Source organism: Denticeps clupeoides, chromosome 6 (genome assembly GCF_900700375.1).
Source record: "Denticeps clupeoides chromosome 6, fDenClu1.1, whole genome shotgun sequence".
Lineage (NCBI taxonomy): Eukaryota > Metazoa > Chordata > Actinopteri > Clupeiformes > Denticipitidae > Denticeps > Denticeps clupeoides.
The window spans coordinates 20,151,448-20,294,207 of record NC_041712.1 but is presented as its reverse complement, the minus strand read 5'-3'; the positions used below and the strand labels follow the sequence as shown (position 1 = coordinate 20,294,207).

General features: G+C 43.1%; 8 protein-coding genes across 10 annotated transcripts; 5 read left to right on the top strand and 3 right to left on the bottom strand.

Moving 5' to 3' along the window:
* Positions 1-28,589: 28,589 nt before the first annotated feature.
* drd1b (dopamine receptor D1b) lies at positions 28,590-33,800 on the bottom strand. Its single transcript, XM_028984646.1, has 2 exons — positions 31,365-33,800; positions 28,590-29,072 (listed from the first exon to the last, which is right to left on the bottom strand). Exons 1-2 carry the CDS (start codon positions 32,683-32,685, stop codon positions 29,065-29,067), a joined length of 1,329 nt encoding a protein of 442 aa, XP_028840479.1. The 5' UTR covers positions 32,686-33,800; the 3' UTR covers positions 28,590-29,064.
* A 9,663-nt stretch (positions 33,801-43,463) lies between these two features.
* On the top strand, positions 43,464-61,688 carry rad50 (RAD50 homolog, double strand break repair protein). The gene is made up of 26 exons (XM_028984267.1): positions 43,464-43,559; positions 44,542-44,715; positions 44,807-44,890; positions 45,077-45,228; positions 45,354-45,539; positions 45,813-46,017; positions 46,126-46,254; positions 47,187-47,352; positions 48,049-48,242; positions 48,793-48,999; positions 50,034-50,216; positions 50,309-50,466; positions 52,938-53,113; positions 53,290-53,527; positions 54,680-54,869; positions 54,962-55,088; positions 55,426-55,619; positions 56,287-56,397; positions 56,492-56,584; positions 56,668-56,781; positions 56,864-56,991; positions 57,394-57,618; positions 59,508-59,593; positions 60,227-60,369; positions 60,624-60,757; positions 61,379-61,688. The coding sequence occupies exons 2-26, from the start codon at positions 44,587-44,589 to the stop codon at positions 61,563-61,565; spliced, it is 3,939 nt and encodes a 1,312-aa protein (XP_028840100.1). The 5' UTR covers positions 43,464-43,559; positions 44,542-44,586; the 3' UTR covers positions 61,566-61,688.
* A 9,357-nt stretch (positions 61,689-71,045) lies between these two features.
* On the bottom strand, positions 71,046-72,586 carry pou4f3 (POU class 4 homeobox 3). Its single transcript, XM_028984078.1, has 2 exons — positions 72,448-72,586; positions 71,046-72,054 (listed from the first exon to the last, which is right to left on the bottom strand). Exons 1-2 carry the CDS (start codon positions 72,565-72,567, stop codon positions 71,164-71,166), a joined length of 1,011 nt encoding a protein of 336 aa, XP_028839911.1. The 5' UTR covers positions 72,568-72,586; the 3' UTR covers positions 71,046-71,163.
* Positions 72,587-75,441: 2,855 nt separating this feature from the next.
* Positions 75,442-88,845, bottom strand: rbm27 (RNA binding motif protein 27). Its single transcript, XM_028984788.1, has 22 exons — positions 88,659-88,845; positions 87,827-87,945; positions 87,459-87,589; positions 86,944-87,032; positions 86,688-86,866; positions 86,068-86,352; positions 85,088-85,092; positions 84,131-84,593; positions 83,820-84,005; positions 83,198-83,344; positions 82,952-83,093; positions 82,604-82,757; positions 82,303-82,506; positions 81,647-81,799; positions 81,439-81,558; positions 81,229-81,303; positions 80,843-81,010; positions 80,657-80,761; positions 78,131-78,322; positions 77,950-78,033; positions 77,702-77,818; positions 75,442-77,354 (listed from the first exon to the last, which is right to left on the bottom strand). Exons 1-22 carry the CDS (start codon positions 88,715-88,717, stop codon positions 77,262-77,264), a joined length of 3,270 nt encoding a protein of 1,089 aa, XP_028840621.1. The 5' UTR covers positions 88,718-88,845; the 3' UTR covers positions 75,442-77,261.
* A 1,000-nt stretch (positions 88,846-89,845) lies between these two features.
* On the top strand, positions 89,846-93,048 carry nsrp1 (nuclear speckle splicing regulatory protein 1). The gene is made up of 7 exons (XM_028984084.1): positions 89,846-89,875; positions 90,269-90,356; positions 90,446-90,502; positions 90,591-90,719; positions 91,042-91,249; positions 91,438-91,540; positions 91,982-93,048. The coding sequence occupies exons 1-7, from the start codon at positions 89,856-89,858 to the stop codon at positions 92,745-92,747; spliced, it is 1,371 nt and encodes a 456-aa protein (XP_028839917.1). The 5' UTR covers positions 89,846-89,855; the 3' UTR covers positions 92,748-93,048.
* A 476-nt stretch (positions 93,049-93,524) lies between these two features.
* On the top strand, positions 93,525-108,773 carry lars1b (leucyl-tRNA synthetase 1b). 2 transcript variants are annotated; one of them, XM_028984444.1, is made up of 32 exons: positions 93,525-93,595; positions 94,755-94,876; positions 94,963-95,050; positions 95,136-95,216; positions 95,299-95,442; positions 95,830-95,991; positions 96,093-96,205; positions 96,927-96,990; positions 97,266-97,333; positions 97,427-97,652; positions 98,099-98,186; positions 98,545-98,621; positions 98,731-98,784; positions 98,904-99,044; positions 99,220-99,297; positions 99,375-99,460; positions 99,543-99,608; positions 99,793-99,875; positions 100,135-100,273; positions 100,904-101,116; positions 101,430-101,487; positions 101,604-101,667; positions 102,792-102,975; positions 103,263-103,353; positions 103,725-103,865; positions 104,004-104,144; positions 105,263-105,373; positions 105,506-105,616; positions 105,742-105,846; positions 106,791-106,886; positions 107,387-107,519; positions 108,197-108,773. In XM_028984444.1, exons 1-32 carry the CDS (start codon positions 93,590-93,592, stop codon positions 108,400-108,402), a joined length of 3,540 nt encoding a protein of 1,179 aa, XP_028840277.1. In that variant the 5' UTR covers positions 93,525-93,589; the 3' UTR covers positions 108,403-108,773. The 2 variants fall into 2 exon arrangements, with proteins under 2 accessions (XP_028840277.1, XP_028840278.1); XM_028984445.1 differs by lacking the exons at positions 93,525-93,595; positions 95,136-95,216 and having other exon boundaries at positions 94,757-94,876; positions 95,250-95,442.
* Positions 108,774-110,272: 1,499 nt separating this feature from the next.
* Positions 110,273-112,987, top strand: plac8l1 (PLAC8 like 1). Of its 2 annotated transcripts, XM_028984226.1 has the most exons (4): positions 110,274-110,318; positions 110,415-110,588; positions 112,029-112,165; positions 112,546-112,987. In XM_028984226.1, the coding sequence occupies exons 1-4, from the start codon at positions 110,282-110,284 to the stop codon at positions 112,675-112,677; spliced, it is 480 nt and encodes a 159-aa protein (XP_028840059.1). In that variant the 5' UTR covers positions 110,274-110,281; the 3' UTR covers positions 112,678-112,987. The 2 variants fall into 2 exon arrangements, with proteins under 2 accessions (XP_028840058.1, XP_028840059.1); XM_028984225.1 differs by having other exon boundaries at positions 110,273-110,588.
* Positions 112,988-128,622: 15,635 nt separating this feature from the next.
* Positions 128,623-132,292, top strand: grxcr2 (glutaredoxin and cysteine rich domain containing 2). The gene is made up of 3 exons (XM_028984532.1): positions 128,623-129,245; positions 130,649-130,858; positions 131,560-132,292. The coding sequence occupies exons 1-3, from the start codon at positions 128,907-128,909 to the stop codon at positions 131,737-131,739; spliced, it is 729 nt and encodes a 242-aa protein (XP_028840365.1). The 5' UTR covers positions 128,623-128,906; the 3' UTR covers positions 131,740-132,292.
* The last annotated feature ends 10,468 nt before the right edge of the window (positions 132,293-142,760 follow it).

The following is a 142,760-nucleotide window of genomic DNA, read 5'->3' as shown; positions in this document are numbered from 1 at the left end:
CGTGGAGACTTAGAAGCACGGCACAAAACAAGCACACCAGACATCCAGTTGTTTGGCCTCTGTACTAAAAGCGAAATAACCGTTGCCAGCATTGATCGTCTGTCAGCAGATGTTAGCGGTCAGCCATTGCTCTGGGATGCACAAAAGTGGCCCCATCGTTCAGCTCAGGACGGTTCCGTCTGACTCTTTCGCTCTGGTCGCTGAGACCTTAAGGAGGCGAGCACGAGGGGACCTTTAGAAGACGGAGGACTTTTTAGAGGACGATAGGATGATAATAAAAGGGGCTAATTGGGTTCTCAGTGCCTGTCGAGAGCGCTCCGCTGCTGTCACTGTGCAGCATGTGGTTATCATGGCTGATTTGTCTTGTACCTCTACAGTAACTTCATTTCCACTAAATGACTTTTAAAGTAAAGCAGCCTCGGAAAGAATGAGACTGTACGTTACAAATCTCACACAATTGGACCATATATATAGATGATGTTTTTTTTCAGAATGGTTGTGGCTTTAAAATTCCAAAAAAATGCCAGTGTTGTGACAGAAACACTGATTGAAAGGCACTGTTTCCCCTGAAACATGTCAGTCGTACACTGGTCGATATGGCTACGAAATCGCTGTGGGAGAAGTGGGTTAAAAAAAAAAAAAAACGGCTCCTGTTACCAGCATTGGGCCGGTGCTGTGAAATACAGCCCGCTTTGCCCAGAGAGCCCCCAGCCAGAACGCTTTCGTTCCAACACGTCTCTGGCTTCAGCCGGCTCCATGCGTCATTAGGCTGTTAACAAGCACCTGCAGCCAGTTCAGCCGGAGCTGGAGTAGAAACGTGGCTGAGCGGAAAAAAAATCCCACCGTTATCTCGTCATCGTGGGAAATGGTGGGCACAGCGGAGTTCAAAATAAGGCCGTGGGTGGGTGGTAAGGCACCACTGTAACACATGGTCTTCTGTAAAAAGAACACATCCTCCTCATAATACTTTACTGACTGATTTAATCAGCTAGGATCAGTAGGCATTACACTTACAAGAAGAAGCTCCTGTGCTAGTCATAGCGGATTTTGTACCAAAAAGGTAAGGGAATATGACCCAGATAATATGTTATAGCTTGTGTGATGGAGCATTTGTCTTAATAACAAGTGACACAGTTCTCACTTTGCCCTGACATTCAGAAAAGTTTTCTCCTTTCACACAATTCATCTTGTGTGTGGCACTGAGAACGAAATATGTGTCATAATGCAATACTCCTCTCGGGAAAAAAAAAGTCCTTTGTCCAAAGTGTTTTATGTGATGCCTCCTGCATATTAATAAAAGTGTCAGGACAGCATCAGTCTCTCACGGTGACCGACAGATAAATCTCAGCTTGCTGCCCCCACTGTCGAATTGTCACGGCTGGGATGGACATGGCTAACTCTAAAAATTCGGCTGTAGCTGGCTCGTCATCATTTATTTGGGTGCCAAAAAAACAACCTGACAATTATTGAATGTTTTTTTTATTTTTATTATTTACATTTATATTCATTTTGATTAAAAAGACAGTTTAGTATAGTTAGTATATTTTTCGTACTTCCTATTTCATTGCTTCACATTGTTCTCCCACAGGAGTCACAACCCACACTGCTTATGTCCCGCTCTGCTTTAGAAATGTGGTCTATAACATTTTGCAGATAATGTAAACTATCTACTCTAGCCCTGGTCATACGTTATTAAGGTTAATTTTTTAACATATTTGTATACAGGGAGTGCAGAATTATTAGGCAAATGAGTATTTTGTCCACATCATCCTCTTCATGCATGTTGTCTTACTCCAAGCTGTATAGGCTCGAAAGCCTACTACCAATTAAGCATATTAGGTGATGTGCATCTCTGTAATGAGAAGGGGTGTGGTCTAATGACATCAACACCCTATATCAGGTGTGCATAATTATTAGGCAACTTCCTTTCCTTTGGCAAAATGGGTCAAAAGAAGGACTTGACAGGCTCAGAAAAGTCAAAAATAGTGAGATATCTTGCAGAGGGATGCAGAACTCTTAAAATTGCAAAGCTTCTGAAGCGTGATCATCGAACAATCAAGCGTTTCATTCAAAATAGTCAACAGGGTCGCAAGAAGCGTGTGGAAAAACCAATAACTGCCCATGAACTGAGAAAAGTCAAGCGTGCAGCTGCCAAGATGCCACTTGCCACCAGTTTGGCCATATTTCAGAGCTGCAACATCACTGGAGTGCCCAAAAGCACAAGGTGTGCAATACTCAGAGACATGGCCAAGGTAAGAAAGGCTGAAAGACGACCACCACTGAACAAGACACACAAGCTGAAACGTCAAGGCTGGGCCAAGAAATATCTCAAGACTGTTTTTTCTAAGGTTTTATGGACTGATGAAATGAGAGTGAGACTTGATGGGCCAGATGGATGGGCCTGTGGCTGGATTGGTAAAGGGCAGAGAGCTCCAGTCCGACTCAGACGCCAGCAAGGTGGAGGTGGAGTACTGGTTTGGGCTGGTATCATCAAAGATGAGCTTGTGGGGCCTTTTCGAGTTGAGGATGGAGTCAAGCTCAACTCCCAGTCCTACTGCCAGTTTCTGGAAGACACCTTCTTCAAGCAGTGGTACAGGAAGAAGTCTGCATCCTTCAAGAAAAACATGATTTTCATGCAGGACAATGCTCCATCACACGTGTCCAAGTACTCCACAGCGTGGCTGGCAAGAAAGGGTATAAAAGAAGAAAAACTAATGACATGGCCTGCTTGTTCACCTGATCTGAACCCCATTGAGAACCTGTGGTCCATCATCAAATGTGAGATTTACAAGGAGGGAAAACAGTACACCTCTCTGAACAGTGTCTGGGAGGCTGTGGTCACTGCTGCACGCGATGTTGATGGTGAACAGATCAAAACACTGACAGAATCCATGGATGGCAGGCTTTTGTGTGTCCTTGCAAAGAAAGGTGGCTATATTGGTCGCTGGTTTGTTTTTGTTTTGTTTTTGAATGTCAGAAATGTATATTTGTGAATGTGGAGATGTTATATTGGTTTCACTGGTAAAAATAAATAATTGAAATGGGTATATATTTGTTTTTTGTTAAGTTGCCTAATAATTATGCACAGTAATAGTCACCTGCACACACAGATATCCCCCTAAAATAGCTAAAAATAAAAACAAACTAAAAACTACTTCCAAAAATATTCAGCTTTGATATTAATGAGTTTTTTGGGTTCATTGAGAACATGATTGTTGTTCAATAATAAAATTATTCCTCAAAAATACAACTTGCCTAATAATTTTGCACTCCCTGTACAGTCTAATCAGTAGATTTGTATGTCATTGTTAAGGTCTTCACATCTGACTGGAAACCATTTACTTAATCTTGTACCCGCATTTCAATAAATCAGTCCAAATACCATTCTTGTAAACAAAATTCTGAATCACAAAATTCTGAATCACAAAACTCTCATGGCACATATATGGGAAACACATGGCAGTATTTAAAGTAGACAAATCCTGAGGATTGCTCAGAATTAAAAGGGATTTTAAATACAATAATAAAAAAAAAGAGGTACGTGGGCCAAAAACAGCGAACAAGGGGAGAACTTAAACAAACCTGAATGTAGCAGGAAACAAACGCAAACAGAAAGTAAGGCAGTCTCTCCACGTCAACGCAGCAGCGTTGTTCTGATGCCATCTCTTTCCCGATAACAGCACCCTAACCATGGACGTCAGGCTGATTTGGGAGCCCAGCGGCACCCAGCCGTGTCAGTCTGTGACCACAATAATTGCATTTTTAAAATGTATTAACTGCTTTTCGCTATATAGCTGCTTTGAGACCAGCGTAAATAACATTTTGATTGCATTCATTTAATTTAATAGATTTTTATTTCAATTAGTCTGTGACATTATGGCATGACAAAGAGCTAATTGGTTTGTTTGTTTTTTTTTGCCCGGCCATTAATTAATTTTAAAACATGCATCCAGCAATGGAAACAAGCAAAATCATCTGAAAATGATTCAGAGCGTCCTAGAGGTCACAAGTTCATAGTAGTTGCAGTAATTTGGACAGCAAGTCATGAATGGAAATTTACAAGGCTTTTAATGAGGGACTGAAGAATGGGCAGCTGTCCTCATCAGAGTGGGTGATTTAACAACATCCCCGTCCACAATAACTGCATCCAACATTGAATATGCATTAGACCTTCAAATCTACTAAGCCTTTAAATGGAATACATCAAGACCAAGTGTACAAATAATGTCAGGTGGTGTCAGTTGCTTTTCATTTGCAAACATTTAGGACCATTTCATTATAAAATGAAGTAGCGACCTGGAAATATTTGAGGAAATTTTGCAAACAAACTAAACTAAAATAAAATTATTTTTTTTACTTTGTTAATAACTGAGTTACGGCATTTTACTTGTAGCTTGTTAATAGAAAAATTTACTTAAAATGTTCCAATATGTCAAAATGTATCCTCCTTAGCGGAGCTCATATTATCCATGCGTCAGTTTTTTGCTACTAATCAACTTCCACTAGTTTTGATAAAGCATCAGACAATGAGAGGAGCTTTATTTTGAATTGCTAATTTCGGACACAGATAAAAATTCCAGGGCTTCATATACATTTCAACTTAACTTTAGCTAGTCATCGTCACTTCTGCGGTTCTATTACCCCTCACCAAAGAACAGAAAATTGCTTTGCTGCTATTGTGACTGGTCAGATGAAAAGCCTAATTACAGTAATTTAATGTAAAAGTAACAGTAATTGGTTAGATTACTCTTTACGTTTTTTTATTTTTTTGCCACTAATGCCATTATTGTATCCCTATCACTGTGTTTGAAAGCGTTTAGAAAGTCCTTTATTTCAAATTTCTGTCATCCATGAAATGACTTTTTCCATGCCCATGAAATGAAATGCACTGTTGTTTTCACTAAGGTGTTGGTGCTTTAAAAAACTGCATGGTCTGTGTTAAAAAAAAAAAATCTAGACCACCATTTTAATGTCAGGGTCATGTTCAAATCTCTGTCTTGGCATCGATTCCCCTCCCTCTTGGGACATTTTAAGTTCTGTCCTGGGAGCTTTTCCTTGCTGCTGTGGCCTTGGGCTCTTCGGAGGTTCAGTATCCAGACTTGACAAGGCAGCTTTGTGACACTATCCATTGTAAAAAGTGCCAGAAAACAACAAATAAATTTGAAGTGACAGACCAGGGTGACGGTCATCCACAGCACTATTCTCAACTAAAACAACTAAAGGCCACTCTCAAATTTATGTTCATGAGTCAACAACAAGTGGCAGGGATGTAAGTAAAACCTCTTTCGGCCTACAGTTTGGTGAAGATCAAAATAGACCAAAAAGACCAAAATAGACCATTTCCATTAAGCTGGTTAGCTTTATGTATGGCAAAATGAAGAGTAGTGAGCTCACAGTGCAGACAACGAAATGTGTCCTCTGCGTTTAATCAGTGGGTAGCCATGACAGGCGCCCGGGGAGCAGTGTGTGGGGACGGTGCTTTGCTCAGTGGCACCTCAGTGGCACTTTGGTGGTTTGGGATTCGAACCCACAACTTTGTGATTACAGGTCCGCTTCCTTACCTGCTAGGCCATCACTGCCCTTGTAAGCCATCACTGCCCCTAAGACAAAGGTCTAACCTTAATCCAACAGAAATGTACTAGAAGGACCTGAAGCAAGCAGTTCCGAAGTAGAAGATGTAGTAACTTGAAAAATAAATAATTTTGCTTTATTTATTACGTTTTTTTTTATTATTTGATATATTGTGTCTGATATACTATATGTTAGACACAGTACTAATGCTAACCACAAAAATTAACAATTTACTCCAAATATAAGAAATTGATTAGAATAATGATGAAAAATGATAAGCAAACAAGAGTGAAGTTGAGACTTAAGTTCAGTCTGTACTATTAGAGATGGCATGATCATTCACCTTGCTGAAAAATATTCAATATAACAAAGAGACTAAAAATGGACGCTCCCAGCTGACTCATAAAATCCAGTTTTACTCTCTCTGCCGACACTGCAGTCTCGCAGTTAATTAAGCACCACCATAGTGGAATTTGCACACCGCTTTGCCTTCTTTATTCACGGCTGCCAGTTGACTCGAGATTTGACCCAGATCCTCTTTCATTTTCATTAAGTGTTTATTGTGTGGCCACAAATCCTGTTACCAACTGTTTTCACACCCTGATTAAATATGATAAGACATGGAGCTTATATGCCTTTAAGCTCCAATACCGCTTTTTCCAACTTCAAAAGAGCAAGCGTGTAAGCAGAAAACATGGTGTGGAATATTACTTAGCAGTTGGGTAGACATACAGTACCTAACCATCATTCATTTTACATGACTGGCATCAAATTCATTTAAATGCATGAGTATAAAATGACCTCTTTTGCACAAATGACCTCTCATCTGACCTCTGATGCACAAAGCATATCCACTAGTTTTATTTCCGTCAGAGCCGTTCACAGGCTTCTTTTATTTCAGACGGTGAAACTAACTTTCTCCATCATTAATTGGACAAAGGAAACATGATTTCTCTTTTGCATAAGCAAAACCCCCTGGAATATATCTCCAGTGCATGTAGTGGCAAGAATTCCGGTGGAAATATCCGGATGCAGCCAAGCATAGACGTAATGTGGTTTCTATAAATAGACTAACAGGACCCTTCCAGGGACATTTTGAGAATGGATAAAAACCTCTCCGCACACTTCGTCCTCACTGATATTCGGCTGCCTGACTCTGTGCCGGATTAAGAGATATATTACACGGTGGAAGCTGCTGTTAGCCGTCGTCGATGACTGCACGTCACTCTCCAGATATGCTAGATATTATCTCGGTTATATTTAACACGTGAGACTCGGTGCCTCGTGATGAGATGTAAAGAGAGCGCTGCCTTCGGCAGCTTAGTTCAAGTCGAAGCACTTTTTTTTGCCATATGTGCAGCAGCGACGGAATGGAATTGTTGCTTTGTGAGAAAAATTATTCTGTACAGAGGGTTCAAACACATGCATACATACATAAAGTACAAAACAGAATTGGTATAATATACTAGCATGAAATGCAAACAGCTGCTATTGACCGATTTGTGACATAATGATAGAAGCAATCGCAGTAATGGATGCTTGTACACGTGAGAAAGTAAAACAGAGTGGAATTAATAATTTTGCATGTCTCAATATTCCCAAAATAAATAAAAAAGGATCAACATATAAATAACATGCTGATAATAACAATCTGTCTGTTAATAAGCAGTGACTCATGGTATAGAGGGGGGAGTATTTCCATAACTACATAATTCATCATATTTAAACGTGGGAATACTAATCTGACTTATCAGAACTGTGTGTGGGTGAGGCTCAGTTGAGAATGACTGCATAATTTGAGGTGATGTTCACGTTTGAGCCGTCTGCAGTGATGCTGTTGTGCAGCATCAGCACTGCTGCATTTGATATGAATTGTATTATTTATTTATGCTTTTTTTTTTTTTTTTTTGTCTTAACACCCGGTTCCCTGGGGAAGAAAACCTGTTTCTACCTGTTCTGCTTTGGTAGGAACTGAACCCAAACCCCCACTTGGGGGTGGCTCTAACAACACTGTGCCTCCCTGTTTGGTTATGCATAGTGTGTTATTTGGCGTGTGACACCATGTAAACTGTCACACAATGCTGTGGATGCCATTACGTAAATTACGTTACGGACATGATGCGGTGTAGGCTGGATGGAAGAGATAATACTGAAAAAAGAGATAATATTGCACCATATGCTCCTTTGACCTTTTATTGAAATGGAAGTAGCTAATATATAATAGGTTAATATATAACCTTGAACCCTTCAGCCCAAAACCAAGCACTGACTGTATAACTAAAGATACTTTTCAGAAGCTTAACATTTCTGTGGTCTGAATTTTTTTTTTGATTGATCATTCTAATCAACCTGTTCTAATAATGATTCTAACAATACTGCTGGATTTATTCTAGCAGTCAAAAACATACATAATGAATATAGAATACAACAAGGTTTTTGTTAAAATTTTTATTTTTCATTGGTGTTTTTTCACTGATACTGATGCCGATGCTGCAGCACATGTTTCTCCTCCAGGGTGAACTCATGGGTGGCCCGGAGCATATGCCTCCCGCTGCGGCCCTAAATCAAGCTCCATGATCCTGCTCAGCCATGGAGGATGCGATGACGTGGCGGTCGAGAAAACAGACGTGAGGGAGGGTCTGTCCTCTGCTGTCTCATCACATCCCAGGCAAGACTAAAGATAAGGGTTGCAGGTACTTCCGAGACTTCCCATGCGTGCTGAGAGAAACGGGATGCTGAGGTTTAAGTTACCCACACCTATCTATAAAATGGCTGGGGCTTCATTTAACTTTGGGGCAAGAGCAGTCATACTTGATGGGCACGAAGACAGATAAGAATGTGATTTTCTCTCCTGTGTGGATGTGGAGGGGGGAGTACTAGTGTGAGAGTGTGTGTGTTTGCGTGTGTGTGTGTGTGTGTGTGTGTGTGTGCATTATTTGTAATTTCCTATGTGACTGTGCCATGCATGTGTGCATCTGGAAATGAAAGATGAATGAGTTAAACCTCAAATTAGCATGCAAAAGTATCAGTATACCATAACAAAGGCTTTCTGCATAATTCCTTGAAGACATTTAGAGAACAAATAGTCAACACAGAGTTATAACATCTAGAAATTCAGCCTATCACACTGAAAATATCCCATGTATGTATATATTTTAAATGATAGATTTATTATTTAGATAAATATAAATGCCTCCCAACACATTTTTACAAACGCATATGTGTTTTCAGTGTGTATGTGCTTGCTGATATGTGTGCTTGTGTGTGCATGGATTTGAGATATAGATTTAGCAACAGAAGAGGCTTTTGCTAACACTTAACCACACACACACACATAAGCAGGCATAGTGTCAGTAGTAACCTACGTGCTACCGTGTGATCGATATTATAGGGCACAGACTCTCAGCTGTATTTCTGCATTCCATAGAAGGCATAGAAACAAGCCTCAGGATTCAAATAGATATAATATAGGATGCAAATATGCCTAAATGTTGGCTACTATTCATTTTATTTGAATATACTAATAATGAAAGGCTTGTAAGCACTATGACAATGAAGATAACTTTTATCACAGTTTGTGTATAATTATCATTCAAGTGCAATAAATAGAAGCAAGGCTTGTTATTCATTTGCAATTCATAGGTACACTTATGTCTGCCTAGCACCACTGTGTTTTGTTTAAGGTTTCTTTTTTTGCTGTTGTTCCCCTCCCATCAGCACCACTTTCCTCTCCTCTCTGATCTGCGCACAGTTTTCTTGCCTGTCAGATTTACTACGCCTGCAGGCTGCTGACACCATGCTTCCAAGTATGAATGGCGAAGAAGAAGAAGAAGGAAGGCCAAAAGAAAAAAACTGAGAGAAAGAGGTGAGGTGGGTCTGGACTGAGAACGTGGGTTTGTGAATGCATGTGTCCCAGCTGTTTACCACACAAACACACATGTGCATGCGCAGAGTCGCACACACCGGTAAAGCTCACACGGCGAGAGACACTGAGCAATTTTTAGACATCTAAAAACAGTGCAGCTCTGCTGTTGCTGAAGCCTTTTGCTGATGCGTGTGTGTATGTGTGTGTGTGTGGTGTTAAGGTGATTCAGTGCCATTGCAGCTGTGTCACAAGGGCTTTTGCTTGTAGGTCTATGTTTGCTTTCACACTTCACCCTACGAGCACAGTGGTCTGATCTGTAGTGGCGTGTGTATGTCTGTTTGTGTATGCGTGTGTAATCCAGGTGGCATGTATCTGAGTGCATAAGTATGTGGGGACCAAAAATGTCCTCACAAAGAGAACCTGAAATCGCTGATCCCCATTATGAAACATGCTTAATTACAAATGATTAAGAAAAATTGATTATGTAAAAAGAGTTTAAAACAGAGGTGTTTGTGGGCAAGTGAGATTTATAATACTTTTTTTACACATTTATTATCCTATGTCCTCTCACAGATGTAAAAATTAAAAGTCTGTGTGTGTGTGGGTGGGTGCACTAGATCCATAAAGACAGGATAGAAGTGTGAAGAGTTGGCCTTGTATGGTGCAGTGATGGCAGGTTATGAGGTGGAGGGGGGATTTAACTGGTGACATCCCAAATATGTGACACTCTCCGTCTCTTTCTCTCTCTTCCTCTCTCTGTGGTCCACTGAAAAAAGGAGAGAGAGAGAGAAAACAGGGGAAGAGGAAGAGCGGCAACCGAGCCACAAGTTCACCCCTTTCGTCCCCTGCAGCGAGTAGGCCAGACACGGGGCAGGAAGTGGGTTATGTAAGCCAGGGCACCAGCGCTGAGCGCAGAGCGACTCCGCAGTGACTCACTCCACTCAGGGCGACAACAAACACAACAAATAAATAAATTAATGGAAAGACGCAAATGCCTACTGTGTGAGGATGACATCACAAACTGTTGAGACCTTTATATTGAGCCGACCCCCACATCTCATCTCCTCATGTCTCTGTCCACCCCTCTCTGTTGTTGTTTTATCACCTGTTAGGAGTATGTGCGGCAAAACTGCCAGTATTTCTGTAGATGTGGCCTTGAATTACAGTAAATGTAGTAAACATAAGAGTTTGAGTGATCATTTGAACCTTCACATGATCATTGTCACAATTGTATTTAATGAAAAATTTTAAATAAAAATCAACTTATATTATTATAATATTCATATTTGTCATGAGCAATTGCATGTTATTGGTTGTAATGGTGCCTCACTCATTTTTAAAGGAACTTTGTCAGTTGTTGCTACCACACAAAATGTGATATTAATTCATAACCCCTGACAACGAAAGGAAGGTGACAATTTAGACTCTTGGCCATTTATTTCAGCTTATGTCATTTGTTGAACCATATTCTGAATTATTCTTTGTCTTTAGAGGGGTTATCTGGAAGAGAATGAAGATGATGGTGAAGGTGGGTAGATGGATATTTTGGATGGAGGTGAAAATAGGATTGTAATCTACATTAGGTTTAGGATTCTGAATTAGGTTCCAGGTGTTAGTGTCTCTTAAATAACACAATACAAATACTAAACAGTTCTTGTCATATTCTGACTTTTTGAGGTGCTCAGGTTCCACATTCCGGGCTGGAGTTTAATGTTCCTTGTGCATGTTCCTGATGCCCTGATTATGTTGCGCTTTTGTTGAGTATATAAATGTACCCTAGTTGTGTCATTGTGCCGGTCACTGTATTTCTTCCCTGCCATGATGGTTCCCTGACAGTTCTATTCCAGTTCAGGAGGTAGTGTGGACTGTGTTTAACATCTGTTTGCTTCGTTAAGGAAGATGCTCCTGTGACAGCAGAGGTTAATTTTCATAATTTTGTTTCCCTGCCCAACCAAATGTACAGGAACCAGCTGGGCTACACACCACTGTACCTGACCCTGAAGGACATGATATGTGTTCAGACTTGTCCTAGGTTTTTTTATTGATTTACCTCCTCGAATACATGCACCTTCCTGGAACCCTGTTGCATCAGCTATCAGAATTTACCTGTGACTAGCCAGAAAATTGGGAGTCTTTCAAATGCTAAAGGACCACAAATCTGAGCGCGCCAGCTCTTTGCCAGTTCCAATGTCATTGCCACCCTTATCCTTTTCTCATGGCTATGAGAACATTGCTATGGTTTTTCATCACCCCGAAGAAAACAAAAATTCTTGCAATATGACCGCATGCTAGAACTGAGTGATTCATGTGCTCATTTCGAAACTAGATTATTCACTCATTTCAGGTCACAGGACTTCAAGACATGGAGGAAAACGTAGTGTTAACTTGGCTCCTTCAGTTAATTGCCAGCCTGAAAATAAGTCCTATTCTGTCCATCCATTTGCCCATGTATTTGCTGATTATCCATTGTGACATGTGATGAATAATTTCTGGTGCTACATGATCCTTTGAACGTTCCTGCCCACACATTACATGCAGCCGGCAATTATCGATAATTGCGCTCCCTCTTCAATCACAACGGATTATTGTGCTCACTTTGAATTCTTATTTAAATCATTGATATCATGAATATGACTTGCTGGTCATCACCAAAAAATAAATAAATAAAAAAGAATATTTCAATATGAAAGCAACCAGTGGCACACAGGCCAAGATGTTTCTTTGATATGAGTAAATGTAAAACAGAGCGTTTTTTTTTTTTTGGACAGCCTGGTTGCACCGACTTGTAGCTGCCCGCCCACCACAAACATGACCCCCGACCCCAACAGCCTCCTCCCGTCAGGTGAGCTAATACTCTATTCACCAAAGGTGCCGAGTAAATAATTGCTTTCGATTTTTCTACTTTTGTTCCCCTTCAAGGTGAAATGCATCCCTTTTTTTTACAGGATGGGCGCTGCGGTGTTTGCATACATTACCAATGATTCCTGGCCTGGCACTCTCATAAGCGGAGGTTTACCATGACCCATGAGCTCCGCACAACACTTGGAGGCAGCTAGAATTAAGCAGGAGGGGGTCGTGTTTACTTGGATAAATAAATCACCATCCGCGTCAGAGTGAGCCTCACCGTCTGTTTGCGGCACAGTGTGGAGTTGTGCTCGCCATGAAAAGGGACTCTTTCATTGTCAATCTACTGAATCATTCCTCAAAGTTAGCACTGTTTGAAAAGGAACTCACTTTTTTATAGAAATGCATGATCAGGCTGACAACTACAGGTCAAGAAATATGTTGGGAGCTAGTTTGATGTTTGACCATCAAGAGGTGGTAGTGGCCTAGCGGGTAACACACTCGCCTATGAACCAGAAGACCCAGGTGCAAATCCTACTTACTACCATTGTGTCCCTGAGCAAGACACTTAACCCTAAATTGCTCCGGGGGGGGGACTGTCCCTGTAACTACTGATTGTAAGTCACTCTGGATAAGGGCTTCTGATAACTGCTGTAAATGTAAATCAAGTTGTTGCACAGTTTGGGGCTTTATATTATGCTGCTGTTGTTTCCCATGCTGCCCTGCAACTCTTGCAATAGAAACTTGCATTGTTGTAAAAAAAATAATAAATGTCGACCAACAATGTCTGAGAGCTCAAGGTAGATATGCGTCTAGGCTCCTCTATGTCAAGGCACCGAGGTGGTGGAATGAGTTTCCTGTATGTGTGCAAAGCGATGAATGAATGGGCGTCTTCATACGTCAACCAAAGGCACATCACTTTAGGAAGTGCTTGAATTATTTTACACATAAAAGGTCTGCATGCATTCTTACAGCATTACCTGCCAACAAAGCTTTTAGACTAATGGTATACATAGCCCTGGTCCTAATAAACCAGTATGTATTCTCTGATAGACACTTCAGAGAACTTATGGCATTATATAATGCCATAAATTTTACATGTATGTCACAATTAAGCTTGAAAATACATTAATTAGGCCGGTAATGTGATAATATTGAGATAGAAAGGGCACAAAGCATCAACAGTGAGTGAAATAGTGAAACACACACTCACACAAAAACACACATGGTTAGCAACGTTTCCTCACACCTTCAAGACTCAGACCCTGTGTGTTTTCCCCAAGTTGGCGCGGGTTTCCTCCAGGTTCAAAGGCATGCACACTACGTTCATTGGCGACTCCAAATTGACCATAGGTGAGAGTTTGAGTGAATGGTGTGTGACTGTGTGTGTATGTGTGTGTGTGTGTGTGTGTGTGCACCCAGTGGCAAGCTGGTGACCCATCCTGCGCCCAGGGTTCCCAGGATGGGCTCTGGCAGCCGCGACCCTCAGTAACAGGACTAAGCGAGTAAAAGAAACGTATTACAGAACATTGTGGCCACAGGTTAAATTATCTATTAGTCCTTTCCATTTTATTTGAACATATATTTGATGTCTTTATCTAATGACAGATTTGGATTTGGCCTGTAAGATCATACTTCCTCCCAGGACACAAGCTTCTGGCACGACATCCTAGCCAACGCTTTAATTAAAGTCACAGCGAATCATCCACAGTTGATTTGATTAAATGGTTGTGTGCCTGTCTTGGGAATTTAGAGGACAGGAACACAAGAATGGAGAGTGCACCCCCCCACAAGGAGGCAAGTCGGGGTGTCGTGAGTGAGAGACGACATTTAGCAAACACAAATGTACCCCACATCCGCTCGACGGGGAGCTCATGCCATTAGCACTTCATTTGCATTATCTATAGTGTTCACACTGGGACTTTTATTTGGACTTTTATTGTTCGATCAACCTGCAGCGTTCTCAGAGGGATTCAGCCAGTCTGAGTGCCGGCTGACAATAACCTGGCTAAGGAGAAGAGATTGGAGAGTACCTTTTATTCTCTTCAGGGTTAAGGTGTGATTGGAGTCTAGCGCAATGAAAGGAGGTGTCGGGAAATGTTTAATTTCCCCAGGGCTTAACGGGACGGCTCCCGCCAAAAAAAAGAGCTGAAAGGGGAAAACGGAAGGCAAAGTGATCAGCAGGATCAACAGGAGCGACTCTCCCGTTTCCATGAATCGTCTCGCAGACCGAGCCGCTTCACACTCACACGCAAATGTTCCACAAAAACTAGCCGGCATGAGAAATTATACACAGGTTTATACACAGCCACGGCGCCATGGCAACATGGACTCATCGGATCACGTGCTTCCGTAGCAGTGGAGCCAACAGTCCCCGAAACTCAAAGTTCAGTAGTGTACTAGCTGATGTTCTTGCAAACGACTGGCGCATTTTGCGTGGGCTGACAGTATCTGAGAGACAGGAGTCCAGATTTAGCATCGCTACTGGGGGCAGAACTCGTTCAGATCCCCTTATATCCCTTTAATTCGCCTGAACAGCTTTAACACATTAACCGCATCTGCATTTTTTGCTAAATAGCTCCATGGAATTTAAACAATTTTGTCACTGTTTTCAAACTGGCGCTAAGCACAGCACAAAGCCTGTTCTAAAGTGTTCTGAGAACAAGAAAGAAATGCTTGTTTGTCCTTGTGATGGGAACACGTTACTAAAAATCATGTTCTGGGCGACAAATATAATGACATACCAACAAATTGGGTGGTTCGTTTCCATCCTTCAAGATGCAGATCCCTACCAAGAGTTTTTTTTTATCGATTTATAGAAATACTTACACTGGTGAACAAGCACCACGCTTAGCACTGCTTGTAATAAAAATGATGACGTTATTGTTTAAAACAAGTGAACAAGCCCTATGCTTAGACCATCATGCCCTACGTGTTACAGAAGGCAGGAACTCTGTTTATGAATTCAACCCAAGCTGAGCAAGGAGCGGCCATGCTTGGAGTTCATACGGCCTTGATTTAGTGGGTACTCGTGGGCTGTTCAACTTGAAAAAGAAAAGCAGGAAACAAAATATATGAGGCCTGTATCACTGAAGACCCTCCTTACTCGTGGTCTCGTAGAGCGAAAAACAGTTTATGGGCTTTCTTAGATCCATCAGGGTCCTGAATCGTGATCTTCTCATGGTGAAAGGGCTTTCACTGAGCCCAAGAGCTATATTTCAGGCGGACCTTGCCGGGCATTAAAGGGCAAAAGGCACGTCTCACTTTCAGCCAACTTACACACTTGATTGATTTCCACTCCATGGGGATTCTATATTTTTGAAATTTCACAGAGCCCTGTGACCTCTAGCCAGGTTTCTTCCAAATATTGATTAGCTCTTGTTCAATGAATTTTGAATTGACCAAAATCTCTCCTTTCGTCATAGGCCCTTCACTAAAAGAAACAAAAAAGCATATTCAAGGTGCCTTAACTGAAGTAACATTGAATTTTAATGTCTCCAAAAGTACGTGTTCTGTCTCAGCAAAAAGGTCATTGCCCTGGACAAAAGCACCCTAAATATGAATTATTACTCGACAGAGCCGGGTTTTCATAAGGCCTACAATTTTCACATTAACATTGTGTTTGGAGCAAAACAATTACATAACCTGGGCGAACCGGGTTCCGGCATAATTAATAGACATTGTCAAGATGTCGAGCGTGTGGAATTATTCAGTTGTAGTTCGTGCTGGGAAGCTGGGATCCCTTTAGGTCAATTATGCACCCTTCGCATGCCTCCCTATTCTTTACCTTCTGTCATAAGGATGGTTATGAGTTGATTTTGCATGCATAAATGATGACACCATATATCACTGGTTCTGTCTTCTTCTGTACATTTCAAATTGACTGCGCTAGCTGCTTTCCATTTCATGAATTGGTGTGAAGAACCTTGTGTTTCATCTAAAGATAAAAAAAATCTGTGAAGCGATGCCTGACGCTGCTCGTCAACGTTACTCCAACGAGGTTTGGGCATGCGTTCATCTAATGCTGTTGAACAAAAAAAAATTTTTTTTCAAGAAATATTGACTGAGAAGTGGCAGAATGCAGCGTGAAGAATAATGTGGGACACCATGTAATTCAGCACAAATAGGCTGCCATTTAAGAGCACCATAGAAATGCCTTTCTTCCCTCCTTTAACAGCACAGTAACTTTTGAACGACACCATCTATAATAAGAAACATCATTATGAATTTGTCATTCGATTTTAGCAGGCTGGCTGAGTCGCGCTAGATGCATTTATGTCAGAAAAATCAGATTTCATTTGCACATTTTGCCATGTCATATTGACATGTAAAAAGCCATGAAAGCTGTCACAATCCATTTTAATCTGGACCATGAAAGCTCCTGCCGCTGAAAACTGAAAGTTGAAGTAAATCGCAAAGTGAAAAGGGCCGGTGGGGACTGAAAAAAAAAAAAAAACAGGGATTATTTACATGCAGCGGGGAGATGTAGAGAATCATTATTGCTTGGAATGGCTTCTCGTGTTTACCTTGAAGCTGTGTCCCTGCCGGAATTATGATCTGGTATGTTGAGCCCTTATTAAAAACCCCTGGAAAACAAAATCTGCTGCGCTGCACAAAACATTGCTAGTTCATTACATCTTAACATGCTTGTAATTAAGGTTGTGACACGTCCATGCCCTCCGAAGTCCTCTCGCAGTGCTTCAGGCTGGTGTTTGTTTGTGCACAGAAGAGCGCTTGATGGGACTTTAAAGTGCGAGCACGATTCGGTTAAACCTTGTAATCCAATTAAAATAATAGCAAATCTCTTTATGGTGTTCTGACTCCGATTTGTCTCATCAGGTAGACAACGTAATGGAGTAGCTACTACTGCAATTATTAAGGTCATGGGGTTGCTATAGCCCACCGATGCATGAGGAAGTATTTTTTCATAGCTGCCTGTCGGGTTAGAGGCATATAATGTGAAATAAAGATGTTTAGAATACAGAATGTGCTTTATGGCATTAGTGTTACACTTGAACTGACGGAATTTACTGTGAACATGCATTCGCCTCAGTCATCATAAAGCATTCATTAAGAATCGATTGGGAGAATGTAAGCCATTCATTAAATGTGTTTAACAACCCACTTACTAAGAAAAAAAAAAAAATTTAAACAAATCTGCCATTTGAATTGTGATTGATGCGATAAAAAAGAAAAAGAATGCTCTGAGTGACACTGACATTGCACACCTGCAGAAATGCAGAATAAATTATTTCATATTTAATGCATGCTCGAAAAATCCATAACAGTTTTCTGTATTCTGAGAGACGATTGGTTAGAAGGATGAAAGCAGGAATTAAGAGATCTAGTCTGCTGGATCACAGTTTAATAGAGGTTACATATTAAAGGTTATATATATTGCAGACACAAAACTGTTTTTTCTGGTCAACACATAGCTGGTGAAGTCAATGAGGTAAATATTGTAAAACTGCTAGCCAGCATCAACACAGCGACGCCACTGCTCATCAGCATCACTGGACCCATTTCATCATATATTGTTGTCCATTGTCAGAATAAACCATCCCTATATTTCAAATGCACCAAAAGCTGTGTTAAATTTTGTGTTAGAATTGTTTTTTTTTCCCAATCATGCAGTTTGCATTGTAGATTGCAAATGACTTTTCCCCAAGTGATCAATACTTGTTCTTGTGGTGCACATGTATTTAAAAAAGCAAACGAGTGCAAAGAGAGGAAAAGAAAAAAGAAAATGGTGTGAAGCTGCCAGAGAGAATAACAGAACAGTAAGGTGTTTTTTTGCTTTCATTTGCTAAATAACAAGGAATTGTCAAAGGCCATTTTTGACCAAGGGGAAATGCGCAAACACATTTCTTAATCGGCTTTGACCGAGGTTTACATTTTCGCATTATAAAGGATGCATGGGACTGAATTAACTCTGGATTCACTGTCAATTCCATGCAGAGGGAAACAGTTCTTTTACACACTGACGGATTAGGATTGATGGAACAGAATCGGTTTGTGCACTTAACGATAATTGTAGCGAGCAGGATGCCAGTCAGTGTTAAATAACGTCTGTCTAATAAGGCATTTTGTTTTGCTGGGATGAGCTTATAGTCTCGCCCCCAGATGGATTTAGAAAAAAAAAAAAAAACTTGAGTCTATTTTAGGCTCCCTCCTCTGCTGCTCAGTGGAACTGAGGCTAGATGTGTCTCAGTGGCAACATGTCATGCTGGACTTGTCCAAGCACCAGTTTCTTTTAAAACATGAATGTCCAAGGCAGCTGAAACAGCACTCTCTCTGTGATTAAAACTACCGTCATGTGTTCACTGATTATTTAAGAGACCTAAAGAATGACGGAAGGAAGGACGTGTGGAATAACATGAGAGTTATAAAGAGTATAACCTGAAATAACTAAAGCAAACAGTCAGTCTCAGTAAATGTCAAGACTGCTGGATATAATGGATACGAAATGTCCAAATGCACTAGGGCTGGATAAGCCAAACAAAACATCCTACAAGCCGTATCAGAAATGCTTGCAGGCCAGAGGCTCTCATGGCTTGTGGTGAAATGAAAACATTTTATCATGAGGAAGCTGAAGTGCGCGGTGTTTTGATGCATTCATTTGGTTTAATGCATTCATGAACTGAACTGAATTTCTTAATTGGAAAAGAGTTTGTGGACAGCTGCAGATACCAGAGGACAGAACATGAGGCTACTGAACATGCTTGGAAAATGCAGAACAAGTGATGTTGATGTTGATGATCATTAAAATTACACCATCCCTGCCCCTATAATCCCCAGGCATTTCATGCTGAAACGGTGAAAATTCATTTATTAAGCCCTCAGGGCCCCTTTCTCCAAGACTACAGAGCAATCTCTCCTTCTACCTGTCACTCTTCCTTATCACAAAGCAGCATGGTCGCAAGTGCAGATGACGTAGCTCCGTGTATAATTAAAGGGTCAAAAGAATATAAGCAATTGTTGTTTGACTGGATATGCATGAAGACAGAGAAGGAAAATTTTATTTGTAAAACTGTGACTTTGTCTTCTACTTTGTGACAGTCAGAATCACAAGGCATGACTCTCAATAAGTTGTATGAATAATCGCCGTATTAAAAAAAACTAAACCAAACTCAAAACCTCACACCCTCATCGTGTCAATCAGACGATAAAGATATATTGTGAATGGGGTCCTACGTAGTAACGGCAAAGTAGCCATAGTTCACCACTTAGGAAATACTAAAACAGTGGTGTAAAATATCAACAACAACAACAACAACATTTATTTCTTATATTTCTTATATTTTTACAATAAAGCGCCGTAAATGCCAGTATGACATTTTTGTGTAAAAAATAAAATCCATATGCACAATCAGGCATGTAAGAAGTCCATGACATGACATGACAAAAAACAGACGACTCTAAAAATTGGCCAGACGCCCCTTAAAAAAGAGGGATTTGGTAATACCAACTATTCTGTGGGGGAATAGAAATGCTAGTGATAAATAAAGAAAAACAACACATTATTAATGCAAGCTAATAAATATATATATATATATATTAATCGGAATGATGTGATTATATTGACGGGGTTAGATTGTCTGGATCTCTTTTTTCAGGGGTCACAACACTCTCGCAAATTACGCTTTTGCTCTAATAGTTCATATATTCACAATACCTGGTCAAAAGAGGTGTGGCCCTGTTCCTTAAAAGGTTTGTTTTATGCTCCAGGAACTGAGTAAGTATATTCATCCCAACCATTTTGATGACTGTGGCTTTTGTCTCACTGTTGCGTTGTATCTTCTGCATTAGCACATGTTACGCTGGCTTTCATTAAGCTGCTCTCGGTGTGGGAAGCTGAAAGCCGTTAAACAGTCACGTGTCATGTGCTTCGGCTTCTGGCTGGTTTCAACGTGGCCTTTCATCGGCCTCCGCTGGGACCGGATGCAGTCTGAGAGTTTCAGACGTGCAGAGAAGGTAGAGTTCAGTCATTGTCATCATTATCATTTGGGAATTTTGCCATTTGGCAATTAAGGCAACTTGTTAGCTGCCTTTAAAAACTAGGATTTGTTAGTCAATTTAAACAGAAAACCTTAAAATGTCAATATGTATTTTTTCAATAATATTTAACCCACCCGAATAGCTATAGGAAAAAATTCCTTTAGGACAAAACGTATACACTGAAGAATACATCACCCAAAATAGTGCAGAAGCTGTGATAAAAGTTGTGTTAACTGTGTTCATTTCAGGATATCTGGAATCTGATTCCATATTTTAAAGAAGCCTAAAGGATCTCCAAGTGCTTTGATAGCCCATTCGTAAACCAATCAAGAGTCCAAAACCAACTGTGCTGCTTTATCAGGTTTTCAGGTTATAGAGTCAAAATCTAATCCAGTGCTTGAACTCATGTATGGATTTCTTATTTAGCGAAAGTGCTTTATCAAGTCTGCTTTATCATTTGATGGACTATTGCCCTGCAAAGCTGGTCGTTTGAAAATCCAGTGTTAACCTAGTTAACCTAGCTGAAATTTTGTAGTGAGGAAATGTCCTCACTAATCTTACTCAGCTTTCGGAAGGCAGATATAGCACTGTTCTATGCTCCGGGAAGAAAAACAGATCAAATCACACGCTTATTAAACATTTTTAAACGTGTTTGGAAAAGAGTCGATAAAAAAACGGACATGAAGACTAGCTCCTGAGTTTTAATGAGCTCCGTCTTAAAAGTAATCTCTGTGGACCAGAGGTCATTAAGGCCAGAAAAGATTGCATCCCTTTTGGGATGGATAAGGCTATCAGTCATTATGTGCTGCCGAGGTGGACCTGTCTTCCCGGGCCGTATCCCATTGGGCTCCATAATTTCCTGGCGGATCCCAGTCGAGGCTCATCCTGGCCGGAGTATCGCCTATCGTTCCTGTGAAGCTCCGCCTGCAAAAAGTCCTGCAACACACCCTGTATAATGTAGGACTTACTCATTCTCACAATTCTCAACTTTTTTTCACCTATTTAATCAAAGACCACAATATAGCGCTGAGGCATGAGGCCAAATCTTTTAGTTCATGTTCACTGGAACAGATGAGAAGGGGGGAAGAAAAAGTGGACAGGCTGTTGCGATGGTGTTTGTTTGTTTAGGTGGAATGAGCATGGGAGCCTTCGCGCACAGCTTTTCCCACATGAGCAATGTCGTGCGCCGCTGTCTCATTAAACCTCCATTATCTTCCGGCCGTAGGGCTCGGAGGACACGCGTGTGTGCCTGTCTGCCGTCTGTATTAAAAATGAATAAATGAATACTGCGTGTTCCAAAAAAATATACAGGCCATCCCTCCGTCCGTTCCGGCTCGTCCAGCTCGGCCCTTCATGTCCTCACTGAGCTCTGTTGTCCCTTTTTCCGACCTTCCTCTTGCCTAGAAGTTCGTTCTCTGCACTTTCACTTCTTTCCAGGCTGCAGTTCGTTCTGCGGTCAGTTTCTGTTCCAGGATTTGGCATGGAATGTTTTTGTAAACACAGACAATTTTAATCATCTTTTGTTCCTGCATTCTCAATTAAAATAATGCGCTTGAGGTTCATTTTTATAACGTAGAACTCCAAAACAGATCAAAGGATGTCACTTCATAAAACGAGCTTCAAATGTTAAACTCCTTGAGTATGCTTTCATTTGAACCATCCAGAAACTTCTTAGGAGGTTGAAAACAGATGAATACCGGTGTCTTCAGAATGCCTGTTGGTGGGAAGAGTCTCTTGACCCGTGAAAGACTGAGATAAGGAGAGGAGCAGCTGGCTGCCACTGGAGCCATGTCAGTAAGGGCTTCAATAAGGAAAAGAAGTCAGCTTGCTGCTCGGCTCCTCTGCAGCCGTGGAGCAGATTATTGTCACGTACACAAACATATGTAACATGGCTGCTAACACATCGCTTTTGGTTTGCACAGTGAGTAAAGACATAGGGCCATTCGAATTTGCCCTTAGAATGGATGTGCAAGCAGAGAGACAGGTTCATGCAGAGCCTGGATCTCCAATGTTTCAGCCTATTGAATAAATACACACACGACAATGACATTCATTTAGAAAATAAAAATTATTGGTGTCAAAAGCCATGCCGGGTCACACAGGAAGTATTTAGACAGAAGGATCAGCCAACAGGATGAGGAGACGATTCTTGCAAGACAGCAAAGGCACTTTTCCCTCGTGAATTATATATGTGCTCCAGTTAATGGGAGTTTTTTTTTACCTGGATCTGAGGGTCTGCCTCAGTATAACCCTATAACTTGTCCTTTATCACTGTTTTCGTGGCTTATGACATTGTTTATAACTTAACAGCTCATAAATGCATAATCAAAATTCCCAAATGAAGCTTTGTAACACTTTGTTCGCTCTTGAACTTCCTGTTAACTGTTATCTTCAAACCACAGAAAGTTCTCATCCCTTTTTAACAGTGTTTTAAAGCACACAAAGTCTGATTAATTTCTCATTTCTGCAGAACACAGCATGCTTAGTCAAAAGGTCAAAAGTGTAAAGTCAAAGGTGGTAATTTATATAGAAATGAATATAAAAAAACAGGATTATTTAATAGTGTTTGTGCATGTGGAATGGGTTTAAATCATCCAGAAGGAGGAAGTAGAGTGTCACAGCGTGTGTTTTGCGAGAGAGCTGTCAGTCATCGAGCTCCTCCCCTTTCATAAAAGGATTGTGTTCTTTCTCTTCTTTACGTGTGTTTAGCCAACGCAAAGCCCAGGTCTTCAGATCCACTCTTGCTAATCCAGATTGCAAAATTTGATCTGACTTGTCATGCAGTCCTTCTGTCACGGCCACAAAAGCTTATGCAAGGGTCACAGAGTGTGACCTTTTCTGTGTCGAGAGGTTAGTGGAAGTGACTGATGCACAGGTGCTGCATGTCACCACTGTCACTTCTTCCCACGGCCGACAGGATGTGTGACAACAGGCATCTTCAGGCTTCAAGACAGGAAAGCAGAAGGAGAGCAGCTGCATTCGCTTCTGTAACGCCGCGGCACAAAAGTTAAAAGTATGTTCTGCAAACGCAAACACTTTTACGGTGATCCGTCACGCTAAGAAATGTCCTTATTGTGCATGGACCACTTCTGGACAAGACACAGCCTAGTTTGTGTGAATAATGTATGTGTTCATAATTCAACAACAACCAAAAATCCAGTTTTTCTCACAATTTACTGACTTTTCCCCCCCTGTGTCGTGCAAGATTTCGGAATCTTCCTTTTGACGATCAACATGCATGCGGTGTATCTAATGAAGCCCGTCACGCTCGCGGCTCATTAAAAGACAGATGTAGCCCGTCTGCGGCGCGCATCGCAAGCAGGATCCCCATCCCTCCCGTTCGGCGGCGAAGCCGCGAGGCACGCCCAGATAAGCACAGTCACATGCGAGAGTCTACCTCTCCGTCTGCGTGGTAATGCCTCTCATTAGATGTGCTGCAGCGAAGCCTTTTTATCGCTGACTTTGTAGCTCATTAGCGGCGCTCGCGACCCCGGTTCCCCGCGGACCGTCATCAACCAGACAGGGACCCAGAGACAGGGCATTGACAGGGTTTTCTTGTATGGTTGCAGATAAGTGATGGTTGCTTTCAGTGTTGGAGTTCCTTGCGTCCTCTGATACCTGAGCCATCCACACAGAAATTGCATCAAACCAGCGAAAATCTCCGGGAGTTCTAGGAGTTCCCAGCGTGTCTTGCACTACTCTGCAAAGCATTAAAGACATTTCTGTAGGATCTGAGGCAAAGTGTGTGCTTCAGGTGTTCTAAGAATAATGCATTCTTCTAGATCTGATCTGAGCAGGGTATTATTTTTAGATAGAAACCTTTGTGGATTCTCCCCAGGGATTCTCAAAAAAAAAAAGCAAGGAGAGGTCAGATAGGCGCACACAGCTTCACCATGAGTTGTATTTGAAGGCGAGGAAAGCAATTAATGCAATTTAGAGCTTCACCATGCTGGCAAATGTACATGCACAGGAGGCACGTTAGTGAAAAGTAGGCCAAACCACTTCATCTTCTTGGCTGCAATGGGAATACATAGGCCCTCTGGATGATAAAAAAGGTGTTGATGCATGGAAATCCTGAGCAAATATATTATGTTGTATTATTCAGTGTTGCAAATTAGTTACTGTGTAATTACCTAGTTATGTAGAAAAGATGTAAGCTATACATTTTTATATTCACATGTGTGATTCTAAAAAAAGTACATAATTGTTTTCTGAAGGTTGCATCACACAACGGTGCAAAAAAAGATCCATGGATGCTCAAGTACAAAATACATTTTTATACTTATGATCAAAAGGGGACAAGGTCCACACAAAACAAGGAAGACTAAAAACGAGAGCAGACGGACTGATCATGGACACTGACCTTCCATCGGCATCAGAGTGGCACAGACACACGTCCATCTGATGGGCACGAGAATCAGCCAGGAATCACAGGTACGTCCTTATATACCTCTGGGGTTGCAGGGCATTGCAGGGAACTGATTGGGACAGACGGGTGTCGGTGATGATTGGCTACTTGGAGCCGAATCAGAAGACAGGTGACTGTCAAAGAGGGAGACGGCCTGCGGACGGGACAGACCTCTTGTTATCTGTATCTTGGAAATGAGGAACTAACTGAACAAACAGCTTTTTTTTATATTTACGATACCCAGAAGATGTGTTGATCTCACTCAGCCTGCTTTTCTTTTCTGAACAGTTTAAAGCCACTCCTGTCAATAAGTGCAAATGTAGCACAAGGTCCCATGTCCTGCCGTCCTTCTTTTCAGTTTTGTTTTTATCTTATAAACACCCCCTGTTCACAGGACCAGACAAGTAGACACATTACCAGCACATTAGTGAATTGGATCTGTTAAAACGCCACCTATCTAAACATTTCTAGTTTTAATGAGGCAATTACTTCCACTGTGGAACTAAAGAGGGCGCTGTGGATTGGATGCCAGTGAGGTACAAATGCCCCGCCCCACTAGCGATTTTATAAGGACACGCTAACTTCCTGATGATCCCACCTGCCTCATCGGACCCAATTAAGTGGACTTCTCCAGTGTGTGCGTGTGTGTGTGTGTATTTTTCACCTCACACTAATTCAGCGGCATCGTTTGAAATTTGCTGATGGAGTTTCTCTCGCACTCTTCCCACTGCGGCTGTTAGGATGACCCAGGGCGGCGTTACTCACAGCACCGTCTGCCGCCCGCTTAATTATCACGCAGCTAACTTTCACCCCGCCCTCGTGGGCCGAGCTGGTGCCATTTATTCCATACACCAGCTAAAGGTTTATTTTAGCCTATTTCATGCCGTGGCATTTTGCTTATCATTTCTCTCCTGGCGCCGACGTGAGGTGCGTGAATAATGTGAGCCGAATTTTAACATCGTTAAACCGCTCTCAGCCGTTTCCGCTAATGCGGAAGTAGGGCCGTGGGCTGCTTGATGTGACATCGGTGAGCGTGCAGTTGAATCATGACTGTTGCCAAAGTGGATTTTGCTGCACCACCAGATGCAGCAGCAATGTGCAATCTGGTGAACACACTACAGCGGGGCAAAGGCCACGCCTGCAGCGTGTGTCCTACAGGATGCCGTTAAATTATAGATGGCTCTCAGAGTGCAGAGGGAGCACAAGGACATGTGTGAGCACATGCACATTCACGCAGGCAGCAGGGATTAAAGAAATGGATCAAATGTAAAAAAAAAAAAAGGGCTCAATTATTCCATCTGAGGATCCACAGAATTGCATTAAGAAGCTTTTGACGCTCATTTTTGTTAGATAATTAAAGTGCAATAACGATGACTGTTGGTCATGATTTGGGCATGTGAATAATTTTTTCATCTATAGGGCTTTTTAAGTAGATTCCCACAGTGGGAAGGAACTTACAACAAGGCATCAACACAGGATTCAGTGAGGAGCCGAGCATGCTGAGTGAACTTCCGCCAGCCTGTTTCGCTGGATGTCAGACAAGGCGAGACAGAGGGGTGAGGATAGCTCCTGGCAGCATGCAGTGGCTGTAACATTTGGTTATATGTTACGTAAGGATGCTCTCTTAGGCTGTCAATATCATTTTTACATTTGGAGAGAAATAAAAACACACTACAGCAATTATGTCTATTTTCAGAACATGTGACCTATTCATCATGCTTTTCTCTCATTTCTATATACTATATGTATTTTTTGTATGCAGCAGTATAAAAGCCACTGTCACTTGTTCACAATGTTGTGAGAGTAAAGAATGTCTGGTGATGGAGGTAGAACGCGAATGTTGGTTATGCAAGCAGCATTATAGCGCCCTCATCCACCCCGCCACCCACCTGGACCCCTCCGACACCACCAGAGAGGCTGCAGCGTATGGCACCGCCCCGGGTCTCTCATTAACCTTCAGTCTGTGTTTTCCAAGCTGCCCCCATCTTCAACTCCTGCCCGTCTGCTAGTAGGCCTGTGCCTGGGCATGGGCGGGTCTGTTTGGGTGCTTGTGTAAGTGTAAGTGCTGTGAGTAACCCAAGATGAGGATTGTTAGTTTTAATAAACCTTAACGGCTGTAGTCAATTCTAATGGAGTGAACACAGCTATGTTTTGTTTAATTCCTGTGTGGGTCTGACCTATGACATGAAAAATTCAACCTAGCCAGAGACAATCCCTACATAAAGATGTAGGTGGACAGTGACAGAGTTTCAGGGCCATTGGTGCGATCAGATGAAATATATAAATTCACATGCATTGTTGGACACATCAACTGAATCATCCCTGAGGTAGTGAGATGTTGACCAATCTAACTATTGAGAAATAAAGGGAATTTGCTGTTTAAATTTTATTTTCTGCAGGGTGTTCCATGACTAAAAAAGACCAGATAATCTCCCCATCACCGTCGTTGTCATAGTTTTAAATATCCATTATAGCCTGCTTTAGTCTTAAGAATGAATTGCAATTAATTTAAATGTATGCAATAAATTTGTTCATCTTTTTAATCGATTGACAGCCTAATTTTTAATCAAAATGATCCAGTATTTCATTGTCCTTTGATTGCAATTGATTGCTTTTTTGTTTTTTCCAGCACCATTTTGCTGGATCCCCATTTCTTATTAAATAAAAATCACCCATCACTGCCTCTCAGTTATTCATTACAGTGCCAATTGTGGTATATTCCCACCTTACGGAATCTAACAGCTTGCAGCACGGACATCCCGGAAGATGTTCATACTGTTGTCAAAAAAAAGTCATTCTGATTTCAGAATTACGTGAAGTAATTCAGAGTAGGAAATATAAATCTTCATTCTATTCTCCTAGTTGGTTGATGATAATTCCCAGTTGTATGAAATGCAGCATTTATCCCCGTTCAGCAGAGCATGGATTTATGGGTCGACCTCACTGTGTTATTCCGATTCCCCACACAAACTAGAACAGCAGTTAAGAATTCAGGTATGGATATGCTCTATATAATCACTCTATATTTAATTGCTCCTCCTCCTCATCGCATCTAAGAAGCCTGTATGTTTCATTGGTTCGAGCAGATTTATTGCATGTGACATTTGGCAAGTGATTGATCTATAAAAAAATGTTTTTCTTTTATTATTTGTGTTAAAAATAAGCCTAGACAGTTGTATCCCCTGGGCCTGTAATATCGAAGTACGGCCAAAATCTCCTCACATGATGCCGAAGGCCACTCCTGTTTCCCCCCATTCAATGGCTGCTGCTTGCGATAGGACTTGGCCATTGGGGCTGAGTGACAGCTTGCTTAGTGAAGTCAAGGCTGTCCCCTGGTACCTGTGGCCCCTGAAGTGGTGTTTACACCTGCCTGAGTGACACCGAGGGACGGGAGGGTGAGCTCGCCCTTCTCCATCACTGGAACGCCATTCATCACAGACTCCCACCTTCCCAGATTACGCCAAGCCTTCAATTAAGAAGAGCGTTAATGAAAACGTCAGAGGTCTCATGTCTCACTGCCAATATGTGGCGAGACAGGCCATTTTTTCCTCCCTGCATCCAGACGGCGAAGCGCTTTAATGAATTTAATGGTCATTTGTTCTTCCGATGAAAGCACTAGCAGATGCTGGAGGGACCCGAGAGCTGCTGCATTATTGTCACAACCGCTTAAGCTCAACCTTAAAATAAAAAATATTTCGGAGAGCACCTCATCAGAGCTCTTTCACAAGGGGTTACGTAAGGAAAAAAAGGACGTCATTGTAAGAGAAATCAATGGCCATCGATCCTCTACCAAGAGCTGATATTTCAATGAACTCCTGGACCCAACACAACATAATAAACTGGACTCGCGAGGCCACCGATAGCCAATAGGCATGGAAAGAAAGGACGAAGCAGCGACAGCAATGAAAAATGGATATACACTTCGTTTTTTATTTCTGCAAATAGAAAGGGCACATTTTGTACAAACTGTAGCGCTAGGTAACGTAGTTTGCTCCCTCGACACTTTCTCCACGACAGCAGCAGCACATGGATGCTTTTTCTTTTACTGCCACACAAGCCCACATAGACAAATAAGCACACACACACACACACACATACGTTTTATGTATTTTCGATTAGTCTGTTTTTTTCTCTACTCACATTTAAGGATTTCCAAAGATAAAAAAGCACTTGTGTTCACATCTACATTTGAACATCATACAATACTTTTCCACATTGTTCTTTTTGTCTCCATTTATCTGACATGATGCCTTTATATATACTGTTTTAATGATGAGGTAGGGGATGATTGTACCAAAATGATGTCCTTTAAATACTGTGACTTTGCATGAAGTGAACGTGAACATCGTGGACCATCAGGAGGAGAAAGCAGATGACATCAACATTCTGCAAGAGGAAGAAACCTCGAATTAGTGCCACTGGTCAACAGCTCCAAAAAGACCAAACGCCGACACTCTCGCCGCACTACATGGGATTTAGCCAAATGATTAACGTCAGGCGAGCACCATGGGACGGGGGGGGGGATTCATCCTCCATTAAAATATGCATATTTAACTCCTAATTAGTGGATTAAAAAGCAAAGTAATCCCCTGGCAGAGGTCGAGGCGCGGAAACACCTGGGCCGTCATGGAAACTCGTGCGAGAGGATGATCCGCGCGGCTCGAAATCTAAAGTTCTCGACAATGCGTCGTTATGACGACCGTGGCAGGTAAATATTTCGGTGGTGGCGCCAAATCTTCACAACAGAGGAGAATCGCCGAAAATAACTGCATCTTGAGTTTTGCTGCCTGACAATAAAGGATTACGAACGAGGACGTTGTGGAGACGAAGACAGAGACCTCTCCGTATCTCCTGACAGCAGCACAAAAAAAACAACGTAAGCCGCTGGACAGTCTTCGAGTCAGACAAAGCGCTTCTTTTGCTTTCCGGAATAGAGTGTTACCGCGCGGAAAAAAAGGCGTTTTTTGGGGGGAAATGGAGAAATGGAGACTTTATTTTTCTTTAAAAGGCATTTGGAGACTGCGGGTGTCTCTACATTTCCACCCGCTTTCGGCGAGGCTTGTTGAGACCACACTCTATGATGTATCTATAGCGGGGTAGCACTGGCAGCATCCGTATTTTCCAGCATTGGGATGCCACCTTTCTCATTTGTTCGATCTCCTTCATCTGCTTTAACGTGGCGTGTGTGCAGTGCTTCATCGCAGGAAGCGCGGCGCCGTTCGGGCCCCTGGAGCCCGAGTTGCAGCTCAGCTCGGGGCCTGTCGCATTAGCTTACAAAGTGGCTCTTCGGCACATATTGAATTTAGGGATCGTCTGTGTGGACGCGTCCGGAAACCGGGCATCTCTGCAACTAACAGGGAGGAGCAGCGCACTGCTGTCGATGGCGTTTGAACGCGGCACCATTGCATCTGGTTGGCCGATGGCTTGATTAGGCGCGTCATAATTCAGCAGAGAAGGGAGTGGACTGGCAGATATGATCATAGCTGGCATGCAACAACGAAGAAGGGAAGGACACTGGGGACTAAATTGGATTGTAGACTGGGCTTCCTCGTGTCTTTTCCCCGTCCACAACAACGTTCCTGTCCATTAACAAAAAGGTCTTTCCTCCCCTGTATGGGCGGCTGGCTCTGTAAAGGCACGTTAATTATGCCTTGACGATACTTCACACTTCGGGGGCCTAACAAAATCTCTGGCTGGGCGTTACCGCGCTCGGGGGAGATGTTTCCGCGCTTCGCCTGACTCGGACAAACAGCAGCGGGTCAATCGATGGCCACCACAGACCTCCGCGCTCTGCTATCAGGTCTCTTTTTAGCCATGAGGGACCACAGCAGAGAGTTCTGACCAGCCACGTGTGCGTTGCCACCACCGCCGCGACCCTTTAACCCGAACTCGGAAGGTTCTGCGAGACGTCCCATCCACGTCCCTGCTCCGTAGCTCCCCCGGCCACCGCCTCCCACAGACATCAAAGCGGCATGAGCTTAACAGACGCAGGGTGTCCGACTTCGCAGAGTCACACCACTTCGCTCGCAAACAAAAATCAATCTTTTTTTTGTTTTTTTGAAAACAGCACTATGTACACATCACCGCTGACATCAACTGGACGGAACCGAGTATTCTTATAATATAACCAGAGCTGTACACGTGGAATTAAAGCACTCGGCTACGTAAAGCACGTAAAGCACTCGGCTAGTAGTCTATTCATTTGGAACGTCATGTACGAACGGCTACACGTTTTTTAAATAAAAACGGAATTTGTGCACATCTGCAGATCAGCCTTGCTTTGTTTTTTTTTTGTTTTTTTGGGGTTATTTTTTGTGGCTTTTATTCAAGTCATAAAGTAACATTTTATTAACAAACCTGCCAACTTCATTAATAAACGCCGGGAGCATTTTGCAGATAGTTATCCAGGATAAAGTGCCTTCATTTTAAACATTCTTTTGATTTTCCGTGTTTTAGAATAGCAACAGTTTATTTATTTTGTTTCGATTTAAGGTTTTCTGTGATGCTCAGTTAGTAGATTCCCCATACGGTGTTTCATCATCATCATCATCATCATCCTCGTCACCCTGTCTACCTGCACGGGGTTTCATACACTTTTCCCTTTAGCGTTTGCCCAATATTTTTGTCCAGAAACGGTTTAAAAGAGCCAGGCTCAGCGGGCCAGGGATTTGTGCTGACCATTCTGAGTTATGGGGTTGATCTTTTCCAGCGAGACGTCCGCGTCACTCCCCAAGTTCCCCGACATGGACGGAGAGAGTTTCTCAAACCCTTTAATCCCCGCGTCCTCGTCCTTGCGCTGCATCTCGTCCTCCTGGCACGCGATGCTGTGCGGGATCATGTAGCTGCTGCTGTTGTTGCTCTCTTTGGGGATGAGTCCTTTGGGCTGGTACTGCGAGGCGCCCTGCGGCACCCCGTTGTTGTTGATGCTGACGATCTCGATGGCGTTGCTGCCAGGGCAGAGCTGGTGGCAGCCCAGCAGGATGGAGAAAGCCTTGCGGAAGTCGGCGTTGAAGGCGTAGATGATGGGGTTGAGCGAGGAGTTGGCCCAGCCGAACCAGACGAAGACGTCGAAGGTGGTGGAGCTGATGCAGGGGAAGTCCCCGCCATTGGAGGTGGGCTCGCAGAAGGGCACCATGCAGTTGAGGATGAAGAAAGGCAGCCAGCAGCACACAAACACGCCCATGATCACCGACAGCGTCTTTAAGACTTTGGTTTCTCGCTTGAAGGACATCTTGAAGGAGCTCTCGGAATCCATGTTGGAGTTGTTGCCCATGCTGCTGTGGCGATTCTTGGCGCTCTCCGCCGCGCGCTCCAGGGCCGAGATCCTCCGGATCTGCTTCTGGGCAATCCGGTAGATGCGGGTGTAGGTGACGATCATGATGGCCACGGGGATGTAGAAGCTGATGAGCGAGGAGGAGATGGCGTAGGTGCGGTTGAGGCTGGAGTCGCAGTTGTCGGGCGGGATGCTGGTGTAGGTGGCGTTGAGCTCGCTGTAGCTGGTGGTCTGCGCCTTGTGCCAGTTCAGCTGGACGGGGATGAAGGAGATGAGGACAGAGAGTGTCCACGCAACGCTGATCATCACGAACGCCACCTTGGGCGTCATCTTCCGCTCGTAACGGAACGGACTGGATATCGCCCAGTAGCGATCCACGCTGATGACGCACAGGTTGAGGATGGAAGCCGTGGAGCACATGATGTCGAACGCCACCCACACGTTGCAAAAGGCGCCGAAGGGCCAGAAGCCAACTATCTCTGTTGCCGCTTTCCACGGCATCACCAAGATGGCCACCAAGAGGTCCGAGATGGCCAGCGAGATGACGAAAAAGTTGGTGACCTTGGTGCGCAGGTGGCGGAACTTCGTGACGGCGGCGCACACCAGCGTGTTTCCGAGCAGGGTGGTGAGGATGAGGAGCGAGAGGAAGCAGCCCGTCAGCACGCGCTTGGACGAGTCTCTCTCTGACACGTCGCTGTCCTGGACAGTGGAGAAGTTCACATCCATGGTTTATCCTCAGCTGGTCCAGGCAGGAATCACCCCATCGTCCCCCCTGTCTGGCGAGAGAGCGGCTAGATGGAAAACGGCTGGCCAGTTATCGGCCACATGACCCACAGCTTGGAACACGCGCTCACCACCCTCGACATGGTAGTCATCTCGCAGCACCGTGCGCATCGATATTTCACCATGTACTCTCTAGCGATTAAAACAAGCGTTGGGAGAGAAAAAGGGGAACCCACACATCTCCAAAAGCCCCCGAAAGCATTCTCCGTAGAAGATCTGCCCCAGACTTGCCATGAAACGTTATTTCCACTTTCACTCGTCCCTCGCCGAGGATCGTTGTGGAACTTTCACGGCAAGGTAAACGCTGGCAGGGCCGATCATTAGGCTTATATATGAGCTGATCGATAGACGCTATTGATCGGTCCGCGGGTGCTGCGCGCCTCCGATTCGTTCCCACCGACGTGCCCCCCGCGCCAAGTTCTGTTTAATCCAGGACGCGCTTCCGTGTCAGCGTGCGGAGGAGCCGTGCGCCCTGCGCCGCCGCGCGTCGCGGTCGCGGCCGGAAGCGCCTTGCCTCGTGCATCGCGGAATTAGGAGGAAACGCCGAGCGTTCGGTCCGGTCCCTCGTTCGACTCGGAAAAGCGCATTTTGTTTTGAGTGCAGAGCCTTACTGCCGCTGGAAGAGGTCCACGGTCGGAGAGGCGCGCCTCCGTCCCATCCTCGCTCTTAAATACGTCCCAGTTACGCCCCAGATAACTTCTCGGAAGATCGATGGGATTCCCACCTCGGAAAAGGTTCTCTTGCGTCCCAAATGTTCCACGATTAAAAAGAAACCGCGCGTCGGCGGCGCCGGTTGCGCGCCCTGCGCGCTCTGGCTTCTTCCAACTTGAGTGTCAGAGATGAGACTTGTTCTGCCCTCGTCGCGTCTGCAGGACGGTCACCGCACCGAGCCCGCCCGGAGATCCCCCGCTCTCTCATTCATGACCCCGCCGAGCAGATAACGGGAGCACTTCGCCTAATATCTCACCCATTTTACGCACAATCTAAGTCCTCTGTCCATTTAAACCACATCGGGCGCGCCTGTCAGAAGCATCTGCGGGTTGTGGCCGAAGCCTCTATTAAGTAAATCAAGGAAACATTTAGGAAGTATTGTTCACTGCGGTGATGTAACGGGGAGAACGTGGCGATTTGCATATAAAGAAGCTCGTCGAGGCCCTCTGCTGGTGCTGCGCTGCAGGGCGTCGTGAAGCCTCTTATAACTCCTGTTTATTGGGGTTGGGGGGGGATGTTAAGATCCTTCTTAACAGATGATGTGACATAATTACTGTTACGAAAACAGAGCGCTTGCAACGATGGTGTATTCCTTTGAAACAGTGTGAATTGTTTTGTGGGCCGACATGATAAAATGGTCGGGTAAGTTGGCACACTCCCCTGGAGCAGCAGTTTACATACGCTGCCAGCCGGCCAGCCAGCCATTTGCTAATTCTGGTTTCTAAAAGCCAAGGAGAATGGGTGCCTTCAGCAACAGATGTCTGCTCTTCTCCGAATCATGATGCCGCCTCGGCATGAATAAAAAAAGAGGCAAGGTGTCTCTGCCCAGCGTTTCGGCAACATGAAGCACCTCTTATGTGATAGATGCTACGTCGCACATTCTTTTGTTGCATGGATTTCTCTAAATCATACTTTTGTGGACAGGTGGCCAGCTTGTATCAGCAATTAAGCAGGAAAATGTTCTCAACAGTGCCGTGTGTGTGTGTGTGTGTGTTGTATGGGACCGTAATTCGAGTGGACACATGAAGCAATGAATCCAGACAGTGTGATTGGATGCTTCCCTGCAGCGGTCTCTCTTTTTCCACACACACAGCAGAGGAGTCAGCAATGACTGAACCAATCTGAATTCCACAGGATGTAGCTGGAGAACTCGTTGTTTACCTTAGACTCTCCCTTTTTTCACTGTCTTTGATCTAAAAGGCATTAATGGAAAGAAATAACAGTGATCACAGTTTTGCAAATCAGTAATATTATAGTTATTTTGGTGTTTGGGATCATATCCTGGACCTGTCCCTTAGACTTGTTGTGAAGGTGCTCTATTGGACTGGTTTTGGCATAGCGGGCAAAGAAGTGATCCGCCAAGGTGCCACTGAGCAAAACACCGTCCCCACACACTGCTGCCCAGGTGCCTGTCATAACTGCCCACTGCTCACCAAGGGCGATGGTTAAATGCAGAGGACATTTTGTTGTGTCACCGTGTGCTGTGCTGCAGTGTTTCACAATGACAGTCTCTTCACTTTCACTATTTGCTCTGCTTCACAGCACAGAAAGACACGTATAGACGCATATAGACAAGTCACACATATGCAGAATGGTGTGAATCAGACGGCAGCCCCTCTGGTGGGTGACAGTGTGCCATTCTGTGACAAGAAGATAATTCACTCCTGCTCTCCGTGACCAAAGACCTCCACAGGAAATTTTTCCTGGATCATTCATAATCCAATATCTCATGATGCTCCCATCCCCAAAGGGTGCCACATGATTGATGGCAAAAGTGCCATTTGTTTGTTTGTAAAATTGAAACAGCATTCTGTTCCGTTTTGCCAAATAAAAAGTCGATTGTCTGCAGAAGTAATTTGCCACCACACAGCTCTGTGAAGTGTTGAGACATGGAGGGAGCAGATAAGGGGGAACAATGGCCAACCTTTCCAACTGCAATTCCCCAAACTCCTCCAGCATCCAGCCAGGGCGAGATCAAGAGAGCGAGAGAGAGAGGAACTCATGGTCAGAGAAAAAGTAGGATATGAACTCTGATGAACTCTAAAGTTTGATTCAAGTTTTAATGGCATGGAAGCCTTGTGAAGACCTATCACCTGGGCCTCCATATTAACCCCCTGCTGGATGAAAATTATAAAATAAATGAACCTAAAGCAGAAGCTCTGTCAGTTCTCAGTATATGTTTCAGATTTCTGAGAACATAAAGGTGTTACATTGTTACAGTGACAGATACAGTGACAGCTGAGGCCTGAAGGCAGCAGCAGGTCACTGCAGGACTGGAAGACTTAGAAGAAAGTTGTTTACGGCTGGAAACTTCTTATAAATAAAAAAAAAAAAAAAAACTGTGTGGTCGTAGCCATGGTGACTCATCATTTGGCAGATAAGGACACCCAACTCTGCATGAACCTACACTGACTTAAGGTGTGCTCTGAGATATTTCCCACTTTTCATAGGAATGCATAAGCTGATTTATTCCGAGCACAAAAAAGGTTGGTGGCTTTGGAAAATTGGAACGCTTCTCCTTTGGGAAGAACATAACTGGTAGATGAGTGGCTTTACAGTAAAAAAAGAATAAAATGTGCACAGTCGAACACCACCCGAACATACTCCACTCCTGTACATCTACGGTGAGGTGATAACAAAGGATTGGCTTCAATGCATCCAAGAACGACTGTTTTTAATTTGGGCAGTGGTGGCCTAGCGGGTAAGGAGGCGGACACGGAACCGAAGGGTTGCAGGTTTCAGTCCGGAACTGTCAAGGTGCCACTTGAGCAAGGTACCATTTGAGTGGCACAGAAAGGTAAATCACATTGTGGTACATCCCCTTCTTGCTTCAATGCGAACAAATAAACTGCAAAAATCTGACATTTTTTAGAAAGGTTTGTCTCACGGGTTTACCTTTTCCTAAAGGAAATAATCATTTTTACTTAAATCATTGTCAAATTAGCATCTTCATAGTTCTACTTGCATGTTTGTGTCAGTGTGTGTGTGTGTGTGTGTGTGCGTGTGTTTTTGTCAGGATGACAGGTTTGCAGGAGCAGCTGTGTCTGCTGGCCTCCGATGCCCTCAGGTGCGCGTGGCTCGCCTGAGACCCATGTGTCGGACAGTCGCTGTCCGCGGTCCTGAAGCTCCGCTGTTCTGTCGCCAAGTGTGAGTTGGCCACCGTGACGGGGGCTGAGCTCGTTTTTTTTTTTTTTTTTTTGGACTAATGTCCGCCTGCTTGACACAAAACATGTATTATTTTAAGCAGATCTGTCTATTCGAAGAGCACACAGAACCAGATCATTCAGATCCGAGGGAAATTTTTAAAGAATGGTTCTGCACAGAAACTGTTCAATGAGTGAACCAATGATTCCTTTACACAAACCTTTTTTTAAAATTCACTGCAGTTAAAGGAGGATAAAGTGGTAATTAGTGGCATTGGAAGTAATGCCCAGAACAAATTAGTACTCGATTGCTTCTTGAACGTGTCTAACAATGGCGAGTGGCGACTCCCAGTTAGAGAGGCGAGTGGTCACAGAAGGACATAGCTATTGATCGGGGATCGGATGTACTGTATGGTAATAACAGCTCTGCACCAGAGCCATCAGCCAAACGCCTGCGGCCACTGCGAGCCGGTGGAGTGTGATGGAGGGTGGCGTGACACGTTGATACCTCGGCAGATTGGCGGTAAATCATGGCCGGTTGGCCTGGAGGCAGCTTGGTCCTGCTTGAGTGTGCGCGTGACCTTCCTCAATATGACAGATTTAAAAAGTTGCCTCTGGTCGGATGTGTGTAGCTCATCCAAATGTCAGACCTCTAAAGGTGTTTGCATCGATATGTAACGTAAAAAACAAACAAAAATATCCGTAGACAATCAGTTTTTGCATTTCATCATAATGCAGAATACCCTCTGCTGTTTTTATTCATTGTACAATGTCCTATTCTGGCAATAGTGAGCTTTATATTTAAAATGGCCTATGATGTGTGAGTAGATCCTGGGGCGCACAAAAGCTTCATTCTCACACGAGGACCCCCTGCTGCTAGACATCCTTGCTTACAGCAGATGGCTTTCCACGTTTCAAAATCCTGTTTCTGCCCTTCACTTCCATCCATCGAACGGCACATATCCCTCGCTCAGAACAGTGGTGGAGACATTCAGAGCTAATCCCTCTATTCATATGCCCTGAAGGACATCTAGCCACCCTGCACCGCTCAGAAACAGGCATGATGGGTAAAATTGTATAACATGGCTTGATGTATTTGAAGGATCAATAGAGATGTACGCGTTCTTGAAAGGCCACTGAGAGCAAATCGTTCCTGCAGAAAAGTCTTCACGCTAGGGGAGGATTTTGATTTGACCATGGAAGATGTATTTCAGCTTCATACCCCATTTTTGAAAAAGCCCTTGTGATTGTATTGACTGAGGATGTAGGTGTCATGCAGGTATCGTCTCAGCGGCAGACCCCATTCAACATGAAAATGGATTTTTCGTGGAACTGTGGACGCTGCGTCAGCCATTCTTTACAGGGAATAACGCTATTATTTTACAGGGTATAATTGGTATCAATGTTATGGACGCTTCCTCTTTTACTTTTTAGTAACTATATTTTATTAGTGCACTTAATGCAATTCCTACATAGAACAACCCCCCCACCCTCAATGATGTCACGGGACCAGCGCGGGACCAGAACGTGAGCGCGTGTTTGAAGAAACGAGAGACCCTGGTGCGATTGGACGCAAGATTTAATATGCAAACGAGAGCCGACGTCAGCCGCAACACCACACAGATGTTGTCATTCGGGTTTTAAGTTGAATTGGGGAAGGGACAGGATGAAGGGGGAGAGTTGAGAGGTGTGGAGATGAACAGGATCGATCTTACTTGGTGGAGGTGAAGAAGGAGTTGAGTCGAACTGACAAATGCCAATCAATGACTGAGCGGCTGGAAGTGGCCATCTTGCCAATTTATAGGAGTCATGTTACCTCATCTCTGTGTTGCTCCCGGTCACATGGATGGAATCATGTGACACCCAGTCCATTGCTTGAATTTAATTGACAGAGCTTGTGTGTGGTGGCCTAGCAAGCAGACTGAGGTCCCCTTGACTGAGCACTACTGAGGTCCCCTTGAACAAGGTACTGTCCCCACATACTGCTCCCCGGGCACCTTTTATGGCTGCCCACTGCTCACTATGGGCAGCGTGTGCTGTATTGGGTATCACTATTACAAAAATGATCACTTTCACTTAATTGCATTCCAGTTTCATGCCCAGTACTCAAATAGGAGTTTTTTTTTGGGTTAGGGTTAGACATTTTTCCTGTCATGTGATAACCAATCATTGTTGCAACAGACTCCACATTTTGCAAAGGAGTTTGTGTGTGTGTGTGTGTGTGTGTGTGTGTGTGTTTCCTTGTAGCACCTTCTTTGGTGACCTGAGATGCCTTCATAACATAAAACATGACATAAAAAAAGAAAATCCTGTACAAAGTATTGCAGATACTTCTACCAATAAAATATTAACTAGAACAGGGGCAGAATCCCATGGCAGTCAACTGACTCTAACAACCAGACGGGGAGCAGGGATACGATTTTGCTTTGAGCACTTTGCCTGTTCAAAATGCCCCCTAGGCCGCAGCTCCAGTGCTCCTGACACAATGTCCACATGTGGTGAGAGACCTTATGTTCAACTCTAACAAGGATCAGAGGTCCTCAAACAGTGGGGTCCAGACAGCTGCTGTGATCCATAATATGGTACCAGGGGATCCGCTGCCCTTAATGCTGCTACGATGCATAATTAATCATGCGGGAGTCCCTGGTATTTTTATACATTCGGGAATCCTGACTCCAGAAAGTGAGAACTCCTGGCCCAGTTGGACAACAAAGTTGTAGAACACTTTTTTTTGATAGTGTTACACTTTTTCACACTGCAGCTGTCACCTACATGCACAAGCAATTTGTCACCTCGGAAGCTGAATGAAAACGAGAGAAACTCTGCCATGTTCCCTCCAGGGGACGTGTATGTGACTGCGGGTGGCAGGAGTCCTCCACCCTCGCTCATTTTGAGGTCAAGTGGAGCACAGAACCGGTGCATTGCAGGGATGGTGGCATCCATCATCCATGCTGTTTTTGCCGATCATCCTCGCCGCCTCTCCTTTTTTCTCCTTGCCGATGTTCTTAGAAAGCATCTGTAAGTGCTGCATGTAAATGCCCTCGCCCAGCATGAGCTCTCCGCCACACACATCTGAGCAGGGCAGCGTGGGACTGCTATTATCCCAGGCGTGTGGGTTGGGGGGAGTGATGTGCTTTTGAGCATGACTAATTTGATGATCTGGTGAGTGACCAAGAAATAATGACCCCCATCAGTGAGCACTTTTGAAAATTTATAATCATCTTAAATGATATGTCCCCCTCTTCTCTTTTCATACCTAAGGAGAATCATGAAAGATGTCTGAGACATAAATGTCATAAAAGTCTACCAATGGGTGCAATTTAATTACCTTTATGACAGATTTGTTTGTATTATGCCTCCATTAAGCATTGATGGTTTTCTATTTTAATCAACAGACAATTTAGAAATGCAATTGTTGCAATTTTTTTTTTCAACTGATAAACAAATAAATCTTATTTTTATGAAAGCCCTCATTGGTTTCATTAATATTATAATGCATTGCAAAACATGTAAAAATATATATCTATATACAGACCCTAGCTCTGTGTCAGGATTGGAGTCAGCTGGAAACATCATCTGGGACCAATCGGGATAGCTTTTAAAAAGCCTGTGGTTCCGCCCCCCTGGAGTGGCGGCATTTTTGTGAACTCTGTTTAGTGAACTCTCTCATGAACTTGACCTTCGTTTTGGACATGGCAACCGTTTGTGTTTTGAGTTCTGGCAATCGCCACATGCGAGTTTATGTTGATCCCCTTTATTTCCCTTTTTTGGCCATCGCGCTGTGTTTATTTCAGCTATTAATAAATCCTTATTTCCCATAATGACCCGACTCAGCTTATTCCCCCCCCCCGTGATTTTTGCTCCTTGTGAGACAATGCCAATATGCACCCTGCTATGTATGATCATTATAATGTCTGCCATTTATTCTCTGAGACCAGGCCAAAAGCATCAGAGTTGAGGAATGGAGAATGGAAAATGTGTGTCAGTCAATCTACAGTCTTGAAGGCATCATTGAAAGATACGACTAGATACAAACATACAAACACATATTCATTCCAGCACATTCTTCACCACATCAGGATCTTGCTATTTACCAGGACAACTCACAGCTCTCTCCTTCTACAACAGCCCGCAACCTTGGAGTAACAATAGACAACCAACCAACTCTCCTTCTCAACTCACATTAGCAATCTTTCCCGCTAATGTAGATTCCTTCTCTACAATATCAGACAAATCCATCATTATCTGTCAACCGAGGCCACCCAGATACTGGTTCAGTCCTTAGTAATCTCACGACTGGACTACTGTAAATCCCTTCTAGCTGGTCTACCACTATGCACCATCTGACCTCTACAACTCATACAAAATGCAGCTGCACGACTGATCTTTAACCTTCCCAAGTTCTCCCACACCGCCCCTCTGCTACGTTGCCTCCACTGGCTCCCAGTAGCTGCACGCATCAGGTTCAAAATACTGATGCTGGCCTACAAAGCCAAACATGGAGTAGCACCATCCTACCTCACAGCCCTTATTACACCTCGCACTGCACCTCGTATACTCCGAGCCTCCAGTACTGCTCGCCTGGTCCCCCCATCTCTGAAGGTAAAAGGAAAACATTCATCTAGACTCTTCTCCGTCTTGAACTTCCCCTCGAGGTCAGAACAGCTCAGTCACTGAGTATTTTTTTGCACTTCGGCAGCTCAAGACCTTCCTCTTTAGAGAATATTTAGATTAACTTGCAACCTTTATGTTGTCTGTCTTATGTATAGAAACTACAACAGACTATATGAAAAGATTATACTCATAGTTGGGAGTCCTGGTGAACCAGAATTGATCACTTCATCGATGGTAACATGGAAGCATGTTGTAAGTCGCTCTGTATAAGGGCGTCTGGCAAATGCATCAAATGTAAATGTAAACATGAATAGATACAAACACTGGTTACCTATGAGCTTAAAGAAATTGTGTTCAGATAGAAATTGTGTTCAGAAATTGTGTTCTGCTTACTACCATTGTGTCCCTAAGCAAGACACTTAGCCCAAAGTGTCTCCAGGGGGGGACTGTCCCCTGTAACTACTGATTGTAAGTCGCTCTGGATAAGGGGGTCTGATAAATGCTGTACAGGGAGTGCAGAATTATTAGGCAAGTTGAATTATTAGGCAAGAATAATTTTATTATTGAACAACAACCATGTTGTCAATGAACCCAAAAAACTCATTAATATCAAAGCTGAATGTTTTTGGAGTAGTTTTTAGTTTGTTTTTAGCTATTTTAGGGGGATATATGTGTGTGCAGGTGACTATTACTGTGCATAATTATTAGGCAACTTAACAAAAAACAAATACATACCCATTTCAATTATTTATTTTTACCAGTGAAACCAATATAACATCTCCACATTCACAAATATACATTTCTGACATTCAAAAACAAAACAAAAACAAATCAGCGACCAATATAGCCACCTTTCTTTGCAAGGACTATCTCACTATTTTTGACTTTTCTGAGCCTGTCAAGTCCTTCTTTTGACCCATTTTGCCAAAGGAAAGGAAGTTGCCTAATAATGCACACCTGATATAGGGTGTTGATGTCATTAGACCACACCCCTTCTCATTACAGAGATGCACATCACCTAATATGCTTAATTGGTAGTATGCTTTCGAGCCTATACAGCTTGGAGTAAGACAACATGCATGAAGAGGATGATGTGGACAAAATACTCATTTGCCTAATAATTCTGCACTCCCTTGTAAATTGTAAAAGTCCAACAATTGTGATATATAAAATATGGTTTAAATGTTTTATGTTTTATGTCAAATATTAAATGTCTTCATCACAAATTAATGAAACCAAGTTTTTGTGTGAGTGTACAAACTGTAATATTATAATACACTAGTAATAAAAAAAATTCTCTGTTTTGCATTGTGAAGTAGTGAAAAGATGTAAAACATTTTTTTCCCAGAAAAATCCCATGTGTATTTCTGATCCCCTCCAGATCAATCACAACATCTCCAGCAGGGCCCTGTGCCTACCCAAATGTGTAGTGTCAGCCCGGCTGAAAGTGACAGTGGTGCCGAGGCGGCTTCTCACAGCTTCTGAAATGCCATTCAACAGAGAGGAAGACCCACCATGTGTCAGGATGAGACAGTGAGATCTTTTAGGCAAAAATAGTCAAGATCGGTGTCTCTCATCTGTGGCACACCCACATTGGGCTGCCTCGAGGGGCTGCCATTCTGCAAATGTGAAGTGGGAGCTTCAATATATACAAAACCTATAAATATATGTATAAAAAAATATATGTTTTTTTAGTAACTGAAACGGTGATTAATGAATGTAAGAGGACCAGCTGAATCATAAATAAATATAATTGTCTGTTTGGTCAATCATATCCATTGTTTCTCAATTAATAACAATGGATATCACACACTGACAAAATTAAAATGATATTAATTAACCATAGCTTACAGAAATACTTAAATATATCAAATTTAACTGAAACCTAAGATTTATATACCCTGCAATGAGATTTATTTAGAGCAATGCTGCCCTCTTTTGTGCTTTTTCTCAAAGTCTCATGGTGTTGTCACCCATATTTCTTTAAATAAACTCAAATTCTTCATGATATCATCTCATAATCATAATAATTGAAAGGGGAATTCGATTGTATTGTTCTGTCCATGAATATGACATCAAATTGAACATATTCCCTATTTTCGTTTACAGTTTGTTTTTGGCCTGAAAAACAAGCAATCGACAGCGTGTATATAATTCATCTTGCTACTGAATCGAATTTGATATGAGTTGTGTATAACCACTGTAATAATACTCCTGCTCTGGGCTCTTGGTTGGCGCTTGCCCCCGCCCCTTTTTGCCGCGCTTGCGCAATGTGCACGGCGTGACGTCACGCAGGGCTCTCCGGGCGCCAAGTTAGCTCCAGGAAGAGTGGGCTCCCCTGCACCGCCGGTAGGCTCCTGGCGTGAACGCTAACTCAGCCCCCCTTGGTCGCGGTGTAGCGTGGGCCTCTGCGTAGTAATGTTCATTACAACTGAACGACAGCCGCGTCGGCAACTGATAATGATCGAAGTCGTGATAATGTAACGCCACGTGACGTGTTAGCCTGTCGATTATCTTGCTAGAAGTTTTAATGGCATCCTGCAGCGGGAAGTGATTTGTGGAGCACGCATGTCTGGGATAATACCAAAATCTCGTTTAGCCCCCATTAGTTTCTGTAGCTTATGTATTGAGTAGCAACGTTCTCCATTAATGGGGCTATTTAATGAACATTAATGCATTAATTGCTACATTAATGCACTGTAAATAAATGGCGGTATAAAACTCACATGATCCTGGCCTTGTTGAACAGGTGTGTGTATACAGTACAGGCCAAAAGTTTGGACACACCTTCTCATTCAATGTGTTTTCTTTATTTTCATGACCATTTACATTGGTAGATTCTCAGTGAAGGCATCAAAACTATGAATGACCACATGTGGTGTTATGTACTTAACAAAAAAAGGTGAAATAACTGAATACATGTTTTATATTGTAGTTTCTTCAAAATAGCCGCCCTTTGCTCTGATTACTGCTTTGCACTCGATTCTCTCGATGAGCTTCAAGAGGTCGTCACCTGAAATGCTTTTCCAACAGTCTTGAAGGAGTTCCCTGAGGTGTTTAGAACTTGTTGGCCCCTTTGCCTTCACTCTGCGGTCCAGCTCAACCCCAAACCATCTCGACTGGGTTCAGGTCCGGTGACTGTGGAGGCCAGGTCTCCACTTTTTGTTAAGTACATAACTCCACGTGTGTTCATTCATAGTTTTGATGCCTTCAGTGAGAATCTACCAACGTAAATTGTCATAAAAAAAAGAAAGCACACTGAATGAGAAGGTTTGCCCAAACGTTTGGCCTGTACTGTGTGTGTGTGATGTATGTATATATATTATTTAAGTTGACCCTCCTCACGACTGAGAAGACCACTACGCACCACCAAAAAATGTCTAAGATTGAGAAGATGAGTATCCTTGGAGTGCGGAGCTTTGGCGTGGAGGATAAAGACAAGCAGATCATCACCTTCTTCACACCATTAACTGTGCTGGTCGGGCCCAACGGCGCTGGCAAGACGGTATATTGAGGCTCAGCAATGGATCTGGAAAGATGTGGTCATTTAGTCGTTGTGTAACAGTGTTAAAGGTGTTGAATTTGCTCCTCCTCAGACCATCATTGAATGCCTGAAGTACATAACATCTGGCGACTTTCCACCTGGAAGTAAAGGAACTACTTTTGTCCACGACCCCAAGGTAAAACAACAGGGTGACCAGTCTGTCATTTCTTTGGATTTGCACCGATGAGAGAAGAAAAAAGAACTGCATTTGTAACCAAAGAACCATTAAGCAGCTCCATGTACTTTATGTATGTATGTATGTATGTATGTTGGTGGTTAAGTATGCTCTCTAACTTTTGGGCTCTTGACTGTGATTGGCCAGGAGGCGCATGAGACTGACGTGCGCGCCCAGATCCGTCTGCAGTTCAGGGATGTGAATGGACAGCCCCTGGCCGTGCAGCGCTCTCTGCAGTGCACACAAAAGGGTAAGAAGATGGAGTTTAAGACCCTTGAAGGAGTCATCACCAGGATAAAGTAAGTATTTATTTATTTTTAAAAAATATGTATTCTATGTATATTTCTTCTTGTTTCTTTTTTTTATTTCTTACAAATTATTTCTGCAGTTTTTTATGGTTTATTCTCCTGATTTATTTGTTCAGGCACGGGGAGAAGGTAAGCCTGAGCTCGAAATGTGCGGAGATCGATCGGGAGATGATCACAGCGCTTGGCGTCTCAAAGGCGGTTCTCAACCACGTCATCTTTTGCCACCAAGAGGAGTCTAACTGGCCCCTCAGTGAGGGGAAAGCACTTAAACAGAAGTTTGATGACATTTTCTCAGCTACAAGGTATGCTGTCATCAGTTTTTTTGGGAGTGTGTTCAATAGCATCTCTCTGAAAAGGTGAATCAATGTTCACAATTTGATGTTTAGTTTGAAGGCTGTTTTTTCAGTAATATCTGAAGCATTTTGTCAATAAGCAAAGACAAGGGCAGAAAAGTAGATATTTCATCCATTGGTAATATTTACTTGCATGAACTTGATTGTGTCTGCTTTAGTTGAACCGTCTAAGCAGGTTTTGGTTCATGTTGGCTGTATGTTCTCCGTGTGGTGACTCAACAGGTACATTAAGGTCCTGGAGACTCTGAGGCAGCTGCGCCTCAAGCAGTCCAGCATAGTCCGAGAGTGTCAGACCGAGCTTCGGTACCTGAAGCAAAACAAAGAGAAGGCCCAGGAAATCCGAAACCTCCTGGAGAGTAAAGAAGGCCAGCTGGCCGCATCTAAGGAGAGCGTCCTGGGTATCGAGAACAAGATTGAGCCTGCAGAGGTGAGTTGTCTCCATGCAACAAAGTACGTTCATAGAAGTAAGACACTTAGAATTAAGACACAAGCTTTTTTTTCACCTTTTTGCTGTCATCGTTTTTTATTTTTATAGAACCGACTAATGGAAATAGACACTAATCTTGGCAAAGTGATGAAGCTGGACAATGACATCAAGGCCCTGGATAGCAGGAAGAAGCAGATGGAGGAGGATAACAAGGAGCTAGAGGAGAAAATTGAGCAGGTAGGCTGTAATTTATAACTCGAGATGTTGTGATGGATTTACATTAGGGCACGTACACGCTCACCATATGGCCGTGAAGTCACAGGTTCAAACCCCACCTACTACATTGTGTCTCTGAGCAAGTTACATAACCCTGAGTTGCTTCACGGGGACTGTCCCTGTAACTACTGATTTTAAGTTTTGGATGAATGATTTTGACAATTGCCTAGGGAGATATGAAGTAGAAAAAACTTTCAGAAGGATTACATTCTTATTTTGGTATTTTGAAAATTGACATTGAAATAAGTTTGTAAGCCAAAAGCTGAAATGACCTCAGAACAGAACCGCATGGACCATGTCTCCCCTGCCATCTGGTCCAGCTTCTGTTCTCTCAACGTGGCCTCCAGACATTCATTCCTCCTTCCCTTCGTTTAGGAGCCTCTGTGTTTTCCCCTTCTGACAGATCTCTGGTGGTTTCAGCCCAGTCCTTCTTTTTCCACATTTGGGCCACTAAGACAGTTTCTCTCTCTTCTCCACTCATTCTTTCTCCCCTCTCCCACATTCTGTCTGACCCCCCAAATTATTTTTTCTTCTGAACAACTAATGGATGTGTTTAAGACTTTCCTCACTAACAGTCCACTGTTTGCTTTTCTTGTAACTTTAGTTGATCCTTCGGTCATTTATTCTTAGAATTTTTAACATTCAGCCAATTCAGTCAATCAAAGAAAAGCGTAGTGAAAAATGAGTGCGGGGGGAAGACATCTCTTCCTGCACATGGCAAGCATCAGTTCCTGTGATTTATGGATTTTCTGGGCAGGAGAGGGATGATGCCATCTTGTGGCGTGTTAGTTTTGTGTTGAAAACTAGCCAATCTGAAGCACAGAAACCACAAAAAACCTTCAGCAGACGCAGTAGAATCCTGAACCCTCTGAATTTACATGTGTGACCTGTAGGTGTTCCAGGGCCCAGACGATCAGCTGCAGGAGATGTATCAGAACCACCAGCGTACGGTTAGGGAGAAAGAGCGGCGGCTGACTGAGTGCCAGCGGGAGCTGGAGCGAGCCACGCGCGAGTGTCAGAGGATGAATAACGTCAAGTCGGATCTGCTGGTGGAGCAGGGTACTGCATCTGACCTGAGCACTTGCCTTTCACAAACACAATCACTTTTTTTTTAATAAGATAACTACATGGACCTGGCTGATAAGTTATATTTGTGTCATGGTTTGGCCATAGAGACTTACAATAAGCTGTTAGCAAAGCTTAGTCTATAGCAAAGGAAACTTGATCCAAGTAAACAGGGCAGTGGGTGCCCTAGCAATCCTGAACCGTCCCCACACACTGCTCCCCGGGCGCCTTTAATGGCTGCCCACTGCTTACTAAGGGTGATGGGTTGAAAGCAGAGGACACATTTCGTTGTGTACTGTGTTGTGTCACGTGTGACTTCTAGATTCTAGATAGGTCTAGATTCTCCTCATCCAAATAATGATCTCAAAGTAGGGCAGGGCCAAAAACCTTATCACGATATACTTTCCCATATCGTATGGTTTTCATGGTACTGCGTGTGTCTCCATTTGAAAGTAATGGAAATACACACACAAAAGATTTGAAAATTGCCCAAATCACCGACATTGAGCAGAATTTTTTAAATAAGCAATACCAGCCCTAACTCAAAGTAAGTTCAAACTTTAATAACCTATGACCAGAGATGGCAGAACTTTTTAGGTCTGATCAGAGTATTTACCTAGAATATGCAGTAGTTTGCCTGATCTGAGTAGACAAGACTGTGTAAATATGCTCTTATCTCCCCTCCTGAAGGCCGCCTTCAGTTGGAGGCAGATCGCCATGTCCAAAACATAAAGACCCGTGATGCTCATGTCAAGTCCCTGGCATCCTACTTGGAGCTAGACGGTTATGAGCGAACTCCCTTCAACGATCGACAGATCCAGAGCTTCCATAAGCAGGTCAAGGAGAGACAAGACCAGGAGAGCGAGACCCTCAATCAGATCACAGTGAGACCTGCTCATATTTTATTTTGTATTTACATCGAATGCTCATTAATTGCGTTTTAAGATGACACGGGTCCACACAAAGCACTGGATGTAATAAATTCTACATTCTGTTAATTTGCTTACTGACAGAATGCTATATAATAACACTCATTTCACTGGTTTAGTTGTATGCCTGTCTTCTTTATTGTCAACGTGTTTTATTTTGGGTTAAATGTCATTCTTGCATTCACGCTGTCCCATGTCTGCACTTTATTTAGCCGCACGTCGCGTAGAATCCGTAGAAACGTGGATTTATTTCACTATGTTCTGTCTGACCTGTGTGCAGCTGAAACGACAATACAGCTCACTTGAACCTGAACTTGAGTAGCTTGAATATCAGTTCCATTATATTAGCAAGATGGGGATCATTTTCGGTTTGTAACAAATGAAATCAAAAAGCTGTATGACTACATGTATATTTATTGATATGTACACTTGATTATTCTCAAGAACATAGTTGTGCCTTAAATGATACGTTAACGTTGTATTTGCTTCTCTCATCGTCCCCCAGAGGGATTTTCAGCAGAAGGAGGCGCAGAAGCAGCAGAGCATCGACGACATCCGGGATAAGAAGACGGGTCTGGAGAGGACTGTCGACCTGCAGAGGCAGCGGCAGGAGAAGAAGCAGCAGGAGCTGCGCAACCTGAAGGCAGACCTGCAGCGTCTGGACGGCTCGTCCACGCGACTGCAAGAGCTGGAGACGGAGCTCGCCAAGGCGGTGAGGACCCGGAGACTTCTGTTATCATCAGCTCAAGCTTGTATTTTTTATTTTTTTTTTTTTTGACATGTTTATTCAGTATTTACAGATAGATGTACAATCACTTTAAGGTATTGTGACTTGAATTTCACTTCAAAAATACAGAAACAACTTAAGCAATAAAAACAAGTCTATAACAAAAAGAATACACAAAAAAGAATTTAAATGATACCATAATAGAAACATGTCATTTATAACACACATATACACACACGAAAAAACCCAACAGAGCCAAGACCATTCTTTATAATTTTTTTTTTTTTTTTTTTTTTTTTTTATATATATATAGAAATAAAAATATAACCATCGCAAAACCCTAATTGGCACACAAAACCATTTCTCTCACATTTGGAGATAAGTGATCTAAAAAGGGAGACCATACATTCTGAAAGCTATTTATATTATCCCTAAGCACAGCCGCCAGCCTCTCTATACCATTGTGTGACAGAGGGGGGAGTATTTTTATCCATCTAATAAGAATACACTTTCTTGCCACAAGTAGTAATTTGTCTAATAATCTATAACTTTTGGCATCAAGTTTCAGTGAAGTTGCTTGTCTTTTAGACGAGGAATCAATCTTATTCATTAATACTGGCGTTATATGTAACCTGTGTAAAATCTTATATTGAGTCTCTCTAAGCCGGTTACAAACAAAAGTGTATCTGACACTTTTCATAGCCTCCTGCCAGTCATCGTCTATATAAACATTTCAAGCTTGTAAAATTATAGACTGTGTACTTGTAGACTGTGTTGATGTGTGAGGCTTGGCAACCTGGCAAGTTCCCATTCCATCAAGTAGGGGGCAGTATATTGTCATGCATGCTTACGATTACATTTACAGCATTTATTAGACGCCCTTTTCCAGAGCGACTTACAATCAGCAGTTACAGGGACAGTCCCCCTGGAGCAACTTGGGGTTAAGTGTCTCTTGCTCAGGGACACAATGGTAGTAAAGGATTTGAACCTGTGTGTGTATATGTCTGCATGTGCTTAAGGAACGGGAGCTGGACAGCGCTGTTCAGGGCTCCACAGTGGACCGGCTGAAAGAGGAAGTGACACAGCTGCAGAAACAGAAGGCTGAACTGGACAGAGCTCAGCGTAAGCTCGACCTGGAGATGGAGACGCTGAACACACACACCACGGCTCGCACTCAGATGGACATGCTGAAGAGGGACAAGGTGGGCCATGCTTTTGCCATTTGCTTATTGTCTTGTTGTACGAGAGCAGCCCGAATGTTGATCAGTGTGATTCTCCTTTCCTGTGTGTCCAGGTTGATAAAGAGGAGCAGGTGAGGAAGATCAAGGCACGGCACACGGATGACCTGGTGTCCCTGCTGGGCCATTTTCCCAACAAGAGACAGCTGGAGGACTGGATCTACTCCAAATCCCGCGAGATCAACGCCACCCGAGATAAACTGGGCAAGCTCAAGTGAGTAGGGGTGGGCAACATATTGATTATTCTCGATTCATCTGGGCTTGTGCCATGTGAGATGGGGTGAATAACTAAATCAAGTATAAATCTTAATGTTATTGTTAAACAGATAAAAGGGCTGCAGAATTAATCAAATTTTAATCACGATCATGATTTTGGCTTCCATGATTAAATAAGGATTATCGTTGCCGATATTAACATATTAACCAACCACCAGGGGGTGAACGAAAGCATAGACTGAGCAGCGGCCTCTTATTGTGACAGAGTGAGACATGGGGCTGTGTCAACTCCAGCAAGAAATTGTCCCTCATTTGAAATGATTGTCATTGTGAAACACGGTGCACAGTAGTAAATTTGTCCTCTGCTTTTAACCCTCACCCTTGGTGAGCAGTGGGCAGCCAGGAAAGGCACCCGGGGAGCAGTGTGTGGGGACTTCCTTAACCGCTAGGCTCCCACTGCCCCAGTATATTAAATATATATATTAAGTATTTTTATAGTGATCTGCCTTCAGTCATCTCTTAAGCCAGAAAATGTTGACAGAATGTTTTTTATCGGCAGAAATCTGAAAGCTTTGTTCACTTACTGTTTGTTTAAAATAGAAATTGCAATAAATTTTTTTTACCTAAAATAATGAATTATCATGATTACAATATTGATAAAAATAATCATGATTATTATTTTGACCCTAACAGACAACATCTACTTCACTTTCGAGGTTTGCATGCTAGTTTTGTACTGAAAGGGAAGCAGATTCACAGCGACATGTCAAAGGCCACGTGCCATTTTTGATTTAATTTAGGGTGACTCCAGCTGGATTTTTAGATTTGCCCAGGTTTTTTTTGAGCTTCCTAAACATTCACCACAACATGGATATCCTACACACCTATTCACTTCCACAAAAGGTAGCAGTATCGTATATTTGTTTAGTCACAAAATCCACAGCAAAATGAAGAATGCCTCCAACTGTGTTGGTCCACATCTCTGCCTACACTACAAAAAATCCTTTACAACAAAAAAGGTCCCATAACATCCCATAACTATGTCACTTTGTGAGATTATTTAACATTAATACGAGTTTCCCTAGCCTGTCTATGGTCCTGGAATGGCTAGAAATGCCGATTTCACCATTCTGCTCTGCTTTGACGATCAGAGAGCACCAGCTCAGACTGTTAGATCTGGAATTTGAAGTAGAAGTGAAGTGATTGTCATTGTGATATACAGCAGCACAGCACACGGTGCACACAGTGAAAGTTGTCCTCTGCATTTAATCCATTACCCTGAGTGAGCAGTGGGAGCAGTGTGTGGGGACGGGGCTATTCTCAGTATCTCCTCAGTGGCACCTTGGCGGATCGGGATTCGAACCGTCAACCTTCTGGTTACGGGGCCGCTTCCTTAACCGGTAGGCCACCACTGCCCAAAAAATATGGAGCGCTTCACGATTTTGCAAGTCATCCTTTTTAGTATATGTGCCACCATAGCAAGCAATTTATCCCATTACGACGTCATAAGGGGAAAGGTTACCTCCCCTTTCTAATGCTTTGTCTGCCGATTTCCCACTCCACCGCCTGTCATGGTTTCCAAACGAGTGAAGCATTGCATTGATTGGATGTAAAAATGAGCACTAATGTATTTTTTTAGTTCCATCACGCAAGACTCTGAAGAACCAGTGGGTTCATTTAATTTTTTCTGGAAAAATGTTGACATGACTTCCTGTCTGGGACAGACACTCTTCTTGGTGAATGGTGCTGATGACGTCTTTTCTGCGAATGCCCCCTCAATTTCTATAGGGCGCTCTCCTCCTCATCCCGCCTCTCTCCTCCTCATTAGCATTTAAAGCTACAGACAACGAAATGGCATGTCCTGGGGAAATCTCATTGTGGAACTGGTTAAAAGTGGCTGTAATTCTGCACCAAGGCTGAATTTCGCCTTCAGATACAGTATTAGGGGACCACTAAGACCCGTATAAAGCAACATTTCACTGAGAGAAAAGGTGGCTGACTAGTTAACAAATATAAGCCACTTTTCCTCAACTGCAGATCTGTGGTCCACCTGTGAACCATATTTATATTAAACTTTTCATGTAATAAAGTGTGGAATTTAGCATTTATACAGTCAATTAGAGGATATTTCAAAATATCGAGATAAATAGTGTAGATTAAGCATATCACGTTATTATTTTTATGCCATATCCTGCAGCCCTGCCAGTGAGTCTTTCAAACCTTCTTTAAAGTTAAATGTAAAATGTGTACAGACTGTCTGCTCACTCTGTATGACCTAGAAACCCAGACACTGGGGGTATAGATTGGGGGATGATTAGACTGCTGTGAAGATTGTCAGCTGTCACACTTAATATAGAAGATATTGACATTCTGGTTCTGATATTATTAGAAGACTTTTTTTTTTTTCACTCTTGGTTGCTTTAAACACTTCTTTTGTGATATCATGTTTTCATGACGCAATATTTGCAGTAAAGACCTGGCATCTGGAGAACAAATGAAGAGCCACTGTGCAGCTGAGATCCAGAAGAAGGAAGAGCGCCTGGCCAGTTATGAGGAGAAGCTCTTCAACGCCTGCGGCAGCCGGCAGCTGCAGTCCGAGCTCGTGAAGCTGCAGGAGGACCTGGAGAAGTGCTCCAAACAGAGAGGTCTCGTCTCTTTCCTTACCCGAATCTGAGAGGATCGAGTTAAAATGGCCACTGTGTGTTCAACCCCTCAGTGTTGGGCTTACATGACATTTTTTCTGGTTGTGGCAGATTGGTGAAATATTACCAATATTCAAAACATGTTGGCATTCAACATCTGTCTGTGTGTGTGTGTGTAGCCATGCTTGCAGGCGCCACCGCCGTCTACTCGCAGTTCATCAGCCAGCTGACAGAGGAGGGCGAGCCTTGCTGCCCAGTGTGCCAGCGCATGTTCCCGTCCAAGACCGACCTGGACGACGTCATCAACGACATGCAGTCCAAACTGCGTCTCGTTCCTGACAAGCTCAAGAACACCGAGCAGGACCTGCAGAGGAAGGCAAAGAGGCGGGACGACATGATCGCCCTCAAACCAGTACAGTACGTCACCCAGGACCAGTGTTCCGCTCAGTCCAGTGGGGGGCAGCGCAGAGGCTTATATTCCCACAACCTGGAAGTGCTTTGTGGACATTTAGTTCAGACATACAAATCATTTAATCATAATTTATACAAATCATGTATTAAATGTAGGACCTATGTATATTACTATACTGTTTTATATACTGTTTATATATTACTATACAGTTACTATCATGCACCTAATTGTCAGACTTTAACATCAAATATTATTTTTATATTGATTTACTGAAATATATTTTCCATTTTTCTAGCCTTTGGAGGCCAGTGGTTTACAGAGTAGAGGATTTAAGTGGTTAATCTTTTATGATCTTTTAACACCCTGCATCTGAACCTATTACTGGAACCCTTTTAATCTTGATCTTTTTGTAATCTACATGGGTTAGAATTTTCTGTCACTATGACTGATTTCTGTAAAACGAGTGCACTAAAGACAGACCGAACGTGTCCAGCACGGTGCTGTGCTCTGAATCCCATTATTTTCTTATTTTGCCTATTGAAAAGTATTAAAAAGTGTCTTCAAAAGTATAGATCTATTTTACAGTTTGTTAACTGAAATAATGAGATCTAATTATAAATTGGATTATGTGGTGGGATTGTGAGGGTGGTTATCAGAATTGGCGTTAACCAAACATAATCCATGAGTATAACACAGTTTTTCAATGTCTATGAATCCCATAAAAGCGCTGCAGTCCTGTGAAATGAGATCAGATTATTCCCCGTGTTCAATTTTATGGCTGAGATAAATTACGGATTCCTCAACATATCATAGCAATGTTAACAAAATTAACTACATGAGGACCATGTGGATGACCTTGGATTTACACCTTCAAGCACCAAATCAGCACTTCAACCAAACATCACCCGCAAAGAATTAGTGGTGGCAGTGGTGGCCTTGCGGTTAAGCGACCCCGTAATCAAGGTCCCACTGAGGTGCCACTGAGCAAAACACTGTCCCCACACACTGATCCCCTGGCACCTGTCATGGCTGCCCACTGCTCACCAAGGGTGATGGTTAAAAGCAGAGGACAAATTTCGTTTTGTGCATCATGTTCTGTGCATCATGTCCACTTTCACTTTTAAAAAGCTGTGTTTGTCTGCGACTCTCACATACAGGCAGTCCGTCATCGACCTGCAGGAGAAGGAGCTCCCAGAGCTGAGGAACAAGCTTCAGAGTGTCAACCGTGACATCGAGCGTCTCAAAGGGGAAATTGAGGAGCAGGAGACACTCCTGTCCATGCTGATGTCTGAGGAGGACACAGCCAAAGCCTGCCAGCAGGACATAGCCCTCATGGATCGTTACCAGGTAAAGATGATGATTGGATTTGATTTGAAGTAGTGTATGAGTTTTCTTTGTTTTAACTGTGTGTGTGTGTGTGTGTGTGTGTGTGTGTGTAGCTGGATCTCCAGGACATTGAGAGGAAGATTGCCCAGCAGGCCTCTAAGCTTCATGGTGTGGATCACAACCGCACCATGCAGCAGATCAGCCAGGAGAAACAGGAGACACAGCATCGGCTTGACACCAGTATGCTTTTAATTTTTTTTTTCTCGTCCTAAAGCCAAAAATATTCAGGGTGGTAGTAGCCTAGTGGGTAACACACTCGCCTATGAACCAGAAGACCCAAGTTCAAATCCCACTTACTACCATTGTGTCCCTGAGCAAGACACTTAACCCTAAGTTGCTCCAGGGGGGGACTGTCCCTGTAACTACTGATTGTAAGTCGCTCTGGATAAGGGCGTCTGATAAATGCTGTAAATGTAAATATTCTTATTATTTTGCAAAATTCAAGTATCCACAGCTAATGAGCAAACAGCTTCATAAATTGTGGGGGGAAATGATGAGCACTGCTCTGTCACTAAAGCTAGCAGTAAAATGGAGCTGAAGCGCAAACTGATCCAGGACCAGCAGGAGCAGATCCAAACTCTTAAGAGCGGCGTGAACGAGATCCGTGCCGAGAAGCTGGAGATCAGCAGCAACATGCAGAGGCGGCAGCAGCTGGAGGAGCAGTGTGTGGAGATCAGCTCTGAAATCCAGGTCCTGCACAGAGAGATACAGGTACTGTACGTCCACCTCGTTTTATTCTTTTTCTCTCATAATTCAATAATCTATTGTCCAATCATGAGAAAGGGATTAGCACAGCGCCCAGTGCACACAGTGCAGTGTGGTCTCTGCATTTAACCCGTCCCCTGAGGGAGCAGCGGGCAGCCATGAAAAGCACCCAGGGAGCAGTGTGTGGGGACGGTACATATACAGTCCCAACCAGTCCCAGTCATATGTAGTATTCTAATAATATGAAAAACTGAATTTCTGATTTGTAATCTTTTTTCTGATTTAATATTTTGTATTAAACTACAGTACAAATACAAACTGCCTGGCAACCATTACGAAACACACCATTCCGTTTTAAAACAGTATTAAATTACATTTCTGTGTTTGCTGGTGTTGTAGATGGGTTAATGCATAAAGCAGGACAAATTCTAATGATTTCTTTGATGAGCATCATGCTTGTTAAAGCTGTGAGGCTGCATATTACTGAACACCCCTCACTCAACCATCCCTCTCCAAGAATTTATTCTAGTATTCTGAGGGTAGCTTGTATCCAGCTGCCACCTCTGCTGCTAACATGATGTGGGGCTTTGTGTGGGGACTTCTGGGGCTCCCAACATTGGTGAAAGTCCACAGATGGAGTCACTGACAGCCGCATTCGGGTTTGTTCCTGCAGGAGGCGAAGGAGCAGGTCTCTCCCCTGGCAGCAGCTCTGGAGAGACAGCAGCAGGAAAAGCTGGAGCTGATATCACGCCACTCACAGAAACACAACGAGGGGCAGGAGAAGGTGGAGAGCTTGTACACACACTCACACAAACACAATGAATAAAAATTAAACATGATGATTATGTAATGCACGTTGACACAACCTTTTCTCTCAGATTAATGCAATAAAAGACAGGCTGAAAAACATAACTTCCTTTGAACGAGAGATCCAGAAGTATACTGAAGAGGGCAAAGAGGAGTATAAAGAGGTAATAACTGTCTGCCATGCCCCAGTTTAAAAAGCACTACAAGTCTCTTATATAAAACATGGACGTGACTGTTCTCTTTATAGCAAAAAGAAGCAGAACTCAAGGACACAGAGTCGCGTCTCTATGAGGCTGAGAAACACAGAGAGAAGATCAACAAAGACATGGGCAACATCAGACAAGATATAGACACTCAGAAGGTGACAATATTGCACCAGACCCAATTAACACTGTGAAAACTTTGTTAGCAGATGAATTGATACACCTGGGCTTGTTGGGTAGGTTCAGGAGCGCTGGCTGCAGGATAACCTGACCTTGAGGAAGCGGGTTGAGGAACTGAAAGAGGTGGCAAAGAAACGTGACGTCCTTCTGAAGGAGATGGGCAACATGCAGGTTATGCAGCTACGCAAGTAAGATTGGCAGCTTTTAAGAGGAATCATGCAGATTAAGTTACAAAATTTAATTTTATACATACAAAACTGCGTTTGGAGTAACTTTTTGGGTGAAATTGAGATATATGTCAAACGAAAACTTTCTGGCAATAGTGTAATAAGTGGAATAATGGCATTACACTGAACACATAAGCAGTTAGTACCTAAATGTTCTTTTATTATTTATTTTTAAATGTATTTTTTTAACTAAAAATGTTGTAAACAGTTGTACGTGTTTTTTTTTTGTTTTTTTTTTATCTCCTGTAAAAAAAAAAAAAAAATTCTCATGTCATTTGGTGTAAATCTGCATTTTCTGTATAAAAAATAAGCATTGACTTATTTTGTTAGACTCCCGTAATGCAGATGCATTCATGTTTTCAGTGAGCGCAGGAGCTTGGAGAACAACCTGGAGGATCTGAAGAGGAACCGCAGCGTGGCACTGGGCCGGCAGAAGGGCTTTGAGGAGGAGATCATCCGCTGCCAGAAGGAGCTGCGCGAGGACCAGTACTGCAAGGCAGAAGAGCGTTTCAGGGACAAGATGATTGTCATGAGGACAACCGAGCTCGCCAATAAAGACCTAGATATCTACTACAAAGCTCTTGACCAGTGAGTAGAACGTGCTTTATGCCTCCTCCTTTGAATCCGCCATGGTAGCGTAGCATTGGCATCTGTCTGTATTGGCACTTACCATAATTTGGCATTTGGACCATCACTTTTTTTTTTCCAAGAAATGCGTCTGCCATGGGTGTCACAAGCCTTGAATATAGACAATGACAAAAAGTTACGCCCTGCAGGCCTTATCGAAGAGCTCACATCAGCAATGACACAGGCGTTTTCCTGCCGTCACTCAATAGTGACTGGTGGGGACTTCCAGCGTCCAACGTCATGAGCTGTTCAGCTATGGGTAACTCAACAAACCTGTGGTATTGCCCATGCTCAGCCAACACTGCATTTTGCTTGACCCTGGGCCAATGTGAAAAATCCTTTCTTTCTCTGACCGAGCTCAATTTGTTTAGACTTGCCGCGAAGTTTAATGCCATTTTCAGTTGCCTGAATCTTTGCAATGGCCGGTTCCAGGCTACAATATTGTTCCTTAAGTATGGTCTGCAAATTTTTGGGTATGTATTGATTACTTCACACCCTTCAACTGCACTTGGTGTGATATGCTGTTTTGGCTACTAAAATTCCACTGCTAATGTACTAAAGCACATGTGATGGATTCAAAGAAAATTTTGCTTTAATTGTCATTTAATAACTTTATATGTCCTGTGTCTTGTTATTCAGATTAATATCTGAATACAAATCATTTCAGAACCCAAAGACTGTCAAAGACAGTTTTTCACAGGCATCAATTCAGTAGCCGAAGCATGGAGAAATAGTTGTATTGAAGCAGAATTTTTATCACAACTGTGTTACGTTGTTCCCTTTGTTCTTTGTTCCCACAGAGGCTAAGTCTTATCATAGTCTGATATCCTAATGAATCGGTGTAAAGTGACTGGTACATTAATGCACTTTATTAATTCTGTGTCAAATCAAAACTAGATGGCAATCTGACATAAACGATTCTCAAAGGAAGTGGCAACCCTTGTCACAGTCCATGTGCTGTTGGAGATTAACATCATTAGATGCCTCAGCAGAGCAGTCTGCATGAGCAATAGAGGTTGCATGGTCTACTTTTCACTGTTCGAACCTTGGAATGCATGAGATAAGGCTGAGTCACCTGCTCCAATCATGACTGACTATGAGTACAAAAGTTCGCCACATTTATACTTAAATGGAAATCTTCCAAACCCTTTCAATGAGGTGAAATCGATATGGGAATGGATGAAATGCATCTGGCAAGACTGACCTGCGTTACATTTTTTTTGGATGCCAAATTTTATGCCATACCTTAGTTTTAATTCTTCATTTATTTCTTTAATTTTGCTGTTTCTAAGCAACAGCATCCAGGCAGCAGTCTTAATGCAACATTGCAACCATGAATATGTAATAATTGGACAGTCCCGTCCAATCATGCCCTTTGCAACTGCAAATTGGACTACAAGTTAAACTTAAGTCGCGTTATGTCACCGCGCTGACGTCTTAAAGATCTGAGGGTATGCCATCACATCATGATGGGGAAAGAAAATGAATAGCTTGCTAATTTGGGAGAAAGCGAGACTTTTGCGCATGCATTTCTTCTTATCAGCCAAGTGAGGTGAGCGCTGCTTCGCAGAATGATGCGTATCACTTCTCGCTGCTCTCTATATAGCCATCTGATTGAAGGAGGTTTCGCTCAGACGACTGTATTCAAATACATTTTCTATCTCACGTTTATATCAGAGACTAACAGGCAAATCTAGATATTCTTTGGTTTTCTGTTGTGGAGTGAATTAAATGCTTCACCCTCTCGAGCATCCAGTTTGCGTCAAAAAGTAGAATGGGCAAAGAAAATGCTGTGTGCACTGCGTTTGGCTTTATCATCCATTTAAGGCAATGTTCACATTTGTGTGCAGGACGATCATGAGGTTTCACAGCCTGAAGATGGAGGAGATTAATAAAATCATCCGGGACCTGTGGCGTAGCACGTACCGAGGACAAGGTCTGAATATATGCCTCATATTGTGGCTCGACACAGACCGATACACAGCAATGCACACTTTTAAGAGTAATGATTTGTGAAATAATTGGAGAGAAGTATAGTGCAATCATAAAAGAAAAATATATATGCATATACACACTAAACTATACTAACTAAAACTAAAGCTTAAATACTGTATAGGTTATCTTAAAAGTAAACCTTTTCTGTACAATGAACAGGCCGAACAGGACATAACTGGACAAAATCATGTAGGATCCTTGTGAGTGGATATGTTGGATATTTAAAACAAGACAAACATGTGCAAAATGTGTAGCAATGTGCAAAAAGAGCAGAGATATGCAAAATGAATTGAGATGTGCAAAAAAATAGGTGCATAAGGCTTGAAGTGCATTGTTGTTGAGTTTATCAGGTTTTTGGTCTGGACTTATTTTAGCACATAACAGCAGCAATTAATTACAGTTATTGCTAATGCAAAACCAAATAAATAAAACTTAAATGAGATCAAGGACTTTTTGTAAATTCTGGACAGATAGAGGGAAGTTAGATAACGCATTCTCCATCAGTGCAGCATTACCTCCCTTGCCATGCTTGTTCACACTAAGACATGACACCTATCGATATTGATATGAACAGATATAGAGTATGTGGAGATCCGGTCCGACGTGGATGAGAACGCATCTGCGGGGGTGAAGAGGCGCACCTATAACTATCGTGTTGTGATGGTGAAAGGTGATACTGCACTGGACATGAGGGGGCGCTGCAGTGCAGGCCAGAAGGTAAGTAGGGAGCAGTTGACTCGAGGTTTTTCTCATTATTCCACTTATTAAAATAATATGGAATATGTCCCGTGAGCAAAGACAAATATGGAACAAAGACAAATATGATTGAAGACAATAATACAATGAAACATTGAAGAAGATAATGAATAAATAAAAAGAATAACAAGTACGGATTACGTGAAGTCTTATGGACCCTTCAGGAGCAGGAGAGCTTTAGTTCTTGCATATCTTGATTTCTTCTCTTTTGGCAGGTCCTGGCTTCTCTAATCATCCGGCTGGCTCTTGCAGAGACTTTCTGTCTTAACTGTGGTATTCTAGCCCTGGATGAGCCCACAACCAACCTGGACCGTGAGAACATTGAGTCTCTGGCCCATGCCCTTGTGGAGTACGTACTCACTTCTTATGTGGTTATGTGGTCACTTATATGTAGAACTGGGCCTAATTGTCTCCTATACTGTGTTAGTAGTATTATGAATTACTTGTGCACTTATTAATTAATAGAATTCATAAGTGCATATGGAACAAGTGCATTTTAGCTAATACCTCAAATCAAATGTCTTCTAAATTTAAATTCAAGTCTGTTTGAAAGTCAAAAACATGGTGCAAGGATGCTCTAATGAAGGACCACTGATCTGCTTTTTGAGCAATGTTCTGCTTGGAAACCTCGGAAGTCGAGCTGCACAGCAAAAATGATTTAACGAATGGTTTGAGGAGCACAGCAACGAGTTTGAGATGTGGAATTGGCCACCAAATGCTCCAGATCTCATTCCTGCTGGAAAAATATTTCTGATTCTTGGAGGAATCACCTCGCAACCTACAGACTTAAAGGATCTGCTGCTGACTGCTTGGTTCCAGATAGCACAGCATCCCTTCAGAGGTCTAGTGCAATCCATGTGCTGGGCAGTCTGGAGTGTTCCAACAGCAAAGGGGGGGACCTGCTCGGTTTTTAGATGTTATGGCGGTTCGATGTACGATTGATTTAGTAATTCATATTTTGAACCAACAGGATTATCAAAAGTCGCTCAAGACAGCGCAACTTCCAGCTCCTCATCATCACCCACGATGAAGACTTTGTGGAGCTCCTGGGACGCTCCAACTACGTGGAGCACTTCTACAGGATCAAGAAGAACATAGACCAGTGTTCAGAGATCACCAGGTGCAGCATATCCTCCCTCAACACCTACCTGCACTGAAGATCGAGGCACAAACTACCTGCCTGCCATTTCATCGTTTCACTTTAAGTGTTTCACTATTCATTTCACCGTTCAACATTTTCCCTGTTGCCATTTTTTCAATAAAACTAAAATGTATCTTCAGTGTGTGACATTTGTATGTCAGAACTATAAGGTTATGGAGGCTTAAAACTAGACAAAACGCTGAATCTTCTAGGTGAGCCATTCAAATGACCATCATAACTGCATAATTCCGGTGTTCAGAGAAATGACTTTAGTCTTTTATCAACCACATCTCAGTCCCCACAAATGCATGCTATACATGGAGAGGATGCCATAAGTGCTGACACAGAACAACCCTCAGAGGAAGTTCTGATCAGTATATAAAGGGCAGCTGGAGGAGGAGAGGACCAAAATCTGCCAGCCCGTCCTACACCTTGTAACAGAACGTGGCGAGATGAAGACTCTGTGCCTCGTTGCGCTTGTGGTTGTGACTGTCTACAGCTTCCCTGCCGATAAGAACGTCATACAATTAAAGGAGCTTGTCGACACCTTGGACAAACTGATTAGCAAGGTGAGGAACCCCCGTCTCTTCCCAGCTTCTGCACGCTACCTTCAGCTATCAATGTGGTAAAGGATGGTAAGATAGTTATATAAATGGGTGGTAGTAACCTAGTGGGTATTACACTCGCCTATGAACCAGAAGACCCAGGTTCAAATCCCACTTACTACCATTGTGTCCCTGAGCAAGACACTTAACCCTAAGTTGCTCCAGGGGGGGGGACTGTCCCCTGTAACTACTGATTGTAAGTCGCTCTGGATAAGGGCGTCCGATTAATGCTGTAAATGTCAAATGAAGGACGTGTGTTGTTTTAGGTTGGTGAGGATCCTTTTGTGGTCCATCTGAAAGAGAAAGAGGAACACGGAGCCAAGTGCGAGGTAAGATGCTTCTGATGCTACTACACTCTCTTTTGTCGTTGGAATAATTAACAAAGTAAGAGAAATTCCAATTGCGCCTATTGACCTTATTATCCAAATATGCAGAGGTTTTTTATGTGAAAATGCCTGCTATTGTGAAGGTTTTCAGTCAAGCATCTGATGGGCTTTTTACTGACCAGGAGGTCTTGTTTTTTTAGGTAAAGACTTTCTGCAAAGCACAAAAGATCCTGAGCAAGCACATCAAGGAGTCCAAAGCACACGAGCATAAGGATAAACTGTCTCTTCATTTAGACAGTTACACCAATAAGGATAAGGTGAGGAATTTTAATAAAACTCAACCTGTTCTTATGTGCATTAGGGAAGTACAATGAAAAAAAAACGTCGGTAATGCCGGTTTCACTGACCATGTGCAATTCACTGTTTAATCTCAGAAAATCTGTGAAACTGTGCGCCTGGAGGAAGATGCAGAGGAGTATCGTCTGAAAGACTTCCTGAAGGACCTACGCAACTGTGCCACGAGTGAACTCGGTAGCCTTTAAAATTGCCAAGAACTGAAACCAGAGCATGTTTTTTTTTTTTTTCCTTTATCTTAACTTATGGAAGATGATATTTATATTTTGAATGAATGAATGTGACATTTGCATAGAAATCTATTGTATATTTTGGATCCCGGTAATAAAAGATTACTTTTGGGACAATCTGTGATATTTTTGTGCCCGTCAGCGTGTGCAGGGCATGCTCGTTTCTCTGGTACTTTCCAGCCTCTTCTCGCACGCTGCATACAGCATGGCTCCACTCGGCGATGGGGGTAATTAAACTAATTGGCAGAGTGAACACACACCTGCGGTTTGTGGGGTGTGACGGAGTGAAACGATCCAACTGACGTCGTGCCCTGATCAGGTGACCAGCTGTGGTCAAAGGGGCCAACAGTCACAGTGGAATGTCTCTACATGGTTTATTAGTGTTTTTTTTATTATACAGGTTCAAACCATAGACGAATGATTGATAACATATTTTTAAAAATAGAAACTATGCATGTGTTTTTGTTATGCTAAATATTATCCAATATTTCGGAGTGTCTTTCACTTTTATTTTTTCTTGTCAGGCTCATTCTCTTCCTTGCCCCATTGGCTAATTCAGATACACCAGAATTTGAATTATTCACGAAGATGCTAAATTATTTAGTTATTTGGGTTAATATTTTATAATGACCAAAGCAAATCAGGGTTTTGCTTGATGTTTCCTGGGGTGCTGTGTGACAGACTGCCACTAGGTGCGTTGACAACCATGATTTCCTTTGATATTTTCAGATGCATAAATAATGAGTCAATTAAAGGCCTAATTACTGGAATATGCGAAAAATAGATTGGGATTAAATATTTTTTGCAGGTATTGCGTGTAATGATAACAATAAAAAACTGTAACTAGTTGCGCTCAAATTTTTTGTGTTAATTAATCATTAATTACACGCAAAGGTATGTGGTTGAAGGCTGACTTTCTGCTTGATAAATAGAAATACTGCTTACACTTCATGAGCCACAGGGGTCTCAGGAAGAAATATGCAAATGATCTGCGGCCCCAAGGCCCAGCAAGCTGGCCCTGATCTGAACTTGTATGTGTGAGGGGTCCCCCGATTTCACATCAGCAGCATCGGAACACGTCCTTTAAAAGGTCTCCTCATTGATCTTTGGAGTTCTGGCAATTTGTAAGGCAGCCCCATCCTTTTTATAAGCCAAGGCCTCCTTTATTGTGACTTGGGGGCTCTTTTGGCCCTGGGGCGTTCTCCCGGCACCGGGTAGGGGGTTGGGGGGGGCAACATGACAGCAGCTGCTGGGGGGGAGTGGCGGTGCTTCTGCGGGTCTCTGCGGACCGCCATGCTTTTCATGTCTCCTCAGAAAAGAGCCCACAAAGCACGGAAAGGCCTGCGCCGGAGACGGCGAAAGAGCGGTGCGGCTCTCCTCCGCCCCAGTCTGCAGGCTCTCGACGGGCTCCTCCTGTCAGCAGGCCTCAGCATCAACCCCGCCCCCCTGCGCTGACACTAACACCCACCTGATGTGATGGATTTCGAAAGGTGGAAACAGTGCAGTGAGGTACAATGATGAAGAGTGCCCTTTCTAACCAGGTTTCGCACACGTGCCCACTCACACACACACACACACACATACATATATACCCCAATAACAACTTATTGTTTAGCTTAAAGTTTACCCACAATAAAACAATGTAATGCTTTAACTTATCAAGGGGCAAAACAGAATTGACCAGAAGCGGTAAATTCGATCATAATTTTGGTCTATTTTAATTTTGGGGTATTCTGATAGATTGAAACTCAATATGGTGCAATTTATTTGCTCATGTTGAATATGTATTTACTTCTCTTCCCCTGGAAGACGCACCTGGGAAAGACCGGGTCAAGGTCACAGGTCTCCACGTGACGACCTTACAGTACGCACGACACAAAATAAAAATGCCTTCAACTGTGTGAAATGAGCGAGAAATGTGTTTCTTTTTCATAGTACAACACGCTGTTGTTTTAAAGAACCAAGAATTAGTCACAATTAGTTTAATATATCACACTATATCATACTAATAGTCGTATATTGGCAGTTTGCTTACATAGAAAATGTATAAAACTGTTGGAGTTACTAGTCATTATTACAGAAAGTAGCCTGTGTAATGTGTGAGATGCTAACACCTTATTCCGGTCTCCCATTGCTTAGTAGAGCAGGAGTAAACGTGTAGTGAACCTGGTTAACTCATTAACCTGCTGCACCGTCCAGGAGAGCGCCACCATCCCGAAACAGCCAGGTCATGTCTCTCCCCTTATCGCAAGTGCGTTTTGGTGAAAGTAAAATTCACTTCAAATAATCAAACCTGTCAGCAAAGGCGGTTCTGCAGCCTCTGCCCAGATTTTGTTCAGATTAGAAGTATGGACATCAAATATACGTTCATGGAATGTGGTGGGAAGATGAACATGCATAAACAAGCCTTTTTCGTTTTTTCACAGGCATGAATGCAGAGTCAGAAAGCGAGAAGTTCCTGCTACTGAAATGTAGACCAGGCTGGAGACTTGGTTTGGTGAGATGACCTGGCCCACATGCATAATACAGCAGCAACTCAAGAGCCAAGTAGCCACACATCTGCCCAAGCTTGGAAGTTGATGGAAGTGAACGTGCTGTGGCCTGTTGACGAGTTTGCGGATGAATATGTCTTCTGTGCATCTAAAGCAACGCTTTGCAACCTCCATTAAGTTCTCTAGGATGGACATGGATGAAGTGGGGGTAATAAAATTAGCCTTCAGTAAACCTATTGTGTGTTGATGGAATTTTAAATATTATGGGAATTAAATTACTTTTTATAAAGCTAAAAAGGCTAACATTTTGTGCCAAATCTCTGTCCAGGATATATTCCAGTATATTCTTCTTCCCCACTTCATCAGCGAGTCAAGTGGGACCGTCTGTTGACACTGAAGTGGGGATTTCACTCCTTACCAACCTTTCCACCATTCATGTTGACCTTGACATCATTTGCTCTTATCTCGTCTTCATTTTACTTCTTTAAGGTGATTCAGAAGCCAGTGCTATAACCTGATATCATGCTCCTCCTCCTCTTACTCCAGCTCCTCCCGTTAGGTGTCGCCACATCAGATGGTTGTCCGCACGATTGATCTGGCAAACGTCTTATTGCCGAATGCCTTTCCTAATACAACCCTCCCCATTAACCAGGGTTTGGGACCGGCACCAAGAAATACACTAACACATGCATCCCCAGTGGATGGATTATAACCTGGTAGCAGGTCCGAGAATGAAGATGGAACAAGAACATTAGCATCCTAACCCTTACAAACTGCTTGACAGTAAATAATGAGGAACAATAGAAAATTGGAGTTTAGTTCATTTTGGTTAAGTCGAGGTGCTTGGGTTTTTTTGCCCTCAGCCTTGGAGAGGAAATAGAAATTGGATGCATCATTGAGCAGAATTTGTGTGTGTTAACCCCGTATCAGGCTACCTTCTGAAACCTGAGGAGGTTGTCCGCATGTTAGTTATCCATCTGAATGAAGACAATTCGTCTACTCTTCCATCCTTCTCTTCTTCGTATGGCAAGAAGAAGATGGATTGGAGAGGAAAAACCTTTTTTTTCCATTCTAGTCTAGTTAGTCACTTGAAGCCTTTGTTTCGTTATAAAGTAAATGTTTCATTTTTCAACCCTCCTAAAGCTTTGCATATCAGGACAACCATTACGGTACGTTATGGCAGATGCACCGTGTCAGACAGGGAGAGGGAGAGCACAGAAGATCACTGGTGGACATTTACACCTCCCGGTGCCTCGGCAGAGAGCTCCCACCCTGCCTTTCATCTGTTTGACCTGTTGCCCTCAGGTGCATCACAACAATGACAAACCAACTTTTTTCCCCAACTATCCATAACCACACTAAAGTCACACCTGCACTGACTTCCTTCTGTCCTCCAGCTGTGAAATATTAATAAAAATGTAATATCTGTATACTGTGCAATACCCAACAACCACTACTCAAAGTGAAGTGATTGCCACATGTGATACACAGCAGCACAGCACACGGTGTACACAGTGAAATGTGTCCTCTGCATTTAACCCATCACCCTGAGTGAGCAGTGGGCAGCCATGACAGGCGCCCGGGGAGCAGTGTGTGGGGACAGTGCTTTGCTCAGTGGCTCCTCAGTGGCACCTTGGCGGATCGGGATTCGAACCGTCAACCTGCTGACTACGGGGCCGCTTCCTTAACCGCTAGGCCGCCACTGCCCTACTCACATGTTCATCATTACTGTGAAATACTTTTGAAACAATTTGCAATAATCCAGTGTGCAACCCACACTCATCCGTATTTAATTCTTTCCATATGTATACAGCGCTGTCATTTTCTAATTTCTGACACCTTGTTGTATTTTGTATTTTTTGATATTATTTTCTAGCGTACATGTCTGCACAGAGGGAGCTGCTTTTAATCTGATTGTACCTGCGTTTAGTGACAATAAAAGCCATTCTATTCACTTCTACCCTGGATTCCACAGCCCTTTCAACTGGTCCTTCCATTGTGCAGAATAAAGAAACGAGAGGGGAAAAAAAAAAAAAGAGTACTGCTCCAGGTTCCGCACCTGAAGAACATTCTCAGCGGGGAGCGAGGAGGACCGAAATGGCTCGGCCCATGGTGACGATGACGAAGATAGGAGGGGACTAATAAAGGGCTCGGGCCGCCGTCTGCTTCTGCAAAGACCGCGTCCTCGTTCATAGCTGCCGGCGGTCTATGAATAATTGAGACCGCGGCGTCTTGGCTCCGCCATCCCTTTGCTCTCCCCTCAGCCGGAGTGGAGGCACCCGGGCTGAAATGTGAAGAGAGGGGGTGAAGATTACACATCACGCCCATCCCCATTCTGTCAAAATTCCTCCTCGCCCGCCACCCATGCATGAAAACACCCCAAATATCCACATGCAACACCTACGGATGGGGGCAGGTCGGCCGCCACATTGTTTCATCGGGGCCTGAAATATTTATCCATGAAACACCCGGGAGTTGAAGAGCTCTGGGCCGACGTCACTCTGAAAATGCAGGATTATTGTTCGCTCCGTCTCCAGTTATTTCTGTCCGGGCACCTTTACCCTTTGCTGACGTCGGGAAACTATTCCTTCAGAATTCCTAACGTGTCTTTTTTTTTTTTTTTTTTTTTTTGTTAAATAAATTTGACTTCAAGATTATAGAAAGCAACAGAATGGAAATAAGGAGAGTGAATTCTGATTGGCCCGATAGGCCTTATCAGGGCTCTTAGTTTTTTGACTCACAATCTATGGAAACCGAATGAGAATTCCTGGTGTCTTCTCCTTGTAAGTCACTTTGAATAAAAGCGTCTGCCAGGTAAAGTAAAGTAGAGTAAAAGTAAAGATTGGCTGATTGAGCCATGAGCTGCACCGTGGCCAGCAGACAATACAGCACAGTATCTCTCCAGATTTAACAGGCTACTTATAGTATATCTATTAGGATTCCCGCTACTGTTTTTACTGTTTTTTTTTTGTACGTTTTAACATACAGTTTCAGAGTAGTGAAACTTATCTTCCTAACAGTCTCAGGGAGGGTAAAAACACACAAATGAACCCATCCACTGTCAGCGACCCCAACCCTTCATTTAACCGTCACCCTTGGTGAGCAGCGGGCAGCCATGACAGGCGCCCGGGGAGCAGTGTGTGGGGACGGTGCCTTGATCAAGGAGGCACCTTGCCAGCTCGGGATTCGAACCCGCAAATATAACCAGAAGTCTGACTCCTTACCCGCTAGGCCACCACTACCACCACTGATGAAAAAGTTAAAGTTAAAATTATTTGGTTGATACGCTACCAGTCTAAAGTTTGGACGCTCCTAATCTTTGGCGTTATGGAGAGTAAGATGGAAGCCGTTTTGAAACATATTTAGTATTTGTTCTATCAGGAGAAAATGAAGTATGTTCAGAGTCGCCTCATTTTACCTTCATGGCGGTTTTGTTCACTACTGTCATCATCAAAAGGCACTTCAGGAGACGCTCATTAACTCGAGAGAATGGTTTCGGCATAAACCTTCAGGACTGCTGGAAACCGTCCCCGTTGTCCAACTTAAGGTGGTGGAGAGAAGCCAAGAGTGTGAAATGATGCCGTCACAGAAAAAGCGCCATGATGTTCAACTTTTTGTCTTGTTTGTTATATAAAATATGTACACATACATAATTTAAAAAAAATTATACATATGCTTTAAATACACTCATCCATTATTTCAAGATTATTTATTTGTATAGTGAACTTTTTTATTTATATATATTGTCGGCATGGTCTTTATGCTATTCATATCTTGTACTGTTCACTTTCTGATGTAAATTACCCACTTGTGGGAGTAATAAAGGGTCATCTTATCTTATATTATCTCATCTTATTTTATCTTTTCTTATATTATCTAATTTCATCTTATCTTATCTCATCTCACCTCAAATCATTTTATCTTAATCTCACATCACCTTATCTCATTTTATCTTATATTATCTTTTGTATATTATATAACCTCAGATGTGTTCTATAATGGTGTGTCCACATTTTTGACTGGTAGTGTAACAACTAATGAATGATCTCATACAAGCATAGACACATCATGACTCTATTTGATGAAAAGAGAGAAAAGTTAAATCAATATTTGATCAATCTTGGCGGGTTTTGTTACATTCACATCTTAAATGGCTGTATGGCTGAAATGATAACGAAGCTCTTGACGACTCATCTTGACTTTTTGTTGATGTGCTGCTAGGCAACCATAGCTTTTAATCAGCTGTGACTAAGGTGTATGAGCATTTAACGAGTGTCTTCGTGTTTAATACTGCTCCATTTACTGTCAATCATTTTTTATGACATTATGACAACAACCAAACGGACCCGTTGTTGGTAAATGTTATAACACCTGTCGATTTATATTAATCGGCGCTATAAATGAATAATTCAGGCTCCACGCGGCCGGCTGTTATGATATCAATACAGGGGGCATCACTGCGATCAATAATTCACGGCAGCGACAGGCAGAAACCCGAGCGGCCACCCGATCCGTCGTTTCACGCTCCTGTCGTCCCTTCTGCTCTTTCATCAGATGTTTCAAGTATTATATGTTGGTTAAAAAAAAAATTATCCGAGAAATGATTTATTACAAAACGGTTTAAAATGTCTGACGGTCCCTATGGTGATTAAATGAGAAATATTCGGTGTTTAAGCCCGAACGAATAAATTGAGGAACAGAAAGCAAGAACCTATATTAATGGTGATAAAAAATAATTCACCAATTTTTTAACATAATACGAATTAAACGTGAAATTATAAAAAATAAAATAAAATAAATGCAATTAACATCCGATAATCCATTTTTTTTTAACCCGTAAAAACCTATCTTTTTCCCCCGATTCTCTCTTTTAGTTCTGACAAGTGGTCTGCGACCGTGTGGGAAATAAAAGGAAGTTTTGAAAGAGCCTCACCGGTTCTCGCTTCATCCCGGGAGCCGCCAGCCTGCAACAGCGCCTCGTCCTGCCCCAGCCTGGTTTTATACCAAAATACAATTAATATTGCATCGTCATTATTTAATAATTTCAACGCCCGCGACATAAAGACGTGACATAAGGACATTTATTATTCAGGGGCGCATGATTAAGGAATGCCGCCCCGCCACCCTCGATGGGGACGTTTTAATGGCTTTTTTTTTTCTACTTTTCAACGCGAGGCGTAAATAAAACCATCCAAACCCCCAAATGCCAGAATATACAAGCACAATATTATTATGTTTTTTTTATAAATAGTAATAAATAACCGGACAGGCGTGTAGAAAATCCTGGTAAATTTATTAAAACAGAAATCCAGATCCGCACACACCGCGCCAGGTGAAACGCGGAGAGCAGCGAGTAACGGGACGTTACGGACGTGCGCGCTTAATTAATATTGAAACTATACATCAGGTCATAAATGATCAGAAACACGCCAAAAAAAAATGGTATGTATATATATGTGTATACATACGCGTGATAATACTGCAGTGAAATAAATCAATAAATACATTAGTCCGTATATTGCATAATTATTCTTTTCGTGTTCTTCATGTATCGCTCCGTTCGGGAAAGTGTGTTATTCCAGCAACAGGGAATATTCCCAGAGTCGGTCAGTGCACCGCCGAATATTTCATCCGTTTCTGTTTCTGCCGCTGGTTGCAGAACCAGACGCGCACCACGTTCTTCTTCAGGTCCAGCTTCTCCGCGATGGCGGCGATCTTCTCGGACGACGGCCGCGGCTGGATGGCGAAGTACGCCTCCAGCGAGCGCTTCTCCGGCGCCGCGATGGACGTGCGCTTCCGCTTCCGCTCGGCGCCGCTGAACAGGTCCGGCTTGCTGTTCTTCTCCCGGTACGCCGCCTCCGCCTCCTCCAGCCAGGCCTGCAGCACGGGCTTCAGGGCGATCATGTTGTTGTGGGAGAGGGTGAGCGACTCGAACCTGCAGATGGTGCTCTGGCTGAGGGAGCCCACGCCGGGGATCTTCAGGTTGGCCAGGGCCGAGCCCACGTCCGCCTGGGTCACCCCCAGCTTTATCCTGCGCTGCTTGAAGCGCTCGGCGAAAGCCTCCAGCTCCCTGGGATCGGACTCCACGTCGCCGACGCAGGCCATGCCGTTGTGGACGGTGAGGGAGTGCGGGTGTCCCATGGCCATGGCCTGGTGGAGGTGGCCCATGGTCTGCAGGTGATGCTGGTGGGCTTGCGTGGTCATGACGGACGGGTCCGGCGGAGCCCCCATCCCGCTGACGGACAGGCTGGAGGAGAGGTGGTCCAGCAGGTCTCCCTCCAGCGTCTGGCTGAGGTGGTGGTGCGAGGCGAGGTTGGAAGGGTGGGATATGGGCACGGTGGAGGAGGTGGAGGTGCAGGGGACGCTGCTCATGGTATGGTAAGTCACGTCCGTCTTGAAGGGATGGCTCTTGCCGTGCGAGGCGATGTCAGCAGCCGCCAGAGCTTCGGCGCGGGCCAGCAGACTCTCATCGAAGCCACCGAATATATTGCCCTGGAGCTGCGAGCAAGAGCGCGCATCCGGAAGTCAGTGGGGAATTCTGTCAGCTCAGGATTAAAAAACATTTTCCAGCACGCGGAGGGAAGCCTCCTCAAAGCACAGGTCATAAAAATTAATATGAAAGCAGCAGCTTTGCTTGAATAGACATGTGGATGAGAGAGAGAGGGAGGGGGGGGGGGGGTCGTGGAGGGGATGGGGATGGGAGGGGGACAGAGAGGTGAGGGACGAGAAATTATTTTGATCGACGTCTGCGATATGCCTACATGTATATATATAAATATCTCTCTCTCTCTCTCTCTCTATATATATATATATATATATATATATATATGGATATTTCTATTGCATTATGGGTAAATATCGGCTCACAGGCCCACCCCAGACACCACGTACCTGCGGGGCAGGCAGGCAGACGCGGCGCATGCCCTCGGGACTCGGGTGCAGGCTGGAGTACTTGGGCTCCTGGAGCACGGGGTGCATGCTGAAGTGCTGCTTCCCGTTCATGGCCATCATCTTCGCTGCGCACCTTGCAGGTAAGTGGCCCTGGCATAGAAGCGGCGCCGGTTACCGTGCGGCTCGCTCATTTCACCGCGGGCTCTTTCCATTGGTGCCGCCTCCTCCCCGGCCTACACACACACACACACACACACACACAAACCCCACTCCACCCCCACGGCAAGCCGCCTCTTTACTCAACTTACAGGCGGTGCGCCGGCGTGGAGCGAGCGCCTCTCCTTCTTTTAACATGACTGCCACATATAAATATAGATTTTTAGGAATATTTTACTGCAGTTAGATATTCTGCTGCATTCTGATACATCCTCCATTGTCGGAAGTAGACGGTGAAGGATTTTCCCTCCTCGCCACCGGGCCTCGAGGCGTCAACGACTTGAGCGGGAGATCGTCGGCTTACCAATGTTCTTATCGCATCACCTCCATTGCAATGGCAGTTAAAGGGCGGAGTACCCCTAAAGGAACAATAATGGGGATCCAACCTCCTGCATAGCGGCCCGTGAACTGCTGTTTGGAACAATTCATCTCTTTTTCAACGTTTCACTGGAGCCCCAGCGCTTAGTTACTCCTTTATTACAATATATTATATTTTTCCTTTAAATATATATATATATAGTGTGTGTATTGTTTTTGCCGCTTTGCCTGGCCTGACCTGGCGAGGAGTTGGCGCTGCGGTTCCCCTCTTATGTTCCCCGTGAACCCCTGATGCTAATGCCATGCTAATGAGCCCCCGTCCCAGTCATTTCACTCTGCCGAGACCTTCCCGCCCCGCTGCAAATGTGCAATTTAATGACCCTTATCAGTTACTGCCACTGTAGCTGCCTGTCCGGACACGGTTGCATTTGTTCTGCTTTCTCATTGGTTTGTCGTACCGGGCCCTCGGAACGCCGCAGGTGGGACGCGGAGCGTTCCCTGGACGGCCTCGGCCACGAGGGCGGCGGCGAAGTCGCGGCCGAACACCAGAGAGCGCGGCGGAGGCGAGGCTCCTCTGCGGCCTTCTCCCGGGCCGCCCACGCGGCGCTGGAAACAGGAGCCGCACATGATCCCGGTCAGCGCTCACGTTCCCCAGACACTCAATAATGCAGCAGGTATGTGGACGGCATCCCTTTCAGCGCTTCATTCTCTTCTTCATTATGGAGATTAAGGCTGCAGCTTTTCTTGGCAAGAAGCAACTTTCGCAGAGCCGGGATGTCATCGTTTTCTTCTCCCAACGTGCACAAACACCATGTCCAAATGTGTCCGTGACAAAAACGCCAGTGTTCATGATGGGACCTTTAAATGGCACGAGTGACATAAATCTGGACAAACTAAGCATGGACGTAGATATGGACAATAACGAATATTAAATGATTATATAATGTACAGAAAAAGCAAAATGTTTACACATACATATAGTACAAAAAGTGTATATGGTGAGGCGTGAGAACATTTTAACAAATTTACAGAAGAACAAAAAATGAACATAACTTTGTTGAGTTGGTTTTTTTTAAACACATGGGTGACAGTATACATAGTGAACAATATTTTATTAAAAATGGCCACAACTTTGAGACTCTAAAACTATTAATGATTGATTCGTCACGAGCTCTCATTAGATATACATATCTCAATTTATGGTTCTCACGCACCAGTATGTATGGCATACATATTTAATGAGCGGTTAAAATGGCTCATTGTAGATTAGGATATTCCGGTAATCATCGTCATTTCGTGGTCATTTCTCACATAAATGTATTACAATGCACACATTGGTGGAAGCTCTTTGGAATCAGATGGAAATAAGGAGTGTTGGGTTTTGCTTTTGTTTGGTTTTCGGTTACCGGGAGTGAAGGTGAACCAGAGGCAAGCCTGTTGGTTTTGTGACACGCGAAACCAAGGCCACGTTTCCCGTTTGAAATACTTGTTCTTCATCAACAGGCTGAAGGCCTCAGTCACCAATTAGTCCGTGCTGCTAATTGGTGGGTGATTTTTTATTGCATAGGTGACACATTTGACCCGAGCGTCTTAATTTAAAATGAAAAGATAACCCGCATATAAGATGATGCTGACCCGAATAAAAATCCCAGTGGTTCGAAAGGCGAGGGCGGCTGCCGCACTCCATCGATGAAGAGGCTCCTGCTGTCCTGTCAAAATAAGGGATGTATAATTCAGCCGTTATTGCTGCATGTGCGGCGCCGCGGCGACACGCCAAAGACTTCGCCTGACATGTTTTATTGATTCCGTTCTTGGTGAAGTGTGACAGGCGCGGGGCATTGCGACCACACTCGGTTAGATGACCGCGCCATTGTTGTTGTGCTTTTTCGCCCTCTCCATTTCCACCCCGCGAGCACGCGCACACACACACACACACATACAAGCAGAGTGCTCATCGCCACGGCGACAGGGGATAAGAGAATGACGAGGGGCCACGGGTGTTGGGTTGACAGTCCCTCCCTGGGGGAGCCTGACGGTGCTTACATTAAATCACATCCACTCCAAGTGGCTTTCACTCCGCTTCCCAAAGTAAGGGCTGCCCATGTATTATGCATTAACATTTGAATATGTCAAAGTCACTGAAGCCAAATTAAGTTCCCCGCACTGTGCTTAAAGTTTGCTTGAGTGGTGTGATTGGGAACCAGTGGAGAACGGCGTACAAGTTTAAACCCTCAGTGACCTGTTACTTCGCCAGGCAGTGTCTACGTCTTCTAGATCTGGTGGAGACGTGGCTTCAAAATGCCCCGGTAAGTGTTAGGATTGGTGGCAATATTTCCTGCATGTGAGACTATACTCAGCGTAGTAGGTCAGAGGAAAGTTGTACATTACAAAGCCAGTAAAGATGCTAACTTGTGTGTACAGGTGGAATAAAATGATAAGAAATGGAAACAGACCACAACATTGATTAAGGTACTGGAATGGTTTGTTAATTTTTTTAAAGTCTCTCATTTTTTTTAATAATTAAACCCATATTTTCTTTTTTGCCCTTTTTTGTTTATCCAATTGTGTTTATTTTTTCAGTTTTTTTTTTTTTGGTTTTATTTTCTGATTCTACCCATTCCTTTATCTTTATTGTAAGCAAACATGCAAGTTAGAAATCCATTTTACAAACAGAAATCTCAAAAAAATACATCCACATATCCTGCAATATATAAACAGTAATATCTTCAAAATCTATTTTCCACTAAATGTATTACACATGATACTTTCATATCATGGCAGTAGTGACAAGATTTCTTTTTACAAGAAATGAGGAAAATAAAAAAGCAAACTTCCACAGTGGGGGAAAAGAAAAAAAAAAAAAAAAAACTCAGGGCAGAAAATGAAATGATCAAATTTACTTACAGTTGCTAATGCAGCCGTCTAAAATGCCACGTTAAAAACAAAAGATATCCCAAAAATATTGTTTTACTAGTTTCCCCCAGTAATCAGAATTATAATTTTTCAATTATAACATATTCAAGGAATATATATAATGTCCTTAAATGGTGGCCACACCCCATGACAGATGTGCTCAGATAGATCTCTAACCAGAAACGTAGAGAACAAACCTATTTCAAAAGGACTGCATTAGTAGGGAATTCTACATTTAATTTTTTAAATACAGTGTGTTAGGACTATTTGTAAAAATTAAATATAATTTTTTTTTTTTCCACGTTTACACATTCACACTGATGTGAGCATATTTGGGAGTACACACGTCACGGCTGGAGCTGGGAGAGTTTCATTTGAAACGAACAAAACCTTTACATCCATCACATTATTGAAACGCGCAATGGAAACAGCAGGAATAAGCGTGGGTGTGGGGACTTGTGAGTATTAGCTAGAAGGAAAATCATTTTAAATAAGAATCTATAAATAAAAGCTGTTCACATGTCATGGTGTAAGCACAGTAAGCAGAGATCTCAAGCCCTCGTGCCACGAATGAACAGGAATCGCTTTGTCTGACCATCAAAAGTATAGTCTGTCCTATTGCTAACATTTACAAAATATACAAAAGGAGAAAGACAAAAAAAAAAAACTAAACCTGGATGCTGTAAAAATTCAGCAGCTAGCTGATCGTATGTAAGGCAAAATTATATTTTAAAAAATTAAACGTTTAAGAGTACATTCAAACCGCACTGTACAGAAATCCTCTCAAAAGCTTACAGTTTGCATTTTAAATATCCTCTTCCAAAGATGTCTTTGGCTTTTGAACGCCAGGGCTCACATGAATACAGCGTGGTGGTACAAGAGCATTCAAATAAACACCCAAACTTGAAGGGTTTTCCTTGTTTACTTGAGAAGATCCCTGGTACCACTGATGTTTAACTTGGTGGAACGTGGTAAGTGTTAAGGGGACTAAGTTACTTTCAATAAACTATTAAAATGGTGTCTACACAGCAGTCACAAATGTTGTGAATTACCTGGTGACGCTAGTGAAACTGAACGTACATTCCTACTTTAGACAGTTGGGTAATAATCTCATCAGAAGTGAGACCAGTTTCACCACGCTTTCAGACATCGTGAACCAGGACAGAGGGGGGTGTGCTGGGAAACAAGGGGAGGAAGGAGGGAGGAAGAAAAAAAAAAAAGAAAAAAAAAGAAAACACAGCCACACTCGTAGGCTTAAAATACTGGAAATAGGTTTGGACACAAAAAAGGTTTCATTTGATGCGTTTGCTTTAAAAAAATAACACAGTCTTATCAACAACAGGAAGGACTCAAGGTCACTCGTAGTTTCATCGCCTCCATGAGCGACTCTCATCTTCCTCATCTTCGTCGTCATCATCTTCCTCCTCTTCCTCTGGAAGCAGAAAGGGACTGATGGCCTCCTATGAAAGTTGAGGTCAATGATGTTAACCAGCTATTAGATGGTTAAAGCTAAAAGATTTTGCGTAATAAAATACACTCGCTATGATTTGACTGGCAGCATCAGATTATATTATATACAAGATCAATGTTAATTAACTGGGGCAGTGGGGGGTCTAGCGGGTTATTGAAGTGGACCCGCCATTGGAAAGTTGCCGGTTCAACCGCCAAGGCGCCACAGAGCAAAGTACCGTCCCCACGCACTGATCCCCAGGCGCCCCCACTGCTCACCAAGGGAGATGGCTTAAAAAGTGTTTCACAATGACAAGCACTTCACTTTCACTGGCCGTTTTCCTGAAGGCATACGTACTGTGCGGACCTCTTCCTTGGACTCCTCCTCTGGCTCCATGGAAACTGAGGCCGTTTTGGGCTTGTACCAAGAGATCTGTAGAATCCGACCTTTGAACTTGGCCCCTTGATTTGCAGCCTGTAAGGTAAATGTGCATGTGGGCTTTTTTTTTGCACAGGTAAACACTACAGCAGCTGAAAGTGGATTGGTAGTTTTATTAAGATGCACTAGTAGTAAAACACAAAGTTGAAGAGAAATAAGCCACTTACGTTCTCAGCCTCGCTCCGTGTCTTAAATGTCATGACAACACTGCTGGCGTCCTGGTCACGGAGTTCCTCAATCTCACCGAATTTCTGAAACATTTAAAAAATGTTATATATATTTAAAAAAAAAAAAAAACAACTTTCAGGAACTAAATTAATGCCCTGTTCTGTTTCCCATCCATCATACCACAAAGTGCGGCATCAGCTCCTCCTTCTCCTCCTGCGTGATCCCCAGGATGATGAGCGCTCGTGGCCGATGGTCCACCACCATGTGGCTGGCCCCGCCCCTTCCCCTCAGGCTGCGCCCTCGGCCCCTGCCGCGCCCGCGCGGTGGGGCTGCCTTGACTCGAACAGGTGGAATCAGCCCCAAGCGCGTTGCCTGAGACACAAAACGTCCATAGTCACACTTCCGCCCTTCTCAATCCAGAACCTCCACAACCAACGGCATCAGGGGACACGCCCACTTATTCAGGCAGGTAATCTACACTTGTTTCAGAAGGTCACAGCTGGGAGCAGATCCTTCTCCTATAGAGCTCTGCAGTTGTGGAACGGCTTGCCTGTCAGTGTCCGGGACTCAGACACAGTCTCAGTGTTTAAATCCAATCTGTTTTCTCGGGCCTTTTGTTAAAGTCCCAGACACTCATTTCACTTCACTTTGACGCAGTGTCAATTATAAAGTCCAGTTTATCACAGAGTCCCCGTTAGACACAGACAGTGTTAAATTCAGCCTAGTTAGGCTGTCCTAGTTAGGGTACCGGGCCACTGTAGCACCAATAACCACATATTTCAGTATCGGTCGTACAGTGCAACCGTCTGCCGCTGCTACTGTTTGTTTTTCTCCGAGACACGGAATCAAGCACCCAGAATACTGGCAGACCCCAGTGAAGAGACCAGCAAATAAATCCTGGTTCCTGACAACTGCTAAACAAGGACATACCATGAAACAAACCAGAGGGTCACCACAGCCGCCACCACCACCGTTACAACTACAGCTTCAGGGATCTTCAAGTGGACTTCAAGTGGAGTAACATCATTAGGGACACATAATCTGGACCATGACACTGACTACATCCTGGACTTCTCCAACCCTACAACTGTAGGACTTATTATTATTATACCATCCCCAACCCTGCACTGACACCATTTGCAGAGAGGGGGTCCCTCTCTGTATCACTCCTTCCCAAGGTTTCTTCCTTTCTTTTTTTTCCTCTCTCCTAGAGTTTTTTTTGTGTGGAGTTTTTCCTTGTGTGCAGAAGGGTTGAGTGTGGGGGGTGTCAACTGTAGGGCCTGTCAAAGCCCATTGAGACATACTGTATGTGATTTTGGGCTATATAAGAAATAAAGGATGTTGTTGTTGTTTCAACAAGCGATTTGCTTATGAATAAGAGCAACGATTATGTAAAGAGCATCATAGGGCACTGAAAACATTCCAGAAAAATATGATCTATACAGATTAAACGGCTCGTGGGGAGGTTGTGTGAAATGCATCGAGGAACAAAACACTTGTGAAAGGCCTGTCCTACTGGATACTCCATAACCGCACTCAGTATACATTGTGCGTGACATGGATATTAATAATGAAACAGATAAGAATGATTGAATTAGATGAACTATATGATTTAACACTAACAATTAAATGGCTTGGTTTTCTGAATTCAGGAGTAATAAGGTTACTTGCAATATGTATGCATTTTATTTTTAGGTACCTTGACAACATGATCTGTGGGGGCATTTTATAAACACACCTTTATTCCAGGATAGCTAAAAACACGGCGTTAAGAAATAATAGCAGGTTGGAATATTTTCTACTGAATTGCCATTACTTTTCCTCCCGTAATTTTGTGCTGCTTCCGGTAAAACATGCTCCGTCCCTGACGATGTCTGGAGATCTTGCCACTCTCCCTGAGATTAATTGTCTTCTTTCTCTCTCTCTCTCTCTCTCCCCTTGTACAAGGAACATCAGCTCAAACTTTAATGCAATGTAATGCACAAGCGAAGGACTGCAGCGTGAGTTGAGCTGGTGAACGCCGCTCCTCAGAGTCTGGTAAGTGCCTGTAGTTTAATGTGTTGATGGGGAAAGGACAACTCATGCATATTTCACCCGCACTAATTTAAGCACACCAGCAGTGCAAAAGCCAGTCTCAGTGTGTGTGTGTGTGTGTGAGTGCGTTAGAGAACCACCCTTCAAAACAAGAAAGTTGCTTTTTACATAGCCTGTGAACAAACACCTTGTACAAGAGAAGGGAATTTCATATTCCTCAACCCACATTCCTTAACAGCAACTCTCTGTTCACACCGTCAGTTCAAATCCATCCAATCAGAACACTTCATAACTCACTGCCCACATGTGTCCTCATTTTCATTCATTCACAGGTTCCTGGTGACTGCTGTAGTGTTCGCACAGATAAGCTCAAGATTCCTTAAATCATACAGTTATCAGTCTGTAGAACTGTTCCGTGAATAAGAATATGGGTGTGAATATCGAAATAAGAGTGAAACCAAAATATCTGTGTGCTCAGCACACAGTTGCAGACTTTGCAGATACAACTTTTGACTTGTGCATCACCATAACAATCACTTCACTTTCATGTCTCATGTATTTGGATTTAAATCAATAATTGTGTAATATAATTTATTTATTGAACTGAGTGATCAATAATCTAAAAATTAATTTTTGTTATAATATTGATGCTGCTGTTGTGCTGGTAAATACCTCCACTTGCAGCTGGCCCAACCTCCTCTTCAGGTCGGTGGTGTCCTCCCCGGAGTTCAGCTTCTTGTGGAAGTCCAGCTCAGCATCAAGAAGCTCCTTCTGGGCCTAAATACAAATTTAACACAGTTAGAATGTTCTCCTGTAGATTTCAGATGATTGTTCACTCATAGAAGAACCCATCCTTACATCAGTCTTGGTCTTAGCCTGGCTGTTGTTGGCATTTGAATGAGCTGCAGGACTTATCTCTGTCTGCAGCTGGGAGATCTTCTCGGTGAGCTCTTTTAGAGTCTTCATGATGTTTGCCCGTTCCTCAGGCTTCATGGTTCTGGTCTTCTCCAGCCTGTTGATCAACACCTGAATGAGAAGCACATTGTTCAATTTGCTGCAGAAAAAAAACCTTCAGGTCTATAAAAGCAGGGACAGTCCCCCAGGGTTAAATGTTTACTAGGGACACAATGTGAATATGAAGATCTAGAACTTTCCAAAACTCAAAGAGTGTAGAACAGTGCAAAACCACATTATAAAAATTGCAAAAATAATTTCACAAGGTTAAAACCACTGCTTTTTCTGACCTTCTGCCATTCAATCTGCTTCTGCAGCATCTCCTGCTTTTTCTTTCTCATGTCCTGCTGCAACTTCATGGCTTCCTAGATTTATATCACAACAAATTACAATAACATATGAACGTTTTTGGAATAATTAATCTATTTAAAACGTCAGTCATCTGCATTAGCATATTTTTGAAGTACTCTGGTTACAGAAAACCAAAAATGCACACACACCTGCTTCTTCTTCAAGACTTCTTGGGCTTCCAGTAATTTGGCCGTCCTCCCCAGGGATTTGGAGGCAGGTTTCAGGACTGTGCGAGAGAACGTCCCCTTCTGAAGACTCAAGGACCCTGCCTACAGAATCAAGAAGGGCTGCTTTTACTTCTCTCAAAATGAAAAAAGAGAACATTACACCAAGTTTGAAGCCTGTCTACAGGCAAACCTGAAATGTCACCGCAGAGGCCTCGGGGCTGGGGCTCAGACTGGAGTTGAGGTGTTCCGTGGAGGTGGTGGGTGGAGAGCTGATCCCGGGTCTGGGTTTGGGGATGGTCTTATTCAGCACATAGGCCCCTGGGCTGTGGAGTTTATTAATCACCTGGAGTGCGGGGAGAAGCACACTCTGTGACTGGTTCTGATTTCACTAACAATTTTTTCCTCTCATTCTGTCAGGTCCATCCATCCAACGAGACTCCATAATTAACCAAACCAACTTCTTGTGACCCTAAATTGCCAAACGTTGCTGTTCAGCATTGTACTGCTTTTTTTAATGAATAATACATTTATAAGCAATACGCTAATGTATTTTTTTTTACCAGTATATACATTTACAGCCTACTATTCTCATGATGCATGAAAAATCAATACATCTTGTATAATTTGCATAAAATCATACAGAAAGGATTTTTTCCCGAAAAGAAAGTAATATTTCATTGTGATACACTCAATGTGTGTCATATTATTTAATTCATGCTAATGTCAACTTGAAAGTTGAACATTAATCACACTGAAATGATGAATTCTCCATAATAATAATAATAAAAAAAAAAGGTTTTCGGTTTTCCTCTCACTTGTGTGAAATGTCAAATAACGTATAGTTACCTTGTGCGTGGCTGGGTGCTCAGTTGGCAGGCTGGCATTAGGGGCAGATCCCTGGTCCTGGGTCTGCCCACTGGGCTCACGGTGCCAGTATACCCGGATAAAGCGGTTGTCGAGGACTGCCTGAATGCTGGATATGGCCCGTCGGGCCTCCTCATTGGATGTGTACTGGATGAGAGCTGCTTCTGGGTCACCGCCAAACACAACCTGAGGAGATCAGATCGACACAAACTATTTAACAACAGCTATTAAGAGGCATAGATTGCACATAGAGGTCAGTCAGAACACCATGAAAAAGCCCTACCTGAATATTTACTATAGTCCCAAACTTGCAGAAGTGCTCGTTTAACTTGGTGATGTTGTTGAGTTCCCGTGGGATCTTGCGGACCTCCAGTTTGGTATTCACGTAATGGTTCTTCTTGGGAAAGTTGGGCTTATGCTGGTTGTTGAAATTTGGCCTTCAAATGGAAAAAATAAATCAGATAACAAATAGGATGTATAACACCAGAAAATACCATTGACAAGACTGCTGTGAGGGTGTTTTGTTCTGTGATGAAATTATATTTATATATTTCCTCAAACATCATATGAGACTAATTAATAAGATTAAAAGTTGGGGGATTTGGTCCATGTGAAGCTGCCGCTCTCTTACTTTTCAATAAGTGATTTCTTGGCCTGGGGGCAATCAATAGAGTTGAGGGTCCTCTTCCTGCTTTCAACTTCTTTGCCAAACTGTGATTCAATTGTAGATGTGATTGTCACTGATGGCTCTGTCTGGATCACTATGTTTGCAGCTGAAAGGATGAGACAGAAATACATAAACTCACCCAACACAATTTCAGACTATGGTTTATTATATAGCTCGGTCTGTGGGATAGAACTGAGTCACATCTGCTACCTCGTGAGCCCTGACAATCCCCAGCCGTAAGGCCAATCAGGTTGGACCTCTGGGTCTGAATCCGTGGGATGAAATGGCGGTACTGTTGTCGGCTCAACCCAGTCAGGGCCGGTGCCTCGGGGTTGTACGCCTCAAGGTCATATGGGTCTAAAAGAGGGATAAACACGATAAGCAAAAATATGAATGCTACGCACCAAACCAACCATCAAGTTATTTCCTGTCATTACTGTGGAAACAGCGCCATTTACTGGTCAAATCCTGCTACTGCAATATCTGATGCAGGCCAAGAAACACATTTCTGCAAACCCTGTATATAATCGTTCAAAAAAAATTATGAAGTGGAATTGAGTTCAGTATTAGGTTTGATTTGAACAGCTTAATCATAAATAAGCATAATGACAAGGTCTGAAAACAAATAAACTACAGATGCAATTACACGACAAGCCCATATGTAAGACACTTAAACACAGGCAGATTTTACAGGCAGAGTTAAAAAAGAAAAAATATTTTATATAAATATATATAGACACACACACACACACACACACACACACACAAAATGTACATAAAATTAAGTACTACTACAGTGCACATTCTGCCATGAAAAAAAAGTGCTGCTTACATTCTGAGACAGAGTACTGAGGATGGAGAGGAAGAGAGGAAGAGGAGGAAGAAGGAGTGGGAGGAGCAGGAGGAGCGGGAGGAGCAGGAGGAGGAGGAGGATGTCCTACTCCAGGAGGAGCCAAAGCAGAAGTGCTGCCACTCAGAGAAGGATTTTCATTGCCACTGGCTGGGATCAACATAGCTCCTATAGAAAACACAAGAGCTAAGCTAAATCTGAGATAGAACCCATTTGCGACAGAACCCTCTGTGACAGAACTGCAATGCAACAGTACAAAAACAGACATATATGAATTTGAAGGACCTCCTCACCGGGCATTGGAAAGATTCCTGGAGGAGGGGGCTGCCCGTGGGCGTGGGGCGGCGGCCCGTGGGCGTGGGGCGGCGGCCCGTGGGCGTGGGGCGGCTGAGCGTGGGGCGGCTGCCCGTGGGCGTGGGGCGGCTGCCCGTGGGCGTGGGGCGGCTGAGCGTGGGCGTGGGGCGGCTGCCCGTGGGCGTGGGCCGGCTGAGCGTGGGCGTGGGCCGGCTGAGCGTGGGGCGGCTGCCCGTGGGCGTGGGGCGGCTGCCCGTGGGCGTGGGGCGGCTGCCCGTGGGCGTGGGGGGGCATGTGCAGATTGGGTGGTGGCTCAGTCATGGGGGGCATGGGCAGCCGTGTCGGGGGCATTCCAGGTGGAGGGGGTGGAAACGGTATCATAGTCGGTAGGGTGAGGTCATCCACAATGAGTGGGTCATTGCCATGGTCAAAGGGGCAGAGGTCACCGCGGACACAGAACCCCTTTCTGTAGAAGAAAAAAAAAAAAAAAAAAAAAAAAAAACAGATTAAACAATTAAAAGTGAAACAAATGTCGTATTCCTGGCATCCAGCTGCATGTCAGGAAAAATAAATATTAAATGAACCAAATTTAAGAACGTTATTACATAATAAGCTCCCACTCCTGTAGAACAAACATAAATTACTGTTTAACATAGTTACCTGCATAAGCCCTATTAGAAAGGCCTGACAGAAGCAGAATCCTACAGAATTCCATCGATCAGATAATCAATAATCTATTAGTCAAAGACAACACAAGTAAACGCCAAATTTGTTTTGGGGCTGCTTTGCTGCTTCAGGTCATGGAAGACTTTAACTCTGCCGTCTAACAAAAAATCCCGAAGGAGAATGTCCAGACATTTGTTCGTGACCTCAAGCTGAAACAAACTTGGGACAAGTTGAAGGACAATGAGCCAAAAAAAAAAAAAAAAAAAAAAAAAAGCAGCAGCAAGTCCAACTCTGGCTGAAGAAAACCAGAATGAAGACTTGAGTGGACTAGTCAAAGTCCTAACCAGAATCCTATTGAGATGCTGTGGCATGACCATAAAAAGGTGGTTTGTGCTTGAAAAACCCTTAACCCTTTTCCTCCCTTAAAATCCTTTACTGAACCATATTTTGTGTTTATTTCTTTTTGACTAATTGACTTAATATTAACATTTCAATGTAACTGCCATGGAAAAAAAAAGAAGAAACCAGCGAGGGGTCAAACACTTTTTCACACCACTGTTTTTATCTGTCACTGTTCAAATAAACCTACCATTGAATGTAGAGACTCATCATTTCTTTGTAAGTTGGCAAACTTATATACATGTATTGTATATACATACATACATATATATATATTTTTTTTACATATAAATACACACACAAAGAACCACTGCAAAAAGCTGCATGCTCCTGGTTTCATCAAAACTGACAACCTATAACACACCTGGCGCAAGAGCAATATGCAAATTAGGGGTGCAAAAGCCCTATCAATCTTCATAAAAGCAGCACGATGCATATAATTCAGTAAAATGACCAGCTGCTTTTTCCACACAATGTCCCCCCAACTCCAGATGAATGCAGGTCCTAAGCTTCAGCTAAGCCTCAAACGGCACAACTGGCATGATAATGCCCCTGGGCTTGTGAGACAGAGGGGTAAATATAAACACTGCCCCAAGATACGCCCACACAGGGGACACGCAGGAACTGTGACACTGAGATCATTAGTAAGGTGACACACAAACATACTCTATGACACACAACTGCTATTAAGCCCATTTAGGAAAAGCGACTGGCTGTAGAGCATTTTTAAAACACACTAATATGGACGATGGAACCTATTTTCAAGCAGAGAGTACACAAAAACACACAAAAGATCAACTCAACTGGTGAACAATCTAAACAGTAATTCTCTTCAAAGTACCACAAAGTAAAAGCGTCTGTGGTGTCTCACCATCGTAATCGCGGCAGCGCTGCTTCAGGCTAGAGCTCTTTCTGAAGGGCTTGGACTTGTTGTGGTTCAGGTAAAAACTGGACCAGTTCTCCGTGGTGCTGTCGGGCAGGTGAGCCGGTGTTACCACGGTGACCGAGCTCGGGAGCGCGCCCCCCCCGGAGGAGGGGAACTGGTGCTGAGGAGGGGGCATGGAGAGAAGTGGGGGAGGAGGGTTCCCCATGGGTGCCGGAGAAGGGGTGTAGAGTTCTGGGTCCTTCCTTTCGACCTCAAATTTGGATCTGTGCTCTGTTACAAAAAGACAAAAAGTGCTCAGAACCGGGTTACCCTACTGCAACATGGGTACTTCAAATGATGTGTTCAATGTTCATATGCAATCTCCAATACTCCACACTTTCAACCACATATACGCCACTGCATTTAATGTGAAATAATCAGCATCAGTCCTGCTCACATCGCCCACACTGGCCTTTCTGCAACAGTTCATTCATTCTTACCTCTTCCTCCCCCACCGCTGTTAGATTCTCACCCACATGCACTACAGTTCCTGGTCGTCCTTAAATTCTCATCTGAGCTTCCTATTCAAAGCAGGTGCACCTTCGCCATCCCCGTAGCGCGCTCACCTCGTCCTCTGCTCTTCCCCCGGCTGCCGCTGCGGCTGCGACTCCTGCTACGGCTGTAGCTCCGCCCTCGCGAGCTCCCTTGCCAACGCTCATGCCGCTCGCGGTAGGACTCGCCACCTTTCCCGTGACGCTCCACGTCCCGACGTTTGCGCTCGTCACGGCGCCGCTCGTCTCTGCTCCTGCAGGGGACAGGGATTGGTGCGTTAAAGACCGGGTCATCGTTACGGATCGCTCAGCAGCTGCACCGGGAGCCTACCTCGATTCGTTAAAATCAGGACGGTTCCTCAGTGGACTTCTCCTTCTTCTGGATTCACGGTCATCCTCGACATGAGGATGAGGATCGGGCTGAAAATTGGGCAAACAAATAATCTGTAACCAGCCATTACTATCATTCAAACGCTAACAGAGCAGTTAGTACTGTGTGGTATAAACGCTATGCGATATAGATAACCGGAGAGGTTCTGATTATACCAGCCTATCGCAGAAATGGCCGCTCCTCTCAAAAACTACCATGTTCACATCACGTGTGAGAAACCACGCCTACTTGCAGTGCGGGCCATTCGTTTTGCAGGGTTTCCGCAGAAACTTCCGCAGAAGTCCACGATGAATCTGTAAAAACTTTATTATGCAACTTCCTGCTGTAGTGCCTCTGCTATGGACATGTTACCCATTCAAAAACAGCTACATTTAAATTTACTCATCACATTTAACACCGCAATATATACAAGTCTATGGTTAAAGTTATATTGCACAGCGCCAAGAGCAGCGTACCTCTTCTTTCTCCTCGGGTTTCTGCTGCGAGACTTTTGTCTCTTCCTTCGCTGCTTCTTTAGGAGGTGGACTTTCCAGGTAGTTTTTGGTGGTTAAGCATTCAAACAGCTTATCAACAAATCCAGTTGTCTCTGGGGGTGGGGGCAAAAATAAATAAATAAATAAATAAATTCCACTTGGGCACATTCATCCAAAATATATACACTTATACAGAATGATACAAGTAGATTATGGTTGTGTTACAGTAGACAGTTCAATATGAACCATGCAACAAACTGATATTAATAAAAAATGGAGCAAATAAGAAAAAAACATTGTCCAATCAACACCATACCAGTAATCAGTAGGTAAAAATTTGGTGCACGTACCTTTTTGCAAGAAAACATCCAGCTGATCTGCACAAAGGGCCTTCAGCTCTTTCTCGGGTTTATCCTTCTTTACTAAAGCCACAACGTAATTAGCTAATGCAGATGGGTCAGCATCGCATCTGCAAGAAGCGGATCATTAATAAAATAAGTATTAAAGACGTTCAACCCATTCAAATGCCCCCCCCCAGCTCTTGTGGAATTATCACAACTAGCATGTCTGGCTGTGTATACAAGTTGTTAACTTTCACTCGTGATAAGTTGCGTGCTAGTGTGTTCTTATAGAACCTACGTAGAGGACACGGATTGCACGCTTTTCAGAAACGGGAGTCTTAAATGCCATACTATTCCAAAACTGCACAAGAGCCAACCAAGGGCCACTAAACGTGGCATGCTTCGGGCAACAATTAAACCAAACTCTGAAACAGGTTAATTTCGATACCCAAGCGCACTTCACATAGTCGACAAGGCCAGAATGAGAACATTGCCATAGCAGGAAATAATATTTCCACGGTGAGATCAGCGCCCCACAACAAGCCAGACTCGGATATGGCGATGGCCTGGCTATAAACACGTTGGGCTGGTAGCAGTCCACCACTTAAGCGAGCTAGCACGCTAGCAGCAAGCTGGCAAATGACGCGAAAGAGGCACGACAAAAAGTAACACATTCAACGTGCCGTTAACCTTACACATCGGTAGATCAGATCGACGTATTCCACGCACATAACTAAGCGCATTTTTTTATTCACGAAAGGTGCTGCCACATCTTGCGCTAGCAGGCTACCTTGCTATGCTACGTTAGCAAGCTAAGCTAAAATGTCAATTCACCACTCACATTGGTTCCAGGAGTTTTGCCAGCCATGACTTCAAGGCGTCAACATTATCAATGATCATCGTGACAAGGACTTTCTTAACACTGACTATGAGAATAACGTTGCTTTGAATGTTGCTGCGCTCATCGTCTATAAAAAATGTTGAGTTTTGGGGCCTTAACAAGCAAGTCACTTGCGCGTCTGACGAACTGCTTTACGTTCAAACGAACACGGCAACATGACAAGCAGTGCAACCGACCAATCCGCTTCCAGAATTGGGGGGCCATCGTGAAATCCAACCAATCATTACCCTCCATGCCGGGACGAGGGCTGATCCGCTGGCGTTTGTGTATGTGTTGATAGAATTAGAATACGTTTCAATTTGGGGGAGATCCGTTACCAGAAAGCGCAATATATAGTTACAAAGATAGTATCAACTGATACGCAATAGATTGAGATGTTTATAACTGATATTATAATGTAATGTATGTTATGAGGAACCGTGGAAGTTAAGCTGATCTGCTCAAAGAGCTCATTGTATGAAGTGAAACAGTGCCCTAGGGTTAAAACGTTGGTGCATTAAAAACCGATGGATTGCTCGGATGATCGGTTGCCCTGGGTTTCACTTCACTTTCGCTTCAAACGAATGCTTTTCTTGAATTAAAACACGATCAGTCTGTGGAAGTTGACATCTGTTTATTATTATTCAGAACCAGTCTAATAAATGCAGTAATAGCTAAAGTACTATTAATGATAGCACAACGTTAATTTTAGATACTTACAGTACCTCCCCCACACACACCATTCAAAAGTGTAAACTGACTTAAAGCAAATTTGATAATTACATTAATTCGTTGGTTTGCCGCACTGAAACACTTTAAAGTTGGCCGGTTAATTCTACTTTATCTGCGTTAGTGTGTTTAGTACAGAAACGTAATACTCTTCCTGTGTAAATCGCCCAACACAGCATATTGCAAAGGTCTAGGTCTAGCATTTTCCGCGCAGCCCCATGCGAACACATTTTTGAAAGTTGTTTGCACTTTCGTTAACATAACTGACAACATTTTCTTCTAACAAAACCTATAATGAAGTTTACATTTTGTTGTACATTTTTAAAGTATTTATTATAACGCAACAGAATCATTTAACCATGGAACATTTTATGACTGTGGTAATAGCGAATCTGCGGAGCGGCTAATCGGAGTCCCATCAGAATCAAGATGGCGGTTCCTGGTAAACAGTAAGTAACGTGATGCTTCATTATTTTAACCGTAACTTTTTTTTAAGAATAAAAAGTACTATATGCAACATGTTGGTCATGTCAGCTTACATCTGAAATGAGTGTATTCTCGTTAAATGGTTTAGCGTGCAATCATGCTAAACAAGAAACCATGCCCAGTGGTTAGCCTTGTACATTGCTAACCAGTATTTATTTATTCACTTGGTAATGACCGATGACATCTTTACGTTTTTGGCGCAATGCAATATTTTTTCGTCAGTAGTCTGACTGATATATAATAATGCATCTAGGGTTTAAACACTCCTATGATGTTTTAATATTTAGAGTATTGCTTTGGCAACAGAGTTGCTTTAGCTGTGTGTAAATGTACCAAACTAACATTTTGCTTTTGAGGTACGGATTGATTTTGCCACAGAAAAGCTCTACCAAATCTACCGCTCTCTCTCGACCCTCCATTTTTGGAGATGACTCTGACGATGAGGTAAATGACACCGAGCTCACATTGATTTTGTGTGCGTTATTATTGCCGACCATGTTCAGGGATTTACTGCAATATTTACGCTTCTGTAGACCTCAGTGGGGAAGACTTTGCAGAAAGAAGCAGTAAAGAAGAAGATGATGAAGCAGGTGATGTGATGTGCAGCACATTATTGAAAACAGTAAGAGTGTGGTTGAATGCTAATGGCTGTTTTTTTTTTTTCTTCATTGCATTAAGACCCGCCTGGAGATGCAGAAAGCACTGGATCAAGATAGCAGCGTTTATGAGTATGACGCGGTTTATGACGACATTCAGAAACAGAGGCTGGAGAGCAGTAAGAAAGCTCTGACCGGAATAGACAAAAAGGTATGTGTCTGTCAGTCATGATTTATTTGAGATCTGTACTGTACTCTATCAGTGTCGTCTGTACTGGTTGTACTGTACTGTACTGTTTTTCTCTTATTTGCTTTTACTGTTTTCTTAAATTGCTTTTACTGTCACATCACATGACACTGGTACAGTATAGGGCATGTGAGTGAAATTCTTGTGTGCAAAGCCTCTTATCCATCAGTGGGTTGCAAAAACAACAAACATGTACATGTTTATCTATGTGTACGTACATAAATAAATGAATAGTATTAATTTTTTTCTTCTGACTTTGCCTTTTCTTTTTAAATATGTTATTCAGCCCAAGTACATAAACCAGCTACTGAAAGCTGTGGAAGAGAGAAAGAAAGAGCAAGAACGCAGAGATGAACGAAAAATCCAGAAGGAGAGAGAGGCTGAGGGGGACCAGTTTGCTGATAAAGAGGCTTATGTCACTTCTGCCTATCGGCAAAAGCTGAAGGAGAGAGAAGAAGAACTGGAGAGAGAGAAGAGGCAAGCTCAAATTGAAGGTATGAGTAGAGTACACTTATTTATAATGCATCATTTATGTCTTAATACCTGCTGTTTCAGTTCCACGGGAGTTAATGATAAAATAAGTCTGACGCACAGTCCCAATGCTTAAAAATTTACTGCATCCTGTGTCTGAAGCTGAAAGCACTCAGAGGTGTTTGTGTTGCTCTGTGTTTCTTTTCACCAGCTGCTTTGGATGTAAAGAAGCAGAAGGACTTGAGTGGGTTTTACAGACATCTACTGAATCAGACAGTAGGGGAGGAAAGTGTACCTGATCGAAGTGCACAAAGGTGAGAATTTATTTTGATGCCTTTGTATCTGGACTCACACACTACAGTTTATTTGGACCCCCAACCCTGCCTGTACACAATGACTGAAGAAATTGGAAATTATTTAATTTAATACTAGTTCAGTTCCTACAATTTAGATCTAACTACCGATTGTACATCGCTCTGGATAAGGCCGTCTGATAAATGCTGTAAATGTAACGGCAACGCTCTCCTGCACATCCCACGGTCTTGCCTTAAGCAGAAGGGTAACCGAGCCTTCCAAATTGCTGTGTCCCGCCTTAGTGTTTTAGAAATAAAGTTGACTTGACTTGACTACCATGTAACCCTTTGAATGAAATAAAAACACAAATGACCTTTTCCCACAATGTTTAAATATTTTGATGCACTAGTAATACTGTATTAAAAAAATTAAAAGATCGTTTTTTTTTTTTTTAATCATAGGGATGAAAAGGCAAATTCCACCGCCCCATCAGAAAAACAGAGTTCTCCTCCTCCATCTCCACCTGCCCATGACTCAGACTCACACAGTGACCAGGAGCAGAAAGCTGGAAAGACTGAGTTCAACAAGTCCTCTGTGAACAGTGCCCATTCCAAACGGCAGTACAGGCAGAGGTCTCCTTCCTCTGGCAGTGGGGATGAACGGCCTAAAGAAAAAGGTCGAGAGCGTGAGAAGAAAAGCCACAAACACAGAGAGAGGGATAGAGGAAGGGACCGAGGCAAAGATGATCGACATAGCCACCGGAGAGATGACAAGGAACACAGAAGGGACAGGGAGAGGGACAAAGAGAGGACAGATGATCGCAGCAAGGGGAGGAAGGACAGAGAAAGGGAGAGAGATGACAGACATGGAAAGAGGGACCGGCGTGAAGCTAGTCCGAGAGACAAAGAGGGGGATAAAAATGGGGAGAGGGAACGTGAGAAGGAAGGCGAAGGACACAAAGTCAAAGAAAAGGAAAAATACAGAGGGGAGGAAAGAGTTAAAGCCAAGGAAGACAAGGACCGAGAGAAAACAGCAGATGGACACAGCACAGAGAAAGAGAAGTCTGGACCGCAAGGTGAGGATACAATTACAGATTCAGCTCCTGAGCCTAGTAAGTTTGCTAAGCGCAGCAGTGAACAGACTGTCAGCTCGGCGAGGGATAGGTATCTGGCCCGCCAGCTTGCACGCTCTGCAGTGAAGACGTACATTGAGAAAGAAGAAGACTGAGAAGCTCAATCAAGTCACAGCAGAGACTTTTCACGAATCATTCTGCAACAGATATGTCTAGTTTAGTACAAATGTGACCGAACTGTGTGAAGACAAATATAATGATCGTGTGACTGAAATGAGTGAGTGAATCTGAGATGTGTTCTGGATATTTTTTGTGATTCGATTTATATCCTGATGTATAAAATGAATCATTGGCTGTATTGTTATCATCAATAAATAGGTTGAATGGCTCGCTCCATTGTTTAATATTGTCATCAGTGGACACTTTTGAACAATTAAAGGTTGAGTTTATAATGCACTGAGGTTTTTTTTTGTGTTGATAGAATTGTATTTGTGAAGATTAATGTATTTCTGATTATCAAACCTGATCACTGATTTCAACTACTTAAGCAAGGTTTATTGGAATAAGGATGGTAGTAACCTTGAATCACAAAGGTTCAAATCCCACTTACTAGCCTTGTGTCCCTGAGTAAGACACTTAACCCTGAGTTGCTCTGTAACTACTGATTGTAAGTCGCTCTGGATAAGGGTGTATGATAAATGCCATGAATATAAATGTAAACAAGCCTTTATCAATGTGTAATGTGCAATTTTGTCCTTTATATTATAGACATCTGTAATGAAATGTTAGAAATGATCTTGCATTAGAAATGAACAATGCCTCAGATGATCATAATACGTCCTTCGTTCACACGTTGCACGTCCGTGCGTGAAATAAACTCCATCTCCCGTCGTGCATCGGGGCAGCGTAAACTGTCTTCAGTGTATGTCATCAGCCGAGCGCCGAGGAAGCCGGCAGCGTGGGCGCACAGCACCCATCTGTACCTCTCACGTTTAAAATGACGGTGGGATATACGGTTATTCTAATTCCTAGCAGTGATTTTAATGAAGCGTGATTTAGTTTAGCCTGAATTACCCATTGCCGGCTCAGACTAATAATTGTCAGGAAGCCTCATATCAGGCTAGTTAGCTTAGCTTACGTCAGTAACATTATTCTGTAGCCTCAGATTGCAGAGAATGCTTGTAACACTGACATTGTGCATTGCGTCTGAAGTTGTGCGAATTTCAATGCTTTATGGGTAGATTTTTAATAATTGAATTTGCCATCAGCATTCCTTTGTGAACTTTTAACAGGTGAACTTTTAAGAGTTCCTGACCATGAATGACACGTACTGGTATGAATTGCATCAGACACGAGCACCTTAACCAAGTGCCGTGGCTCATAGGTGGCAATTTCTGAAACGTTGATGGTGGGTGACAGAGAATCAGAGTTGAGCTTCTGAAACAAACTTCTTCCTGACTGTTAACGGTCAAACTCATAATTACAAGCAACGTGTTTTACTTTTGAGACTCTTCAAAGATGCTGTGATTGTTTTTGCTATAATTGCTGCATCTCTTAACCACCTTCATTTAACCAAATGGGAATCTTGTTGAGGTTTCCCAATCCCAACATGGTAACTTCAAATGTTCCCATGTTTCAGGCTTTACTCAGGCGTTAATACATGCCACCAGACAGCTGAACACTCAAAATCTTTCCACACACACACACACACACACACACACACACATATATATATATACACATTATTATTGCACTGTTCTGTTTTGCATAGCAGTATTTGCACTATTTTTACTTGACACATTATTATTAATTTCACTAGTTTAGCACTGTCTGTCTGATTGTTGTCTACATGTTTGCACTTCATGTAGCCCGATTTGGTTCTGGAGAAATGTTGTTTCATTTCACTATGTACTTTCTTAACATGTATGTAGCGCAAATGACAATATCTGCAATTGACCCTGTGAAAAGTAATTCACATTATTCCTGTTTTTTGCAAATGTTGGTGCAAACAACTGTTTTTTAAAATTGTGCTAGATAGATATTTGATGTTTCTATGTCATACATATATAAGTGTTATATGTATCTTAATGTAATATGCTGTGAATGGACCTTGAGTCTACAGAAATAAAACCGATTGTTAATGGTTTGTTGACCCATTCCAGGAACGAAAAGGAACGGCTAAACTTGATTTCCTCAGGAAGATTGAGTTGGAGATTCAGCAGAAATGGGAGAAGGAGAAAATATTCGACTGCGATGCGCCTGCCGCAGATGCGGAGGTTGCAAAGTGAGCAGCGTTTTTATTTTTTATATTTATATAATATAATTTCAGTTACGTCAAAGTGTGAACTGTGTGTGATCTTTCAATTCCAGAAAGAACAAATATTTTGTCACTTTTCCATACCCCTACATGAATGGAAGGCTTCATCTTGGACACACATTCTGCCTTTCCAAAAGCGAGGTGGGAATTTCTTTTTGAAGTTCAGATGCTTTCTATTTGTTAATGAGGAAACAAAATGGGAACGGTCCAGGTTCTTTCTCCACAGTTTGCGGTGGGCTACCAGCGTTTGAAAGGGAAGCATTGCCTGTTTCCTTTCGGGCTGCATTGCACTGGAATGCCCATTAAGGTGAGTGACTTGTTTTTTTTTGACACCATGTAGATTAAGCTTAGATGTAGACAGCCCAGCTGAATTCACTGTCGTCGAAAAGGCCTGCGCTGACAAGCTGAAGAGAGAAATGGAGCTCTACGGCAATCCACCACAGTTTCCTGAGGATGATGAGGAAGATGAGCAGCAGGACATGCCCAAAGTGGCTGATGAAATCATCATCAAGGACAAGTCCAAAGGCAAAAAGGTATAAGCTTCTTACATGTGTTTGTTCCTCAGGGTGTTGGATTGGTAACACTATACTCCCGGGCATCATCAGAGATGCTTCTCGTTCACTTTTTTGTTGAGGTCATTGGTCGGAAGGAAGTTAAATATTCTTGGGCCATGGATTAAGGCTAGTCCTTGACTTCACTGAAGTCAACTTCCATGCTGGCCAATCAGATCTTGTCCCAAGCAGAACTCTGTTTAATGGTGCAGTGGGGATTGTGTCCAACACACACACACTGTCAATTCATCTTTGTGAATGGATCGTTTCATGACTTGATTGAACAGTATGTTGACAGCTGAGGCTGTTCTAATCTTGATGTTATCTTTTCTGTTCATTTTTTGTCTGGATAATTGCTCTTTATCTCAGAGCAAAGCTGCGGCAAAGTCCGGTACCTCCAAGTTCCAGTGGGACATCATGAAATCTCTGGGGCTGCGGGACGAGGAGATTGTGAAGTTTGCAGATGCTGAACACTGGCTGGAATACTTCCCACCTCTGGCTGTGCAGGACCTGAAGGGGATGGGTGTCAAGGTAGCTCAGCAAGATTTTTTTTCGTTGTTTGCATTAATTGTTCAGTATGTACTGTGGATGTTCATCTTCTGAGTTTTTTTTTTTTTTTATTATTATTATAGGTAGACTGGCGACGTTCTTTCATCACTACAGATGTGAATCCTTTCTATGACTCCTTTGTAAGGTGGCAGTTCATCACGCTAAGGGAGAGGAAAAAGATCAAATTTGGCAAAAGGTGATCTCTATAATTTATATATTTTACTGGGGAAAACTGGGGAGAATCGAGTAAAAAAAAAACTCTCTCTATACACAAAAGCACTGTATTTAAACCACTCCAACTTGATGTTACCTGGCAGAAAGAGGCATGGCACAATCGAGGTTAAAAGAATGAACAGTTTCTAATTTATTAACACCAGTAAATTATTATTGCAGTGTATGTAAAAAGGTACCAATGTTACAGAGAAAACCAAAATGAGAGACAGGAGGAAAAGATAGAAAAAGACCATACAGAGCTTCAGAGACATCACCTGATCCAGGAGAAAAATGGGAGGAGAGAAAAGACTCGAAAACCGGAAAGTCTGATTTCGATGGAAAAGCAGCTGAGAAAGAATGTGAAGATCTACCACACGTGAACAATCCTATATACACCTGGCCTACCGGAAGCTGTCACAGACCAATCAGAACCTGTTGTTTCTGACGTCTCGCCCCCGGTGCCTCCCGACTGGGGAAGACAAAGAGAGCAGGCGGTCCCGACGGCTGGCACCTTTGGCTCGAGGGAGGGGCCCCAAATGTTGCAATGCCGTCCGACGAAGACATGCAAAAAAGGAGGTGTTGAATCTCCATGCACAACAAAAGCACAGAAATGTCATGGCTCCGCGACGTCCCATCTTACAATATTAAAGTGATTTAGTTGCATTTGTATAGCTTCATTTGCTCTCTGTTTTTCGCTTTCTTAGATATACCATTTACTCTCCTAAAGATGGACAACCATGCATGGACCATGACAGACAGACAGGGGAGGTAAGGCCTTTTTATTGTTGTTATTATTATCATAAAACTATTATTACTGATTTTTTTTATTTTTACCAAGTAGAAATAAACACTAAATCCCATAAGGTAAAAGTGTTTATGTGCTTGCGTGGATGATATGTGCTGCTTTTTATTTAACAGTAATCAGTATTTGTTGGCCCTCTGTAGTGACAGAGTTGTGACCCACTGCACTGTTCCTAGTTTGATGTATTATGTTGCGGTTACTGCAACGTAACAGTTGAGTGACTTCATTTTTACCTCTGTAGGGGGTCGGTCCGCAGGAGTACACACTGATCAAAATGAAGCTGGTCGAACCCTATCCTCCGAAACTGGGGTGGGTGACATGATCCTTTTCATTTGTTTTATATTAAACACACCGTATTGCATCTGTTAATCTGTTCACCAACTGTTGCTCTGTTCTCTGCAGTGCTGTCAAAGACAGGAACATCTTCCTGGTTGCAGCGACTCTCCGGCCAGAGACCATGTTCGGGCAGACCAACTGCTGGGTGCGCCCGGACATGAAGTACGTTGCCTTTGAAGCGGCTGGAGGAGACGTGTTCATTTGCACACGCAGGTCTGCCAGAAACATGTCCTACCAGGGCTTCACCAAGGACAACGGGGTGGTGCCTGTTGTGTTTGAGCTTCTCGGGCAGGTAAGGAAACGCTCAACATTTTTTTTTTTTTAACCAGAATTATGGTTACACAAGTATCATGAAACATTTCCAATTATTTTAAGATTAAGAAAAATATGGTGTAGCGACCTAAATGGAAACAACTTGGCTGTGTCCTGTCCATGATTTTATTTGTTTGTCTTGTTCCTCTTGGCTGTCATCATACTAGGAACATTTTTCATATTCTGGAAACGTTCATGCAAAATCCTTGGATTATTATTTTAATTGTTTATAAATTGTTTCTTTTGCGCTGTTGCACTGAAGTCTATAGACTTCATATGAGTGTAAGCTTGATCTGAGGTCATAGGTCACCATGAATTCATGCCAGCTGTTTTAGGACTCATTCTGCAAAAATGGCTCCAATGATAATGGTTTTTGTTGGTAATGAATCGCGCAACAACGTCATGGGAGAAACGCTTGTTTTTCAGGATATTCTGGGATGTGCACTGAATGCCCCCCTCGCTTCTTACAAGGTCATCTACGCCCTGCCCATGCTCACCATTAAAGAGGACAAAGGTGCTGCGCAGCCACTCTCTCTCTCATACACTCCCAGACACACACACACACACACACACACACACACACAGCCTGCTGCTTGTTTTCAGCTGAAGTGAGCAGGTATTAGCATCAGAGTGCTCAGCAAACACGGCTGTGATGGAATATGGCTGGTTTTTGCAGGGAGATGGTACTTTGTTTACTCCCTGTCCCATTGTTACCCATGATCATTTAATTTTATTGTGCTCCAGGGCATTATTTCTGTGTTAATTCATCAGTCCCCCCCCCCTGTAGTCTTTCGGGAAATGTTCTTTGTGAGTGAGAGCATATTTAATATATATATATATAGCATATCTATTTGTCTTTTTCCTCACTTCAGGTACAGGAGTAGTCACAAGTGTCCCATCAGACGCCCCTGATGACATTGCTGCTCTTAGAGACATAAAAAAGAAACAGGTGATTTGCTTGCATTTTCATTTCATATTTGCATTGCAGTACTTGGTTAGCATTTATTTTGAAATGGTATGCCAGATATGCTGACTGTGTAATATTTAATTTTTCGTAGGCTCTCAGGGAAAAATATGGAATTGAAGACAGGATGGTTTTGCCATTTGAACCCGTAAGAAGATTGAAGACTATTAAAGATCTAATAAATGAACCTATTTTCTTGCTCATGTGGTATTGGGTAAATTTCTAAAATAATTTTTTTAATCATGAGATGTCCGTCTGAATTCTAAGGTTCCCATTATTGAGATCCCAGGTTATGGCAACCTGTCGGCCCCACTGGTTTGTGATGAACTGAAGATCCAGAGTCAGAACGACAGAGAGAAGTTGGCTGAGGCCAAAGAGAAGGTCTACCTCAAGGGCTTCTATGAAGGGGTGAGACTCTCCAGTCAGTTCCTTATGATCCATGGAATTTAAAGTGATTGTACTTAGTATCAGTATTTGCATGTAGATCTATAGATGTCAGGTGAGATGTAATAAGCTGACAGAGTAGATATTTATGAAAATGTGTCTAATTTTCTGTTAATAAAAGGACCATGATTCTTTCCAGATCATGCTGGTTGAAGGTTTCAAAGGGCAGAAGGTTCAGGATGTGAAGAAACCTATTCAAAAGATGATGGTTGAAAAGGTCTGCTAGCAATAGTATTATTCTTTAATATTGCGCTAGAATTTCTTTTTTGTGAAATTTGTTTTCTTGTGTGCCAGGGCGAGGCCATGATCTACATGGAACCAGAGAAGCAGGTGATGTCACGTTCCGGAGACGAGTGTGTGGTGGCACTATGTGACCAGTGGTAAGTATGGTTTTTAAGAGCATGCGTGAGGTTAGCAGCATTCCACAGTGTTATAATGCCAGATTTCATGTGACTGTCTCAGGTACCTGGATTATGGAGATGGGGAGTGGAAGCAGCAGGCCATGGAAGCACTGAAGTCTATGGAGACGTGAGTCCGTTTGTATAGTAAATTCTTACCCCATCATCTTAAGTCATTTGTAGTTACAGTATAGTGAGGCTCAGTTTTGAATGGTCATTTAGAGGATAAAATGATGTGTGTTGTGTGATTGTACTGGAGTACTGCAGTTGAATGGTCTTGGTTGACTGGTGTGCTTCTTTGATGTTGATCTCAGGTTCTGCGATGAGACCAGGAAGAACTTTGAGGCCACACTGGCCTGGCTTCAGGAGCATGCCTGCTCCCGCACCTATGGGCTGGGTATGATGGGTTTATTCTCTCCACACAGAACACCGATTCATAACACACTTTCAATTCAGTTCCTGTTTTCAGCTGGACTTTTGAGTCGGTCTCTGTCTGCCACTGACAACTGAGGTTTCTCACTTTTCAGACCTGTCCTCTGTGTCTGTGATAATAATAACTGAAAATGTCACATGGTATGTGATCAGCAGGTGACCTGTCTCTCACAGGGGAGTGTTCTGAACTCAGGTTTGATCCCTTTTTTGCTCTGTTGCTATAGGAACTCGGTTGCCATGGGACCAGCAGTGGCTGATTGAGTCGCTGTCTGACTCCACCATTTACATGGCCTACTACACTGTGGCCCATCTGCTCCAGGGAGGGGTACTAAATGGCCAGGGACCCTCTCCTCTTGGCATAAAGTACGTTTCTCCGATAGATATACAAATCTTAAGTTGTTTAAACTGTAAACCTACCCTGTCATTTCCCAGGAAACATCTGCCCACATTGTTTAGAGTACACATTATTGGTTATTGAACAAGTAAAGATAACATTTTTGATGACTCTTGCTTGGAAAGGATGAAGGAAAGGATGTACATGATCTCCTTTCCAAATGCATGCCTGGGTCCATACCATAATAACCCAGTAAATGGATTGTGCATCCTGTTGCATCATAAACGGCACTGCAAAATACAGTGGGCGTGAAATCTTCCTGTTGCCATGACTACAATGGCTTGGAAAAATAATTGGCCGCTCATTAATAGTTCACACACTGCGACACCATAAAGAAAGTTTGTAAGCATTTTAAATATTCAGAGCTGTATTTGTGAGTGAGTGCAACACCTCATGCAGAGTCACATGATTAATGAGTGGGAAAATGAGAATACTGTGTTTCATAATGTGAATAGTGAATTCAGTGTTTATCAGCAGTCTTTATCAGGTGAGTGGCACATAAACATGTCCATAGACATTTGTCTAGCCGGAAATGTCATTCGTGGTAACAAATATTATTTATACATTTTGATAACATTCCTCTTGCTTGCTCATCACAGACCTGAGCAAATGACTGCCGAGGTGTGGGATTACATTTTCTTCAAAAACGCCCCCTTCCCAAAAACCATCATACCTAAGGAGCACCTCCAGAAGCTGCGACGGGAGTTTGAATTTTGGTACCCTGTAGACGTTAGGGTGTCTGGCAAGGACCTGGTGCCCAACCACCTGTCCTACTACCTGTACAACCACGTCGCTATGTGGCCTGAGGACAGGTAAAATTTTTTTTTTTTTTTTATTTCGGCTCTGTTATACCATATGACCAGGAGCAGCCTGTTGTCCAATTTACACAGTACTATACCAGTACTATGTGGTTGCATTATGGTAAGAAGTCCTGAGCCCAAGCCTGGCCCAAATTTTAAATTGTGGAAATGAGACAGGCAACACGTTTTACATCTTCTTACACACACCTTTTTAAAAAGTGTTTACTGCGGTTACTGCCAGCAGCTTTTTTTTTTTTTTTTTTGGTTTAGGGAGCCAGGATCTTTGTAGATGTTGTTGCTCAGGGCCTTCTGTCTTTTCTTCCAGGGGAAAGTGGCCACAGGCAGCCCGAGCTAATGGGCATCTCTTGCTCAACTCTGAGAAGGTAATTATTTCCTTAAAAGAATCATGTCTGAGGTTTTTTTTCAGCTGGTGTGTCTGAGGTTTGATTTGCCCTTAGTGTACCATGTATATTTTGAGGCTCTTTTTCTGCTTTTCCAGATGTCCAAATCCACTGGAAACTTCCTTACTCTCAGCCAAGCAATCGACAAGTTCTCTGCAGACGGTAGGTCAGCCCATGTGCTTTAGCGGCTTCACAAAGTTTGTCCTTTTGTGTACTTTTGTCACTGTTAAGTGCGCTGTGTATCATCAGCTTACATTTACGTAAGACAGAAATGGCTATAATTTTGTTTGAGAAATTTTCACCAAAAAAAGGAAAGGGAAAGCAGGATTTGTGCTGTTAGCCGTAAAACACCCCCTCATTCAGATGGTTATGGTCCCGGCAGCATCTGATCAGTGGGGTTCAGGATGTTTGATTAATGGATCAAAGTCTTACTGCGTTCTGTGGTTTAACAGAAGCAGCGCTGCCCCTGCTGTGAGGGATCAGAGAGCAGTTTCTCTCTCTCTCTCTCTCTCTCACTCACTCACTCACTCACTCACTCACTCACTCACACACAGACACACCAGTATTAAAGACTGAGATTCTTTTTGTACGTCAATCGGGGTGTTTATGCTGGACAGGCACTTGACCATCAGTGCACATCACACACCATCCAGGGAGAAATTGCGCAGCATTTTCAGTTGTTCAGCCTTGTCCAAGATGGGATTTGAATCTGTGTTCTTCGCGGTGTTACTCACTGTCCCCATTTAGTTTGAGTATAGCACTGTCCCTGGTAGGACTCTGTCTTACAGGAAGTGTAAAGAGACTATTAAAGTGTGTGTGTGCTGAGATGGTGTTGCTGACGCAGGATGAGTCACTGTGAATTGGTTATAGCCTTCAGACTTCTCCTTCTGCGGGTATGTAAATAACTTTGGTCGGATTTTAATATTCTGCCATCTTGGCATTTGCAACTCTCCGGTGTATACTGGCTTTAAAAATATTCTGTGGTTTATTTTCACATTTCCCAACATGGAACCTGACGTCACTTAATTAAGACTCACTGCAGCTGCTCGGCGCAAGTTAATGCATTTAATGCCTTGAAAGGAGCCTTGAGCATACCGAAATCCCTTTCCAGAAACTGCCGTTTTCACCATTATTAATCACAGCCGGCGTGTTACAGCTCCATCTGCAAACATGCCGTTAATTTGAAGTGTAATGACTGTAAGGAAAAGATTTTTTACCAAAAGGTACATTTAATTTTTTTTTTCTTGTGTGTTGCATTCATGGGCACGTCTTTGTACATGTGCCAGGTATGCGTCTGGCGCTGGCTGATGCTGGAGACACGGTGGAGGACGCAAACTTTGTGGAGACGATGGCCGATTCTGGTATCCTACGCCTCTTCACGTGGGTGGAGTGGGTTAAGGAGATGATCGCCAACCAGAATAATCTGCGCACTGGCCCCGCTGATTCTTTCAACGACCGTGTGTTCTCCAGGTAGAACCCGCTTTGAGCTGCAAAATCACTAATAAAGAGATTGCAATGGATTGTTGGTATTTACAGCCATATAAAGAACCCCCACTTGATCTGACCTATAGATATTATATCGCCCCCTTGTGCCGTCTGAAAGTTATTTTAAGACTATGTTACAACGAATGACCTGCTGAATAGGTGGGATTATGCATATTTACATTACATCACTACTGATCGCATGTAAACCCTCTCACATTTTTGGAAAAGTGCTAGATTTGTTAACGTTGTTTTGACTAATGTCCCATCTACAGTGACATGAGTGCTGGCATTATCCGCACTGAACACAACTACAAGAGGATGATGTACAAAGAGGCACTGAAGAGCGGCTTCTTCGAGTTCCAGGTGAATTGGTCCTGTCTCTTTCTCCTGGCCGATTCATTATTGACCTTAAAGTGCATCTCTGTGTTCGTGAAAAATGGAGAAATCTATCCCTCACGTACCTTGTTCCAAAAGAGTAATTGAAAATAAATCTTTAATCAGAAAAGTTACCACATCATATGGAGTGAAAAGACACAACAACATCAGGGTTAAGTATAAAAACAGTGTGCAAGTGTGTCTCTGACTAAATATGCTTGGGTGCCACTATATGGCACCCAGCTTCATAGGGGAACCCAGTCCACGATCTCATTTCCTGTCAGGGGAAGGGGTCTGACGAATGACAGAATGTTTTTATCAGGTGGCTCGCTCATGCTCCCTTGGCTCCGTCTCTGCAGGCGGTAAAAGATAAATACCGAGAGTTGGCCATTGAGGGCATGCACCGAGACCTGGTGTTCCTGTTCATCGAGCGCCAGACCCTGCTGCTGACACCGATCTGTCCTCATGTGTGTGAGTACACCTGGACATTGCTGGGCAAGGTGAGGACCGTTTTTCCCCACATCGCCATCCGCATTTAGATGTCATTATTCAAAACACATTTATTACAATGTAATGAATGAATAGTATTTACAACGAATGTTTTGTTGGGCTTGAAAAGTCTGTCTTCTCTTCCTCAGACCAACTCTGTGCTCAAGGCCACGTGGCCGGTTGCTGGCCGCGTAGATGAGGTTCTCATGCGCTCATCTCAGTACCTGATGGAGACCGCACACGACCTGCGCCTTCGCCTCAAAGCCTACATGCAACCGCCCAAGAACAAGGTGCCTCTCCCCCAACCCCCAAAACCACGTCATCTTATAATCAACAAAGGGTTCAGTGTGTCCCTTGCTAAAATCAGCAACAATTAAGAAGCACCTCTGCTTTTTGCGTCAATGTCGGTCTCAAATTGCTGGTTTTGCTCGGCGCAAGTGAAGAGGGAAAAGATCCCGGTTTATTTTTGGGTGTCCCCACTCGTTCAGGTGTGCCGTACATTCCTCTGGCTATTAGTCCAACGACAGCCTGCTCAGTTGTCTGATTTGATGATCTAACAAGTTTCTTTGGGCTGATCTCACAAATGGTCGAAAATAAATGTGTATATATAAGAAATTGCATCAGCAGTCATAACACCCAGACCAACCATCTAAACCAGTTTGCTTCCTGAGAGTGCAGCAGCCCACAAACTATCAGCAGACTAGTGACTCGAGGCAACTCGACAGCTGTCATGTAGGATGTTGTCACACGCGCCCTGATTTCTGCTGACAAGGAGGCACAGCCACACTGGGCGTTTAGAAAAAGCGGGTGGGGTGGAGCAGACCCCGCGGTAACCCACCCTGACCTAAACCGGAGAGCAGCTTTTCTCGGCCCTGTTTCTGCTGCTGTGCGGTAATGGCTGTCTGTCTGCATTAGCATTGCGCAGGTTGATGCACTCAGGTGAGGTCACTGGGTGGGGTTACTGGGACTGTGGTTCCATGCATACCATCCAGCCGTCTGATTGGTTAACTGCTGACAGACACACAATGTTTTATTGGTTAGTTTGTTAGTTTATTTTGACAGGCAGAGAGATATTCATGTGAATCGCATTCCTCGCTACCTCACTCCACCCATGCAACGAACCAGACGACCACAAAGTCACAGGTTCAAAGCCCACTTACTACCATTGTGTTCCCTTTCAAGACACGTAACCCTGAGTGTCTCCAGGGGGGACTGTCCCTGTAATAACTGGTTATAATTTGCTCTGGATAAGGGCGTCTGCTTTAAATGTAATTAATTAAAAAATCATTTAAAATTCTGATAGAATTTCTGGTACATTCTGGATTCTTTTGTCTCCTGGTTTTATGTAGTTCCTCATTTTTGGTTTAAACAGTTCCCAAACATCAATTTTTTCCATCTTCTGCCCCAGAAAGGAGACTCTAAGCCCCCGGCGAAGCCCTCTCATTGCACCGTGTACGTGGCAAAGCACTACCCGCCCTGGCAGCACAGTACCCTCTCTCTGTTGGGCAAGCATTACAAGGCAAGTTCAGCACCACAGATTAACCTGATCACCATGTCTTTCTGTCTACTGCAATTACAGATCGTGCTGGCAGATGATTGATGATTTGTGATGTAATAATCACACCCTATCCTCTTTTTCTTCCATTTACAGAGCAATAATGGGAGCCTTCCTGACAATAAGGTGATTGCAGGAGAATTGGGTGCAATGCCAGAGCTGAAGAAGTACATGAAGAGGTTGATGCCTTTTGTCGCAATGATCAAGGTGAGAAGTACTGAGCATCAACTGTCCTAACACATTGTTTTTTTTTTTAATATTTTTTATATATATAAATGTTATATTGCCCATTTGCTTTGCAATGTCTCCTGACTAGAATTTGTGTTCGGCAGGATAATTTAGAGAAAAACGGGCCCCAGGTGCTGGACCTGGAGCTGAAGTTTGATGAGCGCATGGTGCTGATGGAGAACATTGTGTATTTGACCAACTCTCTGGAGGTAAGAGATGACAGGATTCCCAGCTGTAATGTTGTGTGCTGAAATTCTGCCCACAAGTGTTCTGTAAAAAGTCCTTTTTCTTTCCCTAGTGACTACAGTAATGTCTTTCAAGTAAACGTGTAATGTTTCTGTTGATGTGGTATTCGTACTCTGATTTCTGAAGTCAAAGTATCTTAGCTGTAGACAATCCAATGTATAGAAAGACAAGATGACATGTCTCTAGTTAATCAAACGAGACAAATCCTGCAAGATCACTTTATGATAACACACTGATAACACACAAACTACAGATCCCATAATGCAGTGCTTCAGTTGCCTTGCTGAATGCAATCTTTAAACTGTAGCTGAATCTGTACGAATGGGTTGTGAAGCAGCTCGAAATTCTTTTTTTGTGCTTCAAAGTCACCAAAGCCCCATGCGAAGTCCATGTTAGCAACGTGAGCACTGCATTATGGGATGTGTAGTTTGTGTGTTATCAGCGGGTCATATCACCGGGCCACCATAATAGATCTATGTATCTCGTGGGATATGGAGTTTTACACATGTGCACTAGATTGTTGTAGTTCTTCCCACCCTTAGGTCTTATGTTTGTGAAGTTTGTGTCTATAGCATAACTTTCAGGAATCAATTGGTCAGTGGTTGATGGTTTCTAATGTGACTCACAAGTTTGTAGGTAGTGTTTTTAATTTTAATGTACTTTTACTAAAGGTCTCTGAATGTCCTGCCTTACTCTCTTCAGTCCAAACACAGTTTCTGAATACTGACAGCTCTGACATGGTTAACCACGTCCCCAGTCACCATCAACTTCGGCCTCTTACAGCAGTCAGAGCCCTGTGTGCACTGCACCATCTTCAGCTGAATATTTCATCACCCAACTCTCTCTTCTCTCTCCTTCCCCTTGGCCTCCTTCTCCTCCTCCTCCACTCCACTGCCGCCAATTCCAGCTGGATCAGATAGATGTTGTGTTTGCCTCAGAAGCCGATGATAAAATAAAAGAGGACTGTTGCCCAGGGAAACCTTTCAGCGTCTTCAGATCAGAGGTAAGCCGGAGAACCCTCTAGCATACGCCCCTACGTGTATATGCCTCAAATATATATACACATGTTGGGCTGTCTGAAAGCTGCTGGCTGATGCCTGAGAGTGATGTCAGGAGTGGAGCTGCTCTAAATTTAGATCAGCTTTGTATTATCTGCTTGCTTTAACATGTTTATTTCACATCAAACCTTAACTACCCTGTGCCAGGTGTAAAAAGCCCCTAAACTATACTTTTCAGGTGAATGTATTGGGCACACAATGGAGTTTTGTGTGAATGTGTTGGCAGAGAAAAACGTGCAAACAAATCAGAATCCTGAAATCTCTAGTGCCATGATACACCAGGCTATGAGACTTTGTACCTGTAAGAGTAACAAGTAGCAGCATTGTCCCTTTATACATCTTTTTGTGGGAGGAATTAATACAGAGAAACTTGATATTGCCCCACACTTCATGTGCAGGTTATGTTCCAAGGACAGTAGTGTGAACCTTGGCCTATGTTTTTTAGCCTGGAGTGCTGGTCTCTCTGGTGAACCCCCAGCCTTCCAACGGCCTCTTTTCCACCATGATCGACATCCGACAGGGAGACACCAGAGACAGCATCGTTCGGCGTCTGGCTAAAGTCAACCGCTTCATCAAAGGTGACTCCCTGGAGACCATTTGCCTCGCAGCTCCTCTTATCTCGGCGCACCCGTCTGACAGCAGTCGTGTCCTACATATGAGCTGCAATCAGTAATTAACCTTAATTTATCAGGTGCAATCAGAATTGAACACAGGGCAGTGTATTAAAAAATATGGTTTTTATTGTGAAAAATCACATCACGTGAAGTTTTCTAATGCAGATATGCCAATTGTTTTATCATCTTATCAAGGTCTTTTTTCAGGTCTCACTGATTGCAGTTTTGGTCTGTATGGTTCAATATTGGGTTAAATGGGGGCTACCAGTATTGCCTGTACAATTCCTGCTTCCTCTACAAACATAATCCTCTTGCTGTCAGTGTGGCTTTATGGGCATAACAAATTTATTGCGTTTTATATGATTTCCTGACTGTTGTTAACATATAGCACCACCTAAAGTGAGATTATACACATATTTAATATCTTTGTGTATATATACTGTTGATATATGCTTTAATACCGTACTGTGATATTGTATGTACTGTGATATTGTATTGTATTGTACCGTACTGTGAACTGTACACTTTATATACAGTTAAAAAAAAAAATCTTTGTACAGAATGCTGGTGCAATCTAATAAAATGTATTTACCCAAAGAGATTACTTTAGGGTAATATGTGTTCTGCTTTGTCCACTGCAGATCTGTCCAAAGTGAAGCTGATGCGGTATGACGATCCGGTTCTCGGCCCGCGTAGAGTACCCATACTGGGCAAGGAGGAACAGGGCAAAGTCCCAGTCTCAGACAAGTCCACCTTCCACATCAACCTGCAGGACAAGAAGGTCCACCTGACTGACGAGGGCCTCAAGGCGGACATTGGGGACACACTGGTCTACCTGATGCTGTAAATCCCCACCAGTGCTTAAAAAAGGCTGCATTCACCTTCATCCCTCCCTCATCTAAAAATAAATAACTCGCTCGCTGAAGGCAGATATGGATTTTCCATATCTGGGTCAGAAATTGTTGTGTTTTAATATGTTAATCTTGTCGGCGTTGCATGATTGCAATGCGTTGAGTATGTCTACCTTTAGCTGTTACTCGAAGAGGCTGCTGTGCATCTTTGGGCCAGCTCTCAGCAGCTGTGTATTGAATAACTGTGTAGAACCTGCCTTGTCTCTATGCAAAAAAATGCAGGTTTTTTTTCCCCTAAGCACTATTTTAAGATTGCATCCTGTCTGTAGGAGTTGAATAATAAATAAAAATGCAACTTTCTGAAGCAGCTGTGACTTTGAGTGTCTTTGTAATGATGTGTGGTGTGCATCAAAGAAACTGTTTGAAGTCAGAGTTTATAGGTTGGTGCAATGGTGCAACAGGAGATTTTTTTTTATTTTTTATTATTATTATTATTCCTTTCTCTGGTAACTGACCTCACAGTGACCCGAGGCAACACTGTGCAAGATGCAGCCATTTTTTAATACGCTGCGGGAGGAAATGCGGAGAGACGGTTCAAGCAGCTGTACGTGCAGAACGCCTCTCTCAGCCCCCAGGTCAGGAAAGAAAAGGCAGAAGCACGACTTTTGTGGCAATCGTTTCACAGATCAGTGTCACTGTCAGGACGGTTAGTTTATTTGACTCATTTCTGTCATGATGTGTGATACATGTCTATATGGGACCAGTGTGTACCCAGTGATGCAGTGTTTCAGAAACCTGTTTCTGACCTTTGAGCAGATAACTCAAGATGAACCCAGATCCAACAAGCACATCTGATGAGGGTATGGAAACAAAACTAGTTGTCATAGTCTTAAGTTATGTGAATATGCTTGCACTTGAAAATTAAATGCACTCATGCCGTTATTTAATATTCCAATAATTTACCCACTTGACTATTAAATTAAGCAAATGCAATAAAGACTATTTTACCATGTTTGAGTAAATGATTGATACTAGATGTAGCCATATTGTGTGTGTGTGTGTGTGTGTGTGTTTCCGTAACAGTAACTCTGGATGTATTCTTAGTTGAATTAGTTTAACACCAACCCTTGGTGAGCGGGAAATTAGAAGGGTCAAACTAAATTTCACCAAACAACTGAAGGTCTGAGAAATGCAGCTGTGGCCTTGATCCTGGTTTAATATAACATCATGATGGGAGGAAGTTGGCTCATAATCGGAAGGTTGCGCCCCTTGATGAGAGCACCGTCCCCACACACTGCTCCCTGGGCGCCTGTCATAGCTGCCCACTGCTCACCAAGGGTGATGCTTAGTGAAGTAATTGTCACTTGTGATACACAGCAGCACAGCACACGGTGCACACAGTGAAATTTGTCCTCTGCATTTAACCCATCACCCTGAGTGAGCAGTGGGCAGCCATTACAGGTGTGTGGGGACGGTGCTTTGCTCAGCGGCACCTTGGCAGAGAATGCATTTAGTTGTGTCACCGTGTGCTGTGCTGCAGTGTTTCACAAAGACAATCACTTCGCTTTCACTATTTAATAGTGGGTGAAATAATTTTAACCAGCTCAGTCATCTAATAAAACTTTTTGCTGTGGTCTCTTAATTTATTCCAGACCTGTATATACAGTGTACAGTATTATGTAATATAAAGGTCTGGCTCTCCTCTACCTTGGGAGGGTAGTTTTAGCCCCTCGGAGGAGCTTATCTCTCTGGGTCAGTCCCAGGCAGGCATCTGTGGCTCTATCTGAAGGGAGCACGCCCATAGCTTCGGAGATACTCAGCCTGCCTTTTCTGGCCCGAGCGCTCATATACAGCGAGTCCCCCATCGATGCACTAATGTGGAGTTTGGCCGCATACACACACAGGCACCCCTGTAAGTACGCGGTCGGTGGCTCAAGCTGCTGCCCTCTTGCCTGGGCTGGTGTCTGTACTAGTTTGCCTGTATGTTTGTTTGATTGCTGGCTTGCAGCCATGCAGGACCTGAGCATGGAGGAGTCTGTGCGTCTGCAGGCAGACAGCGAGGACCTTCCTGTTGTAACCCAGCCAGGGTTGGGCGTCACCAGGACGATGGTGACCACCATCACGCAGACCGGTGGAGACTGGAGCACTGGACTGTTCCACGTGTGTGGAGATCCCACAACCTGTAAGAGGAAGTGCTTCTTTGAATATGGTGGGGAAATCAGTCATGTGCTGAGTGAAGACGAAAGTCAAAATGTCTACGAACTGCAGAAGATGGTTGTGACTTTTTTTTTGTGGTGTATAATTTAGAGGTGACAATGTTCTTCTGTCACTGACAACATCCAGTATAGTCCTGGTTTTCTCTGGTTTTAAGCAGAATTTTTAACCTTCCTCCAAGAATTTACGTATTTATAAGAAATTGAACGAAATATCTATAAAAACCTGACAAGGAGAACAGAGAAATGCTACAAATCATCTGACTGCACCAATGCTCTGAATCCAACCAGTCCAAGCCAAAGCCACCTTTGGAGAAGTGGTGGTGAGGAAGGGCTCTCAGAAGAAATTCTTGGACCAATTAAGCCCTTCTGATAGCGATTGGTTGCTCCTTCCGTCACAAAACAAATCCAGCCCACATAGCAGATGGGGACAGTTCACTTACAGTACAGGCCAAACGTTTGGACATAGCTTCTCATTCAATGTGTTTTCTTTATTTTCATGACCATTTAAATTGGTAGATTCTCACTGAAGGCATCAAAACTATGAATGAACACATGTGGAGTTATGTACTTAACAAAAAAGGTTAAGTACATAACTCCACATAAAAATATGTTTTATATTCTAGTTTCTTTAAAATAAACCACCCTTTGCTCTGATTACTGCTTTGCACACTCTTGGCATTCTCTCGATGAGCTTCAAGAGGTCGTCACCTGAAATGGTTTTCCAACAGTCTTGAAGGAGTTCCCAGAGGTGTTTAGCACTTGTTGGCCCCTTTGCCTTCACTCAGAGGTCCTGCTCACCCCAAACCATCTGGATTGGGTTCAGGTCCGGTGACTGTGGAGGCCAGGTCTCCACTTTTTGTTAAGTACATAACTCCACATGTGTCCAAACATTTGGCCTGTACTGTATGTCACATCACATATGTCTTCATGATTAACATATATAACTGTTATAATGTATAACAGATATAACAGGGTGTTTTTGCAGGTGTTTAACTAGTCAAGCCCCGTAATCAGAAGGTTGCCGGTTTAAATCCCAACCTGCCAAGGTGCCACTGAGCAAAGCACCATCCCAACACACTCACCGGGCGCCTGTCATGGCTGCCCACCGCTCACTCAGGGTGATGGGTTAAATGCAGAGGACAAATTTCACTGTGTGCACCGTGTGCTGTGCTGCTGTGTATCACATGTGACAAACACTTCACTTTATCTTCACTTTATCACTTTAAAACTAAGGGGCCTGCAGACATGACTGACAGCTTTCACACGCTGATTTAATCCCCTTCCTGTGCATCTTCTCCAGTCTACAGTTCTAAATCGAGATCAATCTAAAGCCTGGCCTGTGGGTGTATCCGCATGTCAGATCCACATCGAGCGATCATCACTCGTCCCCCCCTCTGTCTCCGCAGGTGTGATGGGGTCCGTGGTGCCGTGCTGTCTGGACCTGAGTTTGGCTCATCAGTACGGCGAGTGCCTCTGCCTGCCGCTGCTTCCTGGCTCCACGCTGGCCGTGCGCGTGGGCATGAGGGAGCGCTTTAAAATACGGGTGAGTGGGAGGACACCGGTATTAATAGTAATGCGGTACTGCCCCCTCCCCCCCTCCATTACTACGCTGCGCACATCTGATGCGGAGTGGCACGGCTACAGTAAACAATGGTGGTAGTAGCATAGTGGGTTCAAAGACCCAGGTTCAAACCCCACTTACTACCATTGTGACCCTGACCAAGGCTGGGGAAGGGGACTGTCCCTGTAACTACTGATTGTAAGTCTCTCTGGATAAATGGTGAAAGATGTAATGTAGGGTCAGTCGACCTGGGACAGAAGTGGGAAGAATTGAGCTCTCTGCGTTTGCAGCATCAGGTGGCCTGTTGGTCCGGCCCGTTGAGTAGACCCGGTGGTCCCTGACGGTGCCGCTCCTGTGTGCAGGGCAGTGTGTGCGAGGACTGGCTGGCGGTGTGCCTGTGTTACCCGCTGGCTGTGTGTCAGATGATCCGTGAGATGAAGAGGAGGCTGAAGAGTCAGATCTACACCGTGTCCACGGCGCTCGAGTGCTCCTGAGCCGGTCTAATGGACTCCTACACACACACTCCCCGCAGACACACACGCACACACACGCAGTATGTGTAAAACCTGACGAGTTGGGATGTAATCATGTGTATTTGTGCTCAGTGAGCTTACGTAACACACGCAGGCAGGCCTGCTGAATTAAAATCACCAGGCTCATAATTGCTCTCTGTAGTGCTGCTCTAGTATGATGTGTGTAACCATGGTAACCTTGCAACACTGATTTGGACCTGAAGAATGTAAATAATCATGCAGTGTGCTGATCTCTGATAAAAAAAAGCCTCATTAAAACTATCGAAACTCTTTGTCCCTCTCTCTCTTCAGCACAAACTGCGGAAACAACCAGGGCTGACCATCATTAAAACGTACATTCAGCATTCACCAGTACATGTTTTAACTCCATCTTAGCTGTGACGATGTAAGCAGGCTTGACAACCACAACCTAATCTTTAATCCACACTGGAATGAGCGTGGAGGAAATGTAACATTGGCCGTATTAGTGGTGACCAATAATGACATTTATTATATCCAATTATTCTGAGATTTATAGAACATTAAAAGCAGGAAAAATGCTGAACACTGCTGGTAACTGTGGATAAATGGAAGAGAAGGCTGCTTTGATTATTATTGTTCACATGTTGAAATTGTTCCACAGGTCTTTTGGGCAACCCAGAACTGGACTGCACTGTACTTGCACTGTGTGTGTGTGTTTTACATTTAAAATGAACACTCACCTCAGACCTCCAGCCCCCAAGCTGCATTCTCCCTAGTCGTCTGCAGAGGGCACTGTGTCACCATACACAAGAACACAAACACTTATGGAGTCTGACATAAATGCATAACATGTACACACACGCACACTCACACACACTACACGTGTATGGGCAAACACATAACACTCACGCGATTGTATCGTAGGTAGTTCCTCTGTAGTTTTCCCCGGACGCACTGGGTGATCAGGTGACGTGTGCGTGTGTCCTACCCTCTGGGGCCGTGACATCTGAAGCCAAACCACTGTGGAGAGGAGAGAGGGTGGAGGAGAGGGAGTGCTAGAGAGGGAGGGATGGAAATAACAAGAAAACAAGCGTTCGCCCCTTTTCCCTAAAGGCGTGTCCATGCAGGCAGAGGGCTGAGGCTGCAGGAGTGGCCTGCTCTCCCCCGCCTGAGTTCTCCTACGGAAACAAGGAACAGATGTGGGCTAGCTGACCAAGGTGTCAGAGGGTGGTGGTCACCACTCCACTATGACCCAAAAATGGCCCCAAAGTCACAATTTCAAACATAGGTCAGTTCCAGGGGGACTGTCCCACAAACTAATTACACAAGTTAAATGTTATTCCAATGATTTCTCTTTGTTGACATCCACTCATCCATTGGGTGTCCCAGAAAGCATCTCCATGATGTTGGCAAGACCAGTACATGTGGGACATGTGTCTGGAGACAGAGCGGCGTCACACGGTCCCCTCCGTGACAACTCCATCCAAGGCAACTGCAACCACCAGGGCTTTCCACATCACAGAGCCAGAGTCATCCAGACGTTAGGAGATCCAGGGGCCTGGCACAGGTTCCTTCTGGGTATGAGAAGATCTCCGCCTGCTTCACTTTATTTTGCTTTTCTCCCTCCTGTGGAAGTGCTTTGCACAACTGCTGCCCAGAGGCCTTGAGTGGTCTGCAGCCATTACTCAGTGCCTTTTTATTGCCGGGTCTCTGTGCCGGGTTGATAGCACCAGGCTTTTCTGTCTGTGGGCCAACCCCCTCGATGTGTCCGTTTCATGATTTTTGTGTTTTTTATTTTATGGAACATAATGGTTGCTGCTGAGGTCAGCGGGGAGACCTTTTTTTCTAGGTCACACCTTCCCCAAACTCCGGCTTAGTGGTAGGAGTTACACCGGCATTGTAAGCATTTGATTAGGCACTGTGGCACTGGCATGTCTCATGGCAATCGCAGCAGGGAGAAGGATTTAGGAACCCCCCCCTCCCCGTTCTCTCGGCATATTCGCTGAGACCAGGGAGGCGGCGCTGTTGCACATCAGCCACGGGGCGGCCATCGGCGAGGCCGTCCGTCTCGTGCTCTACAAGGCCCGGATTCACCCGGCAGGACCCTGAGCTGGACGCTATCACGTTCATCTCCCTCTCCCTGTCTCTTTTTTTTCCATCCGACCGCGATGAAGTGAGTGTCACCGGTGTGTTATCTCTTTATCAGTGTCTGGCCAAGGCCATTATCTCTGGACTCTGGCTCCTCTAGGTCAGGGTTTTGTGTGACCAAGGCAAAACTTTGAATGTGATGAAGTGCCATACTGTAAGGATAAATTGGAGTAATTTGGGTAAAAAGTCAATTAGCCTCCTATCTCAGTCCCCGATGGGTACTAGATATGGAAATGGAAACGGAGAATGCGGCATAAAAAAACGAGCACACAAGAATTTACAGCACAATTCTCTTCAGGGCTTCAAAAAAACAACAAAAGAAAAGACAAAGAGTGCACTTGCTATAATAGAGTCTATAAAGAATGGGCTGTTTTTTTTTCTTTTCATTAACACACATATGCAGAAGGGAAGGAGCGATAAACACTACTTTTTTTTTAGGTCTGGTGTAATTGCCCTTGAAAAAAAAAATACACACACACACACACACTTTGTCAATATATATATATATATATATATGCTTTTTTATGTGTCAGATATTCTCCCGGGAAAGAAAGATAAAGACTTTATCCAAGTGTAGCAGATGGACTTAATGCCTCATTTTCCGAGAGATCCCTTAAGCCAGAGGTTCAAAGCCACCTTCCTCGGCACACCCCCCCCCCCCCCAGTGAGCCGCTGACGTGGCAGCCGTCAGTGGTTATGCCCCGCCCACAGCCGAAAGTGAAATCTCTAAAGCAAACTCAACTCAGGGCTTTTAGTTTAATCATTTTTTTGCAATGTTTGCAAAGGGCATAAAATACCATTTTGGCATCAAGTAATGATTAATTGTGTCCAAACCTCCTCAAGCCATCCCCCGTTAAACTTGATCACATCTCAGGTGTCTTATTGGTTTTATCTCGGAAACTGTTACCATAGTACCATATAGTTCATTAACAGATTGTGGTTGTCAGTAGATTAACATAAAATCTACTCAGGTAGCTTTGATGTGAAGTTGGTTCAATTTACAAGCATTTGTTTTTCAATAAGACTCAGCCAATCAGATTTCAGAACCAGAACTAATTGCATTCCAGGCCTTGCATTCCCCACACACAGCAGAGCAGGTCAGAGTCACAGGCTGCTGCGGGGGAAAAGTGTAGGGTGCCTTGAGAAAAAGGGAATGAGGCACTAGCAGGAACCGTCTCGAGCTAAATAATGGCAGCAGCTCGGTACCGGAACGTTCTGAACGATCAGCAGGAGTCTGGAGCCGCTGTTCGGGTATCTGCATCGAACACCCCTCCTGAGCAAGAAAGAAAAAAAGCTATTTTAGGACACTTACGTCCATCTTATTTTTTCCCCCCCAAGTCGTTCTGCAATATTAAGCGTTCGGCTACGTCTCGCGCCATCTCGTCTTGGGCGGAATCGTAAATAATGCAGCCAGGCGTGGACTGGGGCGTGGGGGAGCGATGAGGGTGGACATGCCTTTTTTCCCGCCTCAGTGAATCCGGCTCTTGTGACGTGTCACCGGGGGTGGCCCGGCATTAATGAGGTGCAGTGGGCGCTCAGGGCCCCTTTTTGTAGTCCAGGCCTGTGATTTCTCATGCACTAAAGGGGTTAGCTTATCAGCCACAACCATGTCGTCTCTTTAGCTGCGGAGGCTGTTCAGATTCACGGTGTGCGTTTGAACCTTTTTTTAGTTCATCTGAACTCTGCAGATGAAAGTTTCAGGGCTGAGGCACGAAGCTCTTTCTCTAACAGCGCCTCCGTCTGCCCATTGGCCTCTCAGAAATGCTCCTTTAAATGCGGCGAAGGGCTTGAATGGCCGCTTCCTGGTGGTCAACTTCAGTTGCAGTGGTCAGCCACGCAGCGGCTTCTTTCGATGTAACTCCACAAAGGCTGTTCTGTTAACCTTTCTTCTAAATGCTCCAGCACATGGCACCACATATAACCAGGGAGACAATACCTGAGTACCTAAAAACAAAAGTGAAGTGATTGTCACAGCACAGCACACGGTGCACACAGTGAAACGTGTCCTCTGCATTTATCCCATCACCCTTGGTGAGCAGTGGGCAGCCATGAAAGGCGCCCGGGGAGCAGTGTGTGGGGACGGTGCTTTGCTCAGTGGCACCTCAGTGGCATCTTGGCAGATCGGGATTCGAACCGGCAACCTTCTGATTACGGGGCCGCTTCCTTAACCGCTAGGCCACCACTGCCCCTACATGACCTGACGTTTGCTTGAATAACTAGACTCAGGAGGGTGGAAAATGGTTGCTTTCATGCCGAGATGGCAGCTGTCGGTCTCTGGCACAGTGCATGCATGTGCAAAGCTCTTTATAATATGAAGCACCATTGTGTGCCGAAGTGCTAAAGCTCTGAAGTGCACACCCCCCCCTTCACCTGTCTGCAGAGAGAGGGAGAAGGAGGGATAAAGGGTGAGACGTGCCACGTCGGGGAGGGGAAAACAGGAGCACGGGGCAGGAGGGGTTCAGTTTGGCCGCAGTTGCGCTGTCTCATCACCCAGTCTGTGTGAAGCGCCGAGTGGCCGCTAGTCACCCACATAACGCACACACGGGAAGTCGTGCCCTGTCTCATTCACTTGTTCTTTGGGTCGTGTTGCTCCGGGCGTCCCTCCAGGAGAACCAGGAGCGCGGTGCTCATCTACCCTACTTCAAAGTCTGCCTCGGTCACAGAGATGGGGGGAGAGCAAACAAACTCCAATCAAACTTCATGTCCCTTTGGCTTCTTCTTATGAAATGACCTAAAAAGACAATGTTTTTAAAAAAAAAATAATAATAATTCTTGTCATATGTGCTGACACACATGAAGAGCAACAGGTGTCTATTTTACATGAAATTATGTTTCTTACTTGAAAACCTAATGTGAAATGCATGAATTCGCTGGACATTTCACATTTTGAAATAAACGTGGAAAATTCCTTTTTAAAAATGAATTGTAATTGAATGTAACGGAATTACACTGTTGTTTGGACATCTGCATATTTTCATTTTTCGTCACCGCACAGCTGTTATGCTGTTAGAGAAATTGCCTGCAGGGGAGCTTAAAAATGGACTTGGCTTGGCTACTTATTTCAGCTTCCACAGCCATTATTTCCTACTTTCAGGGTATAAAATTATTTGCTAAACCACAGTGGAGTCTCTTCCAAATGAATTATGGATAAAACTGTGATATAATGCCAATGCTGGCTAGAGGTGGGATTTGGTCTTGTATTAGAGGAACCATCATATTTGTAATTTTAAAGGTTCTAATCCGTACATCTCTATTTTACCACCATTTAAGTAAAATTGGTTCAATAATTATTAAGCACACCATTTGAAATGTTGTTTTTAAAATTCTTTACCAGAGTAAAACATGCCATTTCAAAGCATCTCTGTTCTTCCTTAATGGGAAAAAAGAAAAGAAAAAAGTACCTATTTTTTATTTTCTGTATTTTCAAGTTTAGGAAGCGTTCAGCTTGTGCTGGGTGAGATGAAGTCCTGCTGCTTCATTACAGCCTGCTGAAAAATTAACACATTATACAGCTCCACGGGGGTCTCTCGAGACTTCGCCACCTGGCTGCGGTTTCTGCAGGGTGGGATAAACATCTTAATTTTCTTACTGGCGTCCTGGAGCAAAGCGCTGTTAACGGTTCGGTGAAGTAAACATCGCAGCTTTGTGGTGTTTGGCTTGCAGTGCTGAACACCGTAAACCATTGTGAATCAAGGCGAGCGTTGACCCCTGCCGTCCAGCGGAAAGCGCGTTTCACTGGGGTCAGGTGGGCGACCGTGGCGTCCGCTGGGTCAGGATGACACCTCAGCCCAAAATAAATCCTTTCAGCATTTCATTTATGGCTCTAAAGCATTGGAGCAATCAGTCAGAGATGTGTTTCCATTCTGAAATTGCAGACGTTTGGCGAAAGTGGTTGTCTGAGGTTTGCAATTCACGACCATGCTCCAGAACAATAGGATGGGGGAAAAAGAAGTTTACTTTCCAAAAAACAACTTTATCCACTGTAGCACATTTTTCATCAGGTACAACAAGCACTCAATAGCAGAATAAAATAGTGGCCAGGGCTTCTGTTCACGGCACGCTGCGTCTCGGTCTTTATCATGCAGCAAACGCTTTGTGCTGCGGCTGTTGCCACCTCAAGCTTCCTCAAATGCACAGTTACAAGCAAAGGGATTAGTCTCTCTCTCTCTCTCTCTCTCTCTCTCTCTCAAGAAAACATAATATGTTATTGTTATTACCATATTCTACACTGTAAGATATCAAGCCCTGGTCCACGTTGTATATAGATGTAGGTGCAAAGAATGGACGGGCAATGTTTCAAGTTTTGTTGTCACATATATTTTCCAAAACTGCAGGATATATTTGCAGGTTCAGGCAGGGTCATGCAAGGAACATAAGACAGAAAACAGAAAATAAATAAGGGTTATTAGGGCAAGAGGCAACATAGCACAATACATAGATGGTTATGGTAAGGTGAAACGAAGCAATTGTCCATTCTGCAATATTAGTGTTGTAGTCAAGACAGCCTAAACCGAGACCAAGACACTGTCGAGATTTCAGGGACACACTAAGGCCTGACCAAGACCAAGGTTGATCGAGACCAAGACCAAGAGCGACAACAGACTAGGGCTAGAACTGACATCACATTACTCAGATCAACTGCAGAAAAAAGGCGTTGCAGTGAAGTGTCATTACTTCTTTTTTATTATATTTCACATTTAAAATTTAGCAGATTTGTCATAGTTACGAGGCCTGATGGAAAATAGTGTTTTCAGCAATCCTCTCCTATAACCATTTTACCAGACCTAGTCATGGGAAAGGTTTGGGATGTACTAGAAAAATGTTCATATTAAGTCTCTTATACCAGGGAGGGTAAGGGAAAGGGTAGAATAAGCTATGAATATGGCTCTGTAATAACCCCTTGCTATGGACAATTGGCTCTCAAATCTCACTCAATCTCTAAAAATAAATTTTCTTCTAGCAAATTTTGTAAAATTAACATTAGTAAAACAGGCTGGTTCACTGATCTACAGACAAAGGGTAGTGTACGGCAACCCAAATGTAGCATGAACTGCACACAAGTTATTTAAAATTAAAATTAAACAATCTCTAAAAGCTCTAAAAAATATACAAAAATATTTTTAGAATATCATACAATGAAATTATTGCTGCTCTTGCACATAGATCAGCCAAACTCATTTGAAAGTGAAGTGATTGTCATTGTGCAGCACAGCACACAGTGACACAACAAAATGTGTCCTCTGCTTTTAACCATCACCCCTGGTGAGCAGTGGGCAGCCATGACTGGCACCCGGGGAGCGGTGTGTGGGGACGGTGCTTTGCTGAGTGACACCTCGTGGTGATTTGAACCGGCAACCTTCTGATTACGGGGCAACTTCCTTAACCGCTAGGCCACCACTGCCCCTATTCTGTGCATCTTGAAAGATAACAGGTTCAGCCAACGGAAGGACTCATGTTATTGATTTCATCCAGGATGAATGACAAGGTCCGGGAAAATTGAATGTTTATAGATGCATGTTCACAAAGTGCAGAGCAAATGAAGAAGTTAGAATCATATTAGCAGAGTTGGATTTTGAGGGCTCAGCTTTAGAAATGTTAGAAAACCATCCTAAACACAGACTGGGGTACAATAAATCGTTGCCACTGAGATGCCACTGAGCAAGGAACCGTCCCCACACACTGCTCCACGGGCGCCACTGCTCACTAAGATGATGGGTTAAATGCAGAGGACACATTTCGTGAGCTGTGCTGCAGTCCTTTCCTGTCCTTTCACTTTCATGTGCTCTGTAGTAGTGAGCTAGCTGATTGCAAGAAACAAAATATCTCCCCCTGAACAAACTGTACTATGCATGCGTCAGATTTGCGTCAAATCATAGTTTGCCGATGCCCATGATGACGCCCGACATTCAAAAACTGACATTTCCGGACATTTCTTTGCCGAATTCGCTATGATGCAATATGTTTGATGTGTCTAGACTGTGAAGTGCAGTGTCCATTGAGAAAATGTATACAGTTTTCAAATAGACGCATCTAACTGGTTGCATTTGAATTTAGGCAAGACGGAGACCAAATACAATTGAAACCAAGCCAAGAAAGACTGGTCTCGAGAACTACATTAATATGCAATATATGAACAGTATATGAATGCAATCCATGTCATTTAAATATGGATATGAATGTACTAAATCTAATACAAAAAATGGATGCCAATGAGATAAATGTAATATGATTGTGAGTATGAGTGTAATATATTTAATCTGAATATGGATATGAATGTAATGACAGCACAGTGTGGTGTTGAGGATGGGAATGATTCAGTCACACGTAATAAAGCTCAGTGGCTGATGGCTTGTGGAAAGAAACTGTGTGGTGTGGGTGGAGATGCTGGGTGACGAGGGTGTGAGCTGGGTGATGTAAACGGTTCGGAGCTGATTTTACACATACTATTCGCAGACATGGACAAATGGTCGGGGGGGGGGGGGGGGCTGTTGTGATGGGACTGGTTGGATAAGGCAGGTCTGATGTAGATGAGCTTGAAAGAGTACTGATTGGAAAAGAAACAGCCCCACACCCCGCCACTGGGTTCTGTCTACCACCGTTTCAATCATCCACTAAGCGCTCAGACGTAATAAAGCCGAGATCGATACAATTAAGTCAAACGACACTGATCCATTTGATATACGTAGAGTGTGGTGTCTTGTTTCATAAGGGTAGCGTCTCTCCAAAAGGAGTGGCAAGCACCCCCCCCACCCATTTACTCAGGGGAGTGCTGAATGTTTTATGCATTGCAATTCTAATACAAAAGAGTAATTCATCCCTCCCACCGCAGGGGTTGATACACAGCACTGTCAGCAATTTGATGTAACATTTCAGATCACATCACCAACAAAATGAGTTTCAAGAATTTACTGCTGTCAACAGAATGTAGATCAGATGCTCGGAAGGAGATGGAAAATTCACCAAACCAGAGGATTGTAGGCATCAGTGTGAGATGATATTGCAGACTGAAAATTTTGACCTGTCAATTTTGAACTAAAGACTTTCAATTTGGGTCTCACTCAAAACAAGTAACTGTCACTCAAAAACTGTAGACAGCTCATGGTGTCCTTGACCTTTGTGTCCAAGTGAGTTTGTCAAATAAGAAGCAACTTTATAAATGTGTTCCTGATGCAACATGTTCACAAGAATGTGAAGTCACCATCACCTTGGAAAAAAACAACCCAAAAAATGTATCATATATTTGGAGTCCAATGGGGCAGTGGTGGCCTAGCGGGTAATGAAACGGACATGTCATTGGAATCCTTTTTTCACTGAAGACATTTATTCAAGGCTGTCAATGACAAATAGACATGATTACATTGTTTATATCCCACAAAAAGATTATTCTGTTGCTGCCTGACTTTTAAAATTGCATTGCTAGATTAGATGTGCCTCTATAAAGGTACCTGCACCATCAGCTGTATTATATATTACAACCTTAATAGCAAAAAATCTAAATCCTATGTTTTTTTTATTCTTCTTAGTGTCAACCCTGTCAGTTTAATCCTACACAAAAATAAATACGTGGTTCTCTTTCTCAAAGGATTTGACAGCCTAAGCAACCGTTCTACACGTATGTCTCTGAAAACTGACATCGGTAATGACAGCCTAAAGCCTCGGGCTTATACAAGAGTGCTCCAGCGAGACTGCACCTCTCAGGTTTATCCCTCCTTAATACCGCTGTTCTCTCCGCCAACACACGTCCCCGCTCAACACATTGTGGGTGTGTGGGATGGCGACAGACTGCAAAGCCAGATGCAGTTCTCTCTGCTGTGATAGGTGGCGTTCCCCTCCTTTCCCCGTCCCCCGTCTCCTTCTGAGAGACCAGATACGGTCCTCTGCTGAATTATTCAGAGGCCGAGGCACGTGCCCTTGCCAGCGTTACTCAAATAGAACTCTGATGGGATTCTCCCCCCCGCCCGTCTCTCTCCCTCTACGCTCCCTGAGCTCTGCTAAAGCAGCGAGGCCCGTCAAATCCAACACGGTCCCAGCACGGAGCCCCATGTGCTCGCCTGCAACCGGACAGAACACGGGTGGATGAGCGTGATCGTTTTCCTTTGCTGTGGAGAGACAAGGGCATCAGGTACTAGCAGTTATTAAACTAGCGCCTTCACATCACAGACGGGGGGATTTAATATTCTTTATGTGCGTGTGGGTCTCACGGGCCTCTAATTAATGACAGGGAGTCCATGTCCCCCACTCCATTAAACCTTAAAGGGCCTGCCACCGCCGATGACTTTCACATGGTTGACACGACAGAGTCAGACAGACAGCTCTGACATGAGAAATTAAGCCTGCCCACTTTGAGCAATAAGAGTCATAATGGCGCGGCATGCGGGAGCCCTCTGGGCCTGGTGGCCCTAAATCCATTGGCCGACCACAGCACCAGCTCCTGCACCTGATTATGGAGTCCTGGCCCATCCCATCCCACCAATTAGGCTTGATGGACCAGGACCCAGTAGGGGCTGCCAACTTAACAAGCACCTGAACTTTTTTGTTCGTTTTCAGATATAAGTTCTCTCTGTTTCCTTTTGGCCCTCACACCGTTCTTCCACAATGTCCTGTGCCTGCACGTCATTACTCCTCCGACCCTCAGACGTGACATCTCTACTCATTCTGCATCAAGGAAAATAAAGCCAAAGTGACAAAATAAAAATGAAAATAACAAATAAATCCATGCGTAGTCTAGTTTAAAAAGATTAATCTGGCACATGCTACCTGAGCAAGAAGGAGCGGGTGGCAAGGACTGGGGATGGGTCTGGACTTTAATAGTGAAAATACTGGCATGTTTGCTAATCTTCTAGCTTTTTGAAACTAAATAGTGGATGTGTGGATAAAAGTATGATTTAAAAAAAGTGTATAATGTATGCAATAAACTTCTCTTAATTCCAGGAAAATATGGACACAAATACAGAACTCACAAGAAAAGAAAAAAAAAACAGTACATGTGAACCCTCACACTGAGGAACAAAGGTTAAAAGACAAATGAAGGAACAAGGATGGGACACTGCAGGGGTACATTTATACAAACAAAATACTAAAAATAATGAAATAACAGAAAAATCCAGCCTGGGAACCGGAACCAGAGAAACCGGAAATTTCAGGGTCATGGAAGTGAAGTGATGTTCGCATGTTTTGGGCAACTGTTTGAAGCAGCTGAGCAAGTAGAGTTGTACAGTGGGTCAGCATGACATAGCGACCAACTAACATCACATAGTCTTAGCAAGTCTTAGCGAGGCTAGTAAAAATATGGTTTCTTGCTGCTAACATTATGGATCCAGTGTTCATTAACCTACATTAACCGACATTAACCTGTTTACCACATGTAGTTTGTTATCACATTTTGAGAGATTTAGCAGAAATCCTGACAAATATACTTTTTAGGGCCTAGCGGTTAAAGAAGCGGCCCTGTAATCAGAAGGTTGCCGGTTCGAATCCCGATCCTCCAGGGGGGCCACTGAGGTGCCACTGAGTAAAGCATCTTCCCTACACACCACTCCCCAAGGGTGATGGTTAAAAGCAGAGGACACATTTCGTTGTGTCACTGTGTGCTGTGCTGCAGTGTTTCAGAATGACAATCACTTCACTTTCACTTTCATTCCCTCTGGCAGATAGGCAGGGGATACAAGTCCTGGCCAGTATGTCATTATCATTCGCCTGAGCAGAGATGCCCGATTGTGACAATCAAGTTGTTTATGTTGCATGAATATGGAGTGGCCTTTTTAACTCCAGTTGCTGTCGTTCCGAACATAGTGCACCCTCCACATTGCATTCTTGGACCATGTGCTCTGAAGGCCCATGGAGATCTTATGCTTCAGTTTTTCAGTATGGCTAGGCAGCCTACAGAATATCAATGAATTTATTAGGAGTCATTTATTTCTTACACAACATGTCAATAGCATCACTGAAGAGACAAGCATGTTCAGAATATAGATTAGATAGGTGAAAATGTTTAGACTTTAGGTTTTGATTACATATTTATGGTTATTTTATGTCAACTTCAATTCAGTGGAAGACAAGGGTCAAACAGCACTATGACCTGGCCTAGTCATTATTGCCAGTTAGTGTGAGTGCTTTATGTGATCAAATATTTCAAAGGAACAGCTTCTACACAAAATATATATAGCAGGGAGACTCTCTATGTAATACTAAATTGAAAACTTCCTGGTTGGTTTTCATCACAATAGACCCTCGATAATGAAAAAGTAATGAAAACTTTTATACCCACCGCAGCGCTCACTGATTAGTACCAGCTAAGGTGCTTATTTTTATTAACCTCCGTTCCTCTGCAGCAGTCATGTGTAGAGTGAGGAACGGCCTTTAGGATCCCTGGTGTACGTGTTCATAACCTCACAGCTCAGTGATGTCATTCACATGGAAATAACCCAACATGCTGATAACATTCTTATGCAAACAACCTAACATTCTGCTGCTATTCTTATGCTAATCCTCCTACATGCTGATACCATTCTTATTTTGATGCCTCTGGCGACACAACCCAAGGGAATCTTCCGACAAACCTGGGGTTATTTGTGAGTTTTCTCCTGGTTGTAATTTGTGATGTGGTTTGTGTTATGTGTGTGTGTGTCAGTATTATTCCTCCTGACCGTAATTCCCCATGGAGGCCTGCCTCAGCCATCTCCTCTGTAATCTTTAGACAGAAGGTTGATCTGCTGAAACTCAGCCATGTGCGTCGATTAAGGTGTTTGACGGAGCTGAGACTTTGCAGAATCAGAGTCTTGCCGCCTGGCCCACAGGTGAATGGATGGTGTATGGGACGACTTTTCATATGGACGACATGGGTAGTTGCTCAGGGTGGCATCATGGTGGGGGCATGTGTGGTGGGGTGGTAGTGGCCTGGTGGGTAAAACACTCGCCTATGAACCAGAAGACGCAGGTTCAAATCCCACTTACTACCATTGTGTCCCTGAGCAAGACACTTAGCACTAAGTGACTGTAATTTCATGGGGGGTCTGTCCTAGTAACCACTGATTGTAAGTCGCTTTGGATAAGGGTGTCTGATAAATGCTGTAAATGTAATGTGCCCATGCTGTCCTGACATCATGATTGCATGAGCATGGATCGGGGGCAGAAGATTCTTGGACTGACTGGAGCAGCATCTAATCACACAGTAAAACACGACACTGAAATTAGCTCCTAATTTGAATCATCTTTTCTATCTTAAATTCTGCTCGCCAGGCTGGAATACCTGTGTAAAACTTATGCCAGGTAATCTTTTTCAGAAATAAAGAATGTTTTAAATCTGTATATGGTGATGAACTATTAGAAATGGTATCAAGTGTTACCTGTCCAGCCCTGTCGATGGAACATTTCACATGGGATCTGTGCATTGGATTGATGAATAGCAGTCTTTTACAAAAACCCCTACAATTTAAGGCCCTGTCCACACTAAAACGATTTCCCCTTTTCGGTTTCTAAAACACCTGCGTCCACATGCAGCGTTATATGAAATGTTGTATTCCACACGTAGATACAGAGAATGTCCCGAACGCTGTTTTTACCCCCGATGCGTTGGGGGTTATAGGTCAGGTTGGAGGTTGTGCGCAGCAGGAGAGTAGTTTCGTGGCTTTCTTGTGCATTCACCAAATTCAAAGTTTGTGCCTATTTTGCGCTGGGTCCTGCCTCAAGCACCCCCTGAAACGGCATCTCCGCGTGGTCACATGGCCAAATTGGACAGAAATTTTTCGGTTTCACAGAAAACCGTTCCAGTGTGGATGCGGCAGAAAGGGTGTTTGCCCAGGCCACCAAACAGGCTTGGACCGCCCCTGTGCCCCGGGGAATGTAATGAATACTTCTAATCAAGATTCTCCTGCTGCTCCTCGTATTAATCGGAATATTTTAAGGGGAGGAGAAGAGGGGCACAAAGCAAATGAGCAGCAAATTGGCACATTTCACATATTCTATTTGATTTGATGGGCTGTTTCATGGCAGGCTGACATTGGTAGTCAAAAGCGATATTTTTTGGATGACCTTCCCTGCTAACACTCATGGTTTGCTCATGGTTCATGCCCTCAACCATGTCTTGGTCCAGGATGGAACAGCATCTTGTAGCAATAAATTTTGGGGGTTTATGGTGTTAAGCCTGCTGGGGAATCATTGGGAAAGAGCGCTGAGCCCCTGCCGAAATCTTGCCAAGATTGCTTCAGATACAAGGGCTGCTAGGAGGCCTGTTAAATTAAGATGATTATGCCCAAAAGAGAGATAAGGTCGATGAAACCACAACAATAACACTGCATTGTAAATTGCATTGTATCAAGGAATCAAGTGCAGAGCATGTGGAGCAAAAATGAAACATGGAATTTGAATGAGAACCCAGAGACCCTCCAGCCACTTGTTATCCGTTCTGTATGCAGTAGTAATACACCAGTTTTGCTCTGGCGTTACCAGAATGGCATATGTGAAGTGAAGTGAATTTTTGAGTGAATTTTTTTGCTACGTTAGCCAAGAAGTCATCAGGAATTTTGTGAACTCTGAGATGGAAGTCTGAGTCAAATTTGAGCTCCTTTCATTTAAGGCTACAAAATGAATCTGTGCAATACCAATGCTGCCAAGAATAATCAATCTTTTCAATACTTAATTTAAATTCAAATGAAATGCTTAAAAGTAAAAAAAATATGTCCTGTCCCAGGACTTTATTACTATTATATTATAGTAATAATGATATTGCAATTGACCAGAATCTGATTGACAATATGGTTACTTTTCATGTCACATGAACAGTCCAGTCAGTAAAGCACCGTGTAAAATATTCATGCTTGTCCTTTGTCTCCCCCAAAAATAGTCCCACTCTCAACACCGGAGTCTGGAGGAAATGTCCCGTCTGCTGTCCGCTAAATAAACTTGTCACAGGGCAGTAAGCTTCAGGATTACACTGATTGTGTGCTTAGCGTCCGGGTAATTTAATACCAAACATAAATGTTTCATCCAAATTCATTGGTTTGTCTGCTTCTTCAGAAATGGTGGCGTCTACGGAGACAGAAAGAACCACAGTCTGCAGGGCTCAGTTCTACGTGTGAGCGGGTAATAGACCCACAAAGTCAACTTGAAAGAAATCACCTGTTGTACATAATTCACGAGCTCCAAAAAGCCCTCACAAAGAAGAGAGTCCATTGGTCAGAGAACTCTTTTAACTGGTATCCCAGAATTAGAGAACAGAGAACGAGGCTTTTGTTTCTGTCCAATTTAAAAGGACTGTTGTGTGGGCTAAGACAAGACTGCATTTACCCTTTCTCTACAACGCTAAAATCATTTTAGCCTGATTTAAGCCCCATCCATGATGGATGTTTCACATATAGTCAATTGGAAAAGAGGCCTGAATGCGGCCTTTTGCAGACCCTTAATAAATGGTATTTCTGGAAAATGTTCCATTTAGGTCTTTGGATACATTTTACAGTGTAAATCGCCGCAATAACGACTCTTTATTGAAGCATGGGGGAAATGCGGTTTAAAAAACGAATGTGGAATACAGCGGTGAAAGTGGCAGATTAAAAATCAGACTGGATTCATGACACGTCAGTGAGGGGAGCAAAATCATTTCTCACTCCACCGGCTCCGAGCTCGTGCGCCTGATATGAACTCATTAGGAGCGACAAAACATCCTAGCGTTCGGTTGGAACATAATAATCGGCAGCTAAAGAGATAATAGCCAGGTTGATCGGGACATGCATGGGGTTTAATGCCCGCGGGTTAAACCGCTTCCCTGGCACCCTTTACTTTCGATGCGTTAGATGTGCCTATGCAAATGATAAATTGAGATTAATTTGCGTGAGGGGTGGGACATGCGGTGATGGAAATGCAGGGTCCATCTGTGTTCCTCAGGCATGATTATTTCATGATGCGTGGTGTCAGATTCCCAGCCGCCTTTTGTGCACATGGCGCAGTGCTGAATAATTTAGTCCGTGCTCAGAAAGTGGCAGCGACGCACAGCTCTCCTTCTGAGACTCCTTCAGGTGAGGCTGAGCTCTGAGCTTCTCTCGGCACGGCTCTTCAGACTTCTGCAGCCTGCAGGAGAACCCAGGAACATGGAGGAACCACAGAGGAAGTTCGGCAGCCAGAGGCACGAAGGGAAGCCAAGGAAGGTGAGGTTCAAGCTGGCCTCGTCCTACAGTGGCCGCGTCCTCAAACACGTCTACGAGGATGGCCAGGAGCTGGACAGTCCCGAGGAGAAGTACCCCCACAGCTTCATCCACACCAAGGTCCCACGGCACCTGGAGGTGGGGCAACTGTGCAATTTTGAGGAGCTGCAGGACTCTAGTCTGGAGCCACCAACAGGCCTGATTGCCAAGAGGATTAACGTCTACAGGGGGGTCTCTGGCTATAGACCCCCACCCTATGGTGAAGTGACGGAGGAGGACCCCAAAGTAAGTTTAGCATTTGGGTCGGGTGCTGTTTGTCTGGAGTAGCAATAACTGACCAAAGAGTTGGAGCAGCAACACGATGTCCACCAGAATGTTCCAATAAATTGCAATGAATGTTGGGAAACTCCAATGATTTATTTCCTGCATTCACTGGTACACATACAGCATTGTTATTGATTTAATAACACAGCCTGCCATAAATCACATAATATTTATTAAAATATTGTACAGGGTAATTACTCACTGTGTTGACAGCTGGTAACATATAACATTTCAACCACAACTTTTTATAGTTGCTAGCTGTAGTTGTTTTAAATGCTCCTTTTCCCTCTGGCATGGCCACTTCTTTAATTGGCATTGCTGATTCAACATCAGCAGCAGCTATGAATCTTTATTCACGTTGGTTATACCATCTTGGAAGATTTTTAAAAATATTATTTTAGGCTTTTATCTCCCTCATTATCATGAACTTCACAGCTTTTTTTTTTACAATTTAAATAATTAATATAATATAACATGTTAATATGTGAATCTAAATTATATGGCTTTATATATGGCTTCCTTCTGAAATGATCTCTAAATGTGACTGATATCCTCTGATGAAAAATGGAGTGAGTGGAACACTCTGAAGAAACAGCAGGCACTGATACTTCATTCAACCTCACAAAGAGCATCAGTGTAACCTCGTTCTTAACAGAGTTTATAATACAAGCAATCCATATGGTTGTGATGTCATGGCGGAAAGATGAAACCAAGAAAACTGTCAAAATATTCTCTCTTTACAGACATTTGCTGCACATATCCATCAAAAGCTCACTTTGTTGCAATTAGAGAAGCAGAAATGAGGTTGGGGAGAAGCTCTTATCTGTGGACCACACCATGATAGGCCCTAATCAGGCTTCTAGGGCCCTATCTGATGCACAGTATAAAGAAAAACGCAAAATGTCTGGTTATACAAGTCTATTTAATTATTCTGACAGTGGAAAGTGCAAAGTGAAACAATGTTGTCCTAATTCTGAATGGCACTTCACCTCACCTTTAAAGGGCAAGGGTGCAAGATGTGTTTTCAGCCAATCTAATAGACGTGCTTGCGTATGAAGTGAAAATGTATGTGAGAACCTTCATCCCATTCAATCATAAATGTGATCTGAATACAGACTGCAGAATGTATGTATTTAATGTAAATCTGGTGATAAATTGTATATAAACCAGTTAGGTATGTTTCAATATTTCCAATAAAACAAAACAAAACAAAAAAAAGTCCTTCAACTCAACTGGCAAGAAGATCAAAGGCCTTCAGATCTGGGTGGACAACACAAAGTGTGGCAGATAAAAATGCATAAGACCTTAAAAATGCAACCATAGCGATGTGTTTGAATATGACCTTAATGTCTGGTTTGGTTAAGTTACCAGTGCTGGACTTTGGGAAGATCATCATCTACACCAGCAACCTTCGGATCATTCGCTCGCCCCATAGGAAAGTGGAGTTGGCCAGGGGCTGGGAGCAGGACCAAGGCGGGGCGGAGGAGCTGCCCAAGAGTCACAACGTTCGCAGAGGGAAACACAGAACTCAGTGTAGCCATGGAGGTGACCAGAGTCTCTCACCTACACACAAGGTACCTGTGCTTCACAAACCTGACATGATACACCAGTATTTAAGGAGACTAGACTATTTCTATATATGGCCAACAATGAATGACATAATTCTAATACAGTTACACATCATGGTAAATAAATCATGGCTAAGTAATATGGAATAGTTTGTGGATATTTTAATGTTTGCCAAAAAAAAAAAAATCAAATTTTAATTACTATATTTTATTTGGCTAACAGTTGCACATTAAGTACATTCATAGATAATAGAAAATATGGATAAACAGTATTGATTCTGTATCACACATGTAGGATCCCTCACTCTATTCCCCTCAGCTCCTTGGTTCCTTGGTTTAAAGAGTCTACGTTCTGCCCTGGGCATCAACCTGGTTCCTGTCTCTCCATTTACTCTCCCTTTTACTCCAACTCACTCTATTTTGTATCTTTCACCGTCACAAAGAAAACTGCAAAGAAGCCAAGGTGGCGGTTGCTATAAAATAAAAACGATAGTATTTCCTGTATCAGAACTGGATCGTTTGGATTCGTTTTTCACTGTTCCATCCCTTTCCTGCACCCTTCATCACTAAATCCGTTTGCCTCCGTGATAGTTGCTGAAAGTCTGTTGCTGCTGGTTTACATGGCAGGAAACAGGCCCGCCTGTCCCGAGGTCCCGAGGTCCCGAGGTCCACCGGACCCCCCTTTATTTGTTTGCTTTGTGCCGTAGCGCCCGCCGGACGCCAGCAGCTGTCTGCAGTGTGGAGGTTCGGGCTGTGCCCCCTGCTCCTTGTGCCATGGCAGCAAGCTGTCCATGCTGGCCAACCGCTTCAACGAATCCATCAGGGAGCTGCGCTGCCAGGCCTGCTACCCCGAAGGGCTGGAGCCATGCCAGTCTTGCACCCAGTAGCACACATGCTACTATCCGTAATGTCTTTTAAAAAATGTATTTAGCTCAGTGTTAGAGTGGGAATTGTGAGCCATGACATCTGATGTCATCAGGAGTGAGTTACTGGAAGCAGCAGAGACATATATATATATATATATAAATATGTGGGATGGCTGAATCCATTTATACTTTATTGCTTTATGTGAAAGTTTTGGGTGAGTTTGTTGGGTGGAAATGAATTCATTATGAATCTCGTCCTCTGAATTCTGACTTAATTAATTCATCTAAGTGGAGTGTAAATGAAGGCAGAAGCAAACTCTGCTGCCCTCAGCGCTGGTGAAGCAGATTTTTATTCATTTTTTTATTGTGCTCATATTGCACCACAAGGCATATCTTGTTCAATGAGGCATATTCTATCTACTAATAAAATATTTATTATGGGTTATTATTTTCTGTTTACTTAATAGTGTTGTTTCATTATTACATGCATTTATTTACCCTAATAATCCTTACCCTTTAAGCCTACATTTTAAGATGATTAATGCACAATGGGATAACAGTACTGTTTATTTGCTTAGATGATTGAATAATTGCTTAGATTATGAATAATTTGGGTTTTAGGAAAATGTAATTTTATGCAAAACGTGATGCAGTTAAATTTGGCAACAAAAGAACAAAACCTGGATGTGTGTGTTTTAGGGAGAAATGTTTGAGTATCCTGAACACTGCAATAAATCAAACCCATTTACTTTGTGGTGTGTTTCATTTTGTCTTTTTATTCTTGAAAGCATACAGACATCTGCATATTTTACAGGTTGTGCTTCTTTTATTTCCTGTGACACCTGGCGGCGCAGAAGAAATCCCGCCAAGCAGAGAAGGACAGGCTGCATTCCTCATTCGGGCGGGGTTCGCTTCTTGTTGTCAGGTCCCGGTATATTTGTCAGCACTGCAAAGTCACGTCAAAGTTAAATTCATTTTATTTGGCATTCACCAAAACAACGCACTGTGATTAAAAGCTGACATTTTTTATGTTAAGCAGTTTTCGATAATTTAAAGTGATTTTTCAGAACTTTAAAATTTCTGCACTTCATTTAATGCCTCTGAGCAGATAAAACAGCTACATTTCCTAAAAAAAAATGCATGATTGTGTACAACTGAATGTTTTTGTAATATTTCTACCATTTTTACAGCAATTTCCCGTTTTGTCATTTTAAATGAACTCTGTTCGTAATTATTATATTTAATGCAATATTTTATTTTGTGATCAAAAGGACAAAGGTTCACCATGACCTTTGTATCTCTCACTTAGAGATGGGCTTTCAGAATTTGGTGGTCAAATGTCAAGGTTTTGACTGAACATTAACTCTATTTTCGGATCTAGTAGGTTCTACCTGATGCCTTACGATTTTTGGAGATTCAACTCTTCCACTCAGCTAACAATAACCCATACCGGTTCTCACTCTTTAATGATTAAAATGTTATGTAAAATAAATGCAGGGTTTAAGGTTACATCCCCTTTAGTCTCATCAGGGAATTTATCTGGAGCACTGGGATCCCAACATGCTCGATGATTCCTACTCCACAAAACACATATTTTGTAACTGTCATTTCTCATTTCTTCAGATGCTGGTGGGGGAAGATTAGCTTCATCTTCGCCACATTAATCATCTGCTTGAGGTCATTTGTATGCAATGTTCTAACATTTTGTCAGGACTCAGATAAGAAGCATGACACCCTTTGCTCCCATAAATTTGCAGCTTGTGCTGTAATAATCTCAATTTTCTAACCCTCAAAACTCCCTTCCTAGCTCAGTAGTGAATCTGATGTCTTTGGTTTTGAAACCCAACTGAGCTGCAGGAACACCATTAATGTTCTCCTTAGTAAGGAAACAGCAACTGCTGCATCCAACTGGGAAATGTCCATCTTTGAGACCTGCTACATGCATATCTTTGCCACATGCATCAGAGGAGTCCCATCCTTCCACTTCTGATCTGATGCAGGAGGTGGTGTTAATTAATTGGACAATGAAGGAGGGCATCGGAAAACAACTGCAAAAGTTCCAGGGAAGCTTTGGGCTTGCAGAACGCCGGAACTCCTGCAGACACTGAGCATCTGGATAATGGAGCATGCTGCTGGTCAGCATTTAATTGACTAATTTAGGAATCGATGCAGTTCCAGAGCCCTGTCTCACCTGCATTTCTTTAATTCCCTCCGAGATCACAGCAGATTGAGCAATACCACTGTTCCTGGCACCGTTCCTTAGCAATCCATCAGGCCATTCTCTGGGCCCTCCAGCTATGAAGCTGTGCCCTTCTAATGCAAGGTGACAACATGGCCTCTGATTAATGTGGCACATGTGGCCACGGTGAGGTTTGAGAAATCCAAAAATGCTTTTTTTATTCACTCCCATGTCAGCGATGTCGGGGCGGTGGCAGAACCCTCGGGCTGAGGAGCATGAAGCTCAGATCTTTCCACCAAGCGTCTGGTGTGCATCCGTTGTTAGGGAACATCTGTTTGTTTATTGAAGCCATTTGCGACTGTGACAGGCTGCAGATTGTTCTGGGTCTACCTTACCTGGAGGAGCTGGGTGACAGCTATCAGGAGCTCAGTCATCATGCTCTCTCAATCGCTGGATCTGTAAAGGTTACCGTATGCAAATTTTTCTGCAAACTGATGTCTGTTTATTTAACTCGTTTATCATGGAGAAGCATGGGAACTAAACCTCTGCTCTTTCCCTGCTTGGTTCCTCTACATATTTATCGTTAATGTCCATCTTTTCATTGCTCCCCAAGCTGATTGGAGGTCTCACTGGGAAAATCAGGGTGAGGTTTACTGTGAATTTTAGCATGTCGATTAATTCAAACTCTAAACAAAAAAAAAAAAAAAGATGGAGTTTGCCAGACTCCTGCATCGCTTTGAAGATGCGAATTTTCAACCAGAATCAGAATCAGCCAACTTTGTCTAGTTAGGCAGCCGGGGTGGTGTACAGTGTCAACAGGAGAGGGCTCAGGAGATCCGCCTCGTAGCTTGGTTTCTGACGGGTCTCTCAGCTATGTCAAAAGTGCTATCGCAGGAGAGATCACAAGGCCGCCCTTCCTCCCAGTTAATTATTTGTGCTTTGTAGCCTGGAAGCCCGACCCGATTTATGGATTTTTCCAGTTGTTGCACCCGGCTTAGGAGAGACGCAGTGAACACAAACAGTGTTTTACCCCCTGCAGTGGCTAGTATTTTTCCACACAATGCATTTTTTAAACAGATATGATCTTACTGAATCTGTTTAATTCTGGCTTTTCCTTTACCCTAAAATCACTAGGACCCATCAGCCTCAATTCCATGTCTGTGTCAGTCTAATTAATGCATTGATAACATGTAGTTATTGAATATTAATTTCAAAACCACTAAAGCTGATTGGAACCCCTATTGTCTTGCATTTAAAATGAGTTATAAATTGACAGTTGTTTCAGCTGACTGTATGGTATGCTTAAAGTTTGCATGTATTTCGCCTCGTGGTTTGGTTATACCAAGTAATTTACCCCCTCCCCCCAATGCAGTTTTATCTCAAAGCGAGCCAATGCAATAAATCAAAGTTATGCATATTTAAGTGCAGCAAGGCAGTTAATTTCCCAGCCTTTGCTTCGGTGTAAAATGGACGCATATTTTTTTTGAAGTAAGTTGAAATTGAAAAGTGCAGTACAGTTTCAAAAGAAATGTAGTTACTTTGAAGTTTCACTGTTAGTAAAGTGCAAATGACACAGAGAACATTACTTGCAAATGCGTTATTGGCTGAAATGGAGTTTGAGGGGATATGAGGAGTACTATATCGATGCATTTATGCCCACCTCTGTTCTCGATACTTAAATCTTGATTCTTAATGCAGCTGCCCAGCAAGTCAGGAGGCTCATAATTACTTCATCAGTTGAACAGGGTGTCAGTGATGGTAGAAGTGATTTGCACAAAAGGGCCTAAAGAACCAGACTGATCAAGACACATTTTCATTTCTATTACATTTTTTGACACCCCATGATGTCAGACAAGAAAGATTTCTATGCAAACCAAAAAATTATTTAAGAAACACGCCTGGGAAGCATGAGTTGCATTAATGATACAGCAAGAGGCCTTTTAAATAAAAAATATTTTGGGAGAGGCCGTGGAGTCTGAAACGTCAGAGAGATTAGTCCAGGACAAGCGCCGGTTTTCCACCAAGGATTCGTTTATTTATTTAGGCAGTGCATGGGGACCGTCGTCCGAGGAGATGACAGGCTAGGAGGAGACATGGGGGAGCATCCACTAGTGCTCTGGAAGGTGAGGGAGAGTCTCTGGCACAGGGAGCCATTAAATGTAGTGGCCGGCAGACATAATGTGAAGGATATTTGCAATTCTGTGTTCCTGCATATTATTCCAAATGGAATAATAATTGAAAGCATCCTGGCCACTGAGAAAGAGATGTAGTGGCATTTTACTGTTAGCCTCTTTCCTGTAGGTCAGCTGGAAAAATTGTGCTTAAAGCAGCTTTTAAAATTGTTGTTTCAAGCCACATAGGAGGGCCAAAGTATATGTATACACACACTATATATATGTGTGTGTGTGTGTGTGTGTGTGTGTGTGTATATTCTATATATATTGGCCCTCCAAAGATACTTTAGTTGGTTTGACATCTTAGATGTCACAGACTGCCTAGGGTGTCCATAGTTTAGATTTTTTGGTTCTACATTTTTAGCAGAAAATAGTCAGAATCAATATTTCAGTGTATCAGTAGGTATTTCTGTTTTCCTGAGGCGGTATTAATTTTTATGATGTACTACCTCCGCCTGTGTTAATGTTAGTGCACAGATTTTTCCAATTAAAACTCATAGCAGATGGTTTACTAAATACACATCCAGCCATTTCTCGGGGGTTCCCTTTCCACTCGGGGCCCTAGGCAAGGGCCTGGTTTGCGATTGCTCGGATGAGAACAGTCACATGGAGAACAAGTAATGCAAATGAGTCTTTTTGGTGAAAGCTTTTGTTCATGAAAATGCATTGCAGTTCCATGCTTACAGTGTGCTGCAATGTGAGGTGACTGTGACTCTGTCCTCCTGCATTTATCCTGAACTCAGCACTCCCAAAATAGCGAGTGAAATTGAAACCGGACGGTTGGTTCTCTGATAAGGCAGAAAATATCGCTTTTGATCCATCCTGAAACGAGCAGCAACTTAGTGGATGGGTGAGATAGGTCCATGTGGCCCCATTTTGACCTGATCAGAGCATAAATGACTGAATTCCTCAGCGCAAGAGATCAATCAGAGCCTGACATGGCCGACATAAGGCCTTTGTTGACTGAAAGGCCTTTGAAGTCTGTTAACTGTCTGGCGTCAGGTTGAAGTAATTGGCTTTAAACATCCAAGCGAAGAGAGTGGGTTATTCAGTGTCGCCCCGTGGCCTCACACAAAGGCTGAAAGCCAAAAGGTATTTCTTTTAAATTCACAGAGGCAGTTTTCTATACTCACAATGGCTCAAATCCAATATATGACCTGTGACTTGTCATCTACAAAAAAAATCTGTTCTGAATTTTCATCTGTGCAGAAGAGAAAAAAGCGATTGGAATCCAGGCAACCTTTGTGTCAATCCAACAAAGATTTTCAGTCATAAGAAGGAGATTTCAAAGGCTAATTGTGCATTTGTTGTTTCAATTCTGTTACCTTCAAAGTAACCAGGAATAACAAAGTAATTGCACTTGTAACTTATTTATAAGGAGACATATAATCCAACAATAGCAATAACAACAGCATCAAAAAATAGAAATGAACATACGCAAGGCAACATTAAAGTATTTACAGAATGTAATATACAGTTATGTACAATTCAAACACATTAACAGAATAAATCACTGACCTGCCTAATAATGAGCAGGTCCCCATTTTGCCATCAAACCAGCGCTGACCTAAGGAGACTCCCATAGCACTCCCATAGAGTCCTATAATTTCTGAGCTGCCGCCTCCATGGAGACAACCTTCTATCTTCTACACATCTATCTTGTGTAGTGGATACAAGTCAGCATAGGCATCTGAAGATAAGATAATCAATGTTGTTAAATTTGCTCCTGGCCTCTTTCATACATTCGGTTTCTATTTTTGTAGATAAGTGGGTCCGGTGGAAAGTAGTTCTATTGTACCTTAGTTAAGCATGTCTAACTTCTCTACTCACTTTTTCACACAGTGTTTTAAGAAATCTAAAGTAATCATGTCACGTCTCTTATGGCTTGCAAGCTGACATACAGATAACCTGAGCAATGAGGGAGAAATGGTCAGATGGCAGAATCAATTCCTCCTCTAATCAATTCAACCTTATTGATTAATTATCATTTTCAACCCAGAGAATTTTTTTTTTGTGTTGTGATGTAAGAGATGCTTTTCTTTAAACTTTGATGACCTGACTTGCAAACACTTCACATATGTATTATTGTACAAAATTTGTACAAAGAGATTCCCTTGTTTAAATTAAGTTTGAGTATTTCTTGTAGTACTGTTCTTGGACTCTGGTCTTCATCGACAACTTTTGACTTGTCTTCACGTCCCACCTTTGGAAGATTCAGCCTGTGGCAGGCGGGTTCCTCCTTCAGATATTCCCTCCAGTGTGTGTGGCTCTGCTTTGGGAAAAGGTAATAGCTTTAGTAAGTCATGATAGTACTCTGGAGCAAATTAAATGATCCATTATTTGGAGCCAGATGTGCTTGCCTGGTGACAGTCATATTTATCACATTTCCCTCACAATGACTTTCGTCCCGAATGCTCATTCTACCAGGGCTGCTGCAGAGGGCTTATCCTGCTTCTAATGTACCCCCTTAGTCTGCCATTATTCACACGTCACAGAGATGTGAGATTGATCTACACAGTCACAATGGTTAAAGTATTGTTCTATCAAAAGTCTTTTCTGGATCTTGTGTGCCACCACCCATATCCTCTGCATCGCCTGTGTTCCCCAATGAATTTTCCAAGGATTCAAAAAACAGTAATAACCTAAAAACTACAACAACAACAATAATAATAATAATAATAACACAACAACAATAATAATCATTATTCACGACGTCAGTCGTGTATGGCCAGTTCAACTATCTATTTAGCCACAGGGTTTGAACCTGTGACTTTGGGGTCTTCTGGTTCATAGGCACCCTGCCTATACCCTACAGCCATGCCCAAGCTGAGACATAAATCATGCAAACTGGTGTTGTGATATGTCTTGACAAAAATGAATAAATTAGGCAAGATACATTTCTGTTCTTCTGCACAATTATCTGTGATTATAAAGGCAGTTTGAAGGCTGTGGAGATGCGTTTGGTTTGAGAACAGAATGAAAGTGTATGAGGCAGCTGAGGGATGAAAAGGAGGACAAGATGAGTTCTGGATGGTTGGTTTTAATTGCTGATGGTGATTAAGGCAGTTTGAGGGCTATAGGGATTACACCAAATTAAGTATGAAATGAAAGCAAGACTATGGAAAAATGAAATTGTGGCTGCTGCGTTTTTAGCTAATTTTGCACACCCGCGTGTGTAGAAATGAAAATCGATGAATGGAAACAGGTCACAGAGACACCAGTGATGGAAGTGCAAGAGGAGGAGAAAAATATGAACATGGATTTAAAAAGCAGTAGATGGGATCACAGAGAGGTGGCATGCACCGTTATGTGATTTTTTTTTCTAATGAAAAGTTTTTTGCAAGATACATTGGAAAAGCCCAAGATCCAGCTTCTACCATCTGAAAATCATATTATTTTTTTCCCCAACAGAATATAAGACGTATTTGGATTCTTCGACTATGTTCCTGTTTCAGAGTGTGCTAATTTGATTTGCTGTTTCCTCTTTTTCATTCAGTGACATCTAGCTCTGTCTGTCGTGTGATGCTCTTTTACCAATGATTAGTTTCCCAAACGTGTTGCTTCTCAGTAGGCATGCAGAGTAAATGGGTCAAATGGAAGTTTTTTTTTTTTTTGAGCAAATGTGCCTTTTGAATCATGTTGATGTTTACACAGTCGTGCACAGCAGTGTTAAAAATATTGAAAATTCTGCCTTTATGTGATCATATTTAACCATTTAAGATGCCAGAGTTAGCAAAAAATCCAAAATTGTTTAAGCAATGACAAATTTCAGCAAAAATGAATGTAAATAAATACTAGCGGGCTGAACTAAAACGATAATACAGGCCTGGAATGTGATTCCAACCCTGTACCAAATACATTTTTATCCTAACCATGTAACATCTTATTATGGAACCATGGGCATTGTTTTGTTTGAATGAACCGTACCATTCAAAAATTTAGGGACAAGAAGAAAGGAGATTAAGAAATGTTGACATTTTTGCTAGGAAACAGTTGAAGCATGAAATGGGCGAAAACTCCAGTCAGACATTGTTCATGTTGTAAATGACTCTAGTAGCAGGAAATGGCTATTAATGATATAGTACCTGCATACATGTGAAAAGGAACTTCATCAGCAAAAATTTGTCTTCAGCTCAAGTGGAACGCTGTGTTCGTTAACCCAAGTCTGTCTTTAAAAACTTTATTCATTATTAGAAAACCATTTTCAATGGATTTTCAAGCAATGAAAATTGCCAAATTCACATTAGTACAGATGTGGGTTAAACTTTTTTCGATTATTGTTTCTAAATTTCTAAATGACCTTAACCTTGAAGAACATGGTAAGTTTGAGGTTCATCATCCCAGTTCACAGCAGCATAGATGTCCTTCAGGCTATCAGAAAGTATCACAGCGCTCCCCACAGGGTGTCAGCATGTGGCTGAGGTTCATCTTAAGTCTTCAATAGGATCACACATCAGCACCCACTGGGCAAAACATAGTCATTAGTCAAACTAAGGACCTGCATAAACATGAATTTTTGTGCAAAATGCTCTACAAATCCATGCAATGACACATCAAATATTAAAACGCTCATGGATAACAGCATTTTGGCCAGGGGGTCCTTGTATGATAGTGTAGGTATAATATATCATTGTGCAAACATCTTCTCAAACTAATTTAAATTCACATTATTTCAGCTTCATTAAAGAAACACGAACTCTAAAAGTTCCCATTTTAGCCTAGTATGATATATGAGTCAGTTGTAAAACCCGTCTTTAGTAGATATGTAACCATATCTTCCTGTGTGTAAATTAAGCATGGATCTCAGATTACACTCTAAAATCAATATCTAAGAACAACAAATAAACTAAAATTACTGTCCTTTCAGCCTATTCCACAAACCTGTTCAGTTTCAAGTAAGCATCCTCCCACAACCACCAGTGACCTTGACATTTGAACTTCAATCTCTTGTTGTCAATGTGTCCAAGTAAACATACGGTGGGTACTAAAAGTATTCAGACCCCCTTCATTTTTTTATATTGCAACCATTTGCTAAAATCAATTAAGTTCATTTTTCCTTATTATTGTAAACACAGCAACCCATAATGACAGACAAACACAAAATTGTTGCATTTTTTGCAGATTTATTAACAAAGAGAAACTGAAATACAGACCTTTTTCTGTGACACTCATATATTTAACTCGGTTTCTGTCCATTTCTTCTGATCATCCTTGAGATGGTTCTGAACCTTCATTTGATCCCAGCTGTGTTTGATTCTACTGATCGGACTTGATCAGGAAAGCCACACCCCTGTCTATATAAGACCTTACAGCTCACAATGCATATCAGAGCAAATGAGAATCATGAGGTCAAAGGAACTGCCTGAAAAACTCAGAGACAGAATTGTGGCAAGGCACAGATCTGGCCAAGGTTACAAAAAATATCTGCTGCACTTAAGGCTCCTAAGAGCACAGTGGCCTCCATCATCCTTAAATGGAAGACATTTGGGATGACCAGAAGCTTTCCTAGAGCTGGCTGTCCGACCAAACTGAGCTATCGGGGGAGAAGAACCTTGAGGGAAAAAATTAACTTAAATGATTTCAACAAATGGCTGCAACATAACAAAGAGTGAAAATTTTAAGGGGGCTTGAATACTGTATGTGGAAAATAAATTTAAAAAAGGCCTTTCTGCCATGCCCAGTTCACAAGAACATGATGTCATGGTGACCATATTCTAATCAGTTCATTCTGTACCCAAGAGAACATCTTTTGAAGAAATATCCTGCAGCCGTTTGTGAGATGTTTACCAAAATAAAAAGTACCAATAGATGGTCAGAAAAGCTTCTGACCATGGGATGGAGATGGAGAAAAGGCAGAGGAGTGGTCTGGAATAATACTTGATTGTGATTGGCTGTTAAAAGTGTGTTTATGCAGAGTAATGTCCAGCTAGCAGGTTAGTGCTGGTCACAGTTAATCTGTGTTAATCTTATTCTGAATGAATGTGTTAGCAATTAAAAAGTGAGGTAATCTGTGCAGCCATATTAACCTGCTGGACATGTCACCACCAACCAACAAAATGCATGAGAGAAACCTTCTGGCAGAACCATGGTCGAACCAGGTTGTGATCTAAAGCATTTTATCAGTGTTTTCTGATGCGATGCAGGAGCATGCCTTGCTCTGAATTATCCTCTCCTGCACATACCTCATTGTCAAAATAATAAAACTCACAGTAAAAAAAATGTGTGTATTGTTGCATTTGCAAATGCTACCCATTAAGTCCCTCTGACTTAAACATAAGTCATTAGTGCACCATCATCATGTTTGTTCTAGATGACCGCAGAAAGGGCAGTGTGGGAGGTTAGCCTGGAGTCAGATTAGTGTCCAATAAAATGTTTCATCCTCAGCACTCCTGTGCCGATAGTAACTGCTGATGCACGGGTTTACGGATCTCCCAGGTAAGCTGGCTAGGGTTCAGCCCTCTGAGGCCGCTGCACTGTGCCTTTTCCTTGCTTTAGGCCAGAGAGGCTGAATGTGCTGCAGGCCGTTGCGTTTGAATTACATCCATTTTTTCTTACTCTTTCTTCCCTCCCATTTTATTTCTGCTTCAACGCAATCCAGAGACAGCAGTGTTTTTTTTTGTGTGAAGCACAGTCTGAACGAGTGAGGAAGCTTCTCAGATGTTGACTTACTTTTCTGTACAAATAAATGA

What these genes read in the sequence shown, in the direction of transcription:
- rbm27 (XM_028984788.1), bottom strand. Translation starts at nt 88,717, where the DNA reads ATGATCATTGATAATGTTGACGCCTTGAAGTCATGGCTGGCAAAACTC. An exon ending in AACCCGAGGAGAAAGAAGAG is followed by an intron (nt 87,033 to 87,458) that starts GTACGCTGCTCT and finishes CCCAATTTTCAG; the next exon opens with CCCGATCCTCATCCTCATGT. An exon ending in AGGCTAAGACCAAGACTGAT is followed by an intron (nt 80,762 to 80,842) that starts GTAAGGATGGGT and finishes ATTTGTATTTAG; the next exon opens with GCCCAGAAGGAGCTTCTTGA.
- pou4f3 (XM_028984078.1), bottom strand. Translation starts at nt 72,567, where the DNA reads ATGATGGCCATGAACGGGAAGCAGCACTTCAGCATGCACCCCGTGCTC. An exon ending in TCTGCCTGCCTGCCCCGCAG is followed by an intron (nt 72,055 to 72,447) that starts GTACGTGGTGTC and finishes TCTTGCTCGCAG; the next exon opens with CTCCAGGGCAATATATTCGG.
- plac8l1 (XM_028984225.1), top strand. Translation starts at nt 110,282, where the DNA reads ATGTGGAGTTTGGCCGCATACACACACAGGCACCCCTGTAAGTACGCG. An exon ending in GTGTGGAGATCCCACAACCT is followed by an intron (nt 110,589 to 112,028) that starts GTAAGAGGAAGT and finishes CTGTCTCCGCAG; the next exon opens with GTGTGATGGGGTCCGTGGTG. An exon ending in GGGAGCGCTTTAAAATACGG is followed by an intron (nt 112,166 to 112,545) that starts GTGAGTGGGAGG and finishes TCCTGTGTGCAG; the next exon opens with GGCAGTGTGTGCGAGGACTG.
- grxcr2 (XM_028984532.1), top strand. Translation starts at nt 128,907, where the DNA reads ATGGAGGAACCACAGAGGAAGTTCGGCAGCCAGAGGCACGAAGGGAAG. An exon ending in TGACGGAGGAGGACCCCAAA is followed by an intron (nt 129,246 to 130,648) that starts GTAAGTTTAGCA and finishes GGTTTGGTTAAG; the next exon opens with TTACCAGTGCTGGACTTTGG. An exon ending in GTCTCTCACCTACACACAAG is followed by an intron (nt 130,859 to 131,559) that starts GTACCTGTGCTT and finishes TTTGTGCCGTAG; the next exon opens with CGCCCGCCGGACGCCAGCAG.
- rad50 (XM_028984267.1), top strand. Translation starts at nt 44,587, where the DNA reads ATGTCTAAGATTGAGAAGATGAGTATCCTTGGAGTGCGGAGCTTTGGC. An exon ending in GGAGTCATCACCAGGATAAA is followed by an intron (nt 45,229 to 45,353) that starts GTAAGTATTTAT and finishes TTATTTGTTCAG; the next exon opens with GCACGGGGAGAAGGTAAGCC. An exon ending in CCCTCATGGATCGTTACCAG is followed by an intron (nt 54,870 to 54,961) that starts GTAAAGATGATG and finishes GTGTGTGTGTAG; the next exon opens with CTGGATCTCCAGGACATTGA.
- drd1b (XM_028984646.1), bottom strand. Translation starts at nt 32,685, where the DNA reads ATGGATGTGAACTTCTCCACTGTCCAGGACAGCGACGTGTCAGAGAGA.
- nsrp1 (XM_028984084.1), top strand. Translation starts at nt 89,856, where the DNA reads ATGGCGGTTCCTGGTAAACA. An exon ending in TGACCGGAATAGACAAAAAG is followed by an intron (nt 90,720 to 91,041) that starts GTATGTGTCTGT and finishes TATGTTATTCAG; the next exon opens with CCCAAGTACATAAACCAGCT. An exon ending in CCTGATCGAAGTGCACAAAG is followed by an intron (nt 91,541 to 91,981) that starts GTGAGAATTTAT and finishes TTTTAATCATAG; the next exon opens with GGATGAAAAGGCAAATTCCA.
- lars1b (XM_028984444.1), top strand. An exon ending in TGTTTGAGCTTCTCGGGCAG is followed by an intron (nt 97,653 to 98,098) that starts GTAAGGAAACGC and finishes CTTGTTTTTCAG; the next exon opens with GATATTCTGGGATGTGCACT. An exon ending in CGACAAGTTCTCTGCAGACG is followed by an intron (nt 101,668 to 102,791) that starts GTAGGTCAGCCC and finishes TACATGTGCCAG; the next exon opens with GTATGCGTCTGGCGCTGGCT.